The sequence below is a fragment of the Nelumbo nucifera genome, chromosome 1, assembly GCF_055504915.1.
Source record: "Nelumbo nucifera cultivar China Antique chromosome 1, China Antique-T2T, whole genome shotgun sequence".
Taxonomy (NCBI): domain Eukaryota; kingdom Viridiplantae; phylum Streptophyta; class Magnoliopsida; order Proteales; family Nelumbonaceae; genus Nelumbo; species Nelumbo nucifera.
In genome coordinates, this window is record NC_142649.1 from 151,489,981 (window position 1) to 151,609,951 (window position 119,971).

Sequence of the window (119,971 nt, forward strand, 5' to 3'; positions counted from 1 at the left end):
TATGGGCTTACCAAACCACCGTCAAGACCGCCACAAGTGAAACCCCCTTCAACCTCACCTATGAAACGGAAGCGGTAATCCCAGCCGAGATCGAGGTTCCTACATTACGCCTGGAAGCCTACGACGATGAAGAAAACGGTGATGAGCTCCGCACCAACCTCGACCTGGTAGAAGAGGTACGGGACCTCGCATATATCCAGATCATAGCCTACCAGCAAAGAGTAGCTCAATATTATAATGCCTGGGTCAGGAAGTGACACTTCCGTGTCGGGGACCTGGTCCTTCAGAAAGTTATGGTACCTGAGCCTAGCGTTGGTAAGCTCGGACCAAACTGGGAAGGTCCCCTACCGAGTAAAACGAATACTCGGGGAAGGTATGTATGAGCTCGAAACCTTAGAAGAAAAGCAAGTACCTCAAGCATGGAACATCAGCAATCTAAGGCAATACTACCTCTAATTGCGAACTGTAAAGGCACCAACCCCAGAAACAAGTAAGCAAGTTCTAGCTCTCAGACTGTGATTTTTAGCTCGTAGTCTACTATGAGAGTACTAACTTAGCCATCGGAGTGACCTCACCGGGTTAGTCGGGTCCTCTGACATTTAGTTCCTTGCAGGTCTCTAAAGAGCAACGAATCTCATCAATCTAGCTCGGCACCTGGTTAGCCCAGCACCTCCCAGGCAGCTCGGCACCTGGTCAGCCCTACACCTCACAGGCAGCTTGAAACCTAGTCATCCCGGCACCTGGTCAGCCTAGCACCTCACAGGCAGAGACATCGGCACTACATAAGACCTAGTTGCCTCTTCGGCACGGGCAAAGTTCAAGAGTGGACTACAAGTCGCTCCCAAAGCCCAAGGGCCACCACAAGACTCAATTGCCTCTTCGGCAAGGGCAAAGTTCAGGAGTGGACTACAAGTCGCTCCCAAAGCCCAAGGGCCACCACAAGACCCAGTTGCCTCTTCGGCACGGGCAAAGTTCAGGAGTGGACTACAAGTCGCTCCCAAAGCCCAAGGGCCACCACAAGACCCAGTTGCCTCCTCGGCATGGGCAAAGTTCAAGAGTGGACTACAAGTCGCTCCCAAAGCCTATGGGCCACCACAAGACCCAGTTGCCTCTTCGGCCCGGGCAAAGTTCAGGAGTGGACTACAAGTCGCTCCCAGAGCCTAAGGGCCAAAAATGTCGAACTGTCAGGGACCTAGGCACCACGTGAGATCTGGTTACCTCGCTGGCATAAGCAAGTTCCTTCGAATACTTGAGGCATAGACAGCTCGGGCATAAGCCCTACGATATTTATCCCATTGCGGCACATAAAAGCATATCAGACCCGTAAGGGACAATCGGCATTCGAATAAGTAGCCTGTGCGCAGACAGAACGGGTATATGCCCCACGATGTCGCTCACCTCAGCGTACGTTACGTGGAGTTACCCTTACTAAGCCTTCGCAAACAGTTTGGGGTAACAAACACTTAGAAAATTTTTTATTACGATTATCTTACTTATTGCTTAGCTCGATAGCTCGACAATTCGGGTAATCTGCACATTTGCTGCCTAGATCAGAAGTTATCTAAGAACATCTTTTGACACAAAGGATTACTCAAATTGGCATTCCATTCACAAAAGTGGCAGGTACATAGATCTTGTTCTAACCCAAGCTCGGCAGCTTCGGGGCGTACATTTGATACAAGAAAAGAAAAAGATCATGGTTCAGTGGAATCGGTCTCCATATGATCCTCCGCGGCCTCCTGGTTCGAAGGACACTCCTCGACCTCGTCGTCACTCCCTTCCTCTAACAAGTTGGGCTCTGCGTTTGCTGCCTCGGCTTCCTCGAAAGTGAGTTTTGATGTGGAAATGGCTCTGAGATTGAGGTCGGGAAACTTCTTCTTCATCACGTACTTACACAATTTGAAACCAAAATGGTAGGAGCTCGAACCATACTCAACTTGGAGGTCGTGGAACTCCGAAGACTGCTTGAAGTGCTCCACGGCCTGGCTTCGTGCCTCTTCCACAACAGCCTCGATGATCCGAGTTCGCTCTTGAACCATCGCCTGGAGATCTTCAACTTCTCGTCGAAGCGCCGAATTCTCCCCAGTCAAAATAGGGATTTGCTCCTACTGTCTCCTCTACTCCTCGGTCAGCGTGGAGATCTGCTCCTGATGCTTCTCTTTTTCCTCAGTCAGAGACGGAATTAGCTCCTTCTGACCTTGAGCCGCCTTCTTAGCCCGGAGCACCTCGTCCCGAGCTCTATCAAGCTCGCGGTGCAGTTTTTGCACCTCCTCCTTGGCTTTCTGAAACTCCTGCAAACGGATTTGCGAGTAGCACATCAGCGCGTGAATGGAGGAGTTCACCCGGAAAAGAAAAATCACACAGAAACAAAATTATAAGGTAAAAGCACCTACCGCCATGCAGAGACCGGCAGCTCGACCCCCAAGCCGATGCGTAGGCATCTCGGCCCACTCCGAGACCTCCTCGAAAAAGAGGGCCTCCTCGCTCTTGCAAATCCCAAACTTGTAAGTAAAATGCTCCTCTTCGGAGGCTCGCCTCGGGGTCTAGAAGTGCTCGCCGACTCGGGGAACTGAGCAGCTTCCGGTTCAGGTGTTGGGGTTCTCCCTAGTTCCTCCTGCCGAGCACTCCCCTCTTCTTCTTCCAAATTCACCACAGGAGGGGGACAAACTTCCTCCTGAGGAAGCTCGGTGGAGATCGGCTCTGCGGTATGGACCTCGGGTGGGGCAAGGGTTGAAGGGCTAACCTCCCCGTGAGGCTTCTTCACTTTCCTCTTCTTCCCCTTCTGCACACTGTTGACAAGGTTCCTGGCATCGACCTCCGGCATGATGGCTGCAAAAAATAGAAGGTCAGCCACGAACTAATCAGAGCCTTAATAAGTAAAAAACCAAAAGCAACCTACCAGGACTCAAGCCGGCATGCACGAGCTTATCTTCGGCAAGGTAGTCACTACAGAGAAAACCGAGCTCCGCCCAAGAATGAAGCGTCTCCCTCGTCTTCAGGTCCAGCCTAACACTAGAATCCTGAATGGCATCTCTCCAATGAGTAGGGAACGGCCACCCCTCGGGATTACAGACCACGAAGTAGTTTCGTTTCCAGGCCGGGATCCTATTGGGCAGTCTGTGCAAAAGCTTATAGCCCGGGCGGGGAGACAGATAGTAAGTCTGCCTATGCTCAAGGAGGACACAAGAAGAGTTCTTCTTGATAGACAAGATGGAAGAAAAAATGACAAGGTCAAGGGGAAGACAGTACTCGTAAAAAAGGGAAATGGTGGTCCCTACTACGTTTCAGATTGAGTTCGGGTGTAACTGGTCTATGGTGATGTTAAAGAACTTCTGGACCTCTATAATCAGGGGGTGCAAAGGCAAACAGAGACCAGCCACGAGCTGTTCTTCAAAAATTATGATCTCGTTATGATCGTGTTCCCAAGGGAAGTTGCCAGCGGGGAGACTATAGGAGAGCTCACCCGGGAGGTTGTACCGGTGAACTAAGGCCCGAAGCCTGTCCACAGTCATAATAGAGGGGCCGAAGTGATCCGGCACCCGAGCTTGGGAAGAAGTGGATGCCAGGTTGCCCGAAGCCTCCCACGCATCCCGGGGTGACTACGCCTCGGGGAGGTCCCGGACTGCCCCTAGACTCGAAACATCCTCGTCTCGGCTGTCTACCTGGGTCGAGGTACCCTCCTCGGCCTCATCTAAGAGGCTATCAAAGCTAAAAGAAGACATTGACAACCAAACTAAAAAAAAGGAAAAAGCTAAATTGAACTGAAAAGAAGGTAAGAAAGACTCACCAAAGAAGGGCGACCAAACTGGAAGGAAGTGACGAACTAGAAAACCCGAGCTAAAGAAGCTAAGCGCAACCTCAGATCGAAGGCTAGTAAGCTTGTGGCGAAGAAAATGAGCCTCGGGTCCCGCTATTTATAGCCACTGTACCAGAGAAGCAATGGTCGAGATCAAAGCAATCCAACAGCTCCTAAGAAAACCGGTTGCACGACCCTCGAGGTCGAAAACAGTTTAGCGCATTTTTTGGCATCCACGGAGTTTATAGATCTAATGACGTTCGTGTGTGAACCGCACACAACCTATCTGACAGAGTAGCCAGACTTTGAGCCAAATCCACTTGTCACATCGTGAACTCCTCAAACTAGGTCAAGACCCCTAGCTCGAGGAGTGGGGGGCAATTGATGAAGGGGAATTTGGCCCGACCTCGTGACAGGGAGACATGTGGACATGACTCGGCATAAGCGACAACTCGACATGATTAGATTTGCACGTGGACGTGACTTGGCGCCAGTGACTGCTCAGCATGATCAACTCGCTACAAAGTGACCTTGGGTACCCTGATACCTCGAACTAAGGATACCCAGAACTAAGGGTATCCCGAACTAAGATCGTCTTAGTACCAAATCGCAACTAGGATAACAGAACCAAGTTCACTACCGACCGATCGGGCCCGGACAAATGAACCACCTTGGTCAAGACTACTTCGGGACAAGTGCACCTCGGCACAAGCTCGCTACCAATCAACTCGCCATCAGGCAGCCCGGTACCCCACAGGCAGCTCGCCTACCGTTCAGACCACTACATGGCAACCCTGAGGACCTCACCACCGCGTTCTGCGTATTGCGGGATCATACCTCGCAACGGCTATATTAGCTCACCCACTCCCTGGTTCAGACGGGAAGGGGCAATCTAACCAGTTGATGGCATTTTACCCACCTAACACGCAAGTGGATCCCATCACAGCGAGGATCCAGGAACCGTTCCACCAACCCATAGGGACTCCAGTATATAAAGACTTCACCCCCCCAGGGGCGAAGGTATGTTCTTTTATTGTTGTGCGTGCAATCTTTGCTCTCTAGCTCCCTAACTCATTGTTATCATCTTCAAGCTCTCTACTACCACTGTGCTCTAACTTAGCCATCGGAGTGTCCCCGCCGGGTGAGTCACCCCGGGATCTCTAACTCCTCTCTTGCAGACTACTCAGTTCATGTCGTTGCTGGCAATCAGATCATCTCTAGCAGGAAGCAATTGGATTACGCCACATCACTTTAGATTGATACCAAACCCCACCTGCATCAATCTCCATATTTTTTATAATATATATATATATTGAAAATAGTTGAAAAGATATTTATATTTTTTAAAAATTATTATATCTTATTTTTATTTTAATAATTTATTAGGTTTTTTACACAAAAATTAATGAAATTTGATAGATTGACAAAATCAGATATGTTTAGAAGGAAATTGCAAAAACAATGAAAAGGGCAAAAGATAACTTCTATAGACCAATTTGCCCTTTTCTTTAATTCCGCAATTGGAAATTTGAAATGCACCTATTCGCCCTCTCCTTCGAAAGCGGCAGCAAATCAAGATATCTTTCTCAATTCTCTCTCCTCTCATCGTCTTTTCTCATTCCCCATTTCATAAAATATTATTTTCTTATCTTTTCCCTCTTCCCCTGATGTTGGCTTTCCACTAACACTACTTCAAATCTTCAATAATGGGGGCAATGAAAATCAGGAATTTTCTTCCTGCCCAATCAAGAGGAAAAAACGCTTCTCCAACAAGTGACTTTCTTAAACCCAGTAGCCTAGAGAATTTTTTTTCTTATATGGCAAAACCCATGAGAGAATCAAATTCCAATTTTTCCAATTTAGTTTCAAAGGGTTTTTGTCTTTGTAAAACTCTTATGAATCTTAAAAAGTAAGGAATTATTTATTGAGAGGAAATTAAATTGTAAAATTGGGTTAGTTTTGTACTAATAAATTTATCTTCTTACCAAACAAACTTTTAGCTATAATAGATGCAAACATGAATTTCAATAAAGCATATGTTTTTTTTTATCAAAAATCCACTTGAATGCAAATTTACTTCTTTTTTATTTATGTACTTTTACATCTTATTATCAATGTAAATATGCATTACTCTGTCATTTATCAATGCATAAATGTAATATTATCAAATACAGGCAAAAGTCAATCAGAGTGCAAATTTACCCTAAACCAAGATTTACATTCCATTTGCCTAAAGAACAAAAATGACTCTATTTTCCTTTCAGTTGGTAGGAAGAACAATCGTTTCAATCCTGTTTTTTCTTTCTTTCTGTTATTTTTATTTTTATTTCAAGGTGACTTTTCATTGATGGAAGGCCTAACCTCTACATCTATTTCCTCGCACATGCCTCATCTTTTCATTCGAACTGTAAATGGTTTGAATCATGGTTTTTAAAATTGACCCGGAGACCGAACCGATCAGGGGTCCTATTACTGGGTCCGACCATTTTAGCAAAAAAAATTAAAATTTTAGAAAAATAAAAAAATGAAAACCGGTCGAACGGTTAACCGCCCGGATCAGCATTTTACTGACCCAAATAAATGGTTTTTATGGAAAATCCAGTTTTGGGGAAAACCGGAACCGGTCACCTGACCGATTCCCAGTTTTTCCGGCCTGATCCGGTTTTAAAAACCATGATTTGAGTAATGGAGACGATTAACAGTGGCGTTCAGAGAGGAGGGAGACCATAAACAGTGACAGGAGAGTTCGGATTTTGGAATTTAAGAAAGGATAATTTGGTCCTAAAACATTAATATTTTGTCCCCGTCACTATTTTTACCGTTTGCTTTTAAACCTTTCTGATTTTGTCAATTCATAAATCTTCTTAATTTTTTTTGCAAAATGCCCTAATTTATTAATTTTTTAAAAATTTAAATTAGATCAGATCCAAACAGGAACGCTGATTCGAACTCGATCCGATCCGTTTGCATCCCTATCCATACAGGATAATAGCAATACAGACCGAGGTTGTAATATACACGATAATACAGACCAAGGTTGTAATTTGCAAAGAATAATAAGAGCTATAATTGTAAATATCTGCAAATATAGGAGGGCTGAATAATTTTTAATATTTTCTTTTAAGTTTTAACCATTTTTACTTCTCTTTACTTGCCTTTCACCTCATTCCCTGGCCTTTAGTAACCTTATCCTGGTCAGGCCTTTTTTACCGTAACCGCCTACCGGTGACCGGAGAATGAAACACGCTGATTTTCCCGACAACATATCACCGTTTCCCCATGCCGGAGACCTACTGTATTGTCACCGGACCGCCCTCACTTATTCCAATGGGACCGAATTTCGACCGCCGTTGCCTCTCCAGAAGCTCCGCCCCATCAGAGGCAACAGGGGAGAGCCGGTTGAGTATTCAGAATGTCCAGCGAATTTCCACGAAGTTGAGTTTCCGGAAAAGGCTGCACCGGAAAACCTACTGAACTGTCAGGAGTCGGTTGTTGCCCTTCCACCAGAAATCGAGTTTCAGCCTCCAGTAATGCTACAAACGCTCCCTCCAATTAGAACAGGTGGGGATCCGACCGAGTGTTGTGATTCTCCGGCGAACGTCAGTGAAGTAGAGCTGCCGGAGGAAGAAGGCGATACTGGAAACGGGTGGTCGCAGGAGGATACTCTTGCGCTGCTGAAAATCCGGTCGGAAATGGATGCCGAGTTTAGGGATACAAACCCTAGTGGACCTCTGTGGGAGATCGTGTCCAGGTACCCTTTTCTCTGTTTTTTTCCCAGTAAACCCCAGTAAGCTTCAACATATACAAATATTTCTCTTTATACTGCAAAACACCATTTGTTTTATTTGGTTTTCCCTTTTTTATTTTTTGCTGTAAAAGCATTAAAGGTAAATCATTTATGGGGAATGCTGAAACTTAACTTGAGAGACAGTTGCTATCTACAGTTCTACACTACCGTCGAGTGGACGGGAATGATTATCGGAGATGATATCTAGTCTAACCTCTAGGTGTTTCCCCCGCAGGGTTTAAGGATTCCAAGGAAACCGAACCCTTAATCCTTCTTCACTGGAAGTCTTCAAGGATTTTTCCTCTCGTTTGTGTTAATATCTTTGATGGCTTTTGCAAGGTGGATGTTTGATAGTATTTAGGAACTTCTGCATAATGTGGATAGTTGTGTTCCAGACGCCCAGACCATGGGAAGTGTTCAAGGGCTTCTTTTAGATACTTGATGCTCTCTTCTATTCTTACTCCTTGTGCTCTAAGAATTCTTTTATACCTCTGAGTAATAATGGTAGTTATTGATAATACTAAATATATTTCCAGCTGTTGTTGCATCTGCTACATTGTTATAGTTAATCTCTTTTCACTTTTCAGATTTTTTTGCATGCTTTTTCGTATTGGTTTTGTTTCCTTGCAAGAAATAGTTTTTAAGTTCATATCCTGTATGGATTCCACTTGAAATGGAATAATTCCTTGGTGTTTTTCTTTTACATTTTAGAGCACAAATTGACTATCTAAAGTAGACCTACTCTCAGCTGTCAAGAAAAGTATTTTGAAGAGTTGGTTCCATATTTTCATGGGAATGAATTCATTTTTTCTTACCATCCTGAACTAAATCCATCTTAGGTGACTGTAGTATGGGTTCAAATGATATGCAAAACTACAAGAAAAGAAAATCCAATTTGTGTGGCTAACAAACAGGCTATTATTGTGCTACTTTCTTCTTCCTTTTTTTGTTGGTTCTTTTTTGGGTAAGATTGTAGGACTCAAGTTTAAGTACAGGTTCAAACCCAGTCCATAACATCCATTGATCCATATGCCCCACCTTGTTAGGTTTTTAATATAAAATGTACATATAAAAAGTGAGCTCATTTTGCAACACTTGGCAAGGTGTTCTGAGTGGAAAATTTTTCCATGAGTGCAGCATTCGGAGAGAAACTTAGAGCTGCAAACTTTGCCATCTATAAGATTCCTTAGTCATTTAGGGAAGCTCACTAAATGGCTCAATTTTTCAGAATTAGGAAGTAATTGAAACTGCAATTTGTACCCATTGGATTTTGCATTTTAGAGGAATTTCAAATGATGCCAAGGGTGATCATTTCATTTCTATGGAATTGAGGTGGGAATGGAATTGAAATATATCACTCCCACAATCAAATGCTATCTTTTATTCCTCCCACATTGTTAATGATGGTGATCAGAAATGCCCCACTCGTTAATTAAAATAGGTATTCCACTATTTTAGTCCACATTCAAAATATAATCCTACTTTCCTTTCTCCCTACCGTCAAAGTAACTTAAGTATTTTTTCCCCCCAAAAGTTATATCTTCTGCATGAGCTGTTCCTGATTATGCTGTTATTATTCAGAATGTAAGTGTCTGACATAATGTTTTGCTTATGGAAGTTGACATATTTTGTGCTTTCTGGTGGATCAACTCATCAATCTCACTGTCTACTAAAGTTCATTTCTTGACTTGACTGTAGCACAAAAGCTGAACTATGATCAATCCAATAGGTCTGCCATTAGTTGGACATTTCAGATGATGAGAGAGACTGCCTTTTTTGTATGCAAAATTGGTTTATGAATTCTGACATCCCAATTGTCCTTTATTTCAATTTATTCTTTCTTGATTTTATTTCAAAAAATAATCCTATTTTTTCTTTCACCCCATCTTCAAAGCAACTTAAATCTTGTTCCCCCCAAAAGCTACATCTTCTGCAAGAGATGTTCCTGGTTATGCTGTTATTATTCAGCATGTAAGTGTCTGACATAATGTTTTGCTTATGGAAGTTGACATATTTTGTGTTTGTCTGATGGGTCGGCTCATCAATCTCACTATCTACTAAAGTTCATTTCTTGACTTGGCCGTAGCACAAAAGCTGAACTATGATCAATCCAATAGGTCTACCATTAGTTGGACATTTCAGATGCTGACAGAGAATGCTTTTTTTATATAAAATTAGTTTATGGCATCCCAATTTTCCTTTATTTCAATTATATATTGTTTATATTTATTCTTTCTTGCTTTTTTTTTCATTACTGCTGTTTGGTTGATCAGGAAACTTGAAGGACTGGGTTACCACAAAAACCCAAAAAATTGCAAAGAGAAATTCAAGAACATTTACAAGTCATACAAGAGATCTAAACAAAAGCAAGTGAGCAACCAAGGTGATAAAATGTACAAGTTTGTTGATGAACTCGAAGCTTTATGTAGTCAAAATAACAATAATCCAACTGCAGAAACCCTGAAATTGGATGATGCTAGAATCCAAACCCCAGACCCTGTTCAGAACTCACATCAAATTATCAATGTGGGGACCAACTCAATTGATTTCTGGTCCGATTTCAGTTCTTCTGATGAAGATAATAATGATGACTCTATGTCAGAGGACATCATAGAACCCATGAATTGGAAAAGGAAGAGAAAAACAAGGATGAAGCTTGAGGTTTTCTTTGAAAATTTAATGCATAAGGTAATCAAGAAGCAAGAGGAGATGCATAGACAGTTGATGGAGATAATAGAGAAGAGGGAGAGGGATAGGATTATCAGAGAAGAAGAATGGAAGCAGCAAGAGATGGAGAGGGTCAAAAGAGATAAGGAGATGAGAGCCCAAGAGGCTTCTCGCAGCTTAGCCATTATTTCCTTCATAGAGAAGGCTATGGGACAGCAGTTCTACATTCCACCGTCCCCAGAATACTTGTATCCAGGAGAAGAACAAGATGAGAAGCATGATAAGACAGATCATAGTTTTGACCCTAATAACAGGAGATGGCCAAAGTCTGAGGTACAAGCCCTCATCACGCTTCGAACCTCAATGGATCGTCAATTTCGAAGTACTGGCCCAAAAGTTCCTATGTGGGAAGAGATATCTCTTGCAATGTCTTCCATGGGCTATAGCCGCAGTGCTAAGAAGTGTAAAGAGAAATGGGAGAATATCAACAAGTACTTCAAGAGATCAATAGAAAGTGGCAAGAAGCGCCCTGAAAATGCAAAGACATGCCCATATTTTCATGAATTGGCTATCCTGTACAAAAATGGATTCATCAATTCTGGAAACGCCTCTAATAATGCAATTAAAGAAGATGAAGACAGGAGCACAACTGAAGAAATACTGGCAACTTAGGTATCAGTTTCTATTTCAATGCCATAGACATTGAACAAGGTCATGAAAGCTCAGTCTGATATTCCCCAATTTATTTAGTGGTTTTCCCTGGTGCTTTGGTATTCTTTTCTTCAGTCTGTTTGATCTTGTTTACTTGGGCATAAAGAGATGATATAATTCTGTTCTTTGTGTATGCTTACAATGGATTGGACATTGAAAACAGTACAAATAACTTGCATTTTTTATGAAATAATACAGAATGTCTACTCTTCAACAAAGGATGTGAACATGCTTGTCTGTGGGAGGTTTTGAAAATACAGTGAATCCTAATGATTAAGAAAAAGAATGCAATTAATATTAACATTATGAAATGAAAGAGGTATGACCTACAGGTCCTTCGTCCTCTTTTAAAAGTTGAAATAAGGCTTAGAACTCGTTTGGGAGGGCTACGTGATTGAATTAATATCGACTCAGCCATATCAAGAAGCTACTAAAACTAGCTTTACTAGAAAGTTAATTTATTAATTGAATGAAATTATATACCGGCTTTCCAGGTTTTTCACCAAACATGGCTTCTAGGCTTTTTGTGTAGGGCTTACCTTACAACACCGTAAAATAGTAAATAGCCATTTGCTGGTTCTCACTGCCACACGAACAATAAAAGATAGATCACAAGTGAGTTGGGAGAGAGAGAGATGAGCGAAAAACAAGCATTAAATAGATCATAAACAATGCCATACAGACCATCTTTTGAGAGAGGTTTGGCTTGTATACAGATGAGAGAGGCCATCTATACTGCATATTTTAGGAAGATTGTGTTGATTGATAAAAGGAAAGGGGGTCTTGTGGCGCAAAGAGGTTGAATTTGTGAATTTTGTAATCAACGTCAACCAGTTGGGCTATTCACTTGAGATTGGCCTCCATTTCTGATTTTCTATACTACGGCCCACTTCCAGTTGATGGGTTTTCGGACTAAAAAGAGTGTTTTTGTTTGATAGAAAATAGGGAAAATCTATGACACCATGAAAACATGATACCGAAAAAGATCAAGACCCCCTGTGAATTTTGATGAAAATCCTACCGATTGGTTATCACCTCTATTATGCCAGTTATAAGTCTTTTGATATGTGCCTTAAGAGAATTTGCCCCTAAAAGCTTTGCTGTTAGAGGAAAGGAAACTCAAGCACATACATACCCTACAGGCTACAACAGCATCCCATACTACTGATGTGGGATATTTCACATTAGCATTCCATACTATCAATGTCGGACAAATAGACCGTACCACCTTTCCAATGTCATGTCTTTCCGGCATCATATTGGAACCTTAGAAAGAATTGGATGTAAGAACTTTACTCAATTTCCTGTCTCTTTTGTTTTCTATCAAATCAAACACAACCTTATTGCCTAGAAGGCAAAAAAATCTTCTTATTAAAGGGACAGACCCCAATAACGAGACAGCAAGCACATGTTTATTAGGACAAAAATACCTCATTTTTTACTTTTTAATCAATACCTTAGAATTTCCACTAAGGTTGTGCCCATGTGAAAAATGGGATGTGGCCAAATGAGATCCTAAAAATTTGAACTTGTCTACGTGGACTACTGCATGTGCCTGCAGCTATTTTAGACTTATAATGGTAACTTACATGGGATGTTTGGGACATATGGACCATCTAAAAAGTAAGGAGCCAAGTTATGAAACTGTTTACATGATTCTTTCATTCTAACTTTTTTATACGGAAAAAGAGGATATTATATGTTGTAAAAAACAAATGGTTATTTGACAAAACGATTTCTATTTTCATATCCAATCTTTCTTAATTTTTCTCATTTGTTTTAACTTGCGAGCATTTGATATAAAAATATTAAAAGTTCCCGAAACAACAAATACAATAACTTCTGTAATTATTGATACAACAATATATAACCTGTCATAACTCACAAGAATTTCCTATTGGTAGAAAACCCTTATAGAAGTTTCAAAGATAAAGATTGTGATAAAAATGTTTATAAGGTAAAATCAAACTGCCGTGGAATATATTAAAAAGTAATTTATTAAAACACCCCATATAGTTTCTGGATTTATTAAAATCTGTCCTATTATTTGTATTTTACTAAATAGGTGTTTGGCATTAATCTTGTTGCTTCAGATATATTTTCTGAGAAAATGGTGTTGTATGCATGAGGGTTTGTTGCACCATTTTTCTCAGAAAACAGTTCCTTTTGTTTTTTGTTTGGCATCAGTGCTGCCACATAGGCTGTTTTCTAAGAAAACAGCACTGGTTTTGTTTGGTACCAGTGTTGTATAACCATTTTCAGCATTGGTCTACATTATCCAATGCCTAAGATGATGCCACGTCATTACACTGCTAGCAGCAACAGGCTGTTTTCTGAGAAAACATTGAATTTGGCATTTCTTCAAATCACACCCGATTTCCAAGGCATGGTCTGGGGCAACATTTTTTCTGGAAGAACAATGCCAAATAAGAGCTGTTTTCTAAAGCACCACTTTTTTCTGATATGGCACTGATGTGGCGTCATTTTTTTAGAAAATGACATCGATGCCAAACACCACCTAAATCATTCCCTATAGTTTGTAACCAAATTACCTGATCAACCTTCCATTAGATGGAAGTGAAAGCTGATAATTTTGATCTTAACATCCCCTCAAACAAATTTAATCTACATAAAATAAAAATGAAAATGTCATTCTTGTACCTAGTAAAACACAAGCAACAATTCTTTTTGGTAAAATTTGTTGTCTATTTGAAGAAGGAAAACATGCCATTGCTGATGAAGAACGCCTAGATGCCATTTGTCATCTCTTCTTCATTCGATTGAAATCAAACATTTTTTGATAATCTGAAAATCAAACCTTGTTTATTCTAAGAGCATGATATGAAGTTTTAGAGGTACTTTTAGAATAAAAAAACAAGGGGCGCATGCCCTTAAACATTTTCCACTTTGTTTATATGGTCACAGTTACCATTTTTAGACAGAAATACAAAGGATCCTTAATAAAAAGTCAGTTAAGTAAATTAGTTGCAAATCATAAAGGGTATTGATGATGCACAATCCGGCCGATCTTAGCTGTCAACGATCTTGCCTCTGAACCGGGTGGCAGGGACCTAAAACGAAGGGAGAAGAGAAGCTCCAGGGAGAACTCGGTGTAAGGGCTCCGAAGCTCAAGTTAGAGTCTTTCAAAGGCAAGATAGACCAGATAGCGCAAAAGTTAGCATACCTCGTTTCTGGGGGGTAGGAGCCTTTTATAACCACCTCGTGCACTCACTTCTAGGCTTCCGTCAGATCGGGCATGATTACTACTGAACTCCAACCAGTTCGAATGCCATTTCCTCTGGCCGAACAGAACCGCCACTGCTCCTTTTGTCGGAGCTGTCTCTGCGGCTAGTAACGACGGTGGCAGGTGGCGGTAGCAGGAGGCCGTTTGAAGTGCGGCTGTCAGGCGTCAGATCCCAAATCAGTCAGGTGCGTCGCCCTTGGATACGGACGTCCTTGGCGTCAGGTACGTTTGGTCAGCCTGGTGTTTCGGAAGCGAAATGTTGGAGTGAGCGAGATGTCTTGAGTTCGGTTTGGGGAGTGTTCCGATCTGCCATGGGCCAGCTCGGGTCACAGCTTTGCGAGGCTTGGAGCCCAATATAGTTTGTGCTCCTTGCAGGGAGCTTGGGTTCTCAGTAGGGAGCTCGGGTTCTTAACAGGGAGCTCGGACTCTCAATAGGGAGCTCGGGTTCTTAACAGGGAGCTCGGACTCTCAATAGGGAGCTCGTTCTTAATAGGGAGCTCGGACTCTTAATAGGGAGCTCGCTCTTAATAGGGAGCTCGGACTCCCAGTAGGGAGCTCGGGCTCTTGGTGGGGAGCTCGGGCTCCTAGTAGAGCGATCTGGAGTTCGGGCTCAGTAGTGAGCTTGGACTTGCTTTCGGTGTTTGCTTCGGGCGCTCTACTGTCCCGAGTTGCTTGTTTTTGCCACGTGTCGGGTGATTGCGAGGTCGGGCCAAATTCCCCTTCATCAATTGCCCCCCACTCCTTGTAACAAGGGTCCTGTCTTGGCGCGGGGAGTTCGTAAGGTAGCAGAAGGGTTTTGGTCCGTGCTGAGGGCGCTCACTTTAATTTGATTTTCAAAAAAGGGCGCGCGTTTGGGAGACGTGACGGCAGTCGTTCGAGAGTTGGGCTGCAGACGCTTTTATTGCGAGGAGACATGCGCTGACACCCCGTCAGTTTCGAGAAGGTGCGTGCGGACACCCGTCCTCTGACAGGACGTGCGCGACGCCTCGTCAGTTTCGGAAAGACGTGCGCTGATTGGCCTCAGAAGACGTGCGGTTTAGCGCGGCTGTGGGCCGTTGGATTGGCTTCGATCTGGGCCGTCGCTTTCCGGCCGCTGTGGATATAAATAGCGCGCACGGGGGGGGCGTCCTTGCTACTGTTGTACCTCTTGAGCTCGCGCCTAAGTTTTAGTTCGCGTGTCCAGGCTCTTCAGCTCGCGTCCCAGGTTCCTTGCTTGTTCGAGCTTTCGTGGTCTACTTCAGTCTTCTTCCCGGGTGAGTGCTTTTGGAATCCCGTTCCATTCTCTGATGTCTAGTTCGGAGGGTTCAGACTGTTCAAGCGGGTCTGATGTAGGTTCTACGAACCAATTTGCGTCCCCCGGTAGTTCAAGTGAGCCCAATGTAGGTCCTGAGGAAGGGGTTGAGCCTACAGCCCGAGGTGCTTCGGGTAGGTCAGCGTCCACCTCCTGTCGTGGCCGGGTTGTAGATCAGTTCGGCCCTTCGACTATGACGCCTGAGGGACTTCAATCCCTCATAGACTACTACGACTTGCCCGGGGAGCACGCCTACTTCATCCCTACGGGTAACTTCCCTTGGGAACACGGTCCTGATGAGATCGTGATTTTCCAGGAACAGCTTGCTGCGGGGCTGCGACTGCCTTTTCATCCTCTTCTCGTTGAGGTTCTAAACCACTTCGGTGTGACGGTCGGCCAGCTTCACCCGAACTCCATTAGGAATTTAGTGGGGACGATCTCCTTATTTTGTGACGAGAACTTTCCTTTGGATCTGGAGATTTTCTCCTCTATTTTAATGCTGAAAAAGCAAGCGGGTCCCCTTCCTGGGCGTAGGCGGGCATACTACCTGTCTCCTCGCCCTGGCTTCAAGCTCTTACACGGACTCCCTAATAAGGTCCCGGCGTGGAAGCGGGACTATTTCGGGGTGCGAAGTGTGCTGGGGTGGCCGTTTCAGACCGATTGGGGGATGGCCGCTCCCGACTCCGGTGTCACACTCGATAAGGAAATGGCGAAGGGCCTCCAGCAATGGGCGCGGCTTGGGTTGGAGTGTCAACGGTATCTGACGGAGGCCAAGCTTATTGCTGCGGGCCTGAGTTCGGGTAGGTTCTTTCCTTAGCGACCCTGTCTTGCTCTTCTTTTACGTGTCTTACTGATACCGAACTCCTTTTCGCAGGTACGATGGACTCTCGAGGGACCCGAAGTGGGCACTTGTTTCAGGGCATGAAGAGGAGGAAACGGGTGGCTAAGCGAGCTCGCGCCGAACCGCCCCAGGGTGCGGAGCCCGAGGTGCCGGACTATCCGGCGGAGGAGCCCGAGATGATTCCTCCTATGCAAGAGCCGGCGGGGGCTCCTTATGCTGAAACCACACACACAGGGGCTCCCGCTTACTCCGATTCTGCCCATACGCGAACTGGGCCGTCAGGCTCGGAGGCCCCGGGGGGCTTCAGGAGCGTGCTGTCGCCTGTTCATGCTCTTCAACGGAATAAGGAGGCGATGTTTCCCGAGGAAGTTGCGGCGTGGACCGAGCTCCCTCTGCACCAAGTGGCCTGCCGTGCCGTTACTCATGCTATGGTGGTAAGTGCTCCCATCTTTACAGTTCTTCGGCTTTTATTCTTCTATTCGTTCCTTTGATCCCGTTTTCCTTTGATAGGTGAACTCTTCTATTCACGCCTTAGCGAACCAGGTGGAGAGATGCTCGAGGCAGGCGCGAGCTGCCGAGGAGGCTGCTCGAACTGCCGAGGAGGCTGCTCGTGATGCCGAGGCTACTGCTCGCCTCGCGCGGTCTAGGCAGGCAAGGTCTCAGAGAGACGCCGAGGCCATGGGAGTGGTGGTGAAGTATATGGCGGAATTGAAGCTGGACCTGCAGCACCAGGTCGAGTATCTTCAGGAGGATATCAGGGAGAGGACTCAGATCTTCTCTCAAGGCATCGAAGACGCGAAGAAGAAAGCTGTCAGTGATTATATTGCTTCGCCGGATTTCGATGATCTGATGGTGGACTCCTACAGGAGGGGTTTCAAGCTAAGCTGGTGGATGATCCGGAATACGTACCCCGAGCTCGATACCAGCGCCATATCCACTTCGCACATTACTCAAGAGATGGCTAATGCTGCGGATGCCGAACCGGACTCCGAGGGGGAGGCAGGTCCTTCGGGTGTTGTCGAAGTGGCTTCTGATAATGATGAAGTAGCCCCTGGCTTCTAAAATGAAATGTACACATCTATCTGAAATAGATCTTTTTTTTTTGAATGTACACATCTATCTTAAATGAAATGGCTTTTTGTTCAAGTGCTGGTTGTCCTGTCTTCGAGCTACGTTTTTTTGCCGAACTGACCATTTCGGTCCTTCAGTTCGTTTTCTACCTAGGCTTCGGGGTACTTGCCTTGGTGGTCTATAGGTAGTATCTTCTTAAGTTGACGATGTTCCATGCTCGGGGTACTTGTTTTCCTTCTAGGGTTCCGAGCTCGTATGCTCCCCCACCGAGTGCTTTCTTTACTCTGTAGGGTCCTTCCCAGTTTGGTCCAAGTTTCCCTACGCCGGGTTCGGGCACCATGACCTTACGGAGAACCAAGTCGCCGACGCGGAAGTTCCTCTTCTTTACACGCGCATTATAATACCGAGCTACCTTTTGTTGGTAGGCCGCAGTTCGGATGTGCGCGAGGTCTCTCACTTCGTCCAGTAGGTCGAGGTGGGTGCGTAACTCGCCCTCGTTTGTCTGTTCGTCGTACGCTTCTAGTTGCAACGTAGGCACTTCGATTTCCGCCGGGATCACCGCCTCGGTGCCGTAGGTGAGGTTAAAGGGGGTCTCTCCTGTGGCGGTTTTTTCCATGGTTCGGTGAGCCCATAGAACATTTGGTAGTTCGTCTGCCCACAAACCTTTGGCTCGGTCCAATCGTGCTTTCAGTCCGCGGAGGAAGGTTCTGTTCATTATTGCTGTTTGGCCATTTGCCTGCGAGTGTGCGACCGAAGTGAAGTTCTGCCTAATTCCCATACTTTGGCACCATTCTTGGAACTTGATATCTTCGAACTGTTTGCCGTTGTCGGAGATCAGTACCCGAGGTAGACCGAACCGACATACAATGTTCTTCCAAAAGAAGTTATGTATGTTTCGGGCTGTAACTATTGCCAGGGGTTCAGCTTCTATCCACTTTGTGAAGTAATCTACTGTCACCACTAGGAATTTTCTCCCGCCTGTCGCTGGTGGGAATGGCCCCAGGAGGTCGATGCCCCATTGGGCGAAGGGCCATGGGCTGGTGAGGTATTTGAGGTCGGCAGTGGGCTGATGGTGGATGCTGGCATGCTTCTAACACTTGTCGCATTTTCTGACGAGCTCGATTGCCTCTATCTTCATCGTTGGCCAGTAGTATCCTTGTCGAAGTGCTTTTTGGGCGAGGGCTCTACCCCCCAGGTGTCCGCCACACAAGCCTTCATGGGTTTCGCGGAGTACCAACTCGGCTTCGGCTGGGCGCAAGCATCGCAGGTAGGGGAGCGTGTAGGATCGTCGGTACAACCGTTCGTCTATCATGACGTATTTGGCTGCCTAGCGCTGCACCCTCTTGGCTGCGTTGCGGTCCGTGGGGAGGGTTCCGTCTAGCAGGAAGCTCGCGAGTGGGTAAATCCAGCTCGGCTCTACTTCAGTGATGGGAGCGACCTCTTCTGCCCCACCGAGAATGCTGGGCCGAAGTAAGTCCTCTACGTACACGGTTCTCCTGGCATTGTGGCTCATGCTAGCTAGTCGGGACAGGGCACAGACCCTCCTTTACTTTTGCCAAATATGCAATCATTGTGAGCTCACGCGCTTCGTATTCGCCTGTAACTTGGTTGACCACGAGCCGGGAATCACTGCAGATAACCATGTGCTTTGCTCCAACCTTGTGCGCTAGGTTTAGCCCGGCTATCAGTGCCTCATACTCCGCCTCGTTGTTGGATGCCACGAACTCAAAGCGTACTGCGTATTCCAGTTTTGTTCCGCTCGGGCCGCGTAGCACTATTCCATCCCCGCTGCCTTGTTGGTTCGAGGAGCCATCTACGTGAAGGATCCAGGGCTCCTCCTCCCAGTTCGCGCTTGGTCTAACCAAGAGGGATGCCACACTGGCTGCTACTTCACGGGGTTCGGACTCGTTTGGTTTGGGAGCTTCAAGTTCGCCCGAACTGGGGATCTCGGGCTCGACCGGATCACGGGCTTCGAGGCTAAACGTGCATTCTGCGATAAAATCTGCCAAGGCTTGGGCCTTAATGGCAATTCTTGGCTTGTACTGAAGATCGTACTCGCTGAGTTCAATGGCCCACTTCGTCAGTCGGCCGGAAACCTCGGGTTTGAGTAAAACTTGTCTCAGAGGTTTGTCGGTCAGGACGATGACGGTGTGAGCCTGGAAGTACGGGCGGAGTTTCCGTGCTGCTATCACCAGTGCGTACGCTAGCTTTTCTATCTGCGGGTACCTTGTCTCTGCTCCCTGCAAGATTTTACTAACATAATATATGGGTCGTTGGACCCGGTCTGCCTCCTTTACTAGTACCGAACTGACCACCTCGTCGCTAGCCGAGAGGTACAGTTCTAAGACTTCGCCTTCCTCGGGCCGAGCTAAGGTTGGCACACTGGCGAGGTAACCTTTTAGCTCGTCAAACGCGAGCTGGCAGTCTTGGGTCCACTCGAACCATTTGCCTTTGATTGCTTTGAAGAAGGGTAGGCAGCGATCTGCCGACTTGGACATGAAGCGGCTTAGAGCGGCTATGCGGCCGTTTAGCCTCTGAACTTCTTTTACTTTCCGAGGCGGTCTCATATCTAGGATGGCTATTATCTTGTCTGGGTTGGCCTCGATACCGCGCCGATTGACAACGTAGCCTAGGAATTTGCCCGAGGTGACGCCAAAGACACATTTGTTGGGGTTCAACTTCATGCTAAATTGACGCAGGATTTGGAAGACAGAGTCCAAGTCTTTTATTAGTTCTCGTGAAAACCGTGTCTTGACGACCATGTCGTCTACATAGCACTCTATCTTTGTGCCGATCAGGGGCCGAAACAGCCTATTTACAAGTCTTTGGAAGGTCGCCCCGGCATTTTTTAACCCGAAGGGCATGACCTTGTAACAGTATAGACCGAACTCGGTTATGAAGCTGGTTTTTTCCTCGTCGGACTGGTCCATCCGGATTTGGTTGTAGCCTAAGTAGGTATCCAGGAAGCTTAGCAATTCATGTCCCGAGGTCGCGTCCACTAGACGGTCGATCCTAGGAAGGGGGAAGCAGTCTTTCGGGCAAGCTCGGTTCAGGTCGGTGTAGTCGACGCACATGCGCCACTTGCCGTTCGCCTCTTTCACCAGCACAAGGTTGGCCACCCAGCTCAGGTAATGGACTTCCCTTATGAAGTCTGCCGCGAGGAGCTTCTCGACTTTCTCGTCGACCGCCTTCCAGCGCTCTGGGGCTAAGTTCCGTTTCTTCTGTCTAACGGGTCTGACTAAAGGGTCAGTGTTAAGTTTGTGAGTTATAAGACCAGGGTCAATACCGGGCATATCGGCCGCGGACCATGCAAAAATATCTAAATTTTGGAGTAAAAAACTTACCAGTTCGGTCTGTATTGGTTCTTTGACGGAAGCACCAATCTGGAGTGCGCGAGCTGGGTCCGTAGGCGAGGTCGGGATCGCGACTATTTCTTCTGTGGGCGAGGCTCGTTCTTCGCCTTGTTCCGCGGGCCGCTCCAGATCGAGGTCGTCGGCCGCCTTGGTCTTTCCCTTTAGGGCGGCAACGTAGCACTTGCGGGACTCGAGCTGGTCGCCCCGCGCTACCCCCACACCGAAGTCCGTAGGGAACTTCATGGTCAAATAGTAGGTGGAGACCACCACCCGCAGGATATGCGTGATTGGCCGCCCTATTATGGCATTGTATGGGGAGGGGGTCGCGACCACCAGGAAGTCGTGGTTGAGTCTGACCGCACAAGGCCACGTGCCGACTTCCACAGGCACCGTTATTTTTCCAAGGGGCCTGACTTCCTCTCCGCTAAAGCCCACCAGGGGAGTGCTTGCGGGCCTTAGTTTGCTCCTCGGCAGCTGTAGCCGATCAAACGCCGATTTGAAGAGGATGTCCGCCGAGCTGCCCGAATCTACGAGTACGCGCCTAACCTCGAAGTCGCTGATCCTTAGTTTAATGACAAGCGCGTCATTGTGAGGGTAGCGAACTCCTCGCGCGTCGTCTTCTGTGAAGAGGATTGGCTCCTCGATCTTTGGCCTTTTCGGAGGGTTCCGCTCCTCGAGGACCGCTTCGCGAACTAAAGTCCGGGCTGCCGCCGATGTACACCCCGCTACCACTGAACCTCCCACAATTACATGGATGGTTCCCCGAATTGGCCTCTCTGCCGGAGGCTGTCACTGCATCGGTTCGGCAGGCCTGCTGCTAGTTTCGGGGGCGTCCTTTTCGTGCTCGCCTGGCCGATCCGCTTTATTGCTATTATTGTTGTGCTGTACAAAGTTTCTTAAGTATCCGCGACGGATGAGCCCCTCTATTTCGTCTCGGAGGTTATTGCACTGCTCGGTACTGTGACCATGGTCCCTATGGAAACTACAATACAAATTCTTGTTTTTTCGTTCAGATTTCCCTTTAGGCGAGGTGGCCATTTCACGTACGGGGCGTCCTTGATCGTCATTAGTATCTCGGTCCGCCTCGTGTTCAGTGGCGTGTAATCTGTCCGAACTGGTAGGGGAGCTCAGAACGACTGGTTCGGTTTTGGGTCCCGGGCCGGGTTTTTTCGGTCGGCTGAGTTAAAGGGCTCGCCATCCCTCTTTCTTTTCTCGTTTCCGCCCTCGGTTCGTTGGTTGATTTCCTCCTCAGTCCTCATGAACTTGTCCGCGAGCTTGAGGAACTCGGCCACGGTCGCGGGCTGGTTAGCTACCATGTGCCATTTGAACTCCTTGTGCGTCACCCCTCTTTTTGCTGCAGCGAGCTGCACCGCGAGGTTTAACCGCGGTATCTGTAAGCATGCTTCATTGAATCATTTGATGTAGCCCCGTATGGGTTCTCCTTCCCTTTGGACTACCCCGAAGATGCTTTCCTCTGCTCTGGGGCACCGTTTGCTGGTGACAAAGTGTGCAGTGAAGACCTGCACGAACTGAGCCCAACACTTTATCGACCCGGGGGCCAGGTTCCTGTATCAAGTGCGGGCTACCCCCTTAAGGGTGGTGGTGAAAGCCATGCACATGCATGATTCGCTGGCTCTGGCGATGTGCATTTGGGACTGGAAAGCGTCAACGTGGTCGTTGGGGTCGAAGGACCCGTCATACTTGTCTAGAGGCGGGAGCTTGAAATCTCTAGGCAAGGGAACTGCCAGGAGTTCTGACGCGAGGGGGGAAGGAACTGAGAGAATCGGGGCAACTCCTACCTCGTCTGAGCTCGTCTCGCCTTTGCCTCTGAGCTCTGACAGGACGCGGGTGGCGGTTCGTCGACCTCGACGGCGCCTTCGCTGCTGAGTGGGCCTTGTACTGGCGTTGCTGGCCTCCGTGTTGCCGAGCTCGATGGGCCCGGAGTGCTGGTAGTCCGCTGCTGCCAGTGCACCGAATCGGTTTTCCACGAGTGGGAACTCCGGTTTGGAGCCCCGAGGTGCCGATCTCGCGGGCGAGGTTCCCGACCCGCCTGCGAGCTGCGAGGCGGGGATGACTTTTCTTTCTCTCCGGCCTGGGGACGAGGCCTAGCTGTTTAGGGGGTTCTGGGGCCTAGAGGCCTTTCCTTGGTGGAGGCGCCCATCCTGCGGAGAGGCCTTGACCGGCTTCGGAGCAGGGTGGCGAGGTGGAAGTAGTGGTTGGTTCGATGGCAGTTGGGGGAACTGCTGTTGATAGTGATACTGGGAGAGGTTGTGCAACACTTGGTGCTGGTGAAGCTGGTGTTGCTGGAATTGTTGCATTTGGGCTTGCATTGCCCGCATGCACTGCATTAGGTCGTCCAACCGATTTTGGCTAGCTGCCAGGGGGACGGCGGTTGGTTCAGTGAAGGTAGTCTCGATGGGGAGAGGAAAGGGGATGTTTGTGGCAGGTAGGTTTATAGGCGCCACTGCTTGTGGCGTATTCAGATTGGGAATTCCATCCACCAAGAGGGGGATGGTGAATTGCCCAACACACACCACGGGAACTTGAGGCTGTTCCCCGGTGGTGTTTGTCTCTGTGCCGCGTCCGGCGTTGCTGGATGAGGCCATGAGTATTGAGTTTTTCAAAGAAGAAGAAAGGGGTATGAGAGTTTTGGAGGGAGGCCTTTTGAAGCGTTCCCACAGACGGCGCCAATTGATGATGCACAATCCGGCCGATCTTAGCTGTCAACGATCTTGCCTCTGAACTGGGTGGCAGGGACCTGAAACGGAGGGAGAAGAGAAGCTCCGGGGAGAACCCGGCGTAAGTGCTCCGAAGCTCAAGTTAGAGTCTTTCAAAGGCAAGATAGACCAGATAGCGCAAAAGTTAGCATACCTCGTTTCTGGGGGGTAGGAGCCTTTTATAACCACCTCGCGCACTCACTTCCAGGCTTCCGTCAGATCGGGCATGATTACTTCTGAACTCCTGCCAGTTCGGATGTCATTTCCTCTGGCCGGACAGAACCGCCACTGCTCCTTTTGTCGGAGCCGTCTCTACAGCTAGTAACGACGGTGGCAGGTGGCGGTAGCAGGAGGCCGTTTGAAGTGCGGCTGTCGGGCGTCAGATCCCAAATCAGTCAGGTGCGTCGCCCTTGGATACGGACGTCCTTGGCGTCAGGTACGTTTGGTCAGCCTGGTGTTTAGGAAGCGAAGTGTTGGAGTGAGCGAGATGTTGCCATGGGCTAGCTCGGGTCACAGCTTTGCGAGGCTTGGGGCCCAATATAGTTTGTGCTCCTTGCAGGGAGCTCAGGTTCTCAATAGGGAGCTCGGGTTCTTAATAGGGAGCTCGGACTCTCAATAGGGAGCTCGGGTTCTTAATAGGGAGCTCGGACTCTCAATAGGGAGCTCGCTCTTAATAGGGAGCTCGGACTCTTAATAGGGAGCTCGCTCTTAATAGGGAGCTCGGACTCCCAGTAGGGAGCTCGGGCTCCTAGTAGAGCGGTCTGGAGTTCGGGCTCAGTAGTGAGCTTGGACTTGCTTTCGGTGTTTGCTTCGGGCGCTCTACTGTCCCGAGTTGCTTATTTTTGCCACGTGTCAGGTGATTGCGAGGTCGGGCCAAATTCCCCTTCATCAGGTATTTCAGTAAAATCTATAAGAGGTGTTTTTTAGTAAAGAATGACTATCAGATGGGGTATAATTAGACATACAAAAAAGTCAATTGAGTTATGTTCATTACATTATGGGGAATGATTTGAGTACATTCTTTGATGTTTATCATTTATCAAGGGCTTTCACCGGATATTGCTAAAATGAGGTGTCCCCAGATCACTCTCCCCCTTTTGAAGAATAATCTCTATTTTTTGACATAATTTTTTTTATTGGGTCATTTACTAAAACATCCCTCTGAATTTACTAGAATCTATCCTATAGTTTGCATTGTACTAAAATACTCTATATAGTTTGCAATATATTTACTTAATCGACCTTTCATTAGATTATAGTAGAAAATGATAGTTTTGACCTTAATGTTCATTTCAATAAATTTAATCAAAAGAGAATGAAAATGAAAATATCATTTGCCCCTAGAAAGAAATGTTAAGGTTGCTTTTGGAATAAACAATCACAAGCCCATACCCTTAAACATTTTCCACTTATTTTAGGTGACCATATTATAAAAGATGTTTTAGTAAAATGATAATTATGGATAGGTCTAAGTAAATTTATTGAACTATAGAGGGTGTTATAATCAATAACCTTTCTTTATATAAATAAATAGGTTACAAACTATAAAAGATGTTTTAGTAATAGGGTAAGTATTAAGTAAATCCATTAAATTATAGGGGTGTTATAATCAATTACCCTTTTTTATATGTGAAGATATTTAGGACATAATTAGTTAAGTTTTACTTGTTTGTTTTCCACCCAAATATAAAAAGGAAAAGTTTCAGTTGTTTGGGATTAAGAAATGCTTAGCAGACTAGCACGGCTACTTGAAGTCAACGAGTTGGGTCACTGTCATCCAATCCCAATGAATAATGGTTATATTGGCGCTTTCAATAAGTTGGCTTCGTGTCGACCAACGCGGGCACCCATTGTGTACAACCGGGTCTCTCCAGGATCGGATCATGGTGTCAGATAACGGTTCCGGATCAACCAATTACTGCTACCACGTGCTACTGCATCTGGATCTGTAATTTAATAATTAATATAATGCCGTAAGGCCCACAAATCCCCTATTTAAGTTATAACTTATGAGGAGGCTTCACCGCAGCACCACCCCCATAAATGACCTTGGACCTTGGTACGACGGTAGGACCTCTCTCTCTCATATTTAATTATTTATTCTCCCTCTAAAATATTGAAAAATAAATATTTGTATATTTACTTCTTAGGTTATTTGGGAGTTGGCACATGCTATCTGCTTGTTATTTAAAAGACAAATGTCACTTATATAGGCTAGAGAGAGACGAATCATCAGTGATGACACTGCCACCATCAGAACAAAGGGCATTTTTTAACGTGGGGATAATGATGTTGGCACCACGGCCCACTGATGGGTTGGTGACAAAATCATGCACACTGAGCTGAACATCCTATCACCGGTGAACCATCAAAACAACACACTAATGTATTCATTCATGACTCATTGTGTATAATTTTGTTTTCAGCCAATTCCTACTGATTTGAAGGGGTTGTATCTGCTTCAAAATAACTGAACCTTCGTCTCAGCACTCCCCAACATGAGTTTTCAAAATCGGATTGGACCAGACAGTTGGAACGGAAAAATCAGGAACCGGTCTGTTTTATTTTAAAATTGTTATTTTTTCAAAAATCGTTGATTTAGTCAGCAAACCACTAACCTGGGTAGTCGAACCGTTTAACGGTTTGACCATTTTTTTTTTTTTTTTTTTTTTGTTAGAATGAGCCATCCATTCAATTCAAACAATCAGATCTTTTGACCCAAAAACTGGACCCCTGACCGGTTTATTGCCCAATTTGATTTTAAAAACCTTTCTCCCAAAAGTGCAAAAGTGCCCAAAATACATTGAAATATAGAGATTGATGCGTATCTGTAGACATGTCAAACAGAAGTATTTAAAGAAAAAACAGCGAACATCAGCATAATTAGACGAACTCTTCTAAAAATTTCTAATGAATATGGAGATGGAGGTCCATCTCATAAAATGAAATTGGTTTTGAAGATGGATTTTAAGAGCATGGAATAGGAGTACTAGATAGATCCAATGACAATTTACGCATTATTGAAGAGGTTTTTCATCTTAGAGATGGGTCTTAATTAATAAGATTTGTACAATTAGGTTTTTCATCAATGTGCTGGATTATTGCATGCATATAACATTTTAGGTTACATGGAAAATTTCCTGATTAGGATCATGTAATTTAAACCTAGTGCCATTTTGGTCCCCGAACTTTAAAATGCAACAATTCAGTACCTGAACTTTCAAAATGTGTCAATCCAATACCTGTCGTTAATAAATTGTTAATCAGTTCGTTAAGTGGCATTTGAAAAATGCACAAATGACCTTCAAGTTTCATCTAATGTTCTTGATAAATCATCCAAATCTTGACAAAAAAATTAACAGTCTCAAATCCTTTCTTCTTCTATTCAAGAAAGTTGGGGTCCCCAGAATGACCACTAAAACGTGATCCCAACTTTCTTTAATAGAAGAGGCAAGGATTTGAGACTGCTAATTTTTTGTTAATGTTTAGATGGTTGATAAAGAAAATTAGATGGCATTTCAAGGGCATTTGTGTCTTTTTCAAATGCCACTTAACAGATGGTTAGCAATAGGCATTGGATTGACATGTTTTGGAAGTTCAAGTACTGAATTGTCACATTTTAAAGTTTGGGGACTAAAGTGGCATTAAGCCCAAAGTACAAGGTACTAATCGGCAATTTTCCCTAAATATAAATATGTAAAGCGCAAAACCTTGAGGGTCCGCTTGATTCTCATTCGGAATCAAAATCCTTAAGAATTGAAATCGAAATGGTGTATTCCCATAGTCTGTTTGGTTTAAATAGGAATGAAAATGGAAATTGGACTCATCATGAATGAGATTTCATTCTCAAGGGAGGGCAGGGAATGGCCATTCCCTAGAATGGAGGAATATTATTCCAACAAAAATGGAAATAGGATTTCAATTTCATCCAACCAAACAGTTGAAACCGGAATAACCCATTCCGATTCCAATTCCAGACTTTTATTCCTGTAAATCAAACTGGGCCTGAATTTTGTATTATTTTATATATATACTGTATATATTTGTATTTATATACCATGCAAAATCTCCGCTCGGATTTGATAATGCCCACCTAAGTTGACAGCTTTAAACTAGTCTACCCTTCTAGGCATTTATTAATCAACACACACATTCACCAGCTGAAGTAATGCAAATTAAAGAAAAAAAAAATCATTTGAAAACGAGTCTTTCCTGTGTCTATGTGCTCAAAGCCTCCGCAACACCTTTGAATTCAAGTTGAGCAAATCCGGCCAAATTTATGCTACAATGATTAGCCAAATATTACGGTCCGAATGTGGAATATTGCGGTCAAGGAAAACTGCCACGGTGTCAATTTCCGATATTTGCTCAGTACAATTTATGAATAGTAATTAGAATTCTTCAGTTTATGATTGCAACGCTTACACGGCAAGAATTTGATAGAAAATAAGAGAATAAGAAGGTTGATGGAAATTCTTAACAATTTTTCCTCAACTTTCTCTTTCATTCTCTATCAAATCCTATTATGTAATCTGGTCCTGTGGTGCTAAAGTATTTTTAAAACAAATTATGAAATATCTATGCTAATTTTATTAAAATAATAGATGGAGAATACATTGGAGAGTGAGAACTTGACAATATTAGAGACCGAAATGAATATTTGTGACATTTGAATCTTGATTTTAATTAATTTCATTGAAGAAGTCTGATAATTTATTTATTTTTCATTAATTCATATTTCAAGACTGATAACTGTACAACATTAAAATATCAAACATTTACATTTTCTTTTTCTGTTTCAGGGTGCTGCTTATACTTAATTATCATCGGCATTTTCTTAGTTAGTTGTTTATGATTATGATGATGAGGTATTTAAGAAACGACTCAAAACGGAAACCTTTGTGTTCTAGTAAATTACTAAATTTTGCAAAAAAAAAACAAACAGTGGGAACCCGCTACCTATGACTGCCGGTAAAAGCAGAAAAGTGTTGTTCAACCACGAAGGCCGATAACGTGATTCGCGAAGGTGAGGGGGGCATTGCTTGCGCGGATTCCGTCTTCCTCGTTAACAACGCCAATCGCCACGTGGTTAGCACTTCTCAGCAATCTGCCCTTATAAATAAAGACACTTGCCGAACCAAATTGGAAAGTGAGAGAGAGAGAGACAAAGAATCTCTGTGTTTCTCTTGGCTTAGAGAAAAAAAGAAAGAAAGAGAGGATTTAAAGAGCAGAAGAGATGGAACGTGCAGGTTTCCATGGCTACCAGAGGCACCCTAAATCAGGCTCCGGTAAAGTATAAAAGCACACGAAAATAAGATGGAACTCTCTCTGTTACATCGTTTCTCTAGTTCTGATCTTTTCCTTTCCTTTATCTGCTTTCCCATTTTGTAAATTAAATGGGGTTTGTTTGTGGGTTCAATTTGTAAATAGAGATCTCACCATTCGTTTCTTGCATGCAGGAACCAATTTTAGGCTCTTTTTTTTTTTTTTTTGCATTTCTCCTCCTGTAGAGAATCTAGAGATCTCTTCTCCTGCATGCAAACGTATATTCTGTTTCAGCCATCTCAGCGTCTTCCAAAAAGCTCCAACTTGAACTTCTATATCTTTCCAATCGTCCTTGACGATACTCTAGGGTTCTAGCTTTTTTATTATGTAAAGGCTTTCTTACTTTAATCCCTTAATCATTTATTAGTGTTTTCTCTGTAATTTTGCTCTCAGTCTTGTAGCTTCTCCCTTTGATCTCTCAGGCAGATTTCCTTACTACCCAGCATGTATAAAAATCGAAAATGTACGTCTTTCTCTCATTTTCTTCTTGTGATTCGATGAGCTGCATGCATTGTTTGCTTCACTTGCCTTCCCTATACTCTCATTCTATAACGAAACCCAAAGACATTAAAATCAGTTGCTTTTTTCCGCACACAACTGTGTTGCATGTGCCGTGTGGATCTACTGAGGAAGATAGGTTCTATGTCTGATCTGATGAGTGATGACTCTGGCAGCTACGCACTGGCTGTTTATTATGACCCCACGTAGCATTATTCCTATTTTTCCTTTCTCTGATAATTTTCGGAGCTTGCTAAGGTCTACCTCTCTCTCTCTTTCTATATATATATATATATGTATGTAAAATCTAACCTACATACATTCATGTAATCTCACTTCTCAGTAGTAGTACAGGCCACAGAGTTGCATGAACACATTATTATTTAGATTTAAAGCCAGAGAGTGGGGTTAGTCTTGCTTCTATAATCACAAAGGTGAAACACGTGGCATTCATGCAGGAGCTCGTTCCTAACTTCCTATTAGCTCTCCCTTCCAAAGTATAAAAGTATAAAACTAATTAATAAAGATAACTTGGGTCTCTATTCTATATCTGAACGTCGTCTTCTCTCTCTTCTGGGGGTTGCCGTTAGTCTACACCTTATTGTCCGAGGGATTTACAATTTCAATCAAGTGAGAAAAGAGAATGAAGCAACAACTACTCTGCAAATGGTTCACCTTTTGTTTCCCAAATTTCAGACAACTATTGACTTTTTGACTTTTGCTATTGTAATTTCTTCAAAGCAACCTCGTCTGTGTCTGTCCGCCCTATAATGCGCATGATGCCTTGATACGCACCCCTTTTCTTTTTGAATTTTTTCCCTTCTCTAAAACAAAACGACCCAATCCAATTTCTCACGTATTGATTATTTTTCTTTTGTTTCTGGCTAAAACGAATACTGACATATTACTTTGAAATATTTATGTACGGAAATTATATATTATGAAAAGGGATGAAAATGATGGTGGCCGCCAACTATCCACATTTATGCAGAAGTTCTTAAATACTATCAAATGTCCAAACTATGCAAAAGCCATCAAAGATATTAACACAAACGAGAGGAAAAACCCTTGAAGACTTCCAGTGAAGATGGATTAAGGGTTCGGTTTCCTTGGAATCCTTGAACCCTGCGGGGGAAACACCTAGACTAGAGGTTAGACTAGATATCATCCCCAATAATCATTCCCGTCCACTCAACCGTAGTGTAGATAGCAACTGTCTCTCAAGTTAATTAAGTTTCAGCATTCCCCATAAATGATTTAACCTTTAATGCTTTTACAGCAAAAAAATAGAAATGGGAAAAACCAAAGAAGACAAATGGGTGTTTTGCATTATAAACAGCAATATTTGTATATGTTGAAGCTTACTGGGGTTAGAAAAGGGTACCTGGACACGATCTCCCACACTGGTACACGGGTTTGTATCCCTAAACTCGGCATCCATCTCCGACCGGATTTTCAGCAGCGCAAGAGTATCCTCCTGCGACCACCCGTTTCCAGTATCGCCTTCTTCCTCCGGCAGCTCTACTTCACTGACGTCCGCCGGAGAATCACAACACTCGGTCGGATCCCCATCTGTGGATCCGACGTTCGCCGGTGCAGCCTTTTCCGGAAACTCAACTTCGTGGAAATTCGCCGGGCATTCTAATTATTCAACCACCTCTCCCCGTGAATGTGAGGGGGCGTCGCTTGCGCGGATTCCTCTTCCTCGTTAACAACGCCAGTCGCCACGTGGTTAACACTTCTCAGCAATCCGCCCTTATAAATAAAGACACTTGCCCAATTAGCTTAGAACCAAATTAGAAAGTGAGAGAGGAGAGAGGAGAGAGGAGAGAGGAGAGAGAGAGAAAATCTCTGTGTTTCTCTTGGCTTAGAGAAAGAAAGAAAGAGAGGATTTAGAGAGCAGAAGAAATGGAACGTGCAGGTTTTCATGGCTACCAGAGGCACCCTAAATCAGGCTCCGGTAAAGTATAAAAGCACACGAAAATAAGATGAAACTCTCTCAAACTCTCTGTTACATCGTTTCTCTAGTTCTAATCTTTTCCTTTCTTTTATTTGCTTTCCCATTTTGTAAATGGGATTTGTTTGTGGGTTCAATTTGTAAATAGAGATCTCACCATTCGTTTCTGGCATGCAGGAACCAATTTTAGGCTTGTTTTTTTTTTTTTTTTTGCATTTCTCCTCATGTAGAGATCTCTTCTCCTGCATGCAAACGTATATTCTGTTTCAGCCATCTCAGCGTCTCCCTAAAAACTCCAACTCGAACTTCTATATCTTTCCAATCGTCCTTGATGATGCTCTAGGGTTCTAGCTTTTTTTTCTGTGAAGGATTTCTTACTTTAATCCCTTATAATTTATTAGTGTTTTCTCTGTAATTTTGCTTTCAGTCTTGTAGCTTCTCCCTTTGATCTCTCAGGCAGATTTCCTTACTACCCAGCATGTATAAAAATCGAAAATGTACATCTTTCTCTCATTTCCTTCTTATGATTCGAAGAGCTGTAATCTGTATGCATTGTCTGCTTCACTCTCCTTCCCTGTGCCGTGAGGATCTACTGAAGAAGATAGATTCTGATCTGATGAGTGATGACTCTGGCAACTACGCACCGGCTGCTTATTATGACCCCACGTAGCAATATTTCTATTTTTCCTGATAATTTTCGGAGCTTGCAAAGGTCTACCACCTCTCTCTCTCTTTAAAATCTAACCCACATACATTCATTTCTTTTCTCACTTCTCAGTAGTCGTATAAGCTACAGAGTTACATGCGCAGACATTATTATTTAGATTCAACGCCAGAGAGTGGGGTTAGTCTTCCCTCTATAATCACAAAGGTGAAACACGTGGCATTCATGCAAGGGCTCGTTCCTAACTTCCTATTAGCTCTCCCTTCCAAAGTATAAAACTATATTAATAAAGATAACTTGGGTCTCTATTCTATATCTGAACGTCGTCTTCTCTCTCTTCTGGGGGTTGCCGTTAGTCTACACCTTATTGTCCGAGGGATTTACAGCTTCAATCAAGTGAGGAAAGAGAAGGAAGCAACCCTATAATACCCATGATGCCTTGATACGCACCCATTTTCTTTGTACCCTTTTCTAAAACAAAACAACCCAATCCAATTTCTCACGTATTGATTATTTTTTGTTTTGTTTCTGGTTAAAACGAATTCTGACATATTAATTTGAAATCTGTATGTACGGAAGGGATGAAAATGATGGTGGCCGCCAACATCAATCACTCCTCCTCAAACAGCCAATCGACGGTGGTGGACGACATGTCGGAGCGGGACAGTGGGTGCACCGTGCGAGAGCAGGACCGGTTCATGCCCATCGCCAACGTAATCCGTATCATGCGCAAGGTGCTGCCGGCACACGCTAAAATATCGGATGACGCCAAGGAGACGATCCAAGAGTGCGTGTCGGAGTACATCAGCTTCATAACGGGGGAAGCCAACGACCGGTGCCAGAGGGAGCAGCGCAAGACCATAACCGCGGACGACGTGCTTTGGGCCATGAGCAAACTGGGGTTCGATGACTACATCGAGCCTTTAACCGTGTATCTGCAGCGCTACCGTGAGTTTGAGGGCGAGCGCGGCTCCATAAGAGGCGGAGACCCATTGGTGAAGCGGACTGCCGACTTGGGTGGGCATGCGCTGGGAATCGCGGCTTTTACGCCCGCATTTCACATGGGAGTGGGGGTGGGGCATCAGCATCAGCACGGTCACGGTGTGTTTGGAGCAGCCATCAACGGTGGATACAGGGCGATGACCAACAACAACTCATCCCAACCTGCCCCTACTATAAATGACCACCGCATCTCATCAGACTCCTACCAACCAACTTACAAGCATGTATAGGTTGGTGGTATGGTATTATTATACACTTTCACTTTTAACATTAAGAAGAGTCGGGGTAAATGTGCTTGTTCGCTTTCTCATCCATGTCATTATCATTTGTTTATTATTTTTATTTTCTTATTTCATGTTAATCTTTCCCGTATATACTTTATATTCACCAATTACATTACAAAACACTAAATAATATTTGATTAGGCCATTTAGGATTTGTTTGGTTGGTTTCCTGGAATGGCCTGACCGATTCCAACTGTTCCTATGTTTCACACTACAGGAATTGGGATTCCGATTCCCATTCCAGAGATTAAGAAGTAAAAAACAAAAACTTTCAAATCTTAATATTAATAAAACAATAAAATAATAATAAACTACTAACAAAAATACTGTAAAATAGTACTATAATAAGATATTAATACAATATTAATAAACAATTCATAAAATGATAATTAAATAATAAAATATTATGAAAGTAATAATACGATAATAATAATAATAATATAAAAATATATTAATAATTAAAATATTAATAAATTAACAATAAAAAACAAAGATATTATTTAATAAATAATAATTATGATAATAATAATTAAGTACAAATATAATATTAATTTAATATAATTAAAGTAATAATAAAATGCTAACATATTAATTACTAAATAATAAACAAAAATAGTAGAATATCAATAAAATAATAATTACATATTCATCAAATATTAATAAAGTAATAATAAATAGATTAATACAAAATTGAAAATTTTCAACAGAAAAGTACGGACAGGCCCAATGCAAATTTCTGATTTCCACTGCAGAGCTATATGCATTCAAAAGGTCAAAAACCCACACTCTATGCACCCATACCCACTCGTGAATTGGCATCAATTCTGAGTTGGCACTTACCCCAAATGTACTTTGAGCCTACAAATTCTGACTCTGGGCTGAATCGTCATTTTTCCCATTTTCAATTGATTCTGATTTCAATTTAAAATGAACCAAACAACAACAACTGGATCGGATTCTGATTTCCAACCAAACCAAACAGGCATCAGAAATAGGTGATTTTGATTCCAATTATGATCCAACCCAAAAAAAAAAGTTGGTTTGGGTTTGGGTTTCAGTGTATTATGTTGCTTAGGTTGCATTTGTTTGGAGTGTAAATCTCATCGGTGGAGTTTCACACCGAACCGTTTGAAAAAATTAAACTTTTTAAAAAAGGTGGGCATTGAAAAATGTATGTTCATGTAAAAATTACATCGATTTTATTAATGTAGTTTTAACATCGACAATCGGTGTAAAACTTTACTGTAAGTGTCATTTTACATCAAATTACGATGTAAACCAAACCTCCATCCAAATGCCTACAAAAAATGAACCACTAATAATGTTTTACACCACATCCAAATGCTGGCGAAACCGAACTGGTGGTAACGTTTTACACCGCAACACAGCCTTATCTATGTGTCTACATGCAAACATACCTTCCCGTAGTTAATTTATATATTTCATGGTTCAGCTATAATTATTCATATGAAATGTCTAAATCAGTAAATTGTCATTTTGTAAGAGACATGTAAGATATCTTGATAATAGGGGAGTCAATGGACCAGGTTTGGTTTGGACCTATCCGAATCAAAACCAATTTGAATAGGTAAGATTCCGATAAGACATATTGAATTAGAGTCTAGACTTAATGGTTCAAAGTATTTATTGGATTCATATGATGAATTTATATTGGATTGGGTTGAACCAATATCCGGTCTATTAACAGAAAAGTAAGAGTGTCAATGAACCATGTTTGGGTTGGATGCAATCTAAATTAAAAGTTTAAAACCAATTTAATCAGGTTGGATGATCTATTAAGACATTGAATTGAATCATTTAAAACCAAAATATTTTATTGGATTGGATTGGACCTAGTAATGGACTCATGTTGGACCGGATCAGAATGGACTAATATCTAGTCTATTAACAGCCACTAAAAAGGAGCAGAAATAGAAATAACAAATGCCTTGAGATTTTTTGTCAAAATACCAAGCTAAATGCTAATTAGTCAAAATCATATCAAACTCAATATGCCTCGCTAAATGGTGTGTTTCAGTTCAGGTGATGGCTGAGCTGGTCCAAAGAGATGCGTGGCCACCCAATCATTGCCCAGTCAGCCTGGCCACGTTGGCATAGATCGGCCAGCTCCGCAACACGCATTCATCCTCTTAGCCACGTTAGCTACACGTCACGCAGATAAGTGTAACTATCGATAAGGAAGAATAAGGAGGAAAACTCCGTCGGGGATTAAGATTCTATCCCGAATACCTCGACGGGTAACCTCATCCCGACAACCCCGAAGGTCCAACCCGACCAAGAGACGGTCTTCGGCTATAAGAAGGTATTCCATGCTCAAGGTAAAGGATTCCAACTTCGGACGCCCATACTTCCTCTTTGCTCGGCCCAGCACTCTCTTAGCTCGGCCTTACCTCCTACTACCTCCTACTGACTTGAGTATTGGAGTACCGACCCGGGGATAACCCCCCGGGCCTTTGGCTTCACCTTTCTTGATCATAGGTCTTGAAGTGTGGTCTTGCCCTTGTAGCTCGACACCACCCTATTGGCAAGGACTATCTGGTTGCTCTCCTTAGTCCGTGCACCACCTCGGATTGAGTAGCATCAGATTGGCGTCGTCTGTGGGAAACACACAAAAAGCCTTTCCCGAAAATATTTCCTTCCTCACCGCGCAGCCAAGAAAACAATCAAGATGCCCAAGAACCAGTCCGAACGATCAACAGGCCGATCCCCATCTCGGAAATCTCGGCACCGTAGCCCTCCACATCAAGAAACTCCACAGCCTCCAGCTGCAATTGATCCTGTGCAGTTTTGAGCAATGCAAGAGAAGGTCGATAGATCTTCGAGATGATGCAAACACTAGGATCCGTGGCACCGCCCAACCGAGTCGTTCCCCCTCACTCCTCAACATGTGCCAAGGACGATCCTCATCCCGAGGACCCCAAACGCGTCTGCCGGAAAGGAGGGGAGCACGGTCCGAGCATGAGACAGCAAGGAGGTCCGCCTCTATGGCCCACTCTTGCGAGCTCGACAACCACAATAGGACACACCAAACCACGCGAATCCCCGCCAAAGAGAGACTCGACAAGCGGACGCCACCTCACGTGATCTCCGTTGCGAAGTCCAACTCGGTGAAAGACTGCTCTGCACGGCCCAAGAAGGAGAAAGTCGCGCATACTACAGTCCTGGATAACAGAGACGGGGAAATTCATGGCATTCGACAACGCTTGGAACAGTTGGAGCGCAGCCAAGGCTAGAGAAGCACGGCGTCAGCTATAGATCAGCCTGCGCTGCCAGGCACGCCGACCACTAAGGAGCCACCGTTCACCTAGGAGATCGTGGATGAGGTGCCTCCCACAGGGTGGCGGGCACCACAGCTCGAAAAGTACGATGGGAATTCTGATCCCACCGACCACATTGAGGCACTGAAGGCTCAAATGATGTTGCACGGATCCTCTAAGGGCTTGATGTGCAAATCCCTAGTAGCCACCCTTATAGGACCAGCCCTGACTTGGTATTCTTCCTTGCCTCCACGTTCCATAACATCGTGGGAGCAGCTCGAAACCCAATTTCGTGTACAATTCACGGTGAGCCAGAAGCACTGGAAGACCTCGGCCAACCTCATGCAAGTGTGGCAGAGGAAGGCAGAATCTCTCAGAGATTACTTGGTGAGATTCAACAAGGAAGTGCTATAGGTCTGAAACCTAAATCAATCTGTGGTCGTCACTGCTATTCAACATGGACGCCGTCCCTTGCCATTCAACTTCTCCATCTCAAAAAACCCTCCGTAGACCCTAGTTGTGCTAATGAGCCATGCGCAGAACTACATTAATGCAGAACATAAGAGGCAGGATTGCCAACCCAATCATAGACCGCGAACACTGTTGTTGACCTATCTGAACTTCACGCCGCTGAATACACCGCATTCTGAAGTTCTGATGCAAATCCGTGACCAAGGTTATGTCCGTTGGCTTGAGAAGATGAAAACACAAGGCAACAAGTGGAACCACGACAAGTATTGCGAATTCCATAGGGACCACGATCATGACACGGAGAACTACTGCAACCTGCCTAACCACATCGAAGACCTAATCAGGCACAGATACCTCAGCGGGTTTTTCGACAAAAGTGAGAAACCAGCATAGGAAGAACAGTGTGCAGAGAATGCTCGACCACCACTTTGAGCCCCTCCTGTTGGTGTAATCTACGTCATATCAAGAGCAATTGCCGCAGGGGGAGAGAGTAGCTCGGGGCAAAAGAAGTATGCACGATTGTGCGGAATCGACAACCGGGGGAACAAGAAGAAGCGCAGCCAGTCTATCACCTTCACCGACGATGACCTCCGGGGGATTCAAACCCTGCATGACGACGCCTTGGTAGTCACGGCCGAGGTTGCTAATTTTGAGATGCGGCGGATCATGGTTGATACAGGTAGCTCCGCTGATGTGCTCTTTGAGGACGCATTCAAGAAGCTCGACATAGACAAAGAGCGCCTCACCCCAGTCAACACTCCCCTAATGGGCTTCTCTAGGGAGTCCCTCTTGCCCACTAAAAGGATAACACTTCCCCTCCTGCTCGGAGATAGCGGCATCACTGCGACGACCATGGCGGACTTCATTGTGATTCGTTGTCCCTCGTCTTACAACGCTATCCTCGGCAGGCCAGCCCTTAATGCTCTGCAGGCTATGGTCTCCACATTCCACCTCGCCATGAAGTTCCCCACTGAATACGGTGTAGGCGTGGCACGTGGAGACCAAAGAGTTGCACGGTAATGCTACTTGCTCTCTTGTCGAGGACCACGCCCAGCCGCGAAAACATTGATGGCCGAAGCATATGATCTATGGGACAAGGTGAAAGCATAGCACAGTCAACCTGTCGAACACCTCATCCAAGTGCCACTCAATGAAGAAGACCCAAGAGGACGGTCCAGGTTGGCTCTCTCCTAGATGACCGCCTCCAGGAAGAGCTTGTGCAGCTACTGAGGGATCACGACGACGTGTTCGCCTGGTCGACAACGGATATACCGAGGATTGATCCTGAAGTCATCACGCACCGCCTGAACGCTAACCCCGCTACCAACCTATCAAGTAGAAGAAAAGGAGCTTCACAACGGAACGGTGGCAAATGATCGCAGACGAAGTGCAAAAGTTGCTCGATGCTGACTTCATTCAAAAAGTTAAATGCCCCGACTGGCTGGCCAACGTGGTAATAAGTGGAGGATATGCATCGACTTCACCAACCTAAACAAAGCCTACCCCAAAGACAACTTTCCTCTAGCGAGGATCGATCACCTCGTCGACGCCACAGCAAGTCATGAACTCCTGAGCTTCATGGACACCATCTCGGGGTACAACCAGATCCGAATGCACCCTGATGACCAGGAGAAAACATCTTTCATCACTGACCGCGGCCTATAGTGCTACAAGATGATGCCCTTCGGCCTTAACCCAACCAAATGCACTTTCGAGGTCGGCTCCAGTAAATTCCTTGGGTTCATGGTGATACAGAGGGGGATTGAAGCCAACATAGAAAAAGTATAGGTCATCCTCGAAATGCAATCACCCCGGTCTCACAAAGAAGTGAAGCGACTCACTAGCAGAGTAACTGCCCTTAGCAGGTTTATGTCCAAATCCGCGAACTGGTGCCTAACCTTCTTCAAAGCCCTCAAGCGACCGAAGAACTTCTAGTGGACTAAGGAATGCGAATGGTTCTTTCAGGAATTGAAGCAGTACTTAAGCTCATTGCCTCTCCTCACCAAACCGAGCCCAGGGGATGAGCTTCTACTCTACCTCTCGGCCAGGGATGAGGTCGTTAGCTCAGTACTAGTTAAGGAGGAAGACTGGCAGCGGTGCGGAAACCTGGTACTCCAACTTGGAGAAAATGGCACTGGCATTGGTCACCTCGACCAGGAAGCTCAAGCCATATTTCCAAGCCCACAGCATCCAAGTGCTCACTAACCAGCCCCTCAAGCAAGTCCTTCAAAGGCCGGAAGCATCTGGCCGCCTAATCAAGTAGAGTGTAGAGCTGAGTGAGTTCGACATCGAGTATGCACCCCGTCCCGTGATCAAGGCCCAGTCTCTGGCAGACTTCATTGCCGATTGTACGTTTACTTTCGAGGATCCAACCCCGCTGCCACAAACATGGACTCTATACGTGGATGGCTCATCGAATCAGCAAGGCAGCGAAGCCGGCCTCATCCTCCTTGTCCCAGATGATACTGTGTTAGAGCATGCTCTCATATTCGAGTTTAAAGCATCCCATAATGAGCTGAGTATGAGGCCTTGATCGTCGAGCTTCGCCTCGGCCTAGTCTTGGGAGCTCAGAGAATATGGCCAGTTCGAAACACGAACACTCACCATGGTGAGCTATCTATAGAAGGTGCAAGAGTTCATTCACCGGCTTGAGCACTTCAACATCTAGCAGATCCCTCGAGCCAAAAACAAATGAGCCGATGCATTATCCAAGCTAGCTAGCTCTCCAAAAGCCAACCTCGACACGATAGTACGATTGGACACACTGGCCCGGTCGAGCATCGCACTAACAGCCCTCCTCATCCTCCCGGTACAACATGATCCATCCTGGATGGACCCCAATACATAGTACCTTCAGGAGGGCACACTTTTGGAAGATTGGACAGAAGCAAAGAGGCTACAGCATAGAGCAGCCCGGTACTACCTTATCCAAGGTCAGCTCTACCGCCAGTCACATACTCTCTCATACTTGAAGTGCCTCTCCCCAACCGAAGCAGATTACGTCCTTAGGGAGATCCATGCGAAGACCACCCTGGCACGCGCACTTGGCACACAAGGCACTCCAGCAAAGTTATTTTTGGTCAACGATGAAGCAAGACGCAACCCAGATAGTTCGGAAATGTGATAGTTGCCAGCAACATTCCAATCTCCACCATCAGCCCACGGTTCCCTTAAGGCCGATCACTAGCCCGTGCCCATTCGCACAATGGAGTATGGACAACCTCAGCCACTTCCCCACCACAGTTGCAAAAAATATGTTCCTCCTGGTGGTAGTGGATTACTTCATCAAATGGTTGGAAGTCGAAGCTTTAGCACGCATTATCGCACACAATGCCGAGAACTTTTTCTGGCAAGGTATTGTCTACTGATTCGGTATTCCATCCATCCTCATCACAAACATTGGGACGTAGTTCACGGACCAAAAGTTCAAAGCTCTCTGCACTGACCTAAGGATTGACCATCGAACTACTGCCGTACATCGACCCCAGAGCAATGGGCAGACCGAGGTAACCAACCAAACCCTATTGCACGACCTGAAAACTCGGCTAGATCAGGCCAAGGGAAGGTGGGTCAAGGAATTGTCGAGCATACTCTAGGCATACAGGACCACTTCACGGACGGCTACCAGAGAGACACCTTTCAACCTAACATACGGGGCTGAGGCCATGGTGCCCGTGGAAATAGGCTCCCCAAGTCTCTAGGCTGAGTTTTTCGATAAAGATCAGAACGACGAGGACTTGCATGCAAAATTAGACCTAGTAGAAGAAGCCCGGGATAGAGCCCACATCAAGATGGTAGCGCAATAGAAAAGAATGGCGAAATACTATGACCCCAAAGTCAGAAGACACGTGTTCAAAATAGGCAATCTTGTCCTCTACAAAGTCATTATGCCCGCAATCGGGGAAGGCAAGCTCAAACCAAACTAGGAAGGGCCATCCAGAATCACTAGGGTCCTTAGGCTGGGCACCTACAGACTCGAAGACCTTGATGGCCGACCAATATTGAGAAGTTGGAACACATGGAATCTTCAAATGTATTATCAATAGTTTGACGACTGATGCAGATTGTTTAATTCAAGCTACACGTCTGATTGTCCTGCACATCGCACACAAACACACCGCGTAAACCATGCTATAAGGCCGCACAACACATGCGTATCTCGGCACAACTCACTGACTCGACTAATCTTTGAACAGCCCGAGCCTACGACGTGTAGCTTGGCAGCGTATCGCCAACCAATTTGACCCCGCTGTCCATGACCCGAGCCTAAGGTGGAGAAGAACGTTCTCGCCCATCAAGGCCTGAGGATGGTTACTAAACTCCACTCACCCATTGACTAACGGTCGGTCAGAGCTAGCCGAGCAACAGCTAGACCTCGAAGGGCCCCAAAGGCTCCCGAGACCAGAAATTGAGCATCCTGAAGATGAGAGCTCAGAATATACTCTGGCTCCACTAGGCGGAGACTGAAGATCTCGGCCAAGGCAAGGCCGAGGAACCCTAAAAAAAGAAGAAAGAAAATTTTGGATGTATGTATGCACACGAGTTTAGAAGAACAAAAAGTTTCATTAAGTTAAACAGTTAGTACAGTAGATGAAAGCTCGGAATACCGAGCCATTACAAGAACAAGAAAAACAAAGGAACCCGTAGCTCTTCAATCCTCGGCAGGGGGATCAGCAGCCTCGTCATTGCCCTCACCATCTTCACCGTCGTCATCCTCGTCGGCTTCCTCGTCAACAAGATTGTCTGAAGTAGGTGGAGTATCTAAGTCATACGCCTCCCAAGTTCATGCAATCTCGCTCATCTCTAGGTAGTGTCGTAGATCCCTCCTGTGGAAGACGTTGAATCCAGCTTCAAAGGAAGCCGAGGCATATTGGTCCATGTCCCTCCGAAGCTCCACCAAGGCCTTATACCAATCCACCACTTCCTCAGTGGCCTCCTGCCTTAGTTGCTCCCTCTCTGCCTTTAGCTCAGAAATCTCCTACCTCTGGCTATGCACCACGCTCGTCTGTTCAGCCAACTGTGCATTTAGCTCAGCGACCTCCTTCTCTAGCATGGCTAACCATTCCCTGCCTCTCGAAGCTCGTCCAACTGATCCTTCTGTCGCAAGTACTCGGAGTGCTCCGCCTCGTACAGTCCGCGTAGATGTCGGAGGCGGTCGATCAGAGCGATGGTCAAGCACATGTTTTGTGGACACAAGAAACATTTTTAGCCTGAGGAAACCTACTCAAAGCAACGAAAGCAGTCATGAGCGTACTTGAGCCGCAACCCGAATAAGCGAACATTCCAGGGCACTGCTCCTAGAGCTCATTGCTTCCTCAGTTATGTATGCCATCATCATTCCTCGAAGCAGCTGCTCGGGAACCCTTGGAGTCTCTAGCCTGTCCCTAGTATGCACAGACCAGCGCAGCATGTGTATATCCGAGCTACTACCCCAACTTCAATCTGTGAAGGAACCGCATTCCGACAAACCTCCTCAGGATCCACGATGACAACATCCTCGTCATCATTTCCTTGCTGCCTGACTCTTTTGTAGCGTCGGGACGCCCTATCGGAAGACCTCGGAGGAGGGACCACCTCAGGACGGTCCTACAACCGCGCACCAGCTTGGCTCTGCCTTTGCCGGTTCTCCCTCATAAAGCAAATAATTTCTTCCTTGGTTGCCATCTCCACACCTACACCGTGGAATCAGAGCAGTAAGTACAAGGTCATACAAGTAAGGAAACAAGTATAATTCAGTAAGTATGGCGGAGCAACGAAAAGAACAGACCAGCCACCCTCTGCATCAACTTCTTCGAGCATGTGTACGCTATCACATCTATCTCGTGAATCATGCTTAGAGCCGACCTCTCCTCCAAGGTGTGCGTCGACCATAGAGGTTGGGGCACTTTCGTCCTCGACATTTGCAACGCAACAGAAAGGGGGAACCCCCCAAGACAGTGCACCAAGAAGAAAGTCTCCTTCCAATGTTTCACGAAACTGGGGGCTCCGACTAATACCCGGGCGTTCTTCCTAGTCGAAAAGTAGTAATACCCCTGTTGGTGATGCTTTAACTGAAGGAGGAAGCTCACCATGTCAAGGGTCAGCTCGATATCACGAACCACGTAGTAAGACATAAGGCTAAACAAAAACCTAAAGGAGTTCGGCATCAGCTGCACTAGCAATAGTCGGTACCACTGAAGCTCCCCGACAATCCCTTCATATAGAGGAAACCTCAGCCCGACTTCTAAACTATTCTTGTACACACATATCTCACTAGGCCGAGCATCTGTTGCCATCTCGCCAGGCTGCGGGCACCTCATCCTGAATTCCTCAGGGATATCGTACATAAATCGGATCCGAGCCATATCCCTAGGGTCAAGATTTAGGGTGTGGTCCCAAACCGATGACCAACCCACAAGGGAAACTCGACTTTTACCTCGGAGGGACCAACCTCGGCCTCCTAAATCTTGGTAGTCTCAAAATCCCAAACCTCTGACTCATAATCAGACTCACTAGAACCCAAAGAACTAGAAGTAGAATGCGAGGATGATGAAGACATCTTACCAAACTCAAAGTCGAGGAACAAGAGCAAAGGAGCAACACCAACTACACCTCGTCGAGCAATCTAGGCAACTCCTCTCGCAAATGGCAAAGGAGAAATGCTCGCCCACCCCTTCTTATAACCCTAGCAGCACAAATCAAAGCCAGATCAACGGTGGGGATCAACCGCCGCCCTGACGAAGCTCGGGAAGACCAAACAACGCGATTGTTACCGCATGCGCAAGGCCTTGGGAGCCGAAGCGACAACCTTGAGAAGCAATGTTCAGATCATCAATTGCCCTGGTTCGCCCTTCAGCACTGGTCCAACCAACGCCGCAGTTGCCCTGGGTTCACCTAGGACCACTAGTCCAGTTAACTCCTCAGGTCTCCTTAGGACACAAACCAAGGGAGGACACGCTATGCCTCAGCTGAGCACACCACTCTTCGACTTCGGAACTGGGGGAGTGGTGTTCGGATTCCAAAATTTCAAGAGCAAGTTCCTCTGCCGAAGAACAGAAAGCTCAGCATAGCGTTGTCAAGCATCAGAGAGCTCGGCACCCTTCCTCGGCACAACACCACTGAGCATCAGAAAGGCCTAGGCTTCGGACCCCAACTCGATGCCTCAACACCTTCCTCGGCACAACGTTGTCGAGCATTAGAGAACCCTTCCTCGATGCAGCTCTACCAAGCATCAGAGAGGCCCGAGCTTCGAAGCCCAACTCGACACCTTCCTCGGCGCAGCACTACCGAGCATCAGAGAGGCCTAGACTTCGAAGCCCAACTCAACTCTTCGACCCTTTATCGGCACAACATTGCCGAGCATAAGAGAACTCTGTACTTTCCTCAAAGCCTCGACCCTTCCTCGGCACAACATTGCCGAGCATCAGAGAACTCGGTACTTTCCTCGACGCCTCGACCCTTCCTCGGCACAACATTGTCGAGCATCAGAGAACTCAATACTTTGCTCGACACAACACCGCCGAGCATCAAACTCGGGCATAGCTCGGATCAACACCGCAACACCCCGCCAAGCTACGCTACCGCGCAACTCCTCGACCGAACACCCCCCTCTCCTCGACTCCAGAACTGGGGGAGTGGTGTTCGGATTCTGAAGTAACAATTCCTGGAGTTCTGCAGTCGACGATCGAAGGATTCCTCGGCCATAGCCCACATTGCGCGGATCTCAGATTCTAGCATGTACCAAGGAACACCAAGTGGACCAAACGCTCAACCAAACTTCAAAAGGACTTCGACTTGGAGTTCCTCAGCCGAGGAACAAGGCATCCTGCCGCGCTACACCTCGTCCGAACGCGTCATGCTTCGACTTCAAAACTAGGGGAATGGCATTCGGGTCATGGCTGAGTTGGTCCAGAGAGATGCGTGGCCGCCTAGTCATTGCCCGGTCAGCCCGGCCACATTGGCATAGCTCGGCCAACTCTACAGCATGCATCCATTCCGTAGCCTGGGTCGGGCTACGCTATTATTATGGCCCCCCATCTCATCCTCTCAACCACGTCAGCTACACGTCACTTGGATAAGTGTAACTACGGATAAGGAAGAATAAGGAGGGAAACTCCATCGGGGATTAGGACTCTATCCCAAATACCTCGGCAAGTAACCTCATCTCGACAACCCCAGAGGCCCAATCCGACCAGGAGACGGATCTTTGGCTATAAGAAGGTATTCCATGCTCAAAGTAAAGGATTCCAACTTTGAATGCCCGTACTTCCTCTTTGCTCGGCCCAACACTCTCCTAATTCGGCCTAACCTCCTGCTACCTCCTACTGACTTGAGCGTCGGAGTACCTACCCGGGAATAACTCCTTTCGCCTCTGACTTCTCCTTTCTTGATCATAGGTCTTGAAACGTGGTCTCGTCCTTGTAACTCGGCACCACCTCGTTGGCAATGACTATCTGGTTGCTCTCCTCAGTTCATGCACCACATCGAATTGAGTAGCATCAATTCCTTACAAACCTCATAAAACTTAGATTTAGAATACCCAAAACTTAGATTTGGATATTCTAAATTAATGGATCTACCCAGCTCGGAGTCAACCCATTGACTTGTAAGGTTGTTTTTGGTTTAAAAGAAAATTAAGAGAGAATCAGAAAGTCGATAGGAAGTTTTCAAAGATTTTTACAAAATTTACCTCCTACTTTCTATTTCTCTCTTAATTTCAATTAAACCAAACATTGCCTAAGGTTATTGATATACAATATATTATCTCTTTTTTTTTCTCTTTTCATTTTTTTAAAGCCTTAGGTTAATTCATTCAGCATCAATATCCATGATACAATCTATTATGTCTCTTTTCTTATTTTCATTTTTTAAGCCTTAGGTTAATTCATTCAACATCAGTATCCATGATACAGTCATATAAGGCGAGACATCAGAGTCCACAATTTGTTTGATACAATGAGGCACATTTGAAGATTGAAAATAGGTAGCTTCCCAGTAGTAGGTTGGTAGTTTCACAGTCACTGCCAAGGAGATACTTTGGCCTCTGGTCCACAATCTTCTCTCTCTCTTCCTTAGGGGTGGAACTCAGGTTGGCACGAGTTAACATTTTACATTGCTTCAGGCCCAGGTTTTGGAATGAGTTAGGGGTCCATTCAAAAATCAAGTTGCATCCCTGCTCTCTCTCTCTCTCTTTCTCTCTCTCTCTCACACACACACACATTTTTGCAGGTAGGCCTATTTATGGGTCGGGCTTTTGCACTTCATCAACAAAATTTTTTCAGGCCCGACCAATGGGCCTACAACTTGAGCCCGAGCCCGACCCTCATAAGTTCTAAACCCCAACTCGGCCTACTCATAACGCAAGTTTTAGAAATGACTATAGTTTATTATGACTTATGATAAACCTTTTATGGGCGACAAATAACAGAGAGGAGATGAAGAATAAAATTTTCAAAAAACATAAAATAATGTTATTGTTAGACAGTTTTGTATGCCCTTAGCTTCAATCCGATTTGATGTACTTTTGTTATTTAGTGGAAATAAATAAAGTGCATGTTTGTTTCATGTTGTTTGGTTTAATTCTGTGCAAAACCCTAAAACTGGACTTTTATAGAGATTCGTGCTAGTTTTAAATGTTCACAGCTGTTGGATAAGTCTAGGGAGATTTATCCTGCCAAGGCTGATACTGGTGTGCCACCAAGTGTTGGGATGGCCTATCTCAGCCACCAGGGTAAGACCCGAGGCACATGCAGTATGGGATTACTTGAATCCTTGAACCAGACCAAATTTCCAGTGTTGCCCTGGACCTTGGAGACAGATGGGCAAAACTGGAAAGTTACACCTGACCCCTAGACTCGATTATGACACTTCACTAGGTGTCGGATCAGGCTGTCTTTGATATGCCAATCAGTGAGATCCTTAGATGGGGATCAAAACCTGGGTATGTTGGGACAGTCTAAGAATTCATCTGAGTGGGTGATCATAGTGACTGAATCAACCACTTTGTCAGACAAAGGGTAATGATCGGGAATGCACTCTCTCTGATGGAAACCAAACTGCCAGCAGTTGATTTCAATCGTTGGAATTTTGTTTTGCAAAATTAATATATTTTATATATATATATATATATATATATATATATATATATATATATATATATATATATACGGTTTCAAATTGTTTGCAAATGGTTTTAATTCCCGGGATCCATGTGAGAGGAGAGTGCAACACTTTTCCTTGCAGCCGAGGGAGAGGTCCTCTCTTGTCGGGCAGTGCTTGATCATTAAGGGCTGAGAGGTTAAGTGTAAGACCATTTAGGATAATACCTGATGGGCTAATCTTGCACCTGCCCGCAGTCCCTGGGTTTTTATAAGATGGCTTGGCCTAGGGACCACTTAATGTAAGTGTTGGGCCCATAGGGTCCATGTGATGGACTCAAGGGGTTCATTGAGTTTTTCAGTGAATTCGGCTGGGCCTTGTATTAAAGGCTGGGCCGAACCCATGTGGCTGGTGTGTAGATCAATGCTTGGGTCCCACGCCATACAAAGAAGCCCAACTGGGCAGCAGATTGGAAAGTATTTAGACACTGAACACTTAATGGGCCGAAAGCCCATTTCGAGGTGGGCTGATATGATCACCCATCCATGGGACGAATATGAGATTAATGTTAGTAAAAGGATTGGGCCTTTAGCCTTATCCACTCTTGGAGACCAAATTCAAATTAGATTTGAATCTGGTAACCTCCTGATAAGATCAGGAGTAAGCTGACTTTATCTGCAGATAGGATTAAGATAATCCCCTATCCAAATACTGATTTGGATTGTGATAACTCCTCATTAGAAGGTTTCTTAATCAAGAAGAAAGGAGGAGAAACCCTAAGAGAGAGAAATCATCAGATTTCGAACCATTTTTGAAGAGATATAGGATATCTCCTGCGATTTGAGATAAGATCTCATTCATACTCCAGAAAAGGAAGAAGAAGCAGTTCAACCCTTTTTCGCTCTTGGAGTTCTCCTCCTGCCGCCACCATATACCCTTCAAAGATTTGATCTTTGTAGAAAAAGAGAAAGTCAAGAAATCTGTTCTTGACATTAGTCTTGCAACAAAGACTAAAAAGATTCAGTGTTTAGTGTTTCCAGAGGATTCTTGTGAAGGATCCAGTGTGTAGGATGCACCTTGCTGGTTCTGTTCCATCCACAGCTGTGTCATCTTCAGCAGGAACGGTTATTGGTGCATTCTTTGGGCGTGAACACCAACTTTGGGAGATACTGCTTCTCCGGATCAGGTATATTCCTCCCATTTGTCTTTTGGTACAGATCTGGTTTGATTATGGTTCAAGTAGAATCCTTGAATATTGTATTCTAAATTTAGGGAATATGATTCCCAGTTGGGAGAAGGTAGGAAAATTTTTGAAATTCGTCCACCCATTCCGCAACCTTTGTGGCGTCCATTAGATGGATCCTACCATTCTTTCAGTTATTAAGGTTTTAGTCTTTCCGATTTGGATTAATTGAAGTGAATATCTTAAAAGAAATACATGATACTATGTGGTGGGGGCTAACCTGAGCATCAATCCAACCCAACCCAATCCAACTTTTTCAGGTTGGATTTGGGCCAACCCGACCCAAGTTGCAGCCTTGTAAATAACCCATAACGCAACCATCAAGAGGATCTCGCATATAAGCAAGGACCCTGAGCCACATGTAACTTTATTTTGCACTATTGCTTCTGTACTTGCTTTTGTTCTTCACTCACCTTGTCATCTTGGCTCTTAATTACCTCAACTAACTTAATAGTCGGAATTTTTGCCCCTAAGGCCATACCCTAAGGCCTCTAACGTCTTTTTGTGTGCTAACGAGTTGGGACCATCGGCTAGATCACTTTGGGAATTCAAAAACTACCCTTGCTGTAATATTTGGTAGCATCAATATTGATTTTGTAGACAATTTTTAAGAAATTTGTGAGTGAGAAGCAAAGCTAGGATTTCTCTTGTGGTGTGGCTACAGATCAACTAACCTGATTTTGTAGTAAAGTTCGTATGAGAAGAGTGGAGATCCGTGGTGTGGCCAGCACTAATCAACTATTTGCGCTTAGTAGCATAGTTCTTGGGAGAACGATCGAATAGAGTTGTGGTGTGTATAGCACTTTATCAACTAGGCGGACATTAGGTATATGTTTGGCATCCATGCTGCAGATGCAGCACCGTTTTCTGAAGCACCCTTTTCTGATAAAATGGTGTTTTTATTTTTGTTTGGAATCGTTACTGTCAGATAGAATGTTTCTTGGAGCAACAATTACTTTGTCTGTTTGGTACTAATGCTCCATGAAACGTTTTCAACACTGGTACCCATTATCCATTGCCACATCAGTGCCACATCATTGCCCTATTGGTAGCAACGAGCTGCAACTCTAGGAAATGCCAAATTTGACGTTGCTCCAAGCCATGACTTCCCGATTTTCGAGGTATGACTTAGAATACCGTTTTTTATGAAAAAATGGTTCCAAACAAATACCCGTTTCCTGGAGCACCGTTTTTTCCTATGTGGCGCTGTTACTCCAGGAGATGACAACGATGCTAAACAGCTGCTAAAAGAGCATCTTGGGATCCAAGCTATTAGGTGTGACTAGCACCGAACAACTAGGTGGTACTAGCATCAAACCAACTAGGTGGTGTAAACTTTGATCAAAGTAAATGATAAAAATTCTTAAACAAAATTATTCCTAGCTTGATAAAAGTATGTGCTCAGCATGCCAAACCTCTATAAATCGTTTGCATGTCTCTCTCTCTATCTTTATTTGCATTTGTACTGCTTCCTAACTGAGCCTTAATTTTTTATTTACACTTATTACATTATAATTTTTGCAATATTGTGCTTGCTGCAATATTATATTTATGAGTGCAAACACCTGCATCGATTTGGACCATTAACTTGCAAAAAGTTGTCTTCATCCAAATAAAAGGAAAACCCAAATCTTGAAGAAATAAAATGCCATGTATTTTAAGGATAAAATATCTAGTCTCAAGGGCTTTCCTTCATATGTGTGTGTTATATAAGTATGTATTTGATTTGGACGGTAAAATAGTGTCCTTGGGCCAGGATTCAACTTATTTTTTTGGAAATCATTTTCAACCATAACCTCAACCCCCGAACTTCAACCCGACACAACCAACCCGACCTTTTGGGTTGGATTCGGACCAATCCAGCCCAAGTTGCAGCCCTACTCCGATTCCGGAAGCGACTCCAGATTCCAAATTTGAAATTTGGATCCGCGCCAATGACAATACTACCTCCACTGTCCTGTCGATCAACGTTAGAGCTCTCAGAGCTCATGATTCACCATTGGCCCATTGCCAATTCGCCGGCGACCAATCCTCTAATAAACGCCTCGGACAAATCGCGCTTCAGGTCTTCAGGGCCGTCACACATCTCTCTCTATCCGGTGTCTGCAATGGCCAGAGTCGAAAATGTTAATTTGACCGTGAAAGCTCGGCGTCTGATGTCTTTATAGGGTTCCACTTCTCAGCCATCTTCGTCGGTTTTGCCTGAGAATGTCGACCCTGGAGAAACTATTCATTCAAATCTTCGAAAGAAAGAACTGGATAATCGAGCAAGTTAAGCAGCAGAAAGAATTATACGAGCAGCACCTTGCTGCAAAACTTTTGATTAATGGAATCCGGCATCCTCCTTCGTGGTTCGAGGACGCTGGATTCGGAAATGGATGTGTAGATCTGGAAGGTATGATTCTTTTGATCTTCTTTGCTTTTTCTTCCATGCCCTCCCGGGTTTTCGCTTCAATCTTTGTTCGTATTAGGTTTTTGTTTCTCTGTCAGTTGCATTACGGTTATATGTTAAACTTAACTGGTTGCAATCCGGAGAGAATTCATGTGAATTTGGCATAGGATATAAAATTTTTTGAATTTTAACTGTACCCATTCGGAGACGGGTGTGACTGAGGTTAGCTTCTCCTTCTTCTTCTGACAGAATCTGGGATGCATCTTTGTATTATGTATAAGTAGCATCTCTCACTTCCATTCAAGTTTAGTTTCGCATCAGAGTTTATATGTCCTTGGATGTCAGAAACACTTCTTCTGCCTATGAGTTTTTCTTAAAGCCTGAAATTGGAATTGTTATTTCTATGCAAGCATTTCCTAACTCAACATCTTATTTAAAATCTTACTATTTCTAGTGAAGTTAACACTTAATCCTTATTGTGCAAGGAGAGAAATTTTACCTATGATCGATATTTGACCTTCGTTTTCTTCTGAAAAACACAACTTTTCTAGTTTAGATGCCACACAAGTTCCAAATGCTTGTTTGCTCTCGTTATTTTCGAGTAGCAAAATTGCAAGTTCGAGGAAGAATTCTTGTCTGGAATAAAAAGTGCGCAATCTGCCTAGATAGTCATTCCTGAAAATCACAACTGGAACCATAATTGGGCAGTGGCTCGTCTCATAGCAAACTGCACAAGTTTATGACTGAATGAAAAGAAAAAAAAAACTAAATTGTAATTTCTGCAGTGAAATGTTAATCTCTCAAGAAGTTAACTTTTTCCTAATCAAATACTATTCCTATATATTGTACATATTAATATGACGTTTTCTTTTTATAATTGGAAATAATTTCCTTGGAAAAGTCCAGAGGAAAATTAACGTCTATTATAATCTTAGACTATATTTTCCCTGCCAAAAGAGGCTTAAGAGTTATGATTATGCTGGAATCTTTTACTTATAATCTATTTTATATATTTATTTTTCCTGGAAATGGGATCTGTTTTTTTACTTGAAGATTGCTTGATGCCTGTTATATGGTTTAATCATGAGGCTATGGTGTCAGAAAGCAACAGCTATCATTATCAACTCCTCTGAGTGTCCAAAGTCGGGTTCTTGTTTAACAATTGTTAATCTCATTGCAGAGATGAAGAAAGAAGAATTAATCTCAGGTCTCCTACTCCGACCTCCACAATCCACAGTCTCTATTGCTAGTGGGCAGTGCATACTTTACAACAAACCTGTTGTTACAACAAATAATGAACAGTTTTGCAATGACTTCTTTACAGAAACTTGTGCTTCCAACAAGTATTTTGAGGTAGGGGATAGGCTAACAGTGGTGCCTAAGTGCCATCTCAATGAGAGTGATCTTGGACGGGAATGCACTTTGGACAGTGTTCCTGAGCTAAGCTTTATTGCTAGTTCTCCTCAAACTCAAACAGATGCTGTGGTCTCAAATACTTGCTTCGATCCGGGCCAATCACTGGCAAGGATTCAAAGGTCCAAGTCGAGGCAAAAGGCTCTAGAGCTTCGTAACAGTGCAAAAACAAAAACAGGAGGGCGTCCACGCAAGGAAGATGATACCAATGTTCATTCAGATTTGAGCAAAAGGTCTAGAAATACTTGCCAATGGCCTGATAGTGTCAAGGAGCCAGTGGAATTCTGTAAATTTTCTGATGTTGCTAAAGAAAGTGCTGGTAGTGTGGCAAAAGCAAAATCAAGGAAGCATGCAAGCCAAGAAAAGAATTCTTGTGCCTATATGCACTCCAGCAGAAGTGCAAAGTCTGAAACTTCTTGCAAACAGCCTAACAATGTCAAAGAGTTAGCAGAATTACATAATTCTTCTGAAAATGCTTATGATGGTAGTGGTAGAGTTGCAAGTTATAGATCTGCCTCTATGCATCTTAATTCTATTGGTGAACCATCTGGTTGGTCTAGGCAAGATGTTGAGTTGCAGAATGCATTAGGTACTCAAGCAAGCATCCACAAATCCAGGTCAAGAGAAAAGGATCTGGAATTTTCTAATTGCCTGAGAACAAATAAAGAAAGGTGTCCAAGCAATGGAGGCTTTATTAGTGAGGATATCCCAATAACTGATACACATACATGGTCTAGATCTGTTCCTGATGATAAATCTTCTGAAATTGCAAAAGCATTGAATTGCGCTGAAGGACATGATCCCCGGGAAGTGTCAGATCATCAAGTAAATATTCTGCAATGTGATATTGTTGACAAGGAAAGATGTGATGGTGTTGCTGCAGAAACTGAGTGTATTTCTGATGTGCAACACAAAATGAATAGGACTAACTGTAGAGGTGCTTTGGAATTTCTTGTTTCGAGACCACCCTCTGAGGATAGTACATTCGTGGAGCCAAAGCAGCTTGTCTTTGATGATGTGGAAGGGTGCAGCTTGAATGAGAATTTTGATCCATCTTTGGTTAAGGATATACAATTAGTCTCATCAGAAGAAGGACCTGTTACTTCAAAAACACCTGACGAATCATTAAAGAAAATAACTATATCAAGTGATAAAAAATGTGATTTATATGTGGACAAGGAGCTTTTGGATAAGGAGCAGGTGAAGGAGGTTTTGAATAGGAAAAAACAGGTCAGTGGATCTCCTTCTGAAGCTGAAGTAGTGGAAAGATTCAAACTTGTTGAGTTTGAGAAACCCCAAGAGAACTCTACATCTGTTATAAAATCCTCAAAATCTACCTTGCCATCAGGAAAAGCAGCATATGAGATTTGTGAAGGTGCACTTACTGATACATCTCTAGAAAGTAACATACTGTCAAATCAGATACAGTCAACAGATTCTTTACTTACCTTGCAAGCTGGTAGGAAAAGTTCAGTTGGGAGTAAGGAAGCAGTGTCTCCTGATTTGAATGTGGACCAACAGAGGGATGATTTTGTTCAGACATGTAATCAGGATCTTCTTCTTGGACCCATGAAGATATTTCTGGAAGATCACAATCCTGAACCATCTAAATGTAATCACCTAAAAGGCTTTGTGGACCCTGATAGCCATGCCATTTCTGGATTTAACCCGTATATGAACTGTACCATGCTTTTGGGAGCCCATGAAACTAAGGCCTCTTGTGTCATTGCTGCAGATGCAATGAAGGAAAGCATCATTGAGAAAACAACTGCAGAAGAGACCGAGGAAAATCACCATGCAAAGCAAGATTCACCCTTCCATGTAAGGAGCCTTACTAGTCATCATCAGAATGACAGTTGTTCTAAATCAGAAGGATCTCGCTTTAGAACAGATTCAATTAAGAGAAGTATCAACAGGAAGACCGCATCATTAGAACAAGATCATAATGCTGATGAAGTTGCACTAAACTATGTAAGGAGCTCAATCGACAATGGTCAGAATGGTAATTGTTCTAAATCACATGTATCTTTTGTTGCAACAAGTGCTTCTGATAGAAGTATTCTCAGGAAAGCAGCATCACTCAACATTGACCAAAACCACAATTCAGAGCGAGGTGCACACTATTTCCTAAGGAGTTCTACCAGCAATTGTCAAAACGACAATGTAGAGCAAGGTCCACGCTATTTCCTAAGGAGTTCTGCCAGCATTTGTCAAAATGCTGGTTGTTCTAAATCAGATGGATCTCGTATTGCGAAGAAGTCCTTACAATTAACAAAAGCAGCTAATGCTGCTGGGGGTTCCTGGCCTCAATATAAAAGGAGAAAGATTGATAGTCAATCAAGTAATGTCTCCACTGCTTCCCCAAAAGTTTTAACTTGGGTTAAGCCACCTCAGAAGATGGAGAATGATAATGCACTTAGATGCATGGAAAGTGCGTGGCATGTCAGTGAGGTAATTCTATTTATTTGTGCTATCTTCTTTTATGATCTCTAATAGGTTTTTCCATGGAAAAATATTTGACTGTTTGCATTAGTGGTACTTGTGAAGGTTGGCCAGGTGCCCAATGAAGTTTTACTGGGTAAGGATGTCTGATCTCTCTAGACAATGTGCTTCAACTAGGCACTGGATAATTGATGTTCTTATCTAGGAAACTGCTGGGTTTAGATTGGCCTTATTGCAATATTTAAGTTGCATATTAAAGAACACATTTGTTACTTTGTTGTCTTTCTTGCTCCCAGTCACATTTTCTTCCTGCAGAGTATGGTTATACCTCATTTGTTGTTCCTAGAATGGGAATCACCTATACTACAATATCTTCTCTTAACCTTTGGAGGAGTTTCAAAAAATCAGTGGATTCTAGATTGAATGATTAGGATGACTTGATGAAGTTGACCTTTGTTTTGGGATATCTCTTATATCTCTTACATTGATTTATTATATGGTGGGTTCACACCTGGTCTATGGCACTAGTGGGGTGAGATGAAGGTTGGGCATACATGTTCTGCCCCTATAATTGCCCATGATCAGACAAGTGTGTTCCATTGAACTCCCATGATCAAATAAAGAAATCAGTATTGTGTAATGTTATTTGATATGAATCTACATTTACATAGACATGAATATCCGAGATTATTGATGCATACAAATCATCTACTTTTTTATGTCCATGCTTATACATTTTAGACAGATTCCACTAATTCAAATAAATATGCCCTCTAGTTTTATCAAAGAGATTCTGATGGAAAGCTTATGGCTGTAACTGTGCTTGCCAGGGTAAACTTGAATTGGAAGTGAAAGATCAAGGTGCAAATAATAACCCCTTGACTGTTAATCACCAACAATCAGAGTATTCTTTTGATTCTAGTTCAGAGAAAGAGGTGATTGTTAAGTCCCGAGGTTGCTTGAAGGATGAAGTTGGTATCCTAGATCCAACAAGCACTGTCCTTGATGAAATTGGTTTGCCACCCTATGAAAGGATACTGAATGTGGTAAATATGGAAAATTTGGGTTGTTCTGAAGGAACCATGCAGGGAAGTCATCTAGGAGAGGATATGTTGTTTTCATATTGCTCAGTCAGCTCCCAATCTGCCCAGGATCTTGACTTGGTTGGTGCTGATCAAGCCATGCCTGAGTTTGAGGGCTTCAATGTTGGTGTGCTTTCAGAGAATACTGTTCCCTGCCTTGGTGGAGAAGGGGTTAACCTTGACAAGTTGGGTCTTCCATGCACTACCATAGAACGGGATAGTATTCTGGAGCAGTTTTACAGATCTGGTAGTATGCTTACTCCACTGCCCCCTGTTTCAATGAAGTATAAATTGCACATGACACCAGATGTTTACCAGTCTTTTCCTAAGTGCAGTTACAGTGGCATGAGTGAGAAAGCTGGTCACACTTTTCTGGGAAGTTCATTCTCTAGCTGCATGCCATCTTCTAGTGTTCTTTTTGGTCGGGATAGTAGAAAACCAACATACACCCCTCCAGTTTCAAAGCTCTCTCAGAGAATTACTTCAAAATCCAATAGTGGCAGTTCAAACCCTGAGCTTACTTGCTTTCGGATTGAGGAAGATCCAATTATCTGTGAAGAAACCAGGAAAACAGTCGATGTAGTTGATCCATTCCAAGAAGGAACCCATGCAAGAGAAAGTAATAGTTCCATTAAGACAGGGCCCCTTGTTGATTTCACTACAGATCCTCCTGCATCCATTTCTGCAGCCATGCCTCTTAAAGAATGTAGTGTAGATTGTCAAAATGCAGAATCTGGTTTCACTGGGACTCGAATGGATGTAAAACAGAAGGATGGCAATGGCTGTGGCAGTAATAGAAGATATAGAAGCAAAAAAGGCAAAGAGAATCAAAGTTCTTTAGTAGGTATGAACTGTGCATTGAAGGCCAGTGGATCTCTTCAAAGCAGATTTGGTAGGCCAAAATTATCAGGCAAAGAAAGTGAAGGAAAAGGATGCCAGAGTATATCAGAAAAGGGATCTAAGCGTAATAATATTGTATCTAATATCTCATCTTTTATTCCACTTGTTCAACAAAAGCAAGTACCTGCAGTTCTTATGGGTAAGATTATGTTCTTCATTTTGACAATGTACCATTCCTTTTCATGCAAATGCAGTGCTTAGATTGAGATCCATTTTGAGATTTTTCATTCAACTTCTGGATATGGGATTAAAGACAAAATCCAATTGTTTCATCTCAATTACAACCCTTTAACTTCTTGATTCCAGAGAATGCTGGATTTATTATTGACAGATGATTATTGGTTCCCCATGCTTATAAATTTAACTGGTGCATAGAATCCTTTAATTAAATATACTATTGCATTTCAGTTCTTATAACTTGCAAGCATGAGTTGACCCAGGCTGTAGTAACACTTTTTCCTATTGTCTTTTCTCTCTTTTCTTCCTGATCCCCTTAACAAATTTTTCCTTTTTTTTTTATTTTTCAATAGATAAAAGTATGAAATATCTCCTCTGTCGCCTCTAATGAGCCAATAGTCTACAACCTGTTGCTCCCATGTCCAACTGACCCACAGCCAATTTGATTACCTTTTTCTCTTCTAAAAGGGAAACTGAATCATCACAATATGGCCTATATAGAAGTAAGATACAACTGGAGCCATGCTACTTACCGACCTCTCTCATCTACATCTGTCTCTACTTCCTAATTTTTTTTGATAGATACTACTTACTAAAATCTTTTGCTCAATATCCTCTTTCTTATCAACCACCTTTCTCCATCTCTCCCAATGTTCCCACCTCAATTTTTTTTTTATCGTCCTCATAAAATTCCCACTCGATACTAACTATTCTTCTAATACACTATGTTAATCCAGTTTCCTCAAAAAGGAATCCGGGCAATCTTCCTCTAATACACTATCAACTCAGTTTCCTCAATAAGTGAAACTGAATACTTACCTTCCCTAAACTTCTCCCAAAACCCTTTATTTCAACTCATATAGTACCCCCTCTATTGTACTGCTGGTTCTTTAATTTGCCTACATTTTTTTTTTCACATGAAAAACATCTGATTATATTGATTTTTTTACAATTTACAAAATGGTATTGATTTCATATTTTCTAGAATATTTGCTTTAAATGTGTTGTTTTATCCACCACTGTTCATGCAATTGATTTGTTACAAGTTGGAGGGGCTAGAAGAGCTAGGGGCAGAGGCAGACCAAGTAGGTAGGGCATGGGTTGAAATTGTGAGAAATGATTTGGAGGCTCATAATTTAACAATGAATATGGCACTGAACAAAATGGAATGATGGAACAGGATTCATGTAGCCAACCCCATATGCTTGGGACAAGGATTAGATGATGATGATGAAGTGACTACACTATTTACCCCTGTCTGGGTCTTTATAGAGTGGGGCATCTTTCATATATAGTCTTTAGTTGCATAGTAGCTCCTTGCACCCATGTTTTTTTCTCTTTTAGTTTTAATTATTATTATTATTATTATTATTATTATTTGATAGTAAAACAAAAATATCATTCAAAGAGAAACAGAAAGAAAGATATAATCCCAGATGATAAGATATCACCACGACAAGTATAAGTAAAAGAAGCCACAGGGACACATCCATACCAGTAAAACATCTCCACATACCAAGACAACAATTTTGTCTGCCATTTAGCAAATAATCAAGCTGCCCCTCACTCTTCCATCAGAAAATAAAACAAGTGTTACCTCATAGAGCCAAAATAAATTTACCCTTTCCACTAAACTTACCTGCTACCCTTCGCTCCATTCCAACCCTCCAAAGCCACCTCAGTGCTCTTAAAAGATCCCTGTAACACTTCTTTAAACTCCGCTCTGTCCTCCCCAGTTTCTTTTGAAGACTCTTTCCAGGTTACTTGTTAGACTCTGCATTAGAGTTAATTAAAAATTTTCATTCTCCTTTTCTTCTAGCTTCAGGAGCACTTTTCTGGTCATCTCTTAACCTTCTAAAAGGAGTTCCCCCAGTTTGTTGCCCACCTCTATGTCTTTTCAATTACTCCTGTAAGATCTATTTTCTTATCATTTATTATTATTTCTAATATAATAGGTCTTGGTTAACATATATTCCCATCATAATACCAGCCCTTGCATTGCATGGGTCATTACTAGTATGAATAGACAGATAGAGGGGGACGGTGTAGTGGGAGAATGTGCAGGAGTCCTGTGTCTGATCTAAGCTGTCCATTTACTGGGGGGGGGACCCTATGCATATTATACAAGTTCATCATTCACTCCATGCCAGCCATATAAAACATCTTGTAATTACAGTGTTATCCAGGTGTTATGAGCCACCCTATGTTTCAAAATTTTTAATTTAAAAATGGTCCCTAGGAAGGGATTATTTTGGTATGTGATAAAGGGGTTTAAGATGGAATTTTCCACAAGTGGCGAGTGCTTGGAACATTCCTCAGTAATTCAGACTCCTTTACTAAATGACCTGACTAGCAGAATCATCCCATTGTAGTTTTTTATATATCTGCAAGTATTCCCATCTTGAAATAGTTAACACACAAAAACAGATAAACAAACTTTTTTTGGGGTGCAGTTTATTGCTATGATAACCATAGGCATGCATATTAATGATTGTCCTATAAATATGGACACATTGAATTGAAGCATAAAGTTTGAAACAGTGATAAACTAATGACAGATTGTGATGAGCTCATTATTTATTATTAAGAATTATTAGGTTGTATTGGAATCATGTGGTGCTGCCTATTTCTGAGACTCAAGAATGCAGGAAACTTAATTCTTTAATCTTAATTTGATATTTTCTTTGACTTTTGTTCTGCAGGGAAAAGGGACATTAAAGTGAAAGCCTTGGAGGCGGCTGAAACTGCAAAACGTCTTGAAGAAAAGAGAGAAAAGGAACGCAAAATGAGAAAAGAAGCAGTTAAGCTTGAGAGGGCCAGATTAGAGCAAGAAAACATACAGAAAAAGAAGGAAGAAGACCGGAAGAAAAAGGAAGCTGAAATTGCAGCAAGGAAAAGGCTAAGAGAAGAAGAAGAAAGGAAGGAGAGGGAAAAGAAACGTAAATGCAATGTAGAAGCACAAAGACAACAGAGAGAACATGAGAATAAATTACGTGTTGAGAAAGAGGAGAAAGAGCCAAGGCACCAGCTGGCAGTAAGATCTCATTTGAGAATAAAATTACAGCGTTCTGTTTCTTTGATTTTGATCAAATTAATTGTGGTCCTTTCTTCTGTAGGATGAGAGACAGCACAAGGGAAAGGAGTTGACTGAAGGACCAGCAAAGCAGCAGAAAATAGAAACAGGAAAGGAAGGACCTAAGTGTAGGAAGGAAACTGAAACTGATCCCAGGACTGCAATAGTTTCTGCGGCAAATGCTCTGAAAGTAAGCATTGTACCTGAACATAGTGGTGCTTTTAAGGAGCTTGATGATGTTAGACAGGTAAGAGTTAATCCTGACTTCAACCTGTCCAATGCCTACCATTACAAATTGCTACTAATAGGAATTATTACTGCATGTTTAGAGAAGTCTTTAAGCAATTTTATTTTTCATTTTGTATGATGGTAGATCTTATAGGTAAAATTGTTGCTTAGTCTCCTAATTTCTTAAATTCTCATGTTGTGATCCATGAAGCTAGTGAAGATGACAATTTTGAATCATAGTGTTTCCAAGTACAGAAAACTTTACCAACTTCAAAGTGCAAACTTGAAAGTATATCTTGTTCCTTCACTCTCTTTTTTGTCCAAGAGAACATTTTTGGTCAATCTTTCATGGATATGGTCAGAATCCAACATGCATTGTATGGGATGGAGTTTTAGACCATTTTGAGAATGATGAATTCAAGGATTCATGAGAAAGGAAATCAGCTTTTAAATAACCAATGGGATATCTTGGGAATAGTGATAGAGACAGTGATCACCATTTGAAAGGGTATTATTAGGGTGGGGGCAATGCCCTACATTATATTTTTATACTTTGTTTAAGGAATTTTCTGTTAAAACATAAAAGAACCAATGACTTTAAGAAGAGAAAGAGGAGAAGGACAAAGATTTTTCTTCTTCTTTTTTTTTTTTTTTTACAGTCTCTCTCTCATAATAAAAAGAAAAAAAGGGTTCTATCCTTTGTTCCTTTTCCCATTGCATCACTTTCTCTTGAAACATCAAATTTAATTTATTTAAAGTACTACAGTCTCTTAGATACGATGATTTCCAACTTATGGCATGCTGATTGGTATGCAAAATTAGGGGATGAACCAATAATTTGTCTTTTTTCCCTATGTAGAACTCTTTCTCCTAGATGCTCGTCTAGGTAACTTGGCATTCCATTGTACCTAGAATTGAATTGACAGTTATGCATAGCATCCCTTTCCTGATAGAGTTAGGGGTGTGTAGAGAAGATGGGCCGAATGGCCCATAGGCTGTTATTCTATGTTATATTTATGTTCTTTTCTGTAATGGGCCTTATTCTGGGCCCCTCCTCTTCTATGCTATGTTTTTGGTAATTTCTTGCCCAACCAAGGGCCTCCCTTGTAATTATTCAAAAATTAACTTAATGAAATAGTGTTAGAGTGTTAGAGGGAGAGATTAGTTCGAACTTCTCATTCTCTAACCTTCTTTGCCGCCAGCTCTCTCTTCATCTTCTACCAATCTTTTCAGCTGTTTTACTCCTTTTGATTCTTCCATCTAATCCTATACAGTCCCATACTTCGAAGGGTTGTTTTTCAACTGGGTGCAAATTGGGCAGCCTGGGCCATGTTTTAGCTGAACTGAAGCCTAACCTTAAGAATTGGGTCTGAAGCTGGAGACTAGCCCAAGCTTGAGGTCAAGCCCAAACAATCCAACCCTAGCCCAGCCCCAACCAAAATTTGATGCACTAAGGTTGGGCCCCAGCCCCAACCATAATTTGATGCACTTCGGTTGGGTTAGGGCCCAGGCCAGTCTTGGGTTGGTCAATCAACACACTAAAAATTGATATACATGTATGTGTATATGAATCCATGTATGCATATATGCATGTTTGCATGCAAATATGTGTCTATATATGCATGCATACATGCATGTTATCGGGTTGGGCCGGGCTTGAGCTGGGTTTGGGTTACCTAATGGCTAGGCTTGAGACCAGCCCTAAACTTAAAAAGCTTGAACTTTTGGGCCCAAGCCCAGCCCAAGGGCTGAAAAACCAAGCCTAACTCGTGTAAAATTGTGGGTTGGGTTGGTTTGGGCTCCAATTAGGCCTGCCCAAGTTGCAACACTAAATAGAGTACCCATCCTTGCTGATGAGTCTTGGCACCACCTCTAAATGAAAAACAAAACAAAACTGGGAAGGGTTTCACAAGAAACCTTGGATTTTCAAAAATTAATGCTTGACCAAGAAAGACACTTTATCCACTTGGAGAAGCCCATGGAAGTGCCTTTGGTTGGATGGAGAGCAGGTAAGATCTTTCCGTCCTACATGAGGGGTGTGTGTGGGCGTGGGGGGATGTAATAATATTTCACCTATGGCAGTGATTTAAAAGGCGCGCCTAGGCGCACAAGTAAGGTGCATTTTAGGGTATGCCCCTTGCCTAGGACCTAGGCACAACCCTTTCAAAAGGCAAACACTTGGTGCACCTAGGCATGTGCCTTGCGCCACACCCTAAACATGTGCTTTTTGAAAATTTGATGCTTTTTTGCTTTTTTTGAACCTAGCGGTTGGGCCGAGGGACCCACTATTTGCTAATGTTATTCATTCATTCATCCTAATAAAATAAATTCTTAAAAAGTACTTAAAATTATAAAATCATCATTTTTTATATGAGAATTAAGAATTTAAGACCCTAACACGGACTTGTTTGGGCTTGCCTCGAGGGGTGTGGCACAAAGGCAGCTCGTAGAATCAGGAATGTAATATATTTTACATCAAGTTAGCTACTTGAAGTAATGCAATTGAGGAAAAAAGAGATTGTGGGTTTTACATGCGTGAAAATGTTTTATATGTTTGATTTTATTTTTAAATTCTCATTTGAATATGCTTTACATGTTATGTTTATGTATTTTTATTTAGATAATAGGTTTTTTAAAACATTTATTTTAAAATTTAAGTCTATTTTTTTATTAATATAATGATTAATATTTTTTTTAATTTTTTGGCATTTATTTGAATTTTCTGATTTTTTTTTTTATTTTTTAGCCTTTTTTGTATTTTTTGCGCCTCGTCTTATCCCTTGGGCCTCAGGTGCAAATAGGCCCCTGCACCTTTATTGTGCCTTGCGCTTTTAGAACACTGACCTATGGTCAAATCAGATTTATCAAGGAGATTCAGATCCCACCAAAAAGTTATAATAAGAATAAAGTAATCCTCAAATGGGTCATTTCTAACAGTTGAGGTTTTATGGTTAGTTGCCATTACTGCTTCCGAATTCTGATTGTTAAAATAGTGGAATAGAATGGAAGGTTAGAACCAGCAAATTGGAATAACATTAGTCAAGGAGTCCTTCTACGTGGACCTGTTGAAGAATGGGTTCACTCTCCTTGTAAACTTGCCATTTCATCCTCCATCTTGGTGCTAGTGTTCTTTGTTTCCTAGAGAAAGTAGTGGCTGACTTAAGCCATTACTTTCTAGGGTTATGTAATTCCTTAGTAGCCATCTATTTTGCTGGAGCCTTGTATAGAGCTTTCCTCCATCTTGGTGCTAGTGTTATTTGTTTCCTAGAGAAAGTAGTGGCTGATTTAAGTCATTACTTTCTAGGGTTATGTAATTTCTTAGTAGCCATCTATTTTTCAGGAGCCTTGTATAGAACTTTCTGATTAAATAACTCTTCATACTTGCAGGTACCTTCCAATTTAGCAAATGAAGATTGCACCTCTGCAACAGACATATGTTTAGAGCAGTCATATGACATTTCTCCATACCAAGGCTCAGATGATGAAGAGGAAGAGGAAGAAGAAGATGACATACCAAATAAGAAACTTATTCCTTCATGGGCCAGGTTAAAACTTATATCTTACCCATGGGTTGCAATATCAATGATATTTGGCAGAATATCCCCTATATATCCCATTTTTCTGAGTGTCGATACAAAAATTTCTGGGAATTTTTTCCCATATATCCCTAATGTTTTGCCAATATGTTGGCAATATTTCAGATTTCATTGATAGACTATATAATTATGGTTTAAAATTTTAGAATATTATTAAAAACTTTTCAATATTACGTTAAGATCATCATAATCTTTAAAAATATTTTCCTAAAAGAACAGTTGGAGAATTGGTGATTGGATAATTGGCATACTATTTTCATACGGTTTACTTACCAAGTCATTATAGTTCAAAAGAAGAAGAGAAATGCATATAACTACAAATAACCGAAGCACCAAAGCATATAGTAACAAAAAGGATAAAATTTAAAATGGCAAGTAATTGATATATTTAATGAAGAGAAGATGGCTGGAAGCTAAAAAAGAGATAGAGAAAGATGCCTTTTTTCTGGTATAAAGAAAGATACCTATTGAAGTCTCTTAGTTTTCTCCTGTTGATTTTTATGATTCTTTGCTATGGTTTTTTGAGCCTTAAATGTGCAACTATGTTTCTTCTAATCATCTAATGTTTCCTTAAAGGTTTATTAACTAATTCCATTTTTCTAGAAAACTTTCTAATCTTTCTATCTTCTACATATGCCAAAAGAGGTTTATCAGTATAAATTCTAAGGTCAAAAAGTCACATTTCTACCTGCACTAAGCTACTAGTAAACATGCTAGGGATGGGACCACTGTTTGATGTGTTCTCTCTTAATGTCTTGCGCTAAAAAAGTGAATTAGTATCTAATTATCAAGTCAACAAAGATTTTCTCTGAAAGGAATCCAACACATTATTATTTTGTATTTGTTTATTTGGTCAATTGGGACTTACATTGGGTAATGGCCTTTTTTATTTGGCCAGTTTCCGACCCTTGGAGTTGCCATATAGGAGACATCAAATGGTGGGTTTGGGGATCCTTCCGCATAAGGCTCTATTATATGGAATAGATTCCCTCTTGGGCTGGGGTTCATATATGAAATGACTGGATATCTTCGTTCAAGACTTTGAGTATTTAATTACTTGCTTTTGTTCACTGCAGTGAAAGTTGTCTGGCCCAAACTTTACCATCATTGCAAAAATTGGATCCAAAGAGAATTTTCCCCATTGAAAGCTTTTGCAGTATAGCTGAAGGTAATGCTCAGAACCTCTGTTTTTTAGCAACTTTTAATTAATTATTTGGACTAAAGTTCAACTCAACTACCTACCTTTGTAGTTCTTTTATCTCGAAAGCAGCAGCTGAAATAGGTGGCACTATGGATGGGGATGACAGACTTTTTTCTTGTGTTATGTGGATGGAAGAACTTTATAGATGCATTTGGTTATTCACGTGTTGTACAGAAAAAGAAGGTATTTTCTTCCTCATTTCTCATTTTCAGCATCTCAGGGTTATTAAATCTGCATTAGGGGTCATTGCTTTGGCCATTGGGCAATAGTAAAATCTCATGTTGATAAGTGTGAAAACAAGGGTTTGAGTCTGTGAGTGGCCACATTATGCAAGAAAATGCTCAGGGTTAGGTCTGTAATCTGTATTCATTCCGGATACCAGGGATGGAAATTGGGTTATTCTGCTTTTCTCTTTACATGTTGCAATGGATTCATGGGTGTCCTAGGTAGACAAATACCTAGCCGTTCCTCACTTAGAGCTTAGTTTCCTTGTTGCTTTGTGATATTATCTCCCTTGATGACCATAGAGCCCATGTGCTGCTTCATTGAGGGGAAAACGATTCTATTTGCTAGTGAAAAGTTAAGAACCTTCTTATATCTCCCCTGGGATCAAGTGCAAGGTTTAAAATGTCGATGTCGATGGAAATGATGCTTACCAAAATAAAGGACATATGTCGGAAATGTTGAGGGGAAATATTGTAACAATTAGAGACATTGTGGAAATATTATGAAATATGTGGAAATATGCAAAGATATTTTGTAAAATGATAAAAGAAGCATTAATACATATTTCTAGATTATTATCTTATTCCCAAGCATTATATAAAGCTAAGAAACTAAGATCAATAACAAATTAGTAAATGACGATTTACTGATTTATTATGCATTTTGATGTTTTTACAAGGTTATCTGATATTTTCTTTTCTTATTTCTAATTCTGATTTATTATAAATTCTAATATATTTATTTCACACTAGTAAATAGAAATACATTTATTCTGATTTTTTTAAATATTAAAGTTATAATACATTATGTTTTATTATAAATTTAATAAACTGATTCTCCTTTTTGTAGTATTAAGATTATGATAAATTCTGATTTCTTATAAAACTTAATGAATTTATTATGATATTTAATACTAAATTTATAATAAGTTATGATTTAGTATAAAATTTATTCTGTTTTTTTATATTAAATGTAGAATATGGTTTATTATAAAATTTAATAAACTTTTTCTGATTTTAATAAATATTTTAAAAATACTAAATAGTTAATATTTTATTACTTGAAAAATATTTTATGTTTTATATTATAAAGTAATTAATTTATTCTTTTGTTTTTATATTTTGTTAATTCTTTTTATAAATATTTTATTTGAAATATTAAATAGAAATTATTAATGGAATAATCTATATTAATATACTGTATTATATTAATATAATATACTAATATATTATATTTTTAATGTACATTAGTCGACATAATAGGAAAAATTGTACTTTTTTTGGTTATTTGGACCGATTTGGTCGACATTTCCGAAATATAGGAAATGTCGACCGACATAATGTAATTTTTATATTACCATCCACTTTCGTGTCGGTGAGCCTCGACACCGACATATGTCGGGCGACATTAGCGACATTTGGCGACATTTGAAACCATGATCAAGTGACTAGTTAGCCACTTTGAATGTAAGATGTTATTGGCCTTTTGGCTTTGGAACAGGCTATTCAGATGTTACCCACATACATTCTCAATTAAGCATTCTTTCCATGGTGTTTAGCAATTAGGATGTAGAGTGATTATGATCTGTGACAGATTTTCTCAATACTCAGTATTCTTTTCTATGATTAAGCTGTTGGCATAAAATTGAATGTGATTTTTTTAGCATTTATCCATTGTATTATACATGGGTTTGTGATCTTGGTTTGTATATTTTGAACATTACTATTAATTCCTTGTGCATAACTTAATACACTCACATTACAATGCCCTCAGACAAGAGGTTTCTTCTTTAGACACACAGCTAGGCCTCCTCTCAGAGAAAAAAGGATAAATAAGTTTTTTTTTTATAAGTAAAAGTTCATTAAAATTTCATTGATATCAAAAAGGATAAGCAACTGTTACAAGCATCCCAAAGGGAGGTGCAAGGTGCAGCCTCAGTGTCTCACTCTTAAAGAAACAACAGCATGAAATTTACAATGTGCCCAAAACAACTGATCCCTCATTACCCCTTGCTTAGCTAAAGAATCAACCAAGAAATCTACAAGAGATAAATAAACCTTAATGCAAAATAAAAGAACTTGTAGAGTGATTTCGTTTCCACTATATAGGGGTGGAAGAAATGCTTGGCGATATTGACATTCCATTAGAGAAGCAAGAACTGAGAAATATGGCAGAAATGATGGATGCGATATTTACTTGCATGCAAATATGAGTATAAGTGTTGCTGATGCTTTGGCTAGACAAGGTATTCAAAGAAACCAATTGTATTGGGGAAATATGTGCCCATATATCTGGTTTAAGTAATAGGTTTAAGTGGTAGACGTGAGCATAGGAATTGCCAAGGATGCATGGCATACTCCCTACACTACATCTTTGTGCACAATGTTTTTAGAAAGGCTATGTTTGGTCTGAAGGAAAAGGTAGGGAAACCTTTACAAACCTTATATTAGGTTTCCCTGTCTTTCCCTTCCTTTCCCTACCTTTTCCTTCAAACCAAACATAGCCAAAAGATAAAGTATATTGTATTAATCATCCAAAAACCCGACACCCATGAAGACTGTACATTGGGGAATATACAAAACTCATTAAATAATTACATCTTAATTACAAAATAGAAAAACTTTATTGGAAGGCTAAAAATATGACATTCCTCTAAATAAGGAATCAGAAGCCAACCAAGATCAAACATTACCTCAACTTTTCCAGCCACCACTGATTCTTCAGTTGCTTTATTTTCAAAAACTTTACTGTTCCTCACCCCTGATTGCCCAACAAACAGCTGCTGGGCACACCTCCCACAATGCTCTCGTAGCACTGCTCAAACCATTCAGCTGCCATGATTGCAAAAACTGCCTCAGAGATTCAGGAAAGCAAATTTGAACCCCAAATGTATCAAGAACTCTTACAAAATGGTGAAATAGATCGAGCAAAACTGTATTGAAGAAATAGATTATTGCCATATATCTCTTGAATTTATAAAAGTTTCTAAGGAGGATGACTCTAGTGTCTGACCACCACTAACATCATTAGCAATCATGGAAGAGCAAGATCCCCCAGTGAAAATTGGGTCCAATCCCAAGAGAAACTAGATCATAGTCCTTCCTCTTCCCGCTCAGAAGCAACCACAACCCCATGTATTCTGAAGAGAGAATGATAAGGGGTTCATTTATCTCTTGCATCATGAATGGCAATCTCATTTCCCTTTTCTATATGACACTTTCTTTCCCATAATTGTGAGGTTTGGTGGACAAAATAAACGAACCATTTATGTAGACGTTAACTAAATTGGGTAATTAATGTTCTTGCTAGATCAAGTGTAAAATGTTGACAGGCCGGCTTCTTATTTGTTGGGCTTTTGTTGTATCTTAATGTTTAATGCAAAATAAAAGAACTCTTTTATTGTTTTTTATTACTGCTGCCCTACTAAGGTACGCTTACATTGCTGCTGGCCACTCTTTAATGGTCTCTTGCTGCTGACCACTGTCTCTTCTATTTTTCTTTGATTAAATCCTATTTTCTGCTGCTGTAACCCGCCTACTTAAAATACAAAATGAATGTACCAAGGTAAGCTTACATTACAATAATGTTTTAAAATGTGGAGGTGTGATGCAAGGTGTTCCACTACCTAGAGGCGTGAGGTGTAAGCCTCCTCAAGAGGAAGAAGCAGAAGAGGAAGGAGGTGTTTTTGCTTTTCTTGTTTCTTTTTGATAAAAGATATCTTGTATAAAGAAGCATGAGGATGCACAATGCTAGCTGAAAGAGGGGGTCCCTTTTTCTTGTTTCCTTTCTTTTTTTTTTTTTTCCATTCTTTATGTATGAGGCATCATGCATGAAGCATAAGCCTCAGAGGCTTCAATGCCTCTAACATGTGCCTTGGGGCATCCTGAGGGGGCCCCTCACCAGGAGGCCTGCCTCCGGGCATCCACTTCTCAAGCTTTTTAAAAATTGCATTACATGACGTGTATATCATATGCATAACAGGTGTAGACAAGTGAATGTTGTATCTTAATATATGTACTGATAAATTTTGGTTGTGTTTATGTTGTTTGAGGGTAAGTCGGTACCTGAAAAGGTTGAATTTCTGTAGAGATTGACATTTTTATATGGGGAATATCTTGTCTGAACTCTTTCTGTCGATTAGATCTTCCCATGCAGTTGAAATTGGAACTCTGAGCTGTCACAGGTTTTTATAGATGCAATGGCATATACATGTAATGGAATACCTCAAAAAAGTTTGCAAATTGGATATCATTCTTCCCGAGTTGCAGGACATTCTTTGGCTTAAAAAGATCTGTCCGTGTTTGACCATGTTGCAATCCCATTCTAGAAAATCCTTCTGATCTACCTAAAGATCTTTATTACTTAAGCTTATATTGGAGTTTTAATTGTGATGGCAAACATTATATTGTCTACATTAGAATATTATTGTCAAATTGGTTTTATATGTGAAAGTGAAACTAATGGGTTTCTTTCATATCCTCTGTCGACAGACCTCTCAATGACAAACAGGGAGGAGGCCATGAGCATGGCTAAAACGTGTTGGCCTGTTCGATGATAATGATTTCATTTGGCACGCATTTTGTAGTTGATTACACTTTCCATTAAAATACATACATCTCTTTCAATTTTGCTTTCTCTCATTCTTACAGTCCAGTGTACTATTTACGAATTCAACATGGGCTTGATCAAGCTACAGTTACATAAAATCCTCAGTCTCACTTAAGGTGATCGGCTCTCGGCTGCAATGCTGTATCGTATCTAGAATTTCGTCTGCCGTTTTCATGACACGAGCTAGACTAGTTTCCCAAAATGGATCTGGATCTTGTTTTATCTCTGCTGTCTTCTGTAGCTCCTCGCCGTGAAGTTGCGTTTTATAAATTATTACAGCTGACATTCTCAGTTCTGATGCATGGAATATCTAATTTCTGCCCTCTGACTGATTATATGCATTTGGATGTTTCACTTGTTTTTTTTTATTATTCAGAATGTGGCCGAGTTTTTTCACTTGTTTTTTTTTTTATTGTTCTTTGTTACACTGCTTCAATACTAAAATTACATGTAGCAAAGCAAAATTAATTGTCAACTTCAAAATCAGCTAATATCTCTAGTCAGGGAAATCTATAATGCCGGAAGACATGGTACTAGAAATGGTACTAGAAATGTTTTAACCAGTCAAAACCCACATGTGAATTATGATAAATACCACCTGATTAACTACCACGTTTATGATGATTATTCACAAACTTTTTTTATACCATTTCTTTCTGGTGTCACAGGCGAATGCGTCTAGTTATCAAGGGTTGATCATTTCTGGCCTTGCCAGGTCCTCTCTGTAAATTTCCCGGTTGAGCCAGGGCCCAATATTTCGGGAGTATGACATGACCTGTTTTGTAGTATGTGTATAAAGAAATCTTGCTTTCATCTCTCTGTAAACTCTATCATTATGGGTTGGTATAAAAGGTCAAAGCTCCAATTTGAATAGTTGATTTCGAATGTGGATTGTTCACGTAATCACTTAAGCTGTGTTTGGTTTGAAGGAAAAAGTAGGGAAAGGTAAGAACCATTTTACTCTGGTGAATAATTGCTGAATTGGACTAAATTTTAATAAGATGAGATTTGGATGCAGGTATATCGGATCTGAATTGGACCCATTTACAGTTGCTTTCTTGTAATCATTTGTTTAACCCAATGTTTTAAAAAACTGACTCAGAGATCCAATTGTCCAATGAGTTAAACTGTCTCACATGTATTTAAGGTTATACATATATACAATGTGTGTAAATATATATTTTATCAATAGATAATGTATAATTATGTTTTAGGTATGTTATATGCATTTTTATATTTAACTACTAAGCGTACATGTAGTTTGCACATGGCAATTCTAGATGATGATGATAGTAATAATGTATCTATATTTTTTTATAAATATGCATTTTTTATTTTGTTTTTTATTATTAATTGGATGTAGATTGCAAAATCCATATATGATTACATAAACACCTTATCTAAATATGTGATAACTGGATTGAGTTTTGAAGTTTCAAGTATCATTGATAGGCCTACCTGCTTTTTGCTAGATTCTTCTTTTTGGTGTATTTTTTTTTGTTTATTTATAAAATAAATGTAAGATTTAAAGAGAGGGGAATGATGTGAATAGTAGTAGTTCAATTTACAATTTAAACGTCACAATTAAATAGGGATTAAATTAAAAAATGAGTATTTTAGTCAAAAAAAGTTTCGTAATCTTATTCATATTTTTAATAGTAGTGTAAATATATAATTATAGATGTGTTCATATTTTTTTTCTATTTCTGTGTGTAAAAATAATTTTGATATATCATACTTTTTGTTTAATATGATAACTATATGATATTTATACATGTGGTTGGATGTTTTTTTTTGCAAATTTTATGTATTTTTATATTTTGTTAATTTTTATTATTTATTTATGACATTGAATGTTAATACACTTGACCCAAAAAGTTGAATTATTGATGCTTTTCAAACAACAAAATAATTTCATTTTTGGTCAGTTCTAAATTATGTATTTCATTTTTATTAAAAATAATTTTTGTTTATTACACTTATTGTTTTAACTTGGTTAATAAAAATATCTTAAACATGTGTAATTACATTTTTATAATTTTCTATATTTTTGTAAGTTTTAACTTGATTAATAAAAATATCAACCTATGACTTCATAGGTTGATTTGGATGGTTGAATATATTAAACACTAGTTGACAAAGAATGGTTTTGTTTTTAAGTCAATTTTAAAATATATGGGTTTATGTTGTTAAAAATGTTGGCATAGATCTAATTAGTAGCATTTATTAGTAAAAAATAACTTAAATTTAAGATTTAATAAGAGAAAATGGGAGTTAATAATTTAATTATGACTTAATGAGAGGGGATTAAATGATGTGGGAAATAATAATTAAAGTTGCATTTTCAACCTTTATCATTAGATATTGACTAAATGCACAATTATGGGTATTTTAGTAACCATAAAAATTATAATAAAATGATTTTTATATCCTTTCTCAAACAAATAAGAAAAAGATAATTTTAGTCCAAAAAAAATTTTACATTTCATTCTCATTTTTATTTATATTATAGATTTATATTTTTTAATACAATTTTTAATTTTTTTATTTATAATTTGTAGTGCGGGCACTAGAGGCTAGAGTACAGAATTCCACGACTAATAAGAGCAGGTACTCGGTGAATTAGCTGAGTTCGGCATGCAACTTCCAGATTAATCGGTCTGACATTTGTCTCATAACCGTATCCCCTAGCTTAGCTAACGTTGGTAAGCTTCAGACTGACAACGTGGAACACGGCCACATGTCGTGATCCTTAGATCCCTAATTGGAAAAATAATAACGGCGAGTTCAAAAATTTGTCGTCCATCTCGTGAGATCTCGATAACATGCACAATCCGACGTGAGTGGTGGCCGTAATACTAATCTGTCTGTTAACGTGAGACAAATCACAAACGAGCGTCGAGCGGGCGGTGTTGGTGTAGTTGGAGTTCGGTTTCGGATGTAGTCCTCCCCACCCCACGTCTGACCTCGTATGTTAGCCACATGATTGGAATTGATTATAAGAGCTGAGCTGACTGCATACGAATGGTCAAGTCAAGTGGGTTCAAACTTCAAACTTCAAACGCCGATCAACCTGTCACGTGCGGTGCCCCTTGTAATTTGGAGCAACCAATGAGGGTAAATTGGAAGGTTTGAAACTTGTTAAGTGTCGAGCTGTCCGAGTACGGACAACAAGACGAACTAAACCCCTGTAAAATTATGTATGTATGTTCTCTTTCTAAAATCCGTGTAATGGTTTCGTCATAGAAATCAGGATTTCAGATAAAAGTCGTGGAAGTAGAAGACGTTTCTTTTAATTTCATTTTCACCTCATCTCATCTCCCGTTCTCCACTTCATTTTTCGCTTCTTTTCAAAACCTCGAAAAAAACCCTCCGGTTCGGCTCGTCTCTGTACCGATTAGATGGTCTCCTAGTGTGAGATCTCGAATTGGTTTCGAGCTCCTTTCTCGCTGACGGAAATGGCGCAAAAGCTTCAACAGCAGCTGAGAGAGGTTGGATCGAAGCTCGAAAACCCTTCGGCTTCGAAAGATGCTCTTGTCAAGCTTTTAAAGGCAAGCCTTTGTTGTAATTTTCAGTCGCTTGATTCTTTGTGTTCCTTGTTAAATTCTTCCCAAACCTTCGCATTTGTGGTTATGTGCCCGTGTATTCCTCTGTTTTCTTTTTCCTTCTTGCATATTCATGGCTTTTTAGTGTCGTGTTGCTTCGACCAGTTCTTTGTTCCAGGTTATTCTTCTATCTTTGTTTTTAATTTTGTTCACTCAAGTGCAAAAATTCGAGGTTTTGATGTAATTTCGGGAAATTTAGATTGGACTAGGGCATAGTCGAAATACACAGTCTTAACTATAAAAAGGTAGCGTTTTGGACATTTTACTCTTTCTGTTCAACTCCTAGTGGCATTAACTGATGGAGCTGTACTGAGAAAGTTAAGCCTTGGACGGAAGATGTCCTTCGTTTAGCATACCTTTGTCTTTTCTGGCCAATCTAGTTCTAGGTTGGCAGTTCCACGGTGTTTTTCCTCGCTGGAAAGAGACAATGGTGGTTAAAGTCAGTTGAAGTTGAGGTCAAGGAATGAATGGAACAGCAACAATCTTCACTATGCTTGAGGGGTTTTGAGTTTTGACAGATAGGTTGCAACCTTTTTTATATTTTTAAGGTATTATAGTAACAAGAGTGTTGGGGTCTTGGGGAGCATGAATGTAGAGCGGGTGTTGGGGAAATAAACCTCCTTGTCTTCCTTGTGCAAATAAAAGAGATTCAACACCAAGGAAATAACAATCACAAAGTAGTAGAGACAAATAAAAAACACAAAGAAAGCAATCATAGGAACACCAAGGTTTATATGGAAAACCCCTCAATGTTAGGGTGAAAGCTATAAAGACTGATGCCCAACTATCTTCCACTATCAACAAGAATAATGGGGTATAATAATCTTTTTAGTAACAATTAGAAGCATACACATCAAGAGTGATGAGCTCTCTTGGATAGCATCAATAACCTCACTAACAAGTGGGTTACAAGAGAAAATGGAGAAATCACACCAAGAAATGATGGAAAAGAAACAATATAAATTGTTTTTTATTATCAAAAAACAATATAAGTTGTTCATGGATGCTCACAAACCCAACATAATGATGTCTTCTTGTATAGACAAAAGACCTTATCTTTCTTTTTGTCTCTTTCTTTACCATAAGTGACCACACTTTTTTACTTTGTCTAGTCCTTCACATGATGGGCAAGGAAAGAACCATCACATGAGTGGGTCCCACCTCTTTATGAGGATTGAGGAGGGAAAACCCAACAAATTTCCTCCCAATTCATGAGGAAGGCTCTATTAAGCCTAAACCAGCCACACTTATGTACAGCTCAATAAGGGGTAGACATTTTGTCTTCTTGTTGGATCCATTCTTGTCGGTACAAATGTTCTCAAGAGCAACACCTTTTCTTCAAGAATATCCCTGATCTGATGATATCTCACATTTATATGCTGGGAGTTGGAGTGGAAACTGGGATTTTTGCTTGAGTGGATGGTGCTTTGATTGTCACAGTGAACTACCTGTCTTGCTTCAAGTCTAGTTCTTCAAAAAACTTCTTCATCCGCAACTCATTGGTAGCAATATCAATACTCAGCCTTAGTAGTAGATAGGGCCACACATTTTTGTAATTTGAACTGTCATAACACTGCACCACCTGCAAAAGTAACCAAGTATCTCAATGTGGACTTCCTAGAGTCAAAATTTCCAATCTGCATCTATGGATCCTTTTAACACAAGTTTACTAACACCAAAATATTATTATAGTTTAGAAGTGCCCTTGAGATACTTGAAAATCCACTTAACATCAAAATTTCCCCCTCTCTCTTTTTAATTCAATTATATATCTTATGCACATGAGTTTCCAATGTAAGTTTCTTACTTTTTGATGCAAGACTTGTTATGAAGTTAAAATCAAGAACTTAGTTACCACACTAATTTGGAGTAGGCCCATTCCCCCGTGGGTTGGTAGCTTTTGTTGGGAAACTTTCCTGGAAAAAATTAACACAAATGACCTACTTCAGAAAAAGAGACCCAATTCTTGTTTACTTCCTAATAGGTGTACTCTTTGTAAAGCTGATGGGGAAACTGGTTACCACCTTATGGTTACTTGTTCGGTTGCTAAAACAGTATGGGAGTGGGTTTTTTCCCTCTTTGGGTGTATTTGGATTCCCCCTGGGAGCGCCCAAAGCTTGTTCTCTTCTTCTTTTTTCAGATGGCCGAAGAAGAGAGGGAAGATTATGTGGAGAAGCATCAGGGCAGCAGTGTGTTGGTCACTATGGGAAGAAAAAATTTACGAATATTTTCAAACAAGGAAAGAACCCTGAAAAACTTATTAGATCTAATTCTGTTAAGGGTAGTCCATTGACTGAAAACTATGGAGCTGTTCTCAGTGTATTCTGTGGCTGATTTGGTAAGAAATTGGAAAGAGATAGCTTCCTCTGCCCTATGTAAGAGGACTCATAGTCCTTCTTGGTCCCCTCCTCCCTCTGGGTTCATAAAACTGAATTTTGATGGTAGCTGCTTAAGGAACCCAGGGCCTTCTGGGATTGGGGGAGTGTTTAGGAATGAGGATGGGGTTAACATTGCCAGGTTTTCAGGCCCAATTGGAGAAGGAGACTCTCTTAGGGCTGAGGTTCTTGCAGCCTTAGAAGGTATCCAAAGAGTAAGGGAGTTGAATATTAGATGTTTGGTCCTTGAAGGTGACTCGGAGGTAGCGATTAGGTGGCTAAAGGAAGAAGACAATGGCTTGTGGAGTTATAACAATGAGAAGAAAAAATTCAAATGGCTGAGTAGGGATATTGTGTTGCATTACAGCCGGGTGAAGAGGATTGCTAATTCATTTGCTGATGGGTTAGCCAAGCAAGGGGTGAATAAGGAATTTTTCTTTTGGGCTAACTTTTGACTTTTTTCCATTGTATTCTGTTGGTGGGGAGTTAAGACATTTTACCTCCCCCTTTTGTACCTAAGGCTGCGTTTGGTTGCAATGCAAACGCAAATATGTACACTACATATTTACCCATTTTTCGGTTCATGAATGCAAACACGGTTCACATTTTAAACCGCTTTTGCATTCATCTTGTTTGTTTGAAATCGGTGCAAAAGTGTGGGCCCATCATTAAATGCTCCAAATATCATATGCTTTAATGCCTTAACTTTGGTAAAATAGTTAATTATTAAGAGAGCACAAAATTGTATCCAAAAATAGGTACAGTATTGCTCTCTTTTCAGAGTACAAAAGTGCCAGAAAATGCGTTTTTGCTCTGATAATCATTACTTTTTTACGCATCAAACAAACGCTCGCAAACACGAACCGGAGTACATAAATACCCCGGTTTGGTGTTTGTATCGCAAACAAACGGAGCCTAAAGTTTCACATAGTTTCATATCATTAATAAATTTTGCTGTTACTGATCAAAAAAAAAAAAAGATACAGGTTCTCTAATTTTCTTACTCATAATTGTGTTGCTCACTTATTAATTCTGTATGCTTTCAATTTTCCCTTTTGGAATTATACCTTATGGGTTTCTTTTATACTTCTATATAGGTCTTATTTAAGATATACATTCATTGGAGGAAATTGTAAAATGACATTTATCATTTTTTGTTGAAGTAGTGTGATTGATGTATTGAATTTTTTTCCTTATATTTGGCATTTTGAAGATTTTAAATTATTTTTTTTTTACTTTAAGTTAAATCATTTAATGCATGAAATTATTTTTGATACATTGATAAATTATTGCATGACCTCTGCTGGAAAAAATTCCTTGCTATGCCACCGTAAGCCTTTTTTTTTTTTGGTATTTTGGCAAGCATCCGCAATTTGATATTTACTATCTCCTTGTTTAGAAGTTAAATGATGCCTTTCTTTTTGGAGAGTCTGTTTTCTCAGTTATCCGTTTTGAGGTGACTTAATCTTGATTTGAATGTGCAGCAAGCTGCAAGTTTTCTATCTGAGTTGGATCAGTCTCCATCATCATCAATGTTGGAGTCAATGCAACCATGTCTTAATACACTAGTCAAGCCAGAACTGCTGAAGCATCAAGACAGGGATGTCAAACTTCTTGTGGCAACCTGCATTTGTGAGATAATCCGAATTTCTGCACCTGAAGCTCCTTATAGTGATGATGTTCTAAGGGTAAAAGTTTGATTCTTGTAACTGGGATTATGTTGTTGTTCTATGGGCTTACTGCCATGTTTTGAACCATTCTTTGGTTTTGTTAATTCACTTTCACCTAATTGGGCTAGATTGTCTTTTGCAGGACATTTTCCACTTGATTGTAGGTACTTTTAGTGGATTAGGTGATATCAATGGTCCATCATTTGGAAGGAGAGTTGTTATATTGGAGACTCTTGCAAGGTATAGGTCTTGTGTTGTGATGTTGGATCTCGAATGTGACGATCTAGTGAATGAAATGTTCAGTACATTTTTTGCTGTAGCCAGGTATGTTCAATTCTTTAAATGGCAATTTTATGAATGAGAACTGCTTGCACCAGAACTCATTACTGGTAAATAAGTTTTTGATAAAAAGGCAAAAGTCAAATACCCCTAGCTCCATGTATAATGTATTAGCAAAAAGTATCCCTGTTCTCAACTTTGTCCTTTTCATTTGAGAGCCAGTATGCTTACATCGCATGATGCTGGTGCTCTTTTTTTTTGATAGATAATGATAATTTTATCAACTAAAGAACTAAGTGTACATCATACAATTCCCCACAAAGAGGCGCAAGGTGCAGCCTCCAAACTACATCATAAAGCTTACAATTGAGTCCAAAAGAGCTGATTCCTATGTACTCCTTGTTTAGCTAGGAAGTCTGCTAGCCCATTTGTCGATCTTCTTTCCCATTGAACTGAAATATTTGATGTTAGCCACTTAAGTCTTCTCAAAGCCCCCCTGTACGGCCAGGCTGCCATCTCTGGTTCTTTTAGCCATCCAATAACCAATTTGGAGTCAGCTTCAATCATTAAATGCTCCACTGCCAACTCTTTTGCAATTTCTGCTCCTTGTAACACAGCTTGGAGTTCTGCATTTACTGAATCTCCCCACCCTATAGGACCAGAAAATAGAGCTACAATCTGACCCTCATCATTTCTGATGCTGGTTATTTTACAAATGTATTTGGGGCATCTTAATTTTGCATTCTGTCTCTTTTGTTATTTTGGTTTTTCTATAATGGTTTGCAATTTTTATGAATATAGAAAAGATTTGTTTCTATTGATTTCATAGATGATTTCATCAAGTGTCTTTGTCTTTTTTATTTTTCTTTGCACTAGTCATAGATGAATTGACCAAACATTTTCAAGAGGAGGTCTCACATTGGTTGATGTTTGCTGATGAGATAGTATTAACTATTAACTGATGACATAACAAAGGACTAAATGCAAAATTAGATTTATTGACAATTACATTAGAAAAAAGGGGTTTTAAAATAAGTAGGATTGAAACATAATATATGAAATGCTAATTTAATAATAATAGTACTATTCTTCTCAGTTCCTAAGGCCCTATTAGTTATAGCAACTCCTTACAAGCAGAACTGTTGGGTTTGATTCAAGGTTTGAAATTGGTTGCTTTTGATAGGTTGGACTGAACCGGAGGTAGAGGGAGACTGTCAAACTTATCTCTTGGAGGAAGGCTGGTGGTGAATTCCCTTGGGGTGTTAGCCCTTTAGTGAGATAGTAACTTAAGGTAGGTAGCAATTTGTACAGCTCATTGAATTGGGTGCCTAGGTGTGCCAATAGTTTGGCTGATGCTTAGCCATGTTGGGTGCTGTCAGAGAAAGGTTGTAATGGAATGACCAGTGCTGGGAATTATATTGTGATCCAATTGTTTCATTTTTGGGGTAGTTTGGAGTTTTCTTAATGAAAACTCAATGTGACCTTAGGATTGAAGGCTAAAAGATAACTCAATGTGACCTCTTCCATTAGCTTAGTTCAATAATTTATAACAAAGGTGCGATTGAGGAGGTTGCCACTCATAGAAGTAGAGAAAGATGGGCAGAATGGAGGGGTGCATCTGGAGTCTTATGTGATAGGCGAATACCACTTCAGTCAAGAGGAAAAATTCTATAAAACAGTTGTAAGGTGAGCAGATAGAAGAGTGGTAAAACTAGAAAAGGGCAGGATCAGAAATGAAGTCATATGCAGGAACCTGGGAGAAGCTCCAATAGGTGATAAAATGAAAAAAGGAAGTAGACTGAGAAGGTTTGGTCATGTGTGTAGAAGACCGTCTAAAGTACCTGTTAAAAGAAGTGTTCTGTTACAAGTTGAAGGGGATAGAAGAGCTAGGGGCAGACCGAAAAGGACTTGGGTGGAAGTAGTAAGAATTGATTTAAACGCTCATGATTTAATGATGGATATGGCTTTGAACTGGAATGGCGAAACAGGATTCTTGTATTTAATCCCATATTGTTGGGACAAGTCTTGGATGATGATGTAAGGCACCTTAAGTTTGCATCAAGTATCTTGTCTTTTTGATTTTTTCTATAATGGTTTGCAATTTTCATGAATGTAGAAAAAAATTGTTTCTATTGATATCATATTTTTAACTTTCATCAATTCTCTTGCCCTTTTTTCAAAGCTAAATGCTGACAGTCACTTAATCCACCTTAATTTTCTAAGTGTCCTGTTTTTCTTGGCATACAAGTTAATGTAAATCTCTGTTATTAGACACAAGGAACAAATGGATATTTGTTTTATTTTCTCATTTTTTATGAATGAAAAAGAGATAGACAATATTAAGCAATAGTTGTTTTTTTTGGATGGGCATAACAGTGTTCAATTGCCGATGAAGGTTAGTTATCCTAGGTTTGGACTAAGTTCTCTATCTACAAGTAATGGGTTGGCATGCTGGCACGGTAAAATTCTAGTGAAAAAGAAAAAAAATATCCCAAGGCCAATGGCAGGATGTTGTTTGAAGTCTTCCTGATATTCTAGTCCTCTCCTAGTGAATCCACTCCTAGAGCTGTTTGCCCACCTCCTGTTGAAAGACGCACTAAACTCCAATTCGATAGTAGCTTGATCAGGAACCTTGAGCCAACTGGAATAGAGAGTCTTTTTGAGGCCAGTTGGAAGCAAATTTTTGGGTCTTGTATTGGACCCATTGGTGATGCTAGCTCTATGGGAGCTTAGGTGAGAGACCTCACAGGAACTCACATTGCAAAGCAACTTAAGTTATCTTCTTTAACCATGAGAGTGGTTCTGTCAATGCAATCAGATGGATTCTCAGCAAATACCATAAAATGGTTAGGACAACAGGAGGCTGGACCATGGAGACTTAGTGACTTCTTAACAGAGGCAAGGGACCTATTGGCTCCTATGAATGTTTCTCTGTACTGGATTCCAAGGGGGTTAAATGCCATTGCAGGTGGATTGGCAAAATTAGGTGTCATTCTGGAGACCTTGTATTGTGATAAAATTCCACCTGTGTAATTCTCAGGGGTCTGGCCCCTGTTTTGTAATTGTACACCTTCTTGTGTACCCCTTTTTCTTTTAATGAAATCAGTTAATTTATTTCAAAAAAAAAAAAGTCAGATGGATTCTTAGAGTGGGAAGTCCCTAGAGACTAGACTGCCACTTGTTGGATGTAAAACTATTTTGTGTTTTTGTGTTTTGGATATTGGGGAAGTTATTTCTGGTGGTTCTTACTTTTTAGTGAATGCAATGATCATCAGGGGATATCTTCAATGTTTTTATTGATTTTTTTTCCATATGTGCAGTGATGATCACCCAGAAAATGTCCTTACATCAATGCAGACAATTATGGTACTTCTCATAGAAGAGAGTGAGGATGTTCAGGAGAACGTGTTACTTATTGTATTATCTGTTTTAGGCCGAGGAAGAAGTGTAAGTCCCTGCTCTCTCTCTGCTGAAAATGCCCATGTGTTTAGTCATTAATGTTCTATTATTGTCATGTTTAAGACTCTACTTTCCTGCAACTTCTGTTTTTACAGAGTTGATTTTTTGAAATTTGTGCCACTAGGATGTTTCTATGGCTGCACGGAGGCTCGCTATGAATGTTATAGAACATTGTGCAGGAAAACTTGAACCTGGCATAAAGCAGTTCCTTATATCATCAATGTCAGGGGATAAGAGTTCTCTGAACAGTCAACTTGATTATCATGAAGTTATCTATGATCTTTATCGATGTGCTCCTCAGATCCTCTCTGGAATCATCCCATACATTACGGGAGAACTATTGGTAGCCACTCATTTACTAATTAGCTATACCTTCCATGTGTAGTTTTTTTATTGGTAAAAATTAAAATTTATTAATGTTTAAATAAATAAAAAGAATGTTATAAAAATGTGCTTAGCACCCCTAGCAATCACCCCTGGGCCTTTTATGCATAGTTTCTACTTCAAATTTGAATGTTTTCTATTAACTATTATATCTCTGACTATGTTTTTAGAAGATTATGCCATACATAGTTGTTTCTGAGTGGTTTATCTCATTTATTGGAGGTTGCATCCTTGTTTTATAAGGCTGCCTTTGGGCCGGGGGGAAGAGGAATTAGGAGCAGTATTCAAGGGGGCAATTCAGCTTTCAAATTCTGCTCTTTGGGCTCCATTTGGGGAGAGTGCAAATGCTGGTTCAGTGCATATATCATATGCAGGTTCAGATTTGCTGGTGTTTGGTAAGAATACATTTGTCTTGAGATTGACAGCAAACACAGATTCCAAGACATGTTTGCATTCAAAATGAAAGCAAAGTTTACATAAAAAAAGTGTATGGATGCAAACTTTTGCACTCAAAGTTGGTCAATATAAAAAGGTGGGTTCCAGTCTCACGTTTCATGTTTGTACCTATCACAACTAAAAATCATTTGGCAGAAGTACAAAATTATCAATCCAAAACAAGCCAACTTTGCAGTTTTATGAACCAGGCAGATTTGCCTTGTACTGACCATTTTTGTCTTTGTACTCTTCTCAAATGGAGCCTTGGTTCCAAAATTTGTGTTGTGCAAAATCCAGAAGCTTGTGGATCTTAGGTGTCTTTTCCACAATTTGAATGATTATGAACATCCTTTTTTTTTGGTGGGGGGTGGGGGTGGGGGGAAGTGTAAAATCCTTGGGTTTCGTGACAGAATGCATTTTGATAGCACTTCTGCCCCTAAATTGTGTTTTAGTTAAAATGTAGCCTAATATATTTACTTAAAGCACTTCTTTTTTTTTTACTTAGAATTTCAGTCTTCTTCTTTGTCTCATTTCCTTTTTTCTGTAGGTTGAAATCATGCTAATTTATAATGTGCTATATTTCTTCAAAATTAGGAAAATACAATCTTAGATGTCCTATTCATGGTTTTAAAGGTTAAATGAATAGATTTTAACTTCTGAAGCTCCGCCTTATACAGACAGATCAATCAAATACTCGTCTGAAAGCAGTGAGGTTACTTGGAGACCTGTTTGCTCTACCAGATTATGCCATCTGTGAAGCATTTCACCCAATATTCTCTGAATTCTTGAAGAGGTTGACTGATAGAGTAGTGGAGGTTCGAATGTCTGTCATTGGGCATGTAAGGAGCTGTTTGCTTTCAAATCCCTTCAGAGATGAAGCTCCTCAAATTATTGGTATGGATGATGGCTAGTTATGTTATTACATATATTTTTGTTAAGCATTTCAGTATAGTAAACTGTTTATGTCATTGAGTTTGAGCTTGATGTGCGATTTTCCAGATGCCCTCTGTGATCGTCTGTTAGACTATGATGAAAATGTTCGGAAAGAAGTTGTTGCTGCACTCTGTGACGTGGCTTGTCATACCTTGAAATCCATTCCTATTGAAACCATAAAACTTGTTGCAGAGCGTCTTCGAGATAAATCTGTACTGATCTCTCTATCTCTCTTCACTTCATTTGGCTATCCAACTTCTCAATGAATTTCTATTTCTGACAGTCTCTGTTTCAAAAATTTCAGCTACTTGTTAAAAGATATACCATGGAGAGGCTAGCTGAAATATACAGAATTTGTTGCTTGAAATCTTCTGGTTCAGTTAGCTCAGATGATTTTGACTGGATCCCTGGGAAGATACTTAGATGCTTCTTTGACAAAGATTTCAGGTGAGAACATCTATTTGGGCATTAATCTGGGGAAACTGTATATTCTACTGTTCTTTTCAAAGGCAGTTTTTAATTGAGCTGATTCAGTGATTTTTGTTTATCTGGGCTGGACAGTAAAGTTGTGTTAGCTAATGTATATGCAAGTAGAAGCCAAAACTGATAATCACATAAAACTATGACAGAAAACAGAAATGGCAAATCAAGGGCACCTAAGATTTATGTGATTCAGCTAGAAGGCCCATGTCCACAGGAGAGGATGATCAAGCCATTATGTTTGAAAATATAGATTATATAACCAGAGGAAGACAGCGGCCTGAATAAGACTATACCGCACTGGCTTACTGGACAAGCCACATACAAATAATTGGAATTACAGAAAAGCCCCCAATATAACCAGAGGTTACAATAACATCCTGGATATAAACCCAAAGTTGCAAATATATCAAAACATCCTCTAACATTCTTCATGCAAGAAAATCCAAAGACAAACCATATTCCCCACACTATCAGGGATTATACAAAGAGTTTTTCTCCAGAATAAAAAAAGAATTTTTTCTCCAAGAATCTAGAGGATTTGAGGTGTAACCTTACAAATCTGAGTAACTGGACTTCAAAAACTAGAAATTTGAAATTTCACTAACTTGAAATAGCATAAGAAGATATGGGAATTGGGAAAGGTCATTTTAATTATCAATGTTTCTGTAGAAATATCTTTGGATCAATTATGGAAGTGGAATTGGCCCTAATGACTCATGATCTGAAATGCAATGTATTGAATGGATTTCTGCATCTTTTAGAAGCTGTTTGGATGCATCTGTTGAATTATGTGCAAACAAAATATATAATCTGTTTCTGTACTTTGTATTCATGGATATGTTGATTGAATTATATGTATTATGCAAATAAACATCAGTTAAACTTAAAAAATATGGTCATCTAACCAATGTGTCAAACTAATTATCAGGGAATTATTTTTTTTTGAGAGAAAAAGGTAAATTATTATATTAATAAAAAAAGATTGCAACCCCCTGCACAACAAGGCACTGTGCAGGGCCTATAACCTTTCTGTACATTTCCTATCTTGTGTTCATGGGGTACAAAAAGAGCTAAAATCAAAAAAAGAATTATACGGCCTGCCCCTGAAACTTTTGTGCGTTCCTACCCAAGAATACAATCTACCCCATAAACCTTTCAACAATTTTTCTTCTGTACTATATTGATTTTCAAAAGGCCTCCTGTTTCTTTCAATCCAGAGAATTCTTAAGTGGTTCCAAATGACAAAGAAAATACATTCTTGATATAGAGTAAAATCCGTTGAGAATTTCAAAGAAAGCCTATAACGAGATTTTTAAACTCATTTAATTGATATGGTAGCTCTTGTAACCTTAACTATTGTAAAGGTGGATGTACTTGGGACTTCGGGAGTTCATATTGGGCAATGTGTACGAAAGTGGTGGGAATAGATAGACCATTGACTTTCTTGGAGGAGTCCACTCACTGTCTCTGGCAGACACGTTGAGGTTGAAGTTGACTCTTTTTATGCTGTTTTTCGATCTCACATGATCAACGAGAAGTTATTAATTAATTAATGAAAAAAGGTACAACGGGTAAGAACAAATCAAGTGCAACCCCCCCCCCCCCACGGCTGACTTGAAATGGTCTCCCTTACACCCCATATAAAGCTGAAAACAAACCAGTTCGGAAGGGATGAGCCCCGATACAATGCAAGTCAGTTAAATCATTGGTTGTCTGATCCAATCGAATGAGATGTTCCCCCTGGCTGCTAAAGGGCTCACCATCCTTCAACATTCCACCATCACCAGCTGGGAATCTCCTGCAATTTCCACTGTTAGAGTAACTAAGGGCATATGTCAACCTTGAACCTCTCAGCAGAGAATATTTCTTCTCAAATATAATCAACTCTCCCTACTGGTCCCAATTGAACCTGAAGGACCTCTCCCTTGCATCTCCTGAACTTACATCTAATGCCCGGTGGTCCTGGGATTCCCATTGAGCAGCAACCAAAGTTCAGCTTGATGGATCCTTGAGGAGAGGGAAACCAAGATTGAAGAAACATTAAAATATTTCCAATTACGAGGGCTGGCTTGTATTTTATGTTTTGGTGAGGTGGCACTTGTTTGTTGGGTCTTGTCCATTGCCAACTGGCCTTTTTCTTCCTTTATAGGGTCTTTTTCTTCTTCTTGTTGCAAAGTAGTTTTTTTTGAAGTTTCCAAACTATTTTTCTGTTGTTAACTATAAAACATGTGCTGTAAATTCTCTACAGATCAGAGACAATTGAGGTTGTTCTATGTGAATCCTTGTTCCCCACTGAATTCTCAATTAAGGACAAGGTGAAACATTGGGTTAAAATCTTCCCAGGGTTTGACAAAGTAGAGGTAAAGGCACTTGAGAAGATACTGGAGCAGAGGCAGAGGTTTGTTTACAATGTTTCTTTTGGTATCATGCATTTTGCTCTGATTTCATGGAACCCTTTTTCTGTTAACTTCCTTCTGCTTATAGGATTTGCACAGAAATTCAGGGATTTTCTCCTTTCATTGCAGGTTACAGCAAGAAATGTTGAAATATATTTCTTTCCGGCAGATGCATCAGGTTTCCAAATCTTTAAAATTGAACTGCTAATATTTCTGTATTCTGTAAGGTTCTATTAAATTCAATCTTTTTAAATGCAGGATAATAATGCCCCTGAGCTGCTAAAGAAGATTTTTGTTTGCTGTCGTATCATGTCCCACTGCTTTCCTGATCCTTCGAAGGCAGAGGAGAGTTTCCAGATTCTTGATCAACTTAAGGATGCTAATATTTGGAAAATTTTGTCAAATCTACTTGATCCCAATACTACATTTGAGCAGGCTTGGACATCTAGGGTATTTTCTTTATATATGGATTATTGTGATAAAAGCAAGAAATAACATTTGAAAGTTCTTTCTTGTATAATAACATGAAAACTATTATTCTGGTATGGATACTTAAACAAAAAATAATATGGTTGTTGGCATGGTTTCCTATTTGAAGATTTAGGGGCTTATGTTTTCCTTCATATTTGCAGGATGAATTGCTTAGGATACTTGGTGAAAAACACCGACTTTATGATTTTTTGAGGACACTCTCAATGAAATGCTCTTATCTACTCTTCAACAAGGAGTATGTAAAAGAAATACTTTTGGAGAGTTCTGAACAAAAATCAGCAGAAAATACACAATTTATTCAGTCGTGCATGAATCTATTAGTGGTAAAAACACATCTTTCTCATTCATTTGATACTTGTAATATTGCAACCTATGTTTTTTAACCTTTAAGGTAGTCTCATTGTTACTTTGTGTCTTTGAACATTCATGGGTTGAAATCTGTCATCTTGCATAATTTTCTACTGTACTTTATCAAAGAATAGGATAATGAAATCTGTACAAGGTGTCAGGTATCCCTGATAAGGATAGTTAGCGGTTACCTTCCCTCTTGTATATAGAAAAATATAACAGTTGCTGTTACATCATGAATTCATACTGGTCCCTAGAACAATTGCCCTCTGCTTGAACCCTTGCTTAGCCATAGCATCGATCAATTCATTGGCTGATCTGTTAACCCAGTTGACACAAATAGTGATGTTCTCTTGCACAGTTTATATTTCATTTCATTTAAAAAATCATGTGAATGCTTCTTAGTTTTTTGTTATTTTTTCTCTTTTTCTGTGAATGTCTTTCATTAAATTTGAAGGTCTTAAGGGGTGCTCCTTATGTTTGCTATTCTAACATGTCCTGTGATCACTGTTTGACTTTGAATTACTTGAAGGCCAATGACTTCCATTATCCCAAGTTGCATGTTTTTTCCCTTTTTTTCTGGCTTATTTAGTATCTTTTTGGTTGTCCTTTTTCGTCTATCTGGACCTTTGTATGCTTTTGACCTATTGCATGATCTTTTTTTTTTTTTGATAATCTTGAAAGAGCTCATTTTAGAAACTATTCCATGGCACTTGCCCTTGAGACCAGTTGAAGGTCAGCTAGGCTAAATCCATCAAAACTGGCCAGTTCTTAGCTCCTGCCCAATGATTCAATCTGTAAAGTGGATCTCATACTAGGTCAAATAATAGCTCATATCAGCTTGAGTGTCCCATGTATGAGGTTTTCTTCAACATGCAGCTTTTGCTAGAACCTGAAATGAGCTCGCATGCTGAGGCATTTGAAGATTTTTGCAGTTATTTGATCTGCTATGTCATTTTGTGTGTGTATATGTGGCTGTGTATTATTGGTAACAAAAAACTTCATTAATTAAAGAAAATGGGCTGAAGGGAAATAAGCTAAGAAAGCTACACTAGCAGGGGAAAAAGGATCCTGAAACAAGCTGAAAATTAAAGGTTTCACTCTTCCTCTAACTGAAGGGGGAAGAAACTGGACTTAATTCTTGGTCTGAGAATATGCTCCATACTTTTAAGTTCATGTTTTTCATTATTTATTTACTTTTTGATACACTATAAAATTTTCCTTACAAGGGTAAGTGAATTCATGACTGTAAATTGGTAAACAAATTGTCTCTGACCATCAAAGTGAATTTAAATAGGCTTTGGGGACATATGAAACTAAGCAATTATTTACAACAAAGCATACCCCACAAGCAAATGGAGTCATCAGATCAATCATGCTGATGCTCTCCAATCAACTAAAACAACTCAAGATTAGTATAACAATGCCTCATCCTCGCTTCACTCTATTTGTACACAATGGCAGTTAGAACAAAGACTTGAGGATCAGCATAGCTGCCAGTTAATCTTTATTGCATGTTCACACACCACGGAATCTGGGTAACAATTAATAGGAAATTACATGTAGTTAAAACTTCATAGTTCAACACTAACTTTAACCAACATTCTTTAGTTCACCTAAGAGTGTTACCTTAATCAACTTCCTTTTCTTCACTGGGAACCATTGAAGAATTGTCTGGAGCTTTATTCCACTGGCTGTTTTTGGTGTGTTTAGTGGGAGATGAACGACAGGATATTTCAGAACCTCTATGCAGATGAGCAAGGGGTGCTGGGGGAATCAAAGGAAAGATATGTTCTTGGCTATCAGTAGATAGGGAATTTAAAGTTTGGAATACAGCAGATCTTTTGACAGGGCACTTTTTTTCTTTTTAATTTTTTTTTGTTAATATCCTGCTAACAAATTGTGTATAGAAGTTCAGTTAATTTTTCTCAAAAAGAAAAATTGTGTATAGAAGTATACAAGTGTTTTGCCATGGGGCCTTGATGTAATTTCAATTTGATATTAATACAATCATTACTTTACCTGTTAAAAAAACCTATAATCATGAAACTTCTCTGGAAAATTGATAATTGAATATTCTTGTTATATGAACCAAATATCTCTTCTGCTTTCCTGAAGGTCTCCTCCCAAGATTGCTTTTGAGCATTCAGCTCCTTGATGTTGGCTAGGAATGCACTGAACTGTTTGTATGATAGGCGGTTCCTGGCTTGTTGAAAGAATTCCTTTCTATCAATCTGTGGTGTGATTTGCTGGCAATGGGTGCCACAAAGTGGAGAGTTTGCTGCAGAGGACTGCTGATTGGTGGATACCAAGATGATGCCTGTAGTTCATCCTTCATACTGAGATTTTGTGGGAGATGTGCCATCAGTGGTCCTTTTTGTAGATAGCAGCAATGCATTGAACTGTTTATGCTTTTCACTATCATGAATAAAAGTTATGTGTAGATCCTACATATATATGTTTTTTTTTGTGTAAACAAACCTGGACCTGCATAATACTCTATGGCTTACTATTGTTATGAGATGAAAGAATCTTGCACTAGTCTAGTTCTCAATGTTAATTTTTTTGATAACTATCTAATTCTCAATGTTATTGCAGTCTTGATATAGCTTAGTCTTGTAAGGCATGTCTCCATATTTGCAAATACCTTTTCTTAGCCTTTTGATGACAAATTTCAGATTATTGCCCGTTTTTCTCCATTGCTATTAAGTGGGGTTGAAGAAGAACTGGTGAATCTTCTTAAAGAGGACAATGAAATAGTTAAAGAAGGTGTTTTGCATGTTCTGGCAAGGGCTGGTGGAACCATCCGGCAACAATTAGCAATGACTTCTAGGTGTGAACCTTGAATTGTTGAATTGTAGTTGCTGATATTCTATTTATTTATTAATTATTTTTTAACCAAAATATGCCTTTTTTGTCATGGTTATCCAAATGCAGTTCTGTAGATCTTATATTAGAGAGATTATGTTTGGAGGGTAACCGAGTACAGGCTAAATATGCTGTACATGCCCTGGCAGCAATAACAAAAGATGATGGGCTCAAATCACTCTCTGTTCTATACAAGGTTTGATTTCTCATATTTTTCTTCTCGTTTATAGTAGTTCAGTTCAACTTTGAAATATGCTATTTCTTGTGATCATATTTAGATTTGGATGACCTGATGCATCTTACTGCATCTGCAGAGGCTTGTTGATATGTTAGAGGAGAAAACACATCTTCCTGCCATCCTACAATCTCTGGGTTGTATAGCTCAGACTGCAATGCCGGTTTTTGAAACTAGAGAGAGTGAGATCATAGAGTTTATAAGAAACAAAATTTTTGAGTGCAGTAATGTATGTTCCACAATTAATGAGGCATATGCATGCTATATAGTATTTATTGGAAAAATGATCTTTAGCTCTATCTGAATTGTTTCTCTTTTCTGTTCCAGAAAGCAGAGAAAAGCAATCAAGCCTGTTGGGATGATAGAAGTGAACTTTGCTCTTTGAAGGTTAGTCATGATGGCTAGATCTGTATTTTGTTCCAGCACCCATGACTCATCAGTGGCATATAATGATAAATTCTAGTGATTTTCTTTTAGGGTATTTACATATTCCTGTCAATTTTTGCTCTTTGCTTTTCTCCATGCATTATCATGACAAATTCCTTCACATGAGGATTTAAAATCTCTTGGTGATCTTCAGATTTTTGGTATTAAAACATTGGTGAAAAGCTACTTGCCTGTTAAAGATGCTCATTTGCGTCTTGGGATTGAAAACCTCTTGGGAATCCTTAAAAATTTTCTTACTTTTGGGGAGATTTCAGAAGACATAGAATCAAGGTACTCTTAATGTTTATGCATTGGTCTTATTTTCTAGAAGAAGAAACCAAGGTTCCTCTGACTTATTGTTTGCTTGTTGTGCAAGAGTATATCTGATCATCTCATGTGATTTCTGTTTGCTTTTATTTTGTTCTTTGGTTGTCTGTGGTTATCTGGCAGTCCTGTTGATAAGGCCCATTTGAAGCTTGCTTCAGCAAAAGCAGTTCTTCGTTTGTCAAGGCATTGGGATCACAAAATACCCATCAATGTGTTTCATTTAACATTGACAACATCAGAGGTTAAATCTTCTCCAATCCAAATTGTATTCTAGAGTGTCATCTATTAAGGTGGTTCTTGTTTATCTTTGGTTATTACCTTCATATGTTAGTTGCTTTCATTGATTCACAGGCTATCTACCCTCAAGTTAAGAAACTTTTCCATGGGAAGGTACATCAATATATAAAGGATCGGCTTCTTGATGCAAAGTACGCTTGTGCCTTCTTATTAAATTTAACTGGATATCAGGAGCCAGACTCAAAAGAGGTTAATATTCTGATTAGTTATAATGTATTTGAAATTATTCATAGTATTTCTTCTATTTTACTATAAACTAGTATGCCATTTATTCCATCTTGGTGGAATGCAGAAGAGTCTTTGCTGGTTCTTTTTACTTGAGTTCCTTATCCTTATTCCTTTTGACAGGACAAGCATAACCTAGATGAAGTTATTCAGATGTGTCACCAAGCAAGGGCACGACAACTTTCTATGCAATGTGACTCAAATCCACTTTTGGCTTATCCAGAATGCATACTCCCATACCTGGTCCATGTTCTTGCACATCACCCTTCATTTCCTAATATTGATGAATGCACCGATGTTAAAGCATTTGAACCAATATACCGGTATGGCTGCTATCTACATTTATCTTCTTTTTGTTGATGTCGTTGAATAAGATATGGTTGTTATCGAATGCATGGATTTATTATTTTGAAAATAACATTACTTTTCTGTTTATCAATCGCATGCATTTTCTTGAAGTATTTTCCCTAACAAGATGTCGCTTACTCAGCTTCCAGAAACACAACTTGTCTTCATTGCAAGTGACATAAGATTTATTTGAGAAAAATCATTGATTTTTTGTGGCGACAAAGGTTATCTAATAATTCATACTTCTGAGAACATTAAAAAAACTATATTCAAAGTTACAAATTAATAGTAATGGCTTCATGACTTCATGTGCTTCTGTGGTCGAGATTCTAGGAACATTATGATTGATTGCAGAGCATGATGAAATGGGCTTCATATACCTGATCCAAAATTATAAGATTTCATTGGTCGATTGTTTGATTTAGCAGAATGAAACTCATTATGAATACATCTATCTTGGAAATGTGGCTTGAGATGATATCCCCAGGTCATATGCATGAATAGATAACAAAAGATACTGAAGACATCATATTTTGATTATATCTTTTGTCTGTATTTTCTAGGCAGCTGTATTTATTTCTTTCTACACTGGTACATGAAGACAAAAGTGGAAAATCAGATGCTAATACCAGCAAAGAAAAGGAGACTGTTTCTACAATCATCTCCATTTTTCACAGCATAAAATCCTCAGAGGATATAGTTGATATGGTGAAGTCTAAGGTAGGAAGTTTGTTTCCCTTAATATATCCTTGTGTTGGTTAAACAAAAGTTTTCACCCAATCTTACTTCTAGCTTCTGAGTAATTGTATGACATGGTCATTGAAAATCACAGAATTCACATGCAATTTGTGATATTGGGATGTCAATCACCAAACGTCTAGCTCAACAGCAGGATGGTTTGAAAGAGTTGACATCCTCAGTTCCACTACCAACGTCACTGTACAAATCAGTTGAGAATAAAGAAGGTGTTGACTCTTTGGTGAGTATTTGTAAACTTAAAACTCATAACTCTATAGTCTTATTTCAATGCATTGAACACCTGGAAAGAGGAGATACTGCTGCTTGTCTGGCTAGATTTTGTTGGATACTCGGCGATACTGATAATCTACTTGAGATTTGGTTGGGTGATCAAAATCTGTTGCAACAGGTTTCTGTCAATATCAATTGGTTTGCGGCTTTTGCCATTCTTTTTTTGTCTTAATATGCTATAGTAGTTTGAATTGGGTTATCAAAAGAAAGGTTGTCTGTGCTGCTTTTGTCTTACATGTGTTGATCTCCTTCACAGTTTTAATCAATTTATGTTTGTTTTCTCTTAAATTTTTATCAGTAATTTGTAAATAATCATATTCAGTTCTAGGTTAGAAGAAGAAGAAGAAGAAGAAGAAGAAGAAGGGTTCGACCAGTGGAGGAAAAAGTCACACTCTCTAGCTGACCCACTTTGTATTTATACTGAATAAGTTGAGTTACAAAAAGACAGTATTGTCCCTTACAAGTGATGGGACACATAACTTAAACTTGAATAAAACAGACCTTTCACTTGTAACTAGATAAACCAAAAGACCAAAATACCCCTGTACTGTTGACTCTAACACTCCCCCTCAAGCTGGAGAGTATATGTCATATAGTCCCAGCTTGTCACATATGTAATCTACTCTGCCCCGAGACAGCCCCTTTGTAAAGAGATCTGCTCACTGGTTTCCTGAGCTCACATGAGATGTAGTTATGACTCCACTAATCAATTTTTCTCTTGCAAAGTGGCAATCGACTTCAATATGCTTTGTTCTCTCATGGAATACTGGATTAAAAGAGATGTGTGTAGCAGTTTGATTATCACAATATAACCTCATGGGTCTGTCAACTGAGAACCCCATCTCTTGTAACAAAATCTTCAACCATACTAGTTCACATGTAGTATGAGCCATAGCTCTATACTCAGCTTCTACACTGCTCTTTGCCACCACTGTTTGTTTCTTGCTCTTCCAAGTTACCAGATTGCCACCAAGGAAGGTGCAATATCCTGTAGTTGATCTCTTGTCTGACATAGAACCAGCTCAATTAGCATCTGTATACCCTTCTATCTCAAGAGTTCCTCCACTTTTGTATAGCAGACCACGACCTGGAGCACCCTTTAGATACCTAAAAATTCTTAGAACTGCTTCCCAATGAGGAATCTTAGGATGTTGCAAAAACTGACTCACCATACTTAAAACAAATGATATATCTGGCCGTGATAGTCAGATAGTTCAATTTTCCCACCAACCTCCTGTACCTTCCAGGATCATCAAACTCTTCACTTGCATCAACACTCAACTTAGCATTTGGTTCCATAGGTGTCTCGGCTGGTTTGACACCTAACAACCATGTTTCTTCAAGTAGGTCAAGGATATATTTCCTTTGACATAAGTTAATTCCATGTCTTGACCTTGCAACTTCTATTCCCAGGAAGTACTTTAGCTTACCCAGATCTTTTGTGTTGAAGTGATCCTGTAGGAAGTTCTTCAACCTATCAATCCCATTACTGTCACTCTCAGTTATGACAATATCGTCCACATACACCACTAGCAAGATTTTCCCATCTTTTGAGTCATGGTTGAACACGGAATTATCTACCTGACATTGTTTCTGTAGAGAAGATGGGCCAAATGGCCCATAGGTTGTTTATTCTTTATTGTTATTTATGTATCTTTTCTATAATGGGCCTTATTCTGGGCCCATCCTATCAATATTAAGTTCTTTGTAAATTCTTGCCCAACTAAGGGCCTCCTTGTAATTATTCAAATGTATCTAAATAAAACAGTGTTAGGGTGCTGAGAGAGAGTATGCTCGAAACCCTCTTCTCAGACTCTCATTGCCGAACTCTCAACTCTCCTCTCTTCAGTTTTCTTCATGGTATCAGAGCATACCTGAACTTCAATATCCTAGGGCTAGAAGCTTAACTCGTGTTGCCTGATTCTTGGAGGTCATTGGAAGTGCCCAAGACTCGAATCTCTTGGAGAAGTGGTTCGGTGGCCAGGAAGAATCAGAGAAAAGAAAAGGGGAAGGGGAACAACTCGGTTCTGTTTGAAGCTCGAAACTATAAGTTGTGCTCAGATTTCTGGGTTCAGTTTTCTTTTGGTTGTTCTGTATTGCTTTCGAATGTGTTTGGACTATTGAAGTGTTCGAAAAACTTTGGTTGTTCTGTACTACCTTCGGCTGCCATTGAATCTGGTTTAACCCAGAAATTTCTGGGCTGTTTTTCACTCCTTATTGGACTGTCAAAACTGCCGAAACATCCTTCTAACAAGGCTGTGGATTGTTACTTATACTTGGCTATTTTTGGGGGGCTGTACGAATTGTTTTTGAGGCCTTTTTTTTCTTTTTGACAGTGGGGTTGTCTCTATTGCCCACACTGTGTTTGTAAAAAGGGCTATTTCAGCAATACCAAGTGGTATTTACTTTGAAGTCCAGATTTGAAAAGGTACTTCGGCTGAGTGCTTAGAAGTTTCTGTTTACTTCTTGAAGGCTGAACTCAGTGTATTGCCTTCTTGTGGTCGGCTGAACTCTGTTATTGCTTGTCCTTATTCAGTATACTTGTAGAAGTCATCTGAAATCATATTTGGAGTGTTTTACATGATGTACTACTCAGAGTTTGAAAACAAAAGTGGTGCTGAATATGGACTGGTTCAGGGGATTCCAAGTGATTCCTTATTGACTGTGACCACAGTTAAACTAGATGGAACTAAATTATCTGGCATGGTCACAATCAGTAAAGATTCATGTATGTAGTAGAGGAAAGTGGGGGTTCATTTCCGGGAGTAAGAAGGCTCCCCCAGAAGATGATCCATCCTACGAGAAGTGGATGCAAGAAAATTACACTGTCATTAGGTGGCTTGTGAACTCAATGCAGCCATAAATCAGTCAACACTACCTATGGATGAATTCAGCAAAAGAAATTTGGGACAGTGTTGCAGAGACCTACTTGCTATATATAAATTGAGAAGTAATGTAAAGAATTTAAGGCAAGGAGAGAAACCTCTTGTTGTATATTTCTCAACCCTGAAGTCCCTATGGCAAGAGATTGACCTAATAGAAGTTGTAACTTGGGACACCACCAATGATGCAGAGACCTACAGAAAATTGGTTGAAAGGAACAGGGTTTTTGAGTTCTTAACTGGACTAAACTCAGAATATGATATCACAAAATAGAATATTCTTTCCAAGGAGTGTGTCTCTTTGTCACAAGCTTATGCATTGATGAGTAGTGAAGAGAGCAGAAGGGCTATCCAGGTTCAAGGGGCTGATATTAATGATCACTTTGCCAATATGGGGATTAAACCTAAAGGGAATGCTGGAACTTCTAGTGGAACAGGAAATAAAGAAGTTATATGTGAGTACTGCAAGAAGCCGAAGCACACCAAAGACGTGCTGGAAATTACATCCTAATCTTGTTCCCATTCGGTTTCAGAAAAAACATGATAGTAAAACATCAGGAAGTGCAAATGTAGCTGCCGGGCCAGATAGTGAAGAGATGTTTGCTTCTGCACAGTTGGCAGCCATGAGAGCAGAATATGAAAAGTTTGGGAAGACGATCAGTCAGCTGAGTGATGTGACCTCTCCTTCCAACCCTTCAGGAAATTCTACTGCTTCAGCATTTGCTCATTCAGGTATAAGGGTTTCTGCCAATCATGCTACCACTTCAGGTAATCTCAAGATCCCTTGGATTATTGACTCAGGTGCTTCTGACCATATGACCAATCTGTCTACCTTGTTTGTTTCATATGACTTACTTCTTGGACGGGATAAAATCACTTTAGCTGATGGTTCACTTGCCCCTATCTCTGGTAAGGGAACCATCAAGGCTACGGATTCCTTGTTCCTACCTTCTGCCCTCCATGTACCTAAACTAAATACAAATTTGTTGTCTGAGTAGTTTAACCAAGTCACTAAACTGTTGTGTAACATTTTTTCCTTCCTACTGTGTTTTTCAGGATCTGGAGTCTCAGAAGGTGATTGGGAGTGGCCATGAGGCGAATGGAATATACCTGCTTGATATTCCGGGACAATGCACTGATCATCTTGGGAATGTTGCTCTCGAATCTATCTCTTCAGAGTCTGTTAGTCAGATTATGTTGTGTCATTGTCGTTTTGGTCGTCTGTCTTTTTCTGCCTTGAGTCATCTATTCCCTGAATTGTTTAAGGGAATTAGTTTGTCCAGTCTTCATTGTGAGTCTTGTGAATTGTCAAAGCATTGTAGAAACAATTATCCTTTGAGCAATAAAAGATCTTTTGTTCCTTTTAATATTGTGCATTATGATGTGTGGGGACCTTACCACTTACCCTCCATGGGTGGCTACAAATATTTTATCCTGTTTATTGATGACTTTTCTCGGTTCACTTGGATATTCCTGATGAAATCTCGTGATGAAGTTCCAAGACTTGTAAAACAATTCCATGAATTTGTTCTAACCCAATTTGATAACAGGATTAAAATCTTCAGATCGGACAATGCAAAAGAATACTTTGAGAAAAACCTATCCTGCTATCTTTCTGACATGGGGGGTATTCATCAAAGCTCATGTGCTAGGACCCCAGAACAGAATGGGGTTGCTGAGAGGAAAAACAGGCATATTGTTGAAGTTGCAAGAAGTATCTTATTTGCCTCACATGTTCCTACCAGGTTTTGGGGTGTTGTTGTTCTTACTGCTACCTACCTTATAAACCGCATGCCATCCAGGGTTTTGGGGTTTAAGTCTCCCTTCACTCTTCTTCATCCGGACAAGGACCTTTTTCCTGTTCCTATTTGTGTCTTTGGCTGCACCTGTTACGTACATGTTCCAAGTGTCCAAAGGCATAAATTTGAACCCAAAGCTCAAAGTGTATCTTCCTTGGTTATTCCCCCACACAGAAGGGTTATTGTTGTTTTGATCCAAAGTCTGGCAATCGGTATGTCTCAATGGATGTCACCTTTGATGAGCTTTCCCCCTTTTATGGTTCCTCTCCAAAAGGACATTGTCCACAGGGGGAGGATTTGTCACAGGTGTTTGCTCTTCCTCTTCTTGTCCCTATTGAGTCTCTTGATGTGTCTGCCTCTCCTTCAAATGTATAAAGGGTGGATCAGTCGTTCCATTCTCCTTGTCCCAGTACTCTACCTCCTCGTCCTATCCTTAATCCCTAGGTGTATCAAAGGCAAAGATCTAGAAATGTGCAGGTTGTTTCTCCTACAACACATGAGCCTCATACACTTCTAGTCACAAAAGAGACAACAGGTACTGTTTCAACACTTTTGGATTCATCCTTCCCTGACCTTGATATTCCCATTGCTGTTAGAAAAGGAAAACGGAAGTGCACTGCACACTGCATTTCCAAGCACCTTTCTTACAGTTTGCTTTCACCTTCATACTTTGCCTATCTCTCTTCTGTTGCTTCTCATCCTATTCCCAGGTCTGTGTCAGAAGCTCTTAAGATTCCAGAATGGAGGGATGCTATGAGATCTGAAATTGATGCCCTACACAAGAATGACACATGGGAAGTGGTGGATTTGCCTGAAGGGAAGGATCCTGTTGGTTGCAAGTGGGTCTTTACTATCAAATACCGAGCTGATGGCACCATTGAAAGGTACAAGGCCAGGCTGGTTGCAAAAGGCTATACACAGACATATGGGATTGATGATTTAGAGACTTTTGCACCTGTTGCCAAGATGACATCTGTGAGGGTTTTTCTCTCTTTAGCTGCTCACTTTGATTGGCCCCTTTATCAATTGGATGTGAAGAATGCATTTCTGAATGGTGAATTACATGAGGAGGTTTACATGTCTCTTCCTCCAGGGATGTATGGAACTGATATGAAAGGGAAGGTATGCAGGCTGAAGAAATCTCTTTATAGACTAAAACAGTCCCCTAGAGCATGGTTTGAGAGATTTAGAACAACACTTGTTAACTTTGGTTATGTGCAGACACAGTCCGATCATACTCTTTTTGTGAAGAGGAGTGGACCTCTGGCAGTATACCTCATTGTGTATGTTGATGATATTGTAGTGACTGGTAATGATGCTTCAGGAATTTGAGATTAAAGATTTGGGGGAATTGAGATACTTTCTTGGCATAGAAGTGGTTCGATCCAAGGATGGGATTCTTATCTCCCAAAGGAAGTATGTTCTTGACTTGCTCTCTGAAACTGGAAAGATGGGTGCTAGACCATTTGCTACTCCTATTGATACGAGTCATAAACTCTCAGCCTCAGAAGGGACATTGTTAGAAGACAAAGGAATCTTTCAGAGACTTCTTGGGAAACTTTTGTACCTATGCATGACTCGGCCAGATATTGCATATGCAGTCAGTTGCATTAGCCAATTCATGCATGCTCCCCGAGACACTCATATGACAGTTGCAGAGAGAATCCTATGTTATTTGAAGGGCTCCCCAGGAAAGGGTATTCTGTTTGCCAAGCATGGTCATATGAAACTTGAATCCTACACCGATGCTGATTAGGCCGGGAACATTGATGACAGAAGATCTACCTCTGGGTATTGTAGCTTGGTAGCTGGTAATGTTGTTTCTTGGAGAAGCAAGAAACAACCGATTGTTGCTCGGTCTTCTGCTGAAACAGAATACAGGGCCATGGCACATGGGGTTTCTGAATTATTATGGCTAAAATCTTTGATGGAAGAACTTGGAATTGAATATGACAAGCCAATGATGTTGTACTGTGATAATCAGGCTGCCATCAACATTGCTCACAACCCAGTGCAACATGATAGAACCAAGCATATTGAAGTTGATTGACACTTCATTAGGGAAAGGGTCTCTTCGGGTGAAGTGTGTTTTCCTTTCATCACATCTGAAGGACAATTGGCAGATTTTCTCACCAAAGGCATTCCCAAGGCAAAACTTCAGCATGATACCAGCAAGCTTGGCATGAATTGACATCTATGCTCAGCTTGAGGGGGAATGTAGAGAAGATGGGCTGAATGGCCCATAGGTTGTTTATTCTTTCTTGTTATTTATGTTTCTTTTCTATAATGGGCCTTATTCTGGGCCCATCCTGTCAATATTAAGTTCTTTGTAAATTCTTGCCCAACTAAGGGCCTCCTTGTAATTATTCAAATGTATCTAAATAAAACAGTGTTAGGGTGCTGAGAGAGAGTATGTTCGAAACCCTCTTCTCAGACCCTCATTGCCAAACTCTCAGCTCTCCTCTCTCTTCAGTTTTCTTTAGTTTCATCCCAAAGTTCTTCACTACACTGAATCTACCAAACCACGCACGTTGAGATTGTTTCAGCCCATAAATTGCCTTTTTAAGTCTATACACCTTACCATCCTCCCCCTGAACAATAAACCCTAATGGTTTCTCCATATATATTTTCTCAAGTAGATCACCGTGCAGGAAGGCATTCTTGATGTCAAGTTGCAAGAGAGGCTAGTCGTACATTGCTACTAATGAAATCAATACCGAACTAAGCCAATTTTAGCCACAGGAGAAAATGTCTCCACATAGTCCACACCATACAACTGAGAATAGCCCTTGGCCACTAACCTGGCTTTTAATCGTTCCACACTACCATCTGGAAGATACTTCACTATGTAGACCCACTTACACCCAACAATGCTTATCGGGAGGGAGAGTAGTAAGTTCCCACATATGATTGTGTTGTAAGGCAAATATTCCTCTTCCATTTCTTGTCACCACCCTAGAGAGGTAAGAGCTTCCTGGACAGTTTTGGGAGTTGAAATAGAGGATAGCAAGGATATAAAATGGTGATGGGAAGCAGAAAGGTGAGTAATTGAAACATTATGAGAAATAGGATGAGATGTACAACTACGTTTACCTTTCCGCAATGCAATAGGAAGATCAAGGTCCGAAGGATGAGGTGCAACCACAAGATCTGTCAACGATGACTGAATTGGAGGAGGGGCCGGTGCTCTTTTGTGAATATACACTTGGCGGATTGGTGCCTCTTAGTAGTAACCTGCACGGGAGAGGGAGGGGAAGGAACGGGAACCACGGGAGGGGGATCCACAACTGGAACAGGAACCATGGAAAGGGGGTCCTCAACTAGAACAGGAAGTGGAACCACGGGGGAAGGAGACGGGACCTCAATACTTGAGAAAAATGGGATTGATTCAAAGAAAGTGACATCCGAACACGCAAATGACTTATAAGAGTTAGGGTTATAGCACTTATACCCTTTTTGAGTCTTGGAGTATCCAAGGAAGATGCATTTAGTAGCATGTGCATCTAACTTGTCTAAATAAGCCCCAAATTTTGAACAAAACAAACATGCCCAAAGACTCTCGAGGTAAGAGGAAATGGAGACAAAATGGGAAACAAAATTGAAAAAGGGGATTGATTTCCAAGGATGGACATGGGCATCCGATTGATGAGGAAACATGATGTTAGGAAAGCATCACTCCAAAAACGCTTTGGGACATTCATATTAAGCATAATGGACCGAGCAGTTTCAAATAGGTGTTGGTTTTTCCATTCAGCCACACCGTTCTGTTGTGGGGTGTAGGAGTAAGAAGTTTGATGAATTATCCCATGGTGCTCTAAGTATTGCTGAAATGGTGTTGAGGTGTACTCTTTTGCATTATCGAAGTGAAGAATTTTAATATGAACTCCAAATTGGGTACGTATTTCAGCATAATTTTTTTGAAAAATAGAGAACAATTCACTGCTATCTTTCATAAGGTAAAGCCATGTCATCCTTGAAAAGTCGTCAACAAAAATTACAAAATACTTATAACCATTGTATGACACTATTTTATTTGGACCCCAAACATCAGAATGCACTAAAGAGTTTGTTCATAATTCCACAAGAATTGTGATTTTAGCTTCTCATCCTTCTCCAAGAATTAATTTTTCTTTTCCATTTACTTTCTCTGTCCCTTTGATAACTTTTCATTACATGCCTCCTTCTTCTCATCATCACATTCCTCCTACTCTCCTCTCCGGACACAAAAGCATATGCCTGAGAGAGAGAGAGAGAGAGTTACACTGTCTCAAGAAAGAATATGCTATCGTGTAATATCATACTCAGGGTTAAGTCTAGCTAAAAACTCAAAAACCCTATTCTTCTCTACTAGCTTCTGATAAGTTGTTGCATTTTTGCTACTTTCCCAAACCACAATCTCTAGATGATCTATCTCCTGCCATAAGGTTTTGAGAGCTGAAAAATAAATAGCAGCAAACTTATCTCCCTGCCTAGTAGCAATCACGTGGTTTCTCAACTGTTAGGCTCTAGCAACATTCTCAATCTGTGAATAGGTTTCTGCTACTCCACCCCAAATCTCCTTAGTTGTGTTAGCCCATAAAAAGTTCTTATTTATATGGGGTAACATGGAATTGCATAGCCAAACCATCACCATGTAGTTCTTCTATACCCATCGGGAGTGGTTAGTTTTAGGTCTCTTTTCCTCACCGGTGACATACCCCAATTTCCCTTGAGCACCAATGGCCATCTTTGCAGATTGTGACCATTCTAAGTACTTTGTACCATCCAACTTAACTGTAGTGATGGTCCCGGCCCTAAAGAGGCCTTTAACACCTCCCCTAGATCCCATTTCACTTGCAAATTTGTTTTCAACTCCACAACCCTCCATAACTCCCAGAATAGAAATCAATTTGAGATGAAAAGAAAGGTGTTTATCTCCTTTAGAAACCTCAAACACCTTCCTGGTGCCCTAGAAGCCCCTCCCTCTAAAGATTCCCTTTTCTGTGGGAGCGAGAGAAGAGAGAGAAGAGGTTGTCGTTCCCTCTAGAGACCTCCAAAAGGCTTGGGACTTGGAACTGTCCCCTTCAAAAAACATCAAGGAACCCTAGAAATAGAGCGCCACTTCCTAGGTCAAAATTGAAGAGTCCTACCAAAATCGGGACTCTCCCTCGTTATCCAATTCTTCCTAATTTTGGTGTTAAACCCTAGTCCAGCTACAAGGGATTGCAAATCCACCAAAAAAAATCCAAAAACTGGGCTTACCTGAAGTCTTCGGTCAGCCCTTTACCTCATCATGCAGTCAACCAATCTAGGGCTGCATGATGGAGTAGCTCAAAAACTGTAAAAGAAAGAAGAAAAGAAAGAGAAGAAAGGGTTTCAGCTGAGAAAGAAAGAGAAGAGAGATAGAAGAGAAATTGGAGAAGCCAAAATTAGGTCTGGCTGCCCCTTTCATTAGATTATATACTCACAAATAAAAGAGGGTACAAAGACAAGTGTGCCCTTATTAAGTCGGCTACTTCTAAGAACTGAATAAGCACTCTAACTTAAAAATAAACTAATGGGCCTAAGGCCCAATAACTCCCTAACTATGTTATGTAAATAAAAACAAGTAACATCAGCCCAAAACTCAACAGAGCCAAATGCGGCTCTAAGAATATCTGGGACCCGGTTATTGACAGATTTGACAGAAAATTGGCAATGTGGAAATCTAAGTATCTTTCAAAGGGAGGTAAGATAATTCTAATTAAGAGTGTCTTATCTTCACTCCCAATCTATTATCTTTCCTTATTCCAGATTCCTGCTAGTGTTGCAAAGCTTCTAGAGAAGAAAATGAGACTCTTTTTATGGGCTGGGTGGAAGAACAATCCCAAATTTAACTTGGTTAGATGGAAATCTGTGTGCAAATCAAGGAGAATTGGTGGTTTAGGAATCAGAAATATTAAAGCTGTTAACAAGGCTCTCCTTGGTAAGTGGTGCTGGAGATTCAGCCTTTGGAGGAGAATTGTTGCAGATAAATATGGGCTCACAAATCTAGTTTGGGAGTCGGGCCCTGGCTCTCTCCCAAGGGGTTGTGCTTTGTGGAGCAATGATGTCTCTATTTCCCCGGATTTTCCTAAAGGGAATTAAATGCAAAGTTGGCAAGGCCAACCTCCTTAAATTTTGGTATGATAAGTGGTGTGAGGGCACTGCTCTAAAAGAAAGTTTCCCCTCTCTTTTTGACATTGCACAAGATAAAGATGCTGTAGTGGAAGATTGCTTTGATTTGAGGAATGATGAAGTTGTTTGGAGCTCTATCTTTAGAAGGAATGTTAATGATTGGGAAATAGGTCCACTAACAGATCTTCTAAGCCTTATTCGCAGCTTCAAGCCCAACCCGCAGGCAGATGATGAAAGATTTTGGGCTTGGGAGACTTCCGGCATTTTCTCCTCTAAGGGTCCGTTTGGTTTGCAGTCGGAATCAGAATCCTCCAGAGTCGGAATCGGAATGGTCCATTCCCATAGTCTGTTTGGTTCAGACAGGAATGGAATGGGAATTGAAATCAGCAGGAATGGGATTTCATTCCCAAGGGAGGGGCAGGGAATGGCCATTCCCTCAAATGGGGGAATGCTATTCCATCAGAAATGGGAATGGGATTCCAATACCATCCAACCAAACAGTTGGAATCAGAATAGCCCATTCCGATTCCGATTCCAGACCCCTATTCCAACGAACCAAATGGGGCCTAAGTCTTTCTACAACAACCTTATGGCCGGTGAAGATGGAGACTTCCCTTGGTTTGGACTGCAGCACTTGATAAGTGCCTAACCACAGATCGGCTACTCAGAAGGGGGATGCAGCTTCCTAGTATCTACTGTCCCTTCTGCAATGAATCTCCTGAATCTTCCAGCCATATTTTTATTCACTACAACTTCTCTCAGTAGCTCTGGGATATGGCTCTCTCCTGTTTTGGTGTTTTCTTTTGCCCTCCTGCTTCTGTCGTACAGCTTCTTCAGGGGTGGACCTTAGAGGGCCTGAATGTAAGAGGCAAGCTGCTTTGGAAGATTTTTCCAGCTGCTATCCTTTGGGCCCTTTGGAAGGAAAGGAACAGCCGAATTTTTGACAACCTTTCCAATGACATAGTTTCAGTCAAAAACAAAGTTATAGATTTTTTATGTTCCTAGTCAAGTGTACAAAGAGCTTTCACTGGAGTTCAGCTTTTTTCTTTATTGCAAGCTGGACCATTGTTTATCTGATTTCTCATATCTTTTTTTAAATTCCCATTGTACAGGTCCTCATTGTACATGGGCTGATGTAGCTGGTTTCTTTTTGCAATACAATACTTTACCTTCTTTAAAAAGAAAATATGAAGTTGAACACCATGACCTTGATTGGATTGTAAGGCTTGTACTATTCAATCTTCCCTTCGTTGGTTGTTATTTTTTTCATATCAGTACCACTTGATGTGGGCAGACAAATTCAGAATATTTTACATCTCTTTTTTTTTTTCTTTCTTTTACTTTTTTACTCTTCTTTCTTTTCTTTTTTTTTGGGCTCATCATTTTCACAGAAAGTGGCCACTCTCTGACTTCAACCTGTTTTTTCATGCTTGACAGCCCAAGATTTTACCATTACACCATGTGGTGGCCCCAGCAGAGCTCTTTTTCTATTTAATGTAAGAGATAGAAAGACTGAAAAAAAAAGAAGAAAAATACTTTATCCTTCTCTTAAAAAATTTTGATCGTTTATGTTTTAATGGTAAAATTCTTAAAATGACAAATTATATACTTGACATATGATAAGATGTATTGACATATATAGTAAGCCATGGTAATCTGGAGTTAAAATATTACAATAAGGCACCTCCTCAGTCCTTAGATACTTGCCTTGTGATTTTTGTCATCTAGGTGTGCACCTAGTTGCCTAGACTGGTTCCCTTTTTTATATAAACTATGGTGTTCAGGCAAGGTATCCAACCAAGGGTGCTTTACCTAGGTAACACCTTGACAATTATGTCCTGGAATGATGAAAAAACTCTGTTTTCTGAACTTTTTGGTATAATAGAGTCAAGGAAATTTCAGAATGGCATTAACATACCTTTGTTTTTTGATCATTGATCATTCCTTAGTTTTTTATCTGCTTATATTCAATTGATCTTATTATTTCCATTGATGTCGTGCATCTTCATTCTGTTGCATGTTCCTTTTAGACCAGTGAGAAGCAAATGTGGTTGTATGGTGATAGTGTCTTGGCCCATCTCGAATCTATCGAACTGGAAACTGATGCAATGGTAGTTTCTACATTCCAATATTCAATCTAATAATTCTTTAAATGTGGTGATTTTCTAAAACTATTTTTATCTGTGTAATTAACTTCACTGAGTTGCCACCCTATGATGCCATCAGGTTCCTTCAGAAAATCCTGAGGATGACAATGTTCTGAAAGCTAGTGATAGAGATGAAATCGAAGTGCCCCTTGGGAAGATGATAAAACGTTTGAAATCTCAAAGGGCCAAAACAAAAAAAATAGCAAAGAATAAGGCTTTAACAGCTGAAAGAAAAAATCAAGATAATGATGTTGATATTTTGGGAATGGTGAGGGAAATAAATTTGGATAATCTGGAAAGATCAAAAGACTTGGAATCAGGCAATGGTCATCGGTATTTTGTGAGTGGAGGAAAAGAGAATGATGCGACTGTCAGTGATAAAATTCCTGAACAACAGAAAAGGAAAAGGGGAAAAACTGGTGACTCAATATCTATGGCAATACCAAAACGGCGGAGGTCATTGTCGGCTCATGATGCTCACAAATCATCTCGTTTGAGTTCCTCAATGGATTTGAAGAAAACTTCAGGGAACAATTCAAATCACACAAAGCTGTCTTCTGAGAAATCTATTGAATTATATGAAGAAACAAACACTGGTTCAGAAGATAAAATGTCAACAAAGAAAAAAATGATTAAAACCACCAAGTCAGATTTGCTGGCTTCATGCTTGCCAATGAAAAGTATAGGCAAAATTACTGGTCAGAAATTGAAAGAAACATCACATATAGTTGGAAGAACTGAGATTCATGCACTGAAGGTGAGATTTTTGTTTATCAAACCACTCAATATATGGCTTCCAGCTTCTCCATGTTTTGAATTATCCTATCTATTCTTGCAGAGGTCAAGTGTGCTTAAAACTGACAAGGCTAATTCAATTGCCAATAGCGAAGCCTCAACAGGAAATATCAAGAAGCGAAAAAGAAGAAGCATTGCAGGATTGGCGAAGGTCCTTCTGTCCTTTCATCCTTTTCTGCATTATTGCTCTTTTCTTTTTCTCTTCATAAGATATTATCATTGTACTTCTGCATTATTGCTCTAATACCATATTATCTTTGGATTTTGGATTGTTCACTGCTCATAGGATATTGGTACAAACCTACTAACTTGTGACCGGTTTTGGAAAAGGTGTTAAAAAGATATCATTCCTTGAAACCAGGGTATGTTGATAGTTTGATAACTTAATCAGGTAAAAGACTTTTCTTGTCTGTCTAGACTAGAATGCTTTCTAATCACATGGATAGGTGAAGGACAACCCAAGTCCAATTCTGTGAAGGTAATTATGTTAACCAGTGTCTTAACGGGTGTTTGAGACTAAAGCCTTGATGCTTACCTTAAGGCAAAGTTAAACTTTAATCTTACGCATAAAAGTGTAAGGCACATTCTACACACCTTGTTGCCTTATGTGAGAATATATTCATATGTGCTTGTATATATGCTTCATATGGATAACCATTCTGAGGCATTAATAGCATCTAGAGATTTTTAATAGTTTTTTTTTGGTAAATGATAGAAATTTTATTAGAGCATAATTAAGTATCACATGATTACAGACTACAGAGTACATCCAGCAGAGGCACAAGATGCAGCCCCGGCCATTAAACAGATTACAACTGAGCCCAGAATAATTCAGACTTATGCATCCCCTGTTTTGCAAAGAAATATAGAGCTTTTTAATAGTTATTAAATGGTTTTCACTTATCATTTTTTATTGGAAACAGTAATGCTGAACTCGGATGATTCTTTCTAATTCTAAAGATCCTAATATTCTTATTGTTCTTGATTCATTATTTATGCTCTTCCTATATAAAAACACACTCATACACATGTTTCTAGACTTTTCATCATTTTAGTTTCATGTTTTCTTAAAAAGAAGGTAATCATGAGGTATATGCCTCACACATCTAAAAGTCCTGGTACCTCACCTCATGCCTCTGTGTTTTTGGTGTTAACATGGGCTCAATATTGAGGGAGTGGAAATAGTCAAGTCATAAGGCCTGACTCAAACTGAAAATCAAGGTCAACCCATGCCATCAACCAAAATGACAATTGATCACGTATACCTAACTAGAGGCCCATTGGATTCTAATTTACAAAACAAGCTCCGACTAACCTGACCATGTGCCAACTTTTGTTGGGTTTGGTTTGAACTTTTTTTATCAATAACAATCAAGAAGCATTGATTAGTGAAAGAAGAGACCCTTGTCAATAAGACTCTGGCTCAGCTAGAAACAAGATATGCAACACAGCTTATCACTCCTGGTGTATCTAGGAATGCAATGGGGCGGAGCAGGGCCAGGTTTCGCCTGCCCTGTACTCGACCCTGAAATGAAATTCCTCGCCCCGAGGAACGGGGATCCTCGACTTTGCCCTTCCCTTCCCCAGTCATTCTTACTTGTATACTTACAAATTTATTTATTTTTTATTTTTTTGAAACCTACCTAGAACTATATTTTATTATGTAATATAATATATAATAATATAATATGATATAATATACATTAGCATGTATTATGTTATATAATATAGTCGGGGGAGGGTGGACAAATACCGTCCCCGACCCTCAGAGTTTTGGGTTTTCCCCGAACCCTGACTAGTGGTCAAAAAACCCGCCCCGTCCTCTCAATCCCAGTCTCACTCTTTCTTTTCCTTGGAAAGACATTTGGATTGGTCCTTTCCCCCAAAGGCCAAAGTGTTCTGTTGGGAAGCTTCTCTCCGAATTATTAAGTGTTAGTGTTCAAAGGAAAAGGAAATCTTGGTGCCTATCCCCACATGTGCGCGTTCTGTGTCTAAAAAGTGGTGAGAGCTCAAAAATCACATTTTCTTATCTTTTTGCTATACTTGCCAGATTTGGAACCACTTTTTCATCTTGTTTTAAGTCTTGGAATGCCCCTCAAAATGTTATGGAGCTGTTTTCTTAATACCTATAACCTACTGTGGTGTATCACCAAGAGAATGAAGTTGTTGCGGCACTGTATAAGAGCTGCAATCTTATGGAGCATATGGGGGGAGAGAAACACAAGGTGTTTGAAAATAAGGAGTTGGGGGGTGGGTGTTTTGGTTGACCTGATTAAGATAAGGGTGGCCCATTGAGTGCTAGTAGAGTTCAATAATATAACAGTGGATGACATTTTAAGAGGATGGAAAATCATCACAGGAATGCCAATGGGAAGACCAAGAGTGATCATGGACTGGCAGCCCCTTAAACAGGCAATCTCAAGTTGAATTTTTATGGCTGATGCCTAGGCAATCCTGGTGGATCTGGGATTGATGGTGTGGTAAGGGATGAGACTGGGTCAAGGCTATGCCTAGGCGTGCCTAGGCAACTTCTTCCACTTTTTCTTTTCTTCTTTTCCTATAACAAAATAGGGGATCAGCCCCCATATTTTCTGAATTTTCTTTTCTTCTTTTTCTTATGAACATGTTGATTTTCTATACTTTAACATGAAGTTTGTACTTTTCTTATGAAAATTATGGATAATTATTAAGCAAATATGGTTATGGAACCTAGGGAACTACCCGAGGATATATGTTTTTTATTTAAGAATCCATCACCTAGGCGCCCACCTAGGCAATAAGACACCCCCCCTGTTGCCTAGCCTTGCCTTGGCGCCTCGAAAACTATTTCACTGGGTATATCAAACTAAGCTTCTATGGCATAGATGGTGTTGGTATTTCTTTGAGGGCTGAACTGTTAGCGGCAATACAAGGACTTCAACTATTGGTATTGCAGAATTGGAGGGGGGTTATCATTGAAGGTGATTGTAAAGTGGTCATTTCTTGGCTTAACTCTGATGACGAACCAGCCTGGAAGTTTAGAGTTTTGGTTAGGGAGACTAAAAATTTGGGAAGAAACCTGAACTGCTTGTTCAAGTGGGTCCCAAGATCAGCTTACTCCCTAGTTGATCATTTAGCTTGAGCTGGGGGTAAACTGTTAGAGGTGTGAATGAGGATTGCCTGGGCCAGGGGTCCATTTGTAATCTGTTTATTGTATTAGTTACCTCTGCACGATCAACTTGGTGCTGCCTTTGTACCTCCCATCTGTCTATTCTGGATGGATTTGGGTTTATCTTTCTTTTAGTTATATAATACAGTTAATTATCAAAAAAAAAAAAGAAGAAATCCTTCTTGTTTTGAACCTTAATAAGAATATAACTTTTTCTTGGGGGAGGGGAGGATTGAAGGTCAAAACAATCCATAACCATCCTACCCATATGCTGCTGATAGCCTCCAAGATTCCAACTGCACAAAATGGTAATACTTCATGTGGTAGGCCCATTTTTTGGATTTTCTACTCATTGCAAATGTAAGTTTTGCATGTTAGAACTTACATTTGGTTCTACTCAGAGGCGCTGACACCTCTGAGGTGTATGCCTCAGGTGCAAGAGACGTATGCCTCTTGCGCTTTTTTCATGAGGCGTGCTAGAGGCATACTGCCTCATGCGCCTCATGCACATCTGATATAAAAAGACAAAAAAAAGAAAAAAGGAAAAAAAAAGGAAAGGGAAGGAAAAGAAAAAGAAAAAGAAGAAAAAAGAGAAAAGGAAAAAAAAGAAAAGAAAAGAAAAGGAAAGGGAGGCTTTTGCCTCCCTCCTCTTTATCCTCCTCCTAACCCCCCTCCTCTTAAGGAGGCTTACGCCTCTTGCGTTCTGAACTACGCCTCACGTCTCTAGGTAGTGGAATGCCTCGCGTCATGCCTCCGCGTTTTAAAACATTGCTTTCCACTAAGCCAAGGCATGGAAAATGTAGGGTGTTTGTTTTAGAAGTGTTTATATTTTCAGAATATCACAAAATTTTTAAAATGGTTTCTGGAAGAAATAGAACTGATATGTTAAGTGTAAGCAACAAGGCTACGGGCATGTAAGTGCTTGAAGGAAAGTTAAGAAGACAGTAAAAGTTTCAAGAAGCTGATAACCTTAAAGCTGACAATTGTGTTAGAATCAAACTCTGTAAGAGTTTGGTGTGCGAACAAACTACTAAGTCTCTCCTAATGTAACCTTATTACACTTGAAGACTGACTGGCAGTAATTAGAAGTTGAAACAGCTGTTTGTTTGCTGTCTAGCATCAGCTGTATTTCCCCCATTAAATTCATGGGAAGACAGAAGGAGCTGAAAGGTGGACCATAGTGGTACCTCACTATTCTTTTCCATTGGCCTTTCCACATGGTATGGCACCTGTTTAAAAGTTTCCAGCACCCTTTGATTCTAGTCATCTATTCTCATTTCTCACTGCTTTCAAAGGTTTCTGGTTTGAAAGCCTTTATTCTTGAAACCGAATTTTTATTTTTATTTCCTATGTGGATTCTTGAAATTATCCCCTAAACTGCAAAGTCCAAAATTCCTTTTGATCATTCTACATTGCAATATGTTATTGTTGTTCTCTTGATTTGTGCTACAAATGTGCTTAATTAAATTGTATTGCAACTTCAGCACAGTTAGTAGTGTTCCTGTAATGAAATGTTACATATTTTTGGTTTGGGCTTATAATCTAAATGGTTACATACTGCATCACAGTGACAAGGACACAAATTGAAGTCCAACTTCTTAACAAAAAGGAAAATGCCATAATTTGACTGACCGGTTCTTTGTTGTGCTGTGCAGTGTTCTTTGAAGGAAAGTGGGGATCATGGTGCAAATCTAATTGGGAAAAGAATAAAAGTTTGGTGGCCATTGGATAAGCAGTATGTTCTTTCTTCAATATATATATTTTCTTTTCTAGGTTCGTATGCATATAAATATGATTAGTTTGATAATTTCTTTTTAGTCAGAACATGGCTGAATGAAATCATAATCATCAAGGTTGGCTACATTAATTCTTATTTTACATTCGGTTCTATATAGTGTCATACCCTTATTATCTTATGTTTTCTCAATATTTTCCTCAGGACTGTAAGCCATATATTTTGGTCATCTTTGTCTTTGGGCCTTCAACCTGCGCTATAGCATTAATAGGGATGATCATTGGCTCAGGCCTTGCCAGACCAAGGTCAACCTAGCCCAGGCTAATGTTTGAGTCTCAGGCTAGCCCAAGCTTGTAACTGAACTTTGTGAAATCTATAAATTCTTAAATTATTTCTTTTGGGCCTCATCTCAAGAACCATTTGTTGTATGTTTTGTATGGTTATATAACTGCGTATACACCAAAATTTTAGGTGCTTATACAACTATGTTATCTTATATTTAGGTAACCACATATATGTATATACATATCTACCTAACTATATGATATATATATATATATATATATATATATATCAACCTGAAGAAAATCCCAAACTCAACTTTGGGCCTTTTTTTTGTCCACAAACTCTATTTTACATAGGGGGTTGGGCTCAAGTCACCTTGTCCAATGCTTGCTCTTAAGCATTCCATATTATTTATCTTCATTGATATTAACAAATCATCTCAATAGTTAGCATTTATTTTATTACCTACCGCTTCATCCCTTGATTGCATTTATTTATTTTTTTCTTGTCTTTCCTGTTTTGCCACTTATCCATGCAAATATAATATTAGCCATGTTCTTGTCTAAAAAGAAAATGCACACATAAGAGTTATTGGGACAATATCCTATATTCAAAGAGAATCTCTATGGAATTTATTCACAACCTCCAGTATATTTTAATATACATCCCTGAAAGATTTTTTTTCTCAAAATCTTATAAAGGATAAAATTTATCACAGTCATAAATGCCCACATAATTGGGGACTAGGGAACTCAGCATATCTTTGTGGGCAATTCACTTAAAAGATTTTTTTTTTTCAAAATTTTATAAAGGATAAAATTTATCAATCATAAATGCCCACATAATTGGGGGCTAGGGAACTCAACTGCTACTCTTGCTGCAAAATCTTGCTAACTTCTTGGTGTAAACAGCCCTTCTAGAATAAGGATAAAAAAAACTCCAAATATCCAATGCCACCTTGAAGCATATGAATGGTAGGCATCCTCTTCATTGCAGCATGTGGCAAGTGTCGCTATGCTATCAATTAAAAAATGTGTCAATGGAATCAATCAATCACCATTTTCCTTTTCTTGTTCATCTATTACTATATTCTAAAATGCAGTCCTCCATGTGAGCCTACTCTCCCTTGCTTCCTTACCCCCTTAGAATTTTGTGTTTTTTTATTTAAAAAATAAAAATAAATAAAACATGGGCTACTCACAACCAATTAAGTTTCCTTTTTGTTAGGAAACCTGTAATCGCTCCCCTGTAAAACATGGTAATCTTTTAACACCAGCCTGTGTTAGTCGTATGCCCTAAAACCAATCTAGTGACAGTGTAAAAGCGCAGTCTTGTACTATTCATACTTACATACAATTTGGGTATTTTTCATTTGTCTTTTGGCTTATAATTACATGAATAGTCCATAGTATCTTTGTCAAGTTGGCTTATTCTTAAGTATGTTAAGAAATTTAGATATGCCTGTCATTGGTACAAGATCCTAAAACTATTTCTGGTCATAGAATTATCAAGAGAGCTTTGATAGTCTGGGTAGGTTGGCACATATTATACTCGCCTTAAGGGGTGATGTATCTCAAGTCACTTGTGTGGAGACACTAAAGAAAATGTGGGTGCTTGTTAGAGAACAAGTTCATTGAACTTGACCCATTAGTAGAATGGTTGTATGAAAACAATTGTCAATAACTATTTCTATCATCACAGTTATGTGGATGATCCTTAGACCTGAGGCATCATGGCTAATTGGCTAGTGTATGAGATGTTATAGTTTGATAGTGCAAACACTTGTGCCCTAACAAAGGGATTTAAGCGTGCACATGTCAGCTATAGTGTTTTATGCATGGATGTATGTGAATGCACAAAATGGAATCTACCACTCTCCATGAGGGAGAATGTCTTATGCGGATCGAATGAAAAAAAGAAAATTTTCCAGTTCACTCAAGACATGCAAATTCAGTTTCAGTGGTCCAAGAGGAGCGCCAATTCTTTTGCAGATTATCTAGTTAAACAAGGGGTGGGAAGAACTAGTTTCTTTTGGGCTGTATTGTAATGTGATGTTTTTTGGGTGGGGTAAGAGATTTTACCCCCTTCTTGTTGTATCTTTTCCATATCCTTTTATTAATAGAAGTTTCTGTTATTGATCAAAAAAAAAAAAAAAAAGTCTTATGCGGATGAAATTGATGTCTCAAGAAATCTTTGGCCAAGGCAGTATGGTTTATGAAAGAATTCAATTGTCACCATATGAGTCATCATCAATTCAATGGGAGATGTGATTGAATTAGTAGGGTTTGACATATTCACCATGGTCCTTTGCTCTTTCTGGACATTGTATGATACAAGGATCCGATCTGACTACATGGTAACTGTAGATGGAAAGGCTCGATCTACCGAATTCAAACAATTAGGGTGATCATAACATATGACTAGGTATCACTAGGGGTACTTAACAAAAACCAAAAAACCAAACTGAACCATACCAAAAAATCTAGTTAACCGAACCGATTGGTTCAGTGTTTTGCAAAAACCGGTGGTATTGGTATATGCTTATATACCTAAAAGAAAAACTGGTAGTTAACCGAGTCAACCGGTATATATTTATATATTATATATAAAATATATAGATTTATATATTTATATATATATATATGCATTATATATAAATATATATTATACATAATTGTAGTATTTATAATATATATTGAAAGTATAAAAGACTAGAAACCAAAGAATTGAACTAGTCAAAAGCTGAAGTGATCAACCAGTTAGCCAATTGGTTACGGTTCAGTTTCGGTTCACAGTTTTTCAAAAATCGGTGATACCATTCAGTTCCAAAAAGTAGCTCATGGTTCAGTTAACTGAACCATGATCACCTCTACGTGTCACTCGTGATCTGTGGAGCCCTTGTGAATAATGATCAATTATTCACCAATGTTCAAAAAACTGGACCATACATAGAATCAAAAAAAGGAGAGGTTCACAGGTTAGAGGTTCAACCGCAGTCAAACAGGAAGTCAAACTGTGATGACATGGCATATATAAATACTATATATAATATATTATACAAATATTTTTGTACTTAAATGTGATGGATAGATGGTTAGTTCTTTAACTTTTAAAGCAATTGACAAGGGTTCAAACCTCCCAACTTGCATTTTCTTTAAAATACATATGTATTAAAGCAATATGTGCATTAAATATTCATAAAGGTCATGGGTTCAAACCTCCCAACCAGGACCAGTTCACCGGTTTTCTGGTTAACTTGGCGGGTCATCCAGTTTTAACCGGTTTCCTATATAATCTGGTTTCTAGGGTACAACCAACCAGACATAGGTCCAGTCACTGTTCGACCGGCCAGTCCGGTCTGGTTTACTAAACACTGTCATTCACATTCGAGGGAGAATTAAAAGAGTTTTAATTCAATTCAGATGGAAGGAGTTCTATCTAGGATGCTGGAGTTTGGCAAAATACTACCTAATAGTATTAAATCTAAGAGGTCAGACACAGGGTTCAAATCTTGGGGACAGCTTCTCTGTATGTGCAGGGTAAGGTTGCGAGCATCTGTCCCTCCCCAGATCCCACTTAGCGGGAGTCTCATGCACTGGGCTTCCCTCTATAAAATTAAGTATGGGGCTATTTAAAGTTTTAAACTCATCCACAACCAATTCAGTTAAGAAACTGAATGTAAATGGGCATCTTTTTATCACCAGCCCATGCGATGCACAGGTTTCTTCTAGTTGACTTCTATTTGAGAGCCTAGAGGCTAGAGCATCTAAATGTATTGTGTATAACCTGACAAGAGAGGGTTTATTGAGATATGAGCTTTACTTGGGAATTCTTTACCAAATTGAGGACCTCTCTGTTTTTTGTATAGGGGATTTTCGATCTGAATGGTTACATTAACATTTTTTTGTTACATTGACATTAAACATTGTACTTATTGATTTAAAGAACAACAGCAACAAACAACAAAATCATTGTCTATATCTATATGTACCTAATTTCTAGCTCATACTATACACTTCTCACTGCTTGTGCAACCAAATCTTTTATTCATTTGATCTTATCCTTCCATAGCTTGATCTTATGGGTAAACCGGTTTATATATCTTCCAAAATAAAAAGCTGGACTGTTGCAACTTGTAACAGCAGTATCACGATTCTATCTTGTCACGAAAGATACTGTATGCCCTGTTTTGAAATGTGCTTATTTTGATTGTCTTTGTGATAATCTTTGTTGCTAATATTCACAGGTTTTATGAAGGTGTCGTGCAATCTTATGACCAAGGAAAGAAGAAGCATGTGGTAAAGCTAGAGCATTTTTTTAATTTATTTATGTTCGTATTTATCTGATAGAAGAGTCCTAATTAACAATTATTTTATTTTGCTTTTTGTTAATCTGTATTTGATCATTTTGCATTTTGAAGATATTGTATGATGATGGAGACATGGAAGTACTCCTGTTAAAAAAAGAGCGTTGGGAGCTTATTAATAAAGGCTATCAGCCTAGAAAGGTCTGAAAATTTTAGTTATCAAGAATTGTATCTTATGAGCTGTTTCACTCTTGTTTTACTTTAGGAAGAGTTAACAATTGTATTAGTTTCTGATGCATTTGTATTTTTTACATCTGCTGCAGCATCTAAAGTTACCAAATGTTTCTCCTTCTAAAGAAATGTAAGTATTGTTAGTTAATCCACTCATAAATTACTGAAGAAGGTTTTTTTAGCAGTAGGAATTGGTTTTTGTTTGGATTTGCTGCAATCATTTTCAACTGGTCTCATTAAGGTTCTTGCATGCATTGGGTGTAACTGAATTTCCAAAAGGTATTTTTTCTTTGAAATGTCTTATTTTTATTACTTATGTCGTTCATTTTACAGATCATCTGAGAAGAAAAGAAACAGGGCTCCAGGCCAATCAAGACAGAATAAGAAATCCACTAAAAAGTGAGCAGATTTTTGTTCTCTTTTCATTTTCTTTTCTCTTTTCTCTTTTCTCTTTTTGTTATTGATATGTACAGGAATATCTCTCTTATTGCCTTATGAAATGTTATTTTGGATTACAGATCTTCATCTTCTAGAAACAGAAGGAAAATAACTGGCAAAAGAAATGTGGAACAAGAAAATAGTGTTGTACTAGAAAGTAAAGTTGATGCTGACTTCAGTGAAGGTGAGTTTATGGGATCTTTGACTTCTCCAATTCTTAGCTGCATCTGCTCCATCCTGATGAAGGTGTTTGTGCATTCTGTCTCAAAATGAACCGTAGAGGCTTGATTTGCCTGAAGGTTGACCATTAGATTAAAACTAATAGTCTGACCAACTTTCCTTTGTGTAGAACTAGGATTACATGATATTGTGCAAGGAACATCCTCTGCATTCTGCTATTGGAAAATAAAACTTGTCATATTGATACCAATTTTGAAATCAAGGAGGTTGATTTGCAGATCAACTTGTCTAACACCAATAAGGCATTCAGAAATCTAATTTACTTCTCTCAGTCAACTGATCTTATCTTCATTGTCTTCACTTAAACCATTTCAATCATGGTTAACCTGTTAAATGTTGTAAGGGAGTTTCTTTTGAAATCTAAAGCATGTCAAAGAGTTGAATCCTCATCAAGGTCAAAGCATGACCATTTGGTCTGAAAATTGGTAGAATGTGGCCCTGAAATGATTTTATCAAATGACACCGTGTGACATTTAATGAAAGATTAGGAGATTCTTTTTGTTAGTTTGCTTTTAGGAATTAAATCCAAGTTTAGTTTAAATTCTGAGTTCTATAATGAGTCGTAAGCACTTGTTATACTATTGTGGTTTGGTCTAGAAGAATACCATTTCATGATGTGAAACTGAAGCTGAAAGTGGAGTCCCCCCCCTCCCCTCAGAGGAAAAAAAATACCTGGAATCTGAATTGTCTGGAGAAGTTGTTATTGTTCACATACATGCTAATAAATAAAAATTCCTATGAAGACAGTATAATCTTGAAAGAATGTACACTGCCTTTTTCTCATTATCTTGTTATACTTTCAATGAAATACCAAACACTTATATATGTTGCCTTACCTCACAATAAGCAGGTAGTGTCACGTAGTCGCCCATCACATAAAGTGTTGGGTTGGACTTTGTCACCCAAGTCACCTTACAGTTGTGATTTGACACCATTAGTTGTGCCTTTAGGTCAAACGTCAAATGGCCTGTTGAACTCCTATTTCTAAAATATGTAAAAAATCCATGGTATATTTCATTGACTATTATTCTAAGGTGATTCTGAAGAGAATCAAGTGGAAAGGTTGGAGACAAACCAGACAGATGAAGAGGAATCTGACAAAGAACAGAAGCCAGTTGCTGAAGGAGTGGTAGAAGATGCAGAGGAATGTCCAGTGGATGCACAAGAATCAGACAAGGAAGAGAAGTCAGACTCTGAAGGTACTGCAATGAAGAGCCAACTAGATGCAGAAGAATCCAGCAAAGAAATATCAGATTCTGAAGGGGGGAAACAGATAGAAAGAACAGACAGAAGCCAAACTGACACAGAGGAATCCAGTAAAGAGGGGAAATCAGATTCTGAAGGGAAACAAGCAGATGAGGGAGAAAAGAGCTCAATAAACCAAAAGGAATCTGACAAAGAAGAGAAGTCAGATGCATCCAGTTCCAAGGACATGGGAGATTCCGATAATGAGCCTCTTGTATTTGCCTTCATCTTTTTCATCACTTCTAACTCTTAGGTTACATACATGTAAATCTTGATTCTTATTCAGCTTGTATCATGTGCAGAGCATGTGGAGGCGTAGAGCAGGCAAAGAAGTCTAAGGCTGCTAAGTTAACCTTCCTTTTCAAGATTGGAGCGGTGGCACCATTGCCTGACTCTTGGCTTGTATCGATACAGTTGTTGCTGGATGCGAGAGATGAATGCTAACTGCATAAAGACACTAATAAACAACATTTGCAATTCGCTCACATTGAGGCCTGATATACCATGTACCATAATTATTAATGCCCCATGTTACACTATTCTGTGCTTCAAGCGGTGCCCGTCTTGGGGTTGTATTATTTATTCCAGTTCTGGAGCACATAGAAGAAACAGTGAGCCAGTTTGACAATGAGATTGACAAGGTTATGGGCTGTATGTACAGTTATTGTCACGTGGACTGTATATGTGGGGGACTTGTATTCTGTATTTACTTCATGCATGCACAGAGTTGCACACACCATTTCATATCTAACGGCTAAATTTCAGAATAATTAATAAGCATTTTAATGTTAATTATATGATAGATATTATCTTTCTTGTTTACCTAAACCATGTTCAATTCAACTCTTTTCTCCCCATACATTTTAATGTTAATTATATCATAGCCTTTCCTTCACGCATACAACTAGGTTTTGGTGAAAACGGGGAAAGGAAAGAACTAAGAAAGCATAAATTGATTGTTAAATTGCCCTTTCGATATCAATACTATGTATAGGCATCATGCTTCAAATCCCTATATCAGTTTAATGTCAGTTTACCCTGGTTTCCCATGTCCATTGGCAAACACAAAATGAACAATTTTCCCAAAAAACCAACAGAAGGAACCACGCCCCTAGGTTGTTACTTTCGTTATTATGTCTTTCTTTTTTGTCTTTTACTTGTCCAGGACAAGGCGTAAAGGAAAGGGGGAAAAAAAACTGAGCCCACGAACCCACTGAAGGGTGAAGACTATTAAGCTGACTCAACTTTCTCTTTCTCTCTCTCGTGAAGAACCACGCACCAGAGAGCAAGTCTGGAAATGCTTTAATTAGAATCAAAGAATCTGCCGAAGGCAGATGTGTTTGTTTTAGGGGAATCCTAGTAACCAACGAAGTAATGCAAAATTCCTTGTTTGTTGGGCACTTGGTCACGGTCTTGATTTTGACTGAGAAATCGAACTGTTTGGACTTTGGACTGTGTTCTCTAAATATTTTCATGGTGGAGCCAACTGCAGTCATTTTCAAGGAAGATGATAGGCTCCACACCTCCAACTACTAAGACCTAAGACTAGACTAATAACATATTAATATCAGAAGGCATGATGATCCATTCTCCAACCATACGTTAATTATAAAATAACCCAAACCCCAAATTGTTGGCTCCACCATGAAAATATTTCAGTCGAATCGAAACAGTTGGATTTCTCAGTCAAACAGTCTACTTATTCTATCCACAAAAAAAAAAAAGACAAAATAAAACAAAAACAAAATTGTTGGACTCTGTAAATTGAAAGAGGAAGTGGGTGGAAGGAATTAACTCGGTATCCATCTTTAGTCAATTCAATTGACTGTGACCCAGTCTCAGACTCAGAAGAACCCTGCCTCGAACCAACCCAAGTCTCAAACTACTAAAATTCATTGGGTAAATTACAAAGACCCCCTGTACTATGTGGGTCAGTGACAATTACCCCTGAACTTTCATTTGCAATAAATACCCCAAGTTTTAAGTAACTTTGTAAAAGATTCCTCATTCAGCTGTTTTTTTTTTTTTAATTTCCGAATTATCCTTTTTTAATTTATTTGAATAATTTATTGTTCGGTTAATTTTTTAAATATAATATTGAAGTAATGAAGTTCTCTCAGTTGGTTTAATAGATCCTTGCAAATTTCCCACTGGATTCATTATTCAAATGAAATGATAGAGATTTCTTTCTAATAAATATAAATTTAAGATGAAGAGAGACATTCATATTTAGTGAAATGAAACATGAATTAAAAAAGAATACTTGTTTTTTTTATATTAATAAAATTATTCTTGTTATTTTAGCTTAGTTTTATTGACAAAACGGAGGTATTTTGGGTCAATTAAGTTTAGAAAAA

General features: G+C 40.3%; 5 protein-coding genes across 9 annotated transcripts; all 5 read left to right on the forward strand.

Annotated features, from left to right (window-relative positions):
- Positions 1-6,928: 6,928 nt before the first annotated feature.
- LOC104587882 (trihelix transcription factor GTL1) lies at positions 6,929-11,086 on the forward strand. Its single transcript, XM_010245637.3, has 2 exons — positions 6,929-7,547; positions 9,857-11,086. Exons 1-2 carry the CDS (start codon positions 7,033-7,035, stop codon positions 10,920-10,922), a joined length of 1,581 nt encoding a protein of 526 aa, XP_010243939.1. The 5' UTR covers positions 6,929-7,032; the 3' UTR covers positions 10,923-11,086.
- A 17,533-nt stretch (positions 11,087-28,619) lies between these two features.
- Positions 28,620-33,353, forward strand: LOC104587883 (nuclear transcription factor Y subunit B-6-like). 2 transcript variants are annotated; one of them, XM_088894725.1, is made up of 3 exons: positions 28,620-28,766; positions 30,250-31,261; positions 32,502-33,353. In XM_088894725.1, the coding sequence occupies exons 2-3, from the start codon at positions 31,210-31,212 to the stop codon at positions 33,152-33,154; spliced, it is 705 nt and encodes a 234-aa protein (XP_088750851.1). In that variant the 5' UTR covers positions 28,620-28,766; positions 30,250-31,209; the 3' UTR covers positions 33,155-33,353. The 2 variants fall into 2 exon arrangements, with proteins under 2 accessions (XP_088750851.1, XP_010243941.1); XM_010245639.3 differs by lacking the exon at positions 30,250-31,261 and having other exon boundaries at positions 28,627-28,766.
- Positions 33,354-37,011: 3,658 nt separating this feature from the next.
- Positions 37,012-37,977, forward strand: LOC148803999 (uncharacterized). The gene is made up of 2 exons (XM_088898947.1): positions 37,012-37,333; positions 37,439-37,977. Exons 1-2 carry the CDS (start codon positions 37,012-37,014, stop codon positions 37,975-37,977), a joined length of 861 nt encoding a protein of 286 aa, XP_088755073.1.
- A 12,244-nt stretch (positions 37,978-50,221) lies between these two features.
- Positions 50,222-70,435, forward strand: WYR (inner centromere protein, ARK-binding region protein). Of its 3 annotated transcripts, none has more exons than XM_019196072.2 (9): positions 50,222-50,672; positions 51,850-54,533; positions 55,355-56,645; positions 59,386-59,717; positions 59,800-60,003; positions 63,372-63,529; positions 64,657-64,748; positions 64,831-64,964; positions 70,283-70,435. In XM_019196072.2, exons 1-8 carry the CDS (start codon positions 50,486-50,488, stop codon positions 64,860-64,862), a joined length of 4,980 nt encoding a protein of 1,659 aa, XP_019051617.1. In that variant the 5' UTR covers positions 50,222-50,485; the 3' UTR covers positions 64,863-64,964; positions 70,283-70,435. The 3 variants fall into 3 exon arrangements, with proteins under 3 accessions (XP_019051617.1, XP_010243942.1, XP_010243943.1); XM_010245640.2 differs by lacking the exon at positions 70,283-70,435 and adding an exon at positions 69,497-70,009; XM_010245641.3 differs by lacking the exon at positions 70,283-70,435 and adding an exon at positions 68,608-69,490.
- A 2,342-nt stretch (positions 70,436-72,777) lies between these two features.
- Positions 72,778-118,436, forward strand: LOC104587885 (sister chromatid cohesion protein PDS5 homolog A-like). Of its 2 annotated transcripts, none has more exons than XM_010245642.3 (33): positions 72,778-73,165; positions 77,079-77,282; positions 77,407-77,588; positions 80,864-80,990; positions 81,127-81,345; positions 82,499-82,715; positions 82,821-82,966; positions 83,059-83,201; positions 85,486-85,635; positions 85,763-85,811; positions 85,892-86,083; positions 86,266-86,448; positions 89,152-89,306; positions 89,411-89,537; positions 89,656-89,805; positions 89,904-89,963; positions 90,157-90,293; positions 90,453-90,570; positions 90,681-90,815; positions 90,975-91,174; positions 91,763-91,919; positions 92,032-92,178; positions 105,075-105,155; positions 105,271-105,948; positions 106,030-106,137; positions 110,790-110,869; positions 115,401-115,452; positions 115,575-115,661; positions 115,784-115,821; positions 116,025-116,090; positions 116,210-116,313; positions 117,404-117,828; positions 117,917-118,436. In XM_010245642.3, exons 1-33 carry the CDS (start codon positions 73,073-73,075, stop codon positions 117,950-117,952), a joined length of 5,046 nt encoding a protein of 1,681 aa, XP_010243944.1. In that variant the 5' UTR covers positions 72,778-73,072; the 3' UTR covers positions 117,953-118,436. The 2 variants fall into 2 exon arrangements, with proteins under 2 accessions (XP_010243944.1, XP_010243945.1); XM_010245643.3 differs by having other exon boundaries at positions 117,416-117,828.
- The last annotated feature ends 1,535 nt before the right edge of the window (positions 118,437-119,971 follow it).

Bases quoted from the DNA above. Each gene is read 5' to 3' on its own strand.
- LOC104587882 (XM_010245637.3), top strand. From the start codon at position 7,033: ATGAAACACGCTGATTTTCCCGACAACATATCACCGTTTCCCCATGCC. The intron at 7,548-9,856 runs GTACCCTTTTCT...TTGGTTGATCAG, and splicing joins CTGTGGGAGATCGTGTCCAG to GAAACTTGAAGGACTGGGTT.
- LOC104587883 (XM_088894725.1), top strand. From the start codon at position 31,210: ATGGAACGTGCAGGTTTTCATGGCTACCAGAGGCACCCTAAATCAGGC. The intron at 31,262-32,501 runs GTAAAGTATAAA...TATGTACGGAAG, and splicing joins GCACCCTAAATCAGGCTCCG to GGATGAAAATGATGGTGGCC.
- LOC148803999 (XM_088898947.1), top strand. From the start codon at position 37,012: ATGAGCCATGCGCAGAACTACATTAATGCAGAACATAAGAGGCAGGAT. The intron at 37,334-37,438 runs GTGAGAAACCAG...CAATTGCCGCAG, and splicing joins CAGCGGGTTTTTCGACAAAA to GGGGAGAGAGTAGCTCGGGG.
- WYR (XM_019196072.2), top strand. From the start codon at position 50,486: ATGTCGACCCTGGAGAAACTATTCATTCAAATCTTCGAAAGAAAGAAC. The intron at 56,646-59,385 runs GTAAGATTATGT...TTTGTTCTGCAG, and splicing joins AGTACCTGCAGTTCTTATGG to GGAAAAGGGACATTAAAGTG. The intron at 59,718-59,799 runs GTAAGATCTCAT...TTTCTTCTGTAG, and splicing joins AGCCAAGGCACCAGCTGGCA to GATGAGAGACAGCACAAGGG.
- LOC104587885 (XM_010245642.3), top strand. From the start codon at position 73,073: ATGGCGCAAAAGCTTCAACAGCAGCTGAGAGAGGTTGGATCGAAGCTC. The intron at 89,806-89,903 runs GTATGTTCCACA...TTTCTGTTCCAG, and splicing joins AAATTTTTGAGTGCAGTAAT to AAAGCAGAGAAAAGCAATCA. The intron at 91,175-91,762 runs GTATGGCTGCTA...TGTATTTTCTAG, and splicing joins GCATTTGAACCAATATACCG to GCAGCTGTATTTATTTCTTT.